The 144,179-nt window shown below is 33.9% G+C and overlaps 1 protein-coding gene across 1 annotated transcript; it reads right to left on the bottom strand.

Moving 5' to 3' along the window:
- Positions 1-39,263: 39,263 nt before the first annotated feature.
- Positions 39,264-98,377, bottom strand: LOC129218228 (methyl-CpG-binding domain protein 2-like). Its single transcript, XM_054852451.1, has 5 exons — positions 98,266-98,377; positions 92,326-92,437; positions 64,455-64,630; positions 49,528-49,904; positions 39,264-39,420 (listed from the first exon to the last, which is right to left on the bottom strand). The coding sequence occupies exons 2-5, from the start codon at positions 92,427-92,429 to the stop codon at positions 39,280-39,282; spliced, it is 798 nt and encodes a 265-aa protein (XP_054708426.1). The 5' UTR covers positions 92,430-92,437; positions 98,266-98,377; the 3' UTR covers positions 39,264-39,279.
- Positions 98,378-144,179: the final 45,802 nt, after the last annotated feature.

The raw sequence follows: 144,179 nt of genomic DNA, 5'->3' as shown, positions 1-144,179 counted from the left end.
GCGATGGTGCCCCTCCTCCCAAAGCTACAGCATCCCCCCCCCCCGAAAAAATAAAAAACGTAAATTTCAAATGCATTAAATCAGGACTGTCCACCCCACAAGAACAGTAGCTCACCTCCCAAAACGAAATAATATACTTAAAGGTACTCCCCCCCCACTCTGATGGCACATTTGATTAAACGGTCAGAAAAATTATGCTGAACTGTTTTTTCCCCTTTTATTATATTGCTTTTTTGCAGTACTTAAAAGCAAAATTTTTAGTTTGCGTTATAACATGCATGCCTCAAATACGTCATCAGATTGAGATAAAAACTCCATCAGAATTGGGAGTTTTCAAAGCTTGTAACAAAAAGTTTTCGTTATCAAGATCTCTTTTGGAATCTAGATCCTCGGCAAAATCGTTATTGTTGCAGCTATGTCTAACACAGTTTGCGCATATAGTTGAACACTTCAGTCCACTTTCAGACTTATCAAACATTCATTTTTCGAATAATCTCTCAGAGAAAGCACAAAATATGAGGCGAAGAAAGTCTTCTAGAGCGGAAGGCTTGGCTGTTGTAATAGGACGTAGATATTTCTGTGGTGCTTTCTCCTTCTTTGTACCCACCAAAAAAACTTTTTAACAAAACAATTGAACCGCCGAAAAAACTGAAAAGCAAAAAATAATAAACCATTTTAATTAAACCTTAATAACTAAGTTCTTAAACTGATGTAAGTATACCTAAGTATATATTTTTGTAATAATTTAGAGTTTTTAATTAACCTTAATAACTCAGTTCTTAAATTAATGTAAGTATACCTAAGTAGTTTTGAGTCGGTGCCAAACAAGCAAATTAATTATTTTTGTAAAGCGTGAGGCGCAGCGGTGGCGTATGGTGACACGCCCCTTCGCCGGAAAATGCCGAGCGTTCACGAAGTTAAACCCGAACGTCGTCGAGTGGTCTCGAAGAAGCACGTGTCAAGTATTTGGCTGCTACTGAGCTTTTGCCTCATATACAACAGTCAAAATGTTTATATCATTGTTCATCATACTGAAGAAGGATTTCTCATCTTGTTAAAAGCTCAAATAAATGGTTTTGTGGGTCATAGTATTATTCAGCATAAGTATGGCATAACAACTGTAGCCGTTAATTGCATACATGATCCTGAAGATTTTTCTCACTGGTTGTTTGCCTCTCTCGTGCGAGGTCCCAAAGGTTTCAAAGCTCCAACGAGAGGTAGTTTTTGTTGTATACGATCTACTAGTATTCATGATTTAATGATGGCGTGTGGAGGGAGCATTTTTTGAAACATTTATGTTTATCGCCGGACATTTCACATTACATTGCTAATTTTATTTGGTTATTTCCTTAAATTTAGGTAATTTAGGGATCTTTTTTTATTTATTGTTTGGCACCGACTCAAAACTACTTAGGTATACTTACATTAATTTAAGAACTGAGTTATTAAGGTTAATTAAAAACTCTAAATTATTACAAAAATATATACTTAGGTATACTTACATCAGTTTAAGAACTTAGTTATTAAGGTTTAATTAAAATGGTTCATTATTTTTTGCCTTTCAGTTTTTTCGGCGGTTCAATTTTTTTGTTAAAAAGTTTTTATTTTATAATTTTTTGTGGCTATAAGCTACTAATGTGGCTATAATCTGTATGCTTATATTTTTGATTACTTTTAAAATAGCTACCTACCTTACTTTAGCTATTAATTATATATATATATATATATATATATATATATATATATATATATATATATATATATATATATATATATATATATATATATATATATATATATATATATATATATATATGGGTAGGCCTACAAAAAATGCTGCTCGGATGAGGAAAAGATGTTTAGAAGAATCTATTAATGAGAAAGAAAAAAGGTTGGAAGCAAACAGAAAGAGAATTACATTAACACGTTCACAGGAGAGTTTAGGTCAGCGCGAGGAAAGACTGTCGAGAATGAGAAGCTACAATAACGATGGGTTATTGCAAGAAGGTGATAAGCAGCGCGCTCGTCGTTTAGATATGATAAGAGAGCGACTTTCAAATGAAATTGAGGACGAACGTATGCTGCGTTTGGATGCTGCTCGTAACCGTTCAGCAATGGTGGTACTTCACGAATCTTCCGAGGAGAGAACTAATCGTCTGAGCGCCATGCGACAAGCAGCTCGCGAGCAAAGAAACCAGTGTAACGCAGAAAACTTTAAGAAATCAATTAATGTTTATGCTGACTTGTCGTGTTCAATATGCAAAAAAAAAAAAAAAAAAAATTGTATCTTCAGCAACGTAGGAAATTGCAAACTAAAAATTTAGGCTCTATTTTGCCTAACGAACTGGTAGCTTTAGGTAATATAATTACTTGTTCACGATGCTCAAACAATATTAAAAAACATAAAACTCCACCCCAGGCCTATTGGAACAAAATGTCGGTAGCTGCAATACCTACAGAAATTGATGAGTTATCGGAAATTGAGAAACGTTTTATTTGCAGAGTAGTGCCATTTCTTAAAATAATAAAAGTTCAAAATCGTTTGAGCCAAGACTGGTGCAAAGGGCAGGCAATCCTTTTTGCTCAGGATGTGGTCGAGCTGGCGGAACAACTTCCGCTTGATCCTAATCAAACTGGATTAGTGCTCGTAGTAGAAAGTCGTGAAAATTTAGAACATTCTAGGGAGTTTCAAATTGATATAGGTAAACTTCAAGTGGCATTGCAGTGGCTCCTAAAGAATAATGCACTGTATAAAGATGTTCGTGTGCATTTTCCTACTGTGATCGATATTTCTACGATAACACAAATTGCTGACGAATTTGCATTTTGTCATCTATTGTACGTTAGCTTTGTTGTACAAACTAACTTATTTGGTTTCCGCTGAAAAAAATATATAACTCCAACATTTTCTTATTGTTAGTACTACTGAATCCAACACACATTTCTTCAAATATCTCGAAAACTCATTTCTGCAGATACTGCCGCTTACCTGCCCACGGCAGTACACACAAGAGACATACAGATCTGAAGCTCATTCATTGTGAGCTTTTTTTTTTTTTTTTTTTGTAATACCCAACTCAGAATCAAAAAATCTTGGAGTGAACAACTAATCACTCCCTCTCCCCCCCCTTAGGGTAGGAATTTTTCCCTCAAGTTTATAGGGGAATTACTTCAGGCTATACCCTTTCTAATAAAAAAAGTATATTCAAAATCGGACTATTCTGTAAAAAGTTATGTGTGGTCATACATTTAAAAAAAATATATATATACTTGTCGACTTGAGAACCTCCTCCGTTTTTTCGTCGGTTAAAAATAGTATGTCACCATCACTAAACTTCGCCCTATTTTTTCATACAAATCCTGAATATAAAAAATGTTTGACGACTGGCACTGAAAACTAACTTTAATCACAAGTACCAGAGATTGAGAGGTCTACACTGCCGTGTGCAGGTAAAGGGCTATAACTGCAATTTTATCTTTTTTTTTTGCATTTTGTCATCATTGTTTGTACGTTAGCTTTGTTGTACAAACTAACTTATTTGGTTTCCGCTAAAAAAAAATATAATTCCAACATTTCCCAGTTGATAGTACTGAATCCAGCGCACAATTCTTCAAATATCTCGAAAACTCATTTCTGCAGATACTGTCGTTTACCTGCTCAAAACAGTACACACGAGAGACATACAAGTCTGCATCTCATTCATCGTGAGGTTTTCTTTCTTTCTTTTTTTTTTGTTATACCCAATTCAGCATCAAAAAATCTTAGAGTGAACTACTAATCGCCCCCCTTTCCCCACCCTTAGGGTAGGATTTTTTCTCTGAAATTTATATAGGAACAACTTCAGGCTATACCCTTTCCAATAAAATAAAAAAAAGAATATTCTAAATCGGACTATTCTGTAAAAAGTTATGTGCGGTCATATATAAAAAAAATCTGTGAGTGAACAACAAATCTCCCCCTTTTCCCACCCTTAGGGTAGGAATTTTTTCTCCAAATTTATATGAGACCAACTTCAGGGTATAACCTTTCCAATAAAAAAAGAATTATCAAAATCGGACAATTTTCTAAAAAGTTATGTGTGGTCATACATTAAAAAAAAATATACGTGTCGAATTGAGAACCTCCTCCGTTTTTTCGTCGGTTAATAAAAAGTTATGTGTGGTCATACATTAAAAATCTGTGAGTGAGCAACAAATCAACCCCCTTTTCCCACCCTTAGGGTAGGAATTTGTTTTCAAAATTTTTATGGGACCACCTTCGGGGTATACCCTTTCCAATAAAAAAAGAATTATCAAAATCAGACTGTTCTGTAAAAGTTATGCGTGGTCATACATTAAAAAAAAAAAATATACGTGTCGAATTGAGAACCTCCTCCGTTTTTTCGTCGGTTTAAAATGGCACTAGCTTTCCCATACTTACAAGTGACATATACACTGCATTGCTGGCATATTTCCTTGAGGCTTGCAGATCATTACCAAAAAAAAAAAAAAAAGAAAAAGCATGATTGAGAAGGTATCTTCCATCTATAACATATAGGACACCAACTGTTTATTTTGTGATGGTGGCGTGGATGGATATTTTGCTTCAGGGGGGGGGGATAATAACACTTAACCATACAGGTTTTCTTTATTTCTGAAACCAGATTCATCGAATACTGATGGAGGATCAGCGCATAACTCGTACTAGAAGTTTTTAGCAATTTGTTGTTCCATCTTTTTACTGTTCATACTATTCGGTGTAAAAGATGGTTTGGGCTTACATATGTATACAAATAATAACTACACTCGTAACAGAAACTAGAGACATAACTGCATACCACTTTTACAAAGAAATGCAACTTTATTTTTTGCCTTCAATATCCTTTTATGTTACTACCACAACGTTAAAGGCCACATCACAACTCACCTTATTGTCAGCGACACGACCAGTATCGGTGAGCAACACCACTACCAACTTGAGTCAATACCCGTAGAGAGGGAAGAACAGTATTTAGCATTCTATTGTTGTATTGCTCATTGCTATTATCAAGACTTCTTCTATTGTTGAATCACTACAGGTTCTGGACCACCTAAATTTGTCACTGCGTTGGATCGTTGGATAGCTGATGTGACTAATCAATTTTTTAAAAAATTGCGTAATGTACTAGAAAGTTTCAGATAGTGTTGCAAGTATATGTTCGCATGTTTAGCATAATTCACATAACCGGCTGTGTAAAAGGGAGGCGGCTAGGTGTTTGCAAACGGGAACTCCCACCCACTTGGAGGGTGCAGAATTGCAGCATTACCCGTCTCACTGTTGGCAATTTCGGTTTATCCCCCCCCCCCCTTACGGTAATGGCAAAAGATGAAGAATGAGGTAAACTGCAGTCAATTTGGACTATTTCTTATGCTGCACCGGGATTTTGTTTTAGATATTACCCCAGCGCTCTAAACAGTTTAATAACTCCAGTCACACCTAAATTGGTTACTGAGCTTGCTTAGATCTTTTAGAATAATCTTTCTGTTATTACTGTATCATTGTGTGGCCACATTGTACTTTGGAAAAGTTTCAAATCGGTGAAATTTTTTCATGAACTTCACTGCAATCGTTGATTTTAGAATGCAAATTCATGCCCCCCCCCCCCCCCCAAAGCGATGGTGCACCCCTGAAGTGTGACGGAGTACCCACCCAGAGTAAAAGTCCTCAAAAAAGAAAGAAATACTCCTTGAAAAAAAGAAAAAATTTGCCTTAAAAAATTCAATGACGCAATCTGTGCCATGGACCCCCCTAGCCCCCCGCCTATGTACCCCTTTTAATTAGCATTTTTTTCTATGAGAGTTTATTATTTTGCTATTATAGAGTGTGATTTCAGCGACTTTTGAGTATTTTTTTAAGTAATGAAAATTATTTTTATTTAAAAAGAGGATTTTTTCGCTCCCCCCCCCCCTTTCCACCAAAACCCGACGCGCAAAGTGCTGGGACTTTTTACCCCTTTTTGATGGAAGGGTAAGAAGTATAATTTGCAACAGGCTTCACTTTTTTTTTTTTTTGGATGTTTGGGTTTGGCCATTTTTTGGCCTAATTTTACTGTTCTACAAGGGAAGCTTAATGTAGGGAAAACCCGTATGACTGCATAAAGGCGAGCAGACGAGAGGCGAAATGGCCCCAGAAAGCCTTCCTGTTAACTCTTACAGTAAATGAGCTAAGTCTAATTCTATGGCAGGAGACGGGCTGAGACTTGATGGTGGGAGCTTTTCTCGTGAGAGACAAACAATACTTTCTACATAGTACATACACTTGTTCTTTATTTATGCAAGTTCCGTTGTGCAAAAATACTAAACTTTTTTACTTTACTGTATAAATTTTCAGTTTGAAGAAAGTATTGACGTATCAATGCAACTATATTTTTGTAGGAGGACAATTTTTACCTTATTGTCCCTCATTTTAGCGTTCTTTGGGTTTATCCGCGATTTTTATTGTCCGCGGCACTTCTGACACCCGACCCGCTGATAATCAGAAGTTTACTGTATTATATGTAAACGCTGTATTATTTTTGAAGAATTGTACCACCTCGGTGCTTTAACTGCAGTATTTATTCTTATTGTAGTTATTGCGAACATCATTTGTTTCAAAACGATACAGAGTTCCCTACAGATGTTAAATACCTATCACATACAAAACATCCTTTTTTTTTTTTTAAATTTGAAAGTACCAGACTTTAACATTTTAAAGGTGTCAAAAAATATTAATTTAATAGGTGCGTATATTTGAATGTGCATGCATGAGTACACGCATCTGTTCTTTTGATTTTGCTGGGGTATAGTACCAATTGTTTTTTTTTTTTATTTAATAAATGTCATTTTTTACACTTGCTCAGGAGGAGGAGCAGTTAAAATAAAATGCAACTTTCTCAATTAAATTAACTATCATTAGAATATATGAATGATATAGAATTTTTTTCATTATTTAGATTTCACTAGATATACGTTTGGTAAAACTTTTCCCAAAACAAAAGTCTCGTTGCAACACACTTTTGCAAAAGAAATGACTTTTTTATGGAGAGTTTGCAAAAGGGAAGTGTTCTTGAGGTTCTACCCACGGTTCGTTCGGGCTAATCTCCCCTAACACCCCGTTTGCACTGCGAGCTAAGCACGCTCAACCCATCAATGCACTTACGAGCTAAGCGCACTTACTTTAAAAGTCGTTTGCACTAGAGAACGCACTTAAAGTTTTGTTGAGCGGCTTCCCAGTGTCGCTCAACTGAAGCGGCTTTGAGATGCGCTAAGTGAATGCGCAGTAGGTTAGCTGAAAACTAAGCGGCTTAATTCCGCCAGTGCAAACGGGGTGTAACCTGTCACCATGAATAGGAACACTGTTAAAACTACAGGTTGCGATTGGCACCTTTCAAGGGTGAAAAGCTTGTTCACCAGCGACACCCTAAACGGTGCCGAAATGTCACCCTTAAAATGGGTGAAAAACTGGCACCCTTAACCACAGCGTGCACAGTAGGTGAAAAGATGGCATACTAGGAGTGAGAAATGGCACCCTCACTTTTCCCTATTGCAGGTTTTAATATTCAGTTCTTGCGGAAAGGGCGCTACCCCTCCCCCAATGGAAAATAGGTAGCCCCTCATGTGGTACGGGGAGGGGGAGGGTTTTTTTTGGGGGGTGGGGGGTTCAGGGGGGCTGTTCTCCAATACAAGATCTTAAAATCGATAGTTTTTAAAAACATCCCCTTTTTTGACTGAAGCAGTCTGCGCCCATGACTGACTCCCCCCCCCCATTTGGTACACCCCGCTGTTTTTAATCTTATTGGAATAGATTTTTTACTATCCAGATGGCCGATGGCTGTTCCCTATTGCAGTTACTTGCGGAAGGAGATGTTCCTCCTACATAGTAATTCTCCTCCCCCTCAGGCCATGGGGGTGGGGGGGGGGCAAATCCCCCCCCACCAAAAAAACAAAAAAATAAAAATAAAACTAAAAATTTTCAAAAACCAACCTTAAATATTAAGTCTGCGCCACCCGCGCAACTACCCCTCCCCCCGCCCATCGCAGGCCACACTGCTTTTGTCCTTATTCGAATAAAATGCTTAAATTTTTTATCCAGATGGTCGATGCCAGTTCCTATTGCAGAGTTACTGGCGTAAGGGGATGCCCGCCTAAATAGAAATTTACCCTACTCAGGTCATGGGGGTGGGGGGTCCTCCCCCCCCAACAAAAATATTAAAATTAAAAATTTTCAAAAACCAACCGTAAAAATCTGAAGTTTGTTCCACCCGTTCAACTATTCCCTCCCCCCCCCCCGTAGGCAACACTGCTTTCGGTCTTAATGGAACAAAAATAGCTTGAACGTTCTTTTATCCAGAGGGCCGATGGCTGTTCCCTATTGCAGAGCCACTTGTAAAAGGAGATGTTCCCCTAAAATAGGATTTCACCCTCTTAGGTATTAGGGGGGGGGGGTCTGGGGCATCCCCCCCCTCCTTCGAAAAAAAAACAAAGCTATCAAAAAAAGCTACAAACTAAAGTTTTTAAAGAAAAAACTTTAAAATTTTGAAGCTTGCGCCATGACCCGCTCTACCCCCCCCCCCCTCGTAGGACTCACTGCTTTTGATCTTATTGCAATAAATTGCTTGAATTTCTTTTATCCAAAAGGCCGATGCCTGTTCCATATTGCGTTTACTTTCGGAAAGGGGGTGCTTCTCTGAAAGTAAAAGTTAACCCCCTTAGGTAAAACGGGGGTGGGGTGGTCACCCCCCCCCCCAAAAAAAAAAAGAAAATTACCATAAAAACTGAATTATTTAAGAAATAAACCTTAAAAATTTGAAGTCTGCGCCATGACCCGCTACATCACCCCCCCCTCCGTGGGCCCTACTACTTTTGGTCTTATTCAAATAATAAGCTTTTTTTTTTAATCCAGAAGGCCGATGGCTTTTCCCTTTATCAATCACTTGTAGAAGATGTTCCCCCTAAAATAGGATTTCACCCCCTCAGGTATTAGGGGGTCTAGGGCATACCTCTTCCCCCTCCCCCCGTCCTTAGAAAAAAAAATTAAAACCATCAAAAAACTAAAATTTTTAAAGGAAAAACTCTAAAATTTTGAAGCTTGTGCCATGACCCGCTGCAACCCCCCCCCCCCCCCCCGTAGGACCCACTGCTTTTGATCTTATTGCAATAAATTGCTTGAATTTTTTTTTATCCAAAAGGCTGATTCAGACACCATTCCACAATCGTTACCGTTTCAATATCTTAATTGTTTCAAAATTCTGTAGAAGCAGGGGCACCCAGATGGGAGGTTACTGTGACCTACAAAAATGCCCTTATTCCACAATTTTTTTCAGATGATTCATAAAATTTAACGATTACTTTTTGAACTTACCTTTAAAAAAATAATGATGTTTAATGTCTCTTCTCATAAGATGAATTCATACTCATAGCTTATGCAGTACAATTCAGCAAATTAAAAAAATTTCCCAACCAAAAATTTAAGTTTTGTTATCTCTCATGGAAGTATCATAAGCAAACGAAGATCTTCACTTTTCCCAAAACTTGCAGGAAATGCAGTTTTTTAAGCTCTTGACAGAAAAAATATTGATGAACAAAGTTTATACATATCTTATAATCATTCAACAACAACAAAAGAAAAAAAAAAGACGCTTAAAGTGTAAAATAGCTACTAAGATTGCATGTACATATTTTGGTGTTTTGATGAACCCCTTTTTAAATGCTAAAAGACTGCTCACATCTTTTTGCATTAGGAAAATAGATTCATTATAATACCAAAACACCTGTAGCTATCTTATCCCTTTAAACAGTTTTTTTTTTTTTGGCAACTTCCTGCTAGCGTTAGAATCTGTTTGTAGTATCTGGGATAACTTATATTTTTCCATCTGGAACATATTTTGTAAAATTTAAACAAGCAGTTTACAGTGAAATCTCGTTACAACGAACTTTAAGGGACCATAAATTTTGCTCACTGTAACGGAATTTTCGCTGCAATTGAATTAGAGCAAAGTAATGGAAATGAAATATACAGAAAATTTCCTTTGTTGAAACCGATATTTAGTTGTATTGGTATTTGTTGTGACAAGATTTCACTGTATCTTCAAAAAAAAAAAAAAACTTACATTGTGATGTATTGTGACACTGCCATGTAAGGTTGGCGATGCATCACAATGTAGAAATTTCTACGTTGCTTAGTCCAACTGAATATAACAAAGTTGTTGTACATCATTGCAGTAATTTTTAAGAAAATAATGTATGGAGAATTATAGAATAAATGAAAACTTACTTACAAATGTCAGGGCCCGCGCTAAAGATTCGCCACTGCGCCAAAAGTGATAAAATTGTAAATTCAACAAAAGAAGCTGATTTGCTATAATTCTTGGCAAACGGAAAATTTTCGGAAATTTTCATAAAAAATAGAAAAAATATTTTTCCCTCGACCCTCAAAATTATAATTAGAAAATCTGCAAGAAAAAAAACAACAAATTGGGATTTCCGTGTCGTATGCATTGTTATTAAGTGCTTAGTAAAATATTAGTGTATACTGCATATTTAAAATATTAGCACTTGCATTGTCTATTTTATAAACTTACTCCTTTGTTTTCCAATTGAAATTTTCTGGAAATTTTTTTAATTCACAATTAAAATTAACTAAATTTAGGTCTTTGGCTAATACAATTAAAATTTGACTAATTTGTTGGCTAACAATTTGAAATCCCTAGCAAGGGCCCTGTATATGATGCATGCTAGACGATGTTTTTTTTTCCCAACATCTTTCTTGTGCACTTTATAAAGTTATTTTTTAATCTTGTTATGGTGTTTTTTACTTGCACCAAATCAGTGCACCATCAAGCCTGGTACTATTATCTGACAGCATATTGCACCCAGGTAAGAAAAAAGTGACAGAATACAAAAATGTTCAATTCCTACAAAGCAACAACTAAAAACCTAATGAATATATTGTATTATTAGTACCCACAATTAATAAATAATACAGTAGAAGACCGTTATAACGCACACCTAGGGACCAGAGCTTTTGTGTTATACAGGTTTTGGCATTATATAGGTCAATTCAAATTTTGAAACTAATATTCAGAATATATCTATAATATTAGCATTTCAGAATGAGTTCTATCTGCAACGAGTCCTAAAGCACTAATTATAAACCATTAGTCATTCGCAAATAAATATGTTTCACAATCAAAAGAAAGTGAATTATTCCGCACTTCTGCTAGCTCCACGGTTAACATAACAGCTGCCTTTTCAAGAGCCATCTGGTATTTTCTTTTTTCTGTGAATACTAATTTTTATTTAAAAGCTTTGAATTAAGATGAAAAGATGAAAAACAGTTTCAAAATTGAATTTACCTAACAATATTTATGTTTGCAAGACAAACCAGAGAGATTTTTTTTCTTCAAAACCTATTGTTTACTTTTGAAAAGTAGTGCGGTTTATAGACAATTGCGTTATACAGGTCGGCGTTATAAAGGTATTCTACTGTACTCCTAATGTTTCAGCTACGAGCCTAATGCTTTTGCTTTTAAAAACCAGAATTTTCACCTTCAAGTTATGGAGTTCTTTGAGCACTATTTCGTGACATCTTGGGATACAATGCTGTAAGATCATGCCTATGTGATTGAGCCACTTTCTGCTTCGACAAAACCCTGCAGTCTGTCATCATGTTAATATGACTGTTTGATAGACTTACAGTAAAACTCCGATATAACTTCACTGTCAAATCCCATCTTTTGGTGACGTTATATCGATTTTGGCAATATATCGGAATATAAAGTGTAAGATTACAAATAATGTTAAGAAATGTGATAAAATTAAAGCGCGATTTTACCTCTTTAAGTTTAAAAAATTAATAGATTTCAGGCTCCAACATTAATTAGTTTATCTAAACTACCTGTTTTCTGGTCCAAAATATTAATATTTTTTAGTTTCAGTTTGACTTTTTTTTTTTTTTTTGCTCAAAAAAGATAGCTCTGTTCTTTTCTAATGCAAGAAGGCTGTTCAACATTTTTCTATCAGTCGCATATTCCTTTAACAATTTTGTTAGTTTCTAAATGTGACGTTCGTTTTAGTTTCTGACTTAAAATTCCCTTCTACATTCTCAAGTTCTCCTTCAGATGAATCGGAATCGCTAACTTAATAATTTCCTCGAGAGCCATATTTTCAAAAGCTGAAACTGATTTTTTGGCATCAATGTATTTATTTACTGTGGAAGATTTTGCAAAACAATCTCTTTGTTGATGTTATTCTGAATCTCTCATTTCAACATTACTCTGCACTGTTTTTCACCTTCAACTAAACCCCATATCTCCAGCTATTGACTAGTTTCTGGTGTAATTTCATCCCATAAACCCATTTAGCTAAAAGGGTTGTAAAGGTTGTGTAAAATTTAAACCCTGGTGTAAAAAATGCAGGCACATGTTAACAAAGCCCCACTTTCCTATTCAACCACTGATAGTGTTTTTCGGTAGAGAGTAGACCACAAGTTTATTGCAAACGAGCTCTCCACAAAGCGTTTTTGCCTGGAAACATTTTGGAGTACTCTACTTTTGAATAACTTGAATGGGAGTGCTTATTACACTATAGATACAGAAGAGAATAATCAGTATTTGTAATTAAATAATTGTCAACTTACTGTAAACATCAGAAAATTTTTTGAAAAAGCATTTTTTTGGAGCATGGTATTGGTCTGCGTCATAACAAGCGACACAATTATGGTGGCATAATAGGATTGGTGCTTTAAAGGGTGGGCCTTAAGTCAGGGTTTGACTGTAAATTCAAGACTGCTTCCTCAATCAGGATCCTTCCATAATTTTGGTCAGTGGGAATACAAAAAATATCAATTGCTTCGTTGCTAGAGCAAATCATGTTTTTCTATTTGCCACAACCTACCAAATTTGAATTTAAAACCTATGCAGCAGCTAAGAGGTGTTTCACATCATTATTTATAATGAAGCATGTTAGTCAAGATTTAATTTACTACACAAGCCTTAAAGTTTAGTCTTAAAACTTTTTTGACGAGAAGTAAACAAATCTTCAGAAATTTCAACTTCATTCGTTCAAGGAGAATCAGCGCTTCAAACCAATAGGATCGGTCGCAAGGCAGAAAATTTTCTTAAAACATCTCTGACTGTGCAACGACCCAAATAGTTTGAAACGAAATTAAAATACATGCAATTCAGCTTTCGAAACAATTTACAGCATGAAATCACGCGGGTAAATATCTCAAAGTCAAAAAATGTTTCACCTTAAATTCAGCACATATGTATCAGCACACGCGATGTAGATTCATTAAAACGAAAAAAAGTCAAAGATATTTACAGAATTGTGAGCGAAACTATATAATTTTCTCATCTCTCAAAAGAATAGCGACCGAAACAAAATAATCATACGTGAAATAAATATAAGAACAAAAAAAACTTAGCAGCGAAGTAGTAACGGTCCAGTTTCACTTAATTGACTTGTAAACAAGCATGGAACAGCGGTTACAGGGTTACAAGCTCCTTTTAGTAAAATCGAGTCGTCAGAAGAAGGCATCTTCTACTGTAATCACGAAGAATAAATTTAAAAAATAAACGTAATAATACAAAATGCATGAAACTGATGACTTTTATCATTTCATGAACGCCGCCATTAAAAATCATAAATATCATGTGACAGATCACGTGACAGTTGAGCACCCTTTTTTAAAGGAGCCAAAAGAACCGCAAGGACATCTTCAAGCCTCCGTTTTCACCCGGATGCACCTTGCTTTCACCCCAGGGTGCCAAAGGACCTTTCAACGGCTCCTGTAGTTCTAACAGTGAAGGGTAGGGGATCAAGAGTGGACAATAGCTGCTGGAAGAGCAAACTGAACACCTGCTGGGGCCTTACAATGATTATATCTAGAAGGGAGTCGTTAACGAGAAACCGATCAGAAAACCAGTTTTTCGCCGTGCGTGACGTCACTTTCCGTGACGCACCATTTCTCCCTACCATGAAGCTATCCTAAACGTCTTGCTGCCGACTTTAGCTGCCGAGAAGGACCATTCTCGTTTTCACCCGGTTGGCAGGTGGTGAGATGGCTTTCTCGGGAGGTGAGAAGTGCTTCCTCGTCAAGATGGCGGTGGCCAGAGAAGCGGTGTGACTGTTTACACTTGCGTAGTGATGGAAATTTTGCAATTGTGGGATTTAATGCTCGTAATTTTGCAAGAGGAGAAGTCTAGGAATTATTACAGCCAAGTTACTTTTAATAATAGTAATATTATTATAGGAACATGGTTTTCATTAAACACTGACGCATTGTTTAAATCGGTTAGTAATTTAAATTAAATATCTTCGGTTTCTTATAAATATTATGAACATATTTTCGTTATAGAGTGGTACGAACATATTTTTCTTAGGCTCATTCCCCGAATATGGATGTTTTTAAATAAACATTAATTATGATGAGGGCAAATAGATACACTTTTTAACAATTTCGATCGCGAGAAATGACTCATTTCTTGGTTTACATATTGGTGTTTCGGCCTTTAAATTACATGTTTTGATAGTTTTGACATGCATGTTGCTGGATTCAATTTTGCGACGTTAAGCAACGTTGCTCTACAGGTAGGCGTTTTCAAATAACTGAGAATATTTTTACAGTCCCCCCCCCTTTATTTTTGTACACATAATTTTGCCTTAATAAATAGAAGGGTATGACATTTGGTCAGTAGACTTTGGTTAATAGAACCTCAAGATCCTTAGAAATTTTTCACCAACCAAATGTCTTTTAATTTTACATTTCATAAAATATCAATCTTTATTTTTCGAATCAAATTGCATTCAGTTTTTTTCCCGCAGTATGTTTACACATTGTTTTGTTGTAACCTCTGTACAAAATCAACGCGAAACACTTTCCATGTAATTAATTTAAAGAAATAAACTTTAAAACCCACAGCACTTTTCATGTTAAGTTATACACTATTCTAGCAAAATTGATTTGCTGGACCACTGTTTTTTCATTAGAAGTAATGAAAAAGGGCATTGTAGTCAATTCAAAACGATCGTTTTTGAATTCCCCAGCTTTATTATTTATCTATTATTCTTCAAATTTGCATTAAATAATTTTTTTTTCTTTTAAATATATTTCACTCTGTCTATTTGAAAATCCCTGATTGAGTAGATGGGAGTAAAGGCTATGACAGTAGCCTGAATAGCTCCCAGCCAGTAGCTCCCACCACTCAGAAAAGAACTTAATTTAGAGCCTGTTTATAACATAAGATAGAATTAAAAGAAAATAAATGCATAATCATACAAAGAACACATAAACACAAAGCAATGCAATAAAGTACGTCTAATTTTATAACAGAACCCAGGTATACTATATTACAAATATGCTACTATATCCTAAATTGACTGCAGTAGAATTGAGTATAAAAATTTTTAGCCTTTTCTTAAACAAATTTCGATTATTAATGGCTTTTAAAAAATTGGGTAAGGTGTCCACAATCTTGGTCCGTAAGAGTTAATGCCATTAAACAATAGATTTGTTTTTGCGTTAATAGGTACAATGTTTTCACGGTTTCTAGTGGGGTAATTATGGACCAAAAAATTCTGTCAAATGGTTCTTAAAAGCCCTTTGTTTTGCTTTTCAAAGATAATCAAGAGCGAGTCCATCGTTTATTTTTTTGAAAAATATAACAATTGCTTAGGGGTTTTTTCTTTTTTTAAAAAAATTATTAACCAGATTCCACCTAAATATGTGGCGCATGAAAGTTCATGCCAAAAGAGAATTCTTTGGTGTAAACGAAGATTAAAATCACTAGTTTCAAACTAAAGCAACCGTGATTCGCAAATCTGCATTTCTAATTTTACGAAACATAACCGTAAGGGTGAGTCATTATCAACGATTTAGGGGGGGGGGGATAATCTTAAAACTAGACCATTGTCAAATTTTATTCGCTTACTTACCGTGAAAAGATTTTAAAAGCTGATGTATCATAAACAAAAGGCAAACAAAAAGGCACTTTGCATTTTAAAGTATTCTTTCGAAAGAATATTTTTAAAAGAAAAAAAAAAGCCAAAAATAAAATGAATAAAATGCGTAAACACAAATGAAAAAAAAAGTTTGTTATAACATATCAAGAAATGTATTTGCCAATTTGTTTGACCATGAGATAACTCCTCGGATCCCGAAACGCCGTGGAATTAAAAGTTGCGGATCCCCGTTGCTGTGGTTGAAAAAACTCAATAAGTACGGGAAACCGCAAATGCCGTGGGAAACGGAGTTGCAAGCCTCTTTTGCCGTAGGAAAAAAGAACTCCAGTCCGACTGAAGAGATTCCTTTCCCGCGTCACGAGTAGTTCTCGGAACGCTGGAAACAGAGACAAAATACTCACTCGATACAATGGTGGTAAGAGCAAACGGGAGGAACCGACTATTTTCTCGGTTGTTCTCGGTTTTCGTGAGGGAGAAAACGTCGTCACCAGAATGGAACGTTACTTACGTTGTAGGGCCCCTGCTGTTTGGAGGGAATTTAGGGAAAATTGGTAGGGGAAACATTTTGGAATAGGGATTTTTCGCAGGATTTTTTTCCCAATATTTTTATATTTTGTAGTGAAGTTGAATACTTCAAACTTTGAAGTTTACTTAAGTACAGATTCTAAATATGTTTCTGATAGAAATTATTAAATATTTTCCTTAATTTAAGTATAAACACTTTATTTTAAATTTTTTTAGGCGTTTTTTGCTTTGGGACACTTATAACTTAAAACTAGCTTTTGGGAAACTATAACTTTGGGAATTTTCATGCCTTAAAAAACTTTTTAAGTCATGAAAATTCAATTTTTTGAAACACATATGAAAATAGTCTGTACACTAACTTATTTTTAGAAGAAACGATTAATAAGAGCAATTCATTCAATTACGTGTTCTATCCTTTTGTTAAAACTAAGTTTGCACTGATAAGCTAATTGATCGATTACCGATTAATTGGCAGCCGGTGACTTGATCCGATTAATTATAACACAAAAGCGAATTAATTGCAAATAGATATTTTTAAAAGATAATGTTTTTTTTTTTTTTTTTCAAAGTGACACTAGTTTCCATATAGAGTAGTACTACAATTAAATGAAAAAATATTGTAAAATAATAATATTGCTTCAATAATCAATTTATACAGGACAAAAAGTATCAGTTTTGAAAACAAATTGCAAAACGTATGTCGTAGTGTATTTAAAAGATGAATATGAAGACTGAATTTTTTTTTCTCCGAATAGTATTCCCTCAAAAGTTAGAGAAACGTGGAAAACTGAGACAGAAATGCATATAACCATTTCATAACCACCAACTTTGCTTTTGAACAATAAAAAAATTGTATTTGTATATTGGGGTATTGTTGAGAAAGTCATCCTGCATATGTCCTCGTTCTAAGCATTTTTAGATAATTATAATTAAAAAAAATAAATCCATTCGCTGATTAATTAGCTAAAATTGGATATTAATTAAATATTTGGCAGTGTGACCGATAACCATTATGGCCGATTAATTGGTTCATCCCTAGTTAAGATTAAGGACTACTTATTTACTGTTAAGAAATATCCTTTACTGTTAAAGCTTTAGGAATTTCTCCACTATAGTTTCGGTCCGTTTTTAAATTCACCAATTTTCAGAAGAGCTGGTTTTGTGAATTGCTTTATGCTATTTTTAAACTGTTATTCGCAAATTTTAATTCTAGATCGCCGTTTTTTATATTTTTTTAATTAAGTATTAAGTAAATTTTATCAAAAGTAAATTTGCAAGGAATGGGCATGCTACTCATATTTTGCTTGATAAAAAATGAATAAATATTCAGCTTCAATGTCATTTTAATTAATTCTCAGATTGATTTAGGACTTAATCATCTGGATCAATCTCTACAAAATGACTTACATTTTGTCAACATAATAAATTTAACAAAAACTGAAATTTTAAATCTATAATGGAGTTAAATAAAATATGACTTCAAAAGAAATTCTTGGCCTGGTAGATGGTAAACACTGGCTTTTTAAGTTTCAACACTAGAAATGTTAAAAGGAAACTACTGGCTGCTATCTTCATATTAAAACTACAAAAGTTGTTAATATAATTATTCCCTAAGCATAACTTCATGTAACTCATTTTATAAGAACTTTTAAGTTAAATAGAATACACTGTTAAATAGTTTCTGGTTTCATGGGTTCTATATACACAATTATTTTAATTAAACATAATTTATTCTGTGCTAATTCTGTATAACTTAAAGGAAAACATTTTATGTGATTTTTATTGTAAAATATATGATCACAACTTTATTATAGGTCTAGCTTCATTCCATTTCTAGTTTGAATAAATAGTTTTAATTGAACGTTATTTAGTAATATGTCTATCTATTCACTTATCCATTTTGAATTTTAATTTTTTATTAAAAATAAAACATACATATTATTGGACTTACCTGCTATATTTTGTTTATTGGCAAAGTTGGCTCCGCTACGCTTCTGTTCTTTAGCTTGGAGTAAAACATCTTTCTTGTTTTTTTTTTTTTTTTTTTTTGCCGTGCCTGGCTTGTGGTTATGGACATCGCGATAATTTTCAATGCCATTTTCATTTAGAGCAATTCGCGATTTCCACTGTGGGTCTGTACCAGGGTTGCCAGACGTCCCGGATTTCAAGGGACAGTCCCGTATTTTGAAAAATTGTCCCGCGTCCCGGGGAACTTCCATACGGGACGGCTAAAGTCCCGTATTCTGACTGATAACAATATTTTACAGAACGAAACATTATTTTAAGGGGAAAAAATAGAGTAAAACAAAAAATGTGAAGAAAAAAAAGAGCAAAAAGGAAATCATTTGTATCACGAAAAATTCTTTTCGTTTCAATTTGGTTTTTGTTTTGGCATGGGCCGGCAGACCAATGATTAATGATTACTTCCCCTTTGCTCATTGACTAATGTTGGAAATATACCCATGCGCATGCGTCGGCAATCGCAATGAAAACTATTTTTATACTATGATCGGCGACATTTTGTAAAGTTTAATGCTTTGATACGATTGAATTTCTCAAATTTTTCATGAAGAAATATTCTACGTCGGAAAGCACCCCTTAATAATACATCATATCCAGTAATTGCCCTCAACCAGGGGCGGCAAATAGGGGGTGCGAGAGGGGGCGGTTGCACCCCCAAATTTTTCACTAAGAATAATATAAAATGGTAAAATTCAATTTAGATAACTTAGAAAATCATTTGCCTGAATTTTCAGAACAGAAAAAACTGATGGAGGATAAGTGTTTGCCTTAACTAAAGAAGTATTCTCTTCATATGGGTTAAATATTTCAAAATTGAGTAATCTATGTTATGATGGTGCATCTTGTATGAGATACCCGTACAGTGTAGAGACTGTGCAATTTTTACGCGTAAATTCCATGTCATTTTACATAAATTTTTATGCTCATATTATAACTTAATGTTCAGCTAGTAAGTGTTTATTGATGCCATGTACTAGAAACACATTTTAGCAACTCGGTGTATCATATGCTTTCATGGAAACTTTTTGTAAAGATATGCTATTTTTGAAAAACATCTCACATCAAGAAATACTTTCACATCAACAACTGTCTCTTGAGGCTCTTTACTTGACAATCTCTGAGTGACACAAGATGGTCTTCAAGAGTTATAAAAGCCCCCTGGAAGAATTACTGGAAAGCGACCTTTTCATTGATAAAAAATTTGATTCATTTTAATATGTATGCCTTTGTCTGAATTTTTTGTTTACTTTATTTATACTACGGAGCGTTTTTTTGATAAATGCTACACTCTATCATAAAAATTTTAATTCGCTAATCTTAATTCTTGGATTGACAATTGAAACTCTTAGTAATTTTCGCATTAATGCATACTTGAACCAGGTGTGGAACTTTGTGACAGAACTTTTCGTAACAGTTTTTAATGTATGCCAATGTGGAAGAGGTGACAAAACCCAGATGAAGTTTTAGTCAAAATATTAAATCAATATTTTGAATAAACTGATCAATTCAGTTTCTCAAGAAATTGAGACAGGATTTAATGAGATATATTTATTATTGGTCTTAACTTCAATATTATGTAGGTCGGTTATAGAAAGCGAAAAAGAAAATATTACACTTATAAGTAATAGCATGAGGGAAGAGGAATTGTTTTGTGAATTGTGACTATACTTTTTAACGACACAAAATAAGTACTAGCCCATTTAAAAAGCTTTCTTGGTTATTTTAAAGAGAGGAATCTAAAGGAAATGTGCTTTTTTTGACATAACTTTCTTGCTTCCATTGTTTTTTGACTGTTTTAATCAGGTCAGTCATTTGAAAGATGACTTTTGTGATTAAATTGAAAAACCGACGTAAATAAAGCACAAATTTACACGAAAATACAGCATATAGCTATTTCAAGGTTACAATAATGGAGCCTCTTCATCGGTGTAAAAAACTACGCACACAACCAGAAAGTTGTAGGAGAACTGAACGTCAATCAATTTTGACTTTCGTGTCTCAGGAGGTTAGAGAATTGCCTTCGAAGCGCAATGAGGCAAAGCAAGACCTTCCTCTTTAGCTATACTGGCAATAAATTAAGTCATTGGATATTGATTAACTATAGTTACAAAATTTTCTGTTCTTCCTGACTCCAAAAATAGCAGATAAAAACTTTATTACAAAACAAAAACTAGTACCGAGATATTTTGTGAGATAACTTATAACAAAATAAATTTAAAGCTTCGGTCGAAAAATTTTTAATTGTTCTTTACAAACCTAATTATTCTTAACATTAAAACCATTTAATTATCAGTTCTTGTTAAACAATATGTATTTTATACCGTTCTGAGGAAATTCATGTTCAAGAAACTCGCCCCCCCCCAAACGAAATGCCGCCCCTGCCCTCAACCTTAAAAAATATTCCTCCCCCCCCCCCGATTTCACTCTTAGAAGACTGTCCCGTATTTACTGTTCTGAAATCTGGCAACCCTGGTCTGTACACATCCAATATGATTTTGCATTACTTCTGTAATGTATCCTGAATACATAATCTTCGAAAATCAACAATTTCCCTCCGCGTTTTGAGGAAATAAAAGAGAAATCCATTTTGCAATTGAAGGAGCTAAAAAAACGGTCAATCAAGAGAGAGATTCCCTACACGTGTTGTTCAGAGAGAAAAGAAAAATCCCTATTCTACCCTTTTCTTGCTCTCCCTCAGTTTGATTGACACTAATCCCCTCTGTGGGCCATGCCCACTCGTCAAGTTTCCGCTTGACTGGAGGGGCGAGCGAACCGTGGGTGACACCGTTCTGGTTGCTGTATTACCCTGTGTTACTTCCATGGCGATTTCAACTTAACAAAAGACCATTAACTTTCCCTTTTCAATGAACTCCCAAAGGAGAAGTATACTGCCGTGGGCAAGTTACGGGTAGCATCTGAAGATTTTTAATGTTTTTGTATTTTTGTCACCTATTCCCAGTAAGCAAAATATCTTGCCTCAGTATTGCATAAAGGTTGACATGCAAGAAAAATCATCTTGCATTAATATTGCCTCAATGTTGTTATGTTACTCCATTTATGCTGTCAGGAGGCTGCCACAATATTGACTGACGAGGTGTATGCAGCATAATATCAGGAAAATATCAAGGTAGACTGCTTTTGTAATCTTGCATACGTATTGATATGACAGGATAATATCAAGATGTTGTCATAATAGCATGAAATCAAGGTCTACGCAAGATGATCTTGCTTTTGTAATCTTGCATACGTATTGATATGACAGGATAATATCAAGATGTTGTTATGACAGCATCAAATCAAGGTCTAGGCAAGATGATCTTGCTTTTGTAATCTTGCATACGTATTGATATGACGGGAAAATGTCAGGATACATTGACATGACAGTATGAAATCAGTACGTTTGCAAGGTGTTTTATTTGTTTATTTATTTGTATTATTTTCACTTCAAACTAGAGAATTAAATTTCATTTTTTAATTATTTCTGTTATTCTTCAAGACTGATTAGTTTTCCAGCCTAAGAATATTTTCTTAAAGCTGACATCTGATCGGAAATTCATATAAAGATATTAATAGTACTCGTAATTTAATTTAAAAAATGAAAAGTTCTACGTTTTGCGTAATACTTGACTTATTTTTTTTTAAATTTATGCTTCTAATTGTATTATAAAGACATAAAATACTTAGTAAGGAATAATTGCAAAAGTTTTTATAGCACATTAAAGAATAAAGATAACAATAAATAAATAGATACAATAAAGTACATTTCTGAATGGATGTCAGCATTGAAAATATCCTCTGGACAAAACATATGAAGTTATCTTAAAGAATAACATAAATAATCATTGAATAAAAATAATCTTACTCGTGAGATTGAAGTTATAATACGAAATTCTCGGCTGCTGATCCTTTGTTTCAAAGTCGAAGGACGATCTCGGGCATTTCTATCATTGATCGCACAACGTCTGCGATATGGCTTGTCTTAGTACTATAGTAATCAACAAATGCAGCTATCAGTCATTCATAAGTTATTCCTAAAACAATACTATTCCACACTAATAACTAAGCAACCAACTTAGCGAAGCCTAAAGAATGCAACGCCACGTGCAGCGTGGAGCTCTATGAAGGTCGAAGGAGGAAGATAACATGCCAGCAATGCAAGGGACGCTGGGTATAAAGAACTGTGCGCATGCGCAAGTATCAACGAAATTCCCCCTGTTCTATTGTGTACTAATTACCTTGACGGCGACAGAATGAAAGCAATACATCTTGACGGCGTCAACATGTATGCAATGCTGATATTGTAAGGTAATATCAATATTAGTATTTTAAGATGAATGCAATGTTGCATACGTGTTGTTATTGCAATATTGCTTTTTAATCTTTATGCAACCTTTATGCAGTATGAAACACGTCAATATTGACGCCGTCAGCATAATATCAAGATCTGTCAAGGTTGTTGCAAGAAATTTTGCTAGTAGGGTTGTAGGTTAGCTTTAATTTACAAGCTTGCTTATTTGTTTCATGCTGAGAAAAAGTGCAAAAAACGTCTTATTCCAACATTTTCCTATTGTTAGTATTAAATACAAAACAAGCTGCTTCAAATATCTCGAAAACTACTTTCTGCAGATACTGCCATTTACCTGCCCACTGCAGTATAAATGTTTGAAGGTGCACTGAATTTTACTAGTTCTAAACTCATCAGTAAAAACTTGAAATTAAAACAACCATCAATCAATTAATTTTTAGAAATATCTTGTTTTTTTTTTAAATGTTTATTTTTGAAAGGGGACACATTTGATCTTTCTCGATACCATCTGGATGTGTCCAAGTCTTTATGCACGATATTTAGTATTATGTAGCAAAATTCTGAAAAGAGGCCTAAATTTTATGCATAAGGATAACATTAGAAACACTATCACCTCAATACAATCCTTGATTACAAAAGCTTTAGTTTGTAAAAAACCAATCCAATTTTATTTATTAAATTTATATAGGTATTGCACATTTATATTCTGATGGCATTGAAACTTCATTTACTCAACAGGCCTTTTTGAGCCCAAGAATCTTTTTTGTACAAAAATATTCTTATTTTTCTATGTCTTATACAAAAAGTGTACATTTTAAGTTGAAAATTTTGACAACTCATTATGCTCTTTTTCAAAATTAATAAATTTGATTCAATTATAATTAGGTTGCCAGTGATATAATTTTTTTTTTTAATTTTGAAATAAGAAACAGATTTCAATTTAAATGGCATTGATTTTTACTATTTAAATTCAGTTACCTTTGGGAGTTACTGTAGACCCCTTGTCAGCTAGGGGTTGCCAGCCCTTCATAAATATATCACTTAGATTCCAAGCTTGGCCCACTATAGTTGGGGCAAACCTAACCTGGGAATATTGTGAAAGCTACGCAAATCCTATTCACAGCATTACAAAGCTGGCGGTTAGGTTTACCCCAGGCAGACATGGCCTCTTGTTGACCCCCGTCGAAATTTAAACTTCCTATAAGCAGGCCTGTCATTTAGGAGGGTCAATTGCCTCACCTCTAGCTTTGAGAAATTAATTTTACATATAAGGGGTTGTAGTTTTTGCAATAAAATTTGCATTGAGTAAACACCCTCTCCCACCCCTCAAACCCTGGAAAAATTCAAAATGACAAGCCTGCTTATACGAAGTGTTAGCAGTTCAGGAATACTAAGAAATTAAGAATTTCTGTACTTATTCATGTCTTGAGCAAACCAATGTGATTTTAGCCAATTGTAATAATTACTGTGAATAAGAAACAATTACCTTTTCACAGATTATAGGTAGTTCCAAGTATTTGGTAAATATTCACTTCAAATTACTTCAGAGCTACCAGAAGATCAGTTTTCAGTGGCTGATTTATGGGTTTAAGGGTCCCGTTGAAAGATATTTTTGGGGACCCCTTTGTCTATAATTATCATCATAATTGGTTGGATAGCCGATTGTGAGCCTTGACCTTCTTCAGAAGATCCGGCCAGGCTGTCCTCCTATTTGTCGTTGACCACCAGTTTTTAATTTTAATGAAATCAAAATCAGTGTCCACACAGTCGACCTATCTGTTTTTGGTCTACCCATTGGTCGCTGTCCAAATGGGACCGCACTGAAGAAGGTCAACGCAGCTCTATCATTTTCCATTCACAAGCGATGACCTGCGCATCTCATTGTTTAGTTTGGTAAATTTCAAAATATGGATATATCTAAAAAGTTTATTAAGTCTTTGCCTATCATAGAACTAAGTAAAAAAATAAAAATTAAAAAAACGGCTGCAATTTTGAATCATCTTTATAGCCTTATGGTCCTGGGAGCCCCTTACAATTGCAACATGGTAGATCTGCCACTGTATATTTAGAATTTTTTTTTTTTTTTTACTTGTCTTAATGCTGTCCTAGATATTTTGGTCTAAACTCGGATTTTTTTAATGCAAAACCGAAATACATCATAGCTTCAAAACAACAGTAACATATCTAATCCCAGATATAACACTAATGTATCTTACTGTTGCTTTGAAGGGACAACATAGGTTTTTTTTAAAAAAACACAACCGAGATTTTATTAGTGTTTGATATAAATTGATATGATATTCCGTTATCATTCTTTATTTTCAACTTTAACTTTTTAATCACCAGTAGGATTGCTGGAAAGGTAGGAAAAATTCTTAACATTTTTTGACTGTTCCACAATCCAACTAGTTTTTAACTCATAAGTAAAATGCATTTCCATATTTTACGGAAAATATAGAAATAATATCGTCTGCAATTTGAATTATGCGTAACTTCAACACACAGAAGAATAGAACTGAAGTATATTTACGAATTAAAACACATTGAATCAGTACTGAATTAAAAGAAATGTCAAATATATCCTAAAAAATTCATATATTTTTTACATTATATTAGTCAACAATATAACAACTTTTTAGTAACGCTAACAAAATTCGTGGTTGTTTCACAAAATAAGATTGTATGTGACAAAACATAAGTTTCAAGGATTTTAAATATAATACGAGTTAAAATATGAAAGCCATAACGTATGAAGATGAAGCCAAGCTTTCACGAATGCACACGGAGCATTTGTAAACAAAATTTATAAGTCTCAATACAAAATTTAACTAGCGTAATATCCATCCACGACTTGCAACATTTAAAAACTTGAATTATATTGAGTTCAAATAATTGCTTACTTAGACCAAGAATATCGTTCAGAGTTTAAAAAATACAGAACTTTATGACAATCGCGACTATTACAATGAACTTTGTTGTCAAACACAGGTTGCAAGTAAAGGCGCTTGAGCAGAGCATAAGCAGCATTGCGCTCCGCAAAGAGCAGCACTGCGAATTTCTCGCCAACCATTTTGCAGCTTTCGAATTTCCCCAATGCACTGAAATTGAGAGGGTTTTAAAAATCGCTTCCCGGCGCCCAAAGTTACCTGCGCCTAAAATGCTCGGTGCCCAAAGTTCCCTGCGCCTAAAATGCTCGACGCCCAAAGTTCCCGGCACCCAATCTGCGACGTCCTATCTTCCCATTTCGGTAGAACCGAAACCGGTACCAGTGCAACTGGAAAGTCAATGAAAATCATCATGGATTTCAGCAATTATAAAAAATGGACATGGAAACTAACAATTTGGATTTGTGGGTTTTATGTTCTAGAACAAATATATGTACCGAATTTCACAGATTAGAGGTGTAAAAAATTAGCATCTTTGCCGTTTCCTACGTTTTGAGGCGTCAATTCTGGTGTTTTACGTGCTTCAAATTCTGATTGTAATTGCTTCTGTAAAACTTCTCGATTTTCTTCACTGAATGTTTCTTACATTAATAATTTTGTTCTTTGCATTCTTTTACACCCTTCTTGTATGGTCTTAGTGTATACTTAAGGACTTGTACACTTCTACCTTTTTCGAAAATTTTAATTCATTTGTATCCAAGCTGAATGACTAACCAAGTTTAATTCACAGTTTGATTTACACATCGTTTTATTTTGAGTTAGTCCTACAAACACGCAAACTCAAAATAAAACAATGTTCTCATCAAACAGTACATCAAGCAGTTATGGCAAAAAAAAGTCATGTTGAAGCTTTACATTCGGAAAAAATACTATGAAATGGCCCCTTTATTAATTTTTTAAAACGTATATTTATTAAAAAAAAATTCAGAAATTGAAAAAAAAAAAAAAAAAAAAATCAGCTTTACCATTTGCTATTCACCAGTACGTTTACTTCATTATTACTAAAAGTTTTGAGGATTCTTTTATTTTGGAAAACGATTTTAAAATTAGAAGACAGAAAATGTTCAAGACAATTTTATGTCAGTTTTCTAATGCAGGACCAGTACGTCTTGTTTCCTCTTAATGAAAACATGCAGTACAAATAATCGTTATATGTCGCGGAATTTTACTTTTTCTAGTAGATTGTATAAATGTAACGTCTGCCATTTTGAAATTGTGGACACACGTGCTACCTATTCTTAATTTTCACTCTCACTTGTTTATGGGTGAGCAACCCCTTAAGACGCCAAGAAATCGCCAACTTCATTTTCAGAGGGAAAACAGTTTTGTATTCTCAAACCCCTTTCTCCGCCCCTTCTGGCTGGAGTGCATTGACTAACAATAAGCGCTTTGTTAGCTCCCCCTATTCCGCCGGGTCTGAGGAAGAACTTGGAGTCCACCGAAAAAGACCACGGCGGATTTGTCCTGTGCAAGGCAAAGGGGGGATCAGAACAGCGGCGGAGAAGTCCTGGGGGCCCTACAACGTAAGTAACTTTCCATTCTGGTGACGACGTTTTCTCCCTCACGAAAAGCGAGAACAACCGAGAAAATAGTCGGTTCCTCCCATTTGCTCTTACCTTACGAGTGAGTATTTTGTCTCGTTTTCCAGCGTTCCGAGAACTACTCGTGACGCGGGAAAGGAATCGCTTCAGTCAGACTGGAGTTCTTTTTTCCTACGGCAAAAGAGGCTTGCATCTCCGTTTCCCACGGCATTTACGGTTTCCCGTACTTATTGAGTTTTTTCGTCCACAGCAACGGGGATCCGCAACTTTTAATTCCACGGTGTTTCGGGATCCGAGGAGTTATCTCATGGCCAAACAAATTGGCAGATACATTTCTTGATATGTCATAACCAACTTTTTTTTCTTTTGTGTTTACGCATTTTATTAATTTTATTTTTGGCTTATTTTTTTCTTTTAAAAATATTCTTTCCAAAGAATACTTTAAAATGCAAAATGCCTTTTTGTTTGCCATTTGTTTATTATACATCAGATTTCAAAATCTTTTCACGAAAGGAAGCGAATAAAATTTGACAATGGTCTAGTTTTAAGATTATCCCCCCCCCCCTAAATCGTTGATAATGACTCACCCTTACGGTTATGTTTGGTAAAATTAGAAATGCAGATTTGCGAAGCACGGTTGCTTTAGTTTGAAACTAGTGACTGTTAATCTTCGTTTACACCAAAGAATTCTCTTTTGGCATGAACTATCATGCGCCACATATTTAGGTGGAATCTGTTTAATAATTAAAAAAAAAAAAACCCTAAGCAATTGTTATATTTTTGAAAAAATAAACGATGGACTCGCTCTTGATTATCTTTGAAAAGCAAAACAAAGGGCTTTTAAGAACCATTTGACAGAATTTTTTGGTCTATAATTACCCCACTAGAAACCGTAAAAACAGTATACCTATTAACGCAAAAACAAATCCATTGTTTAATGGCATTAACTCTTACGGACCAAGATTGTGGACACCTTACCCAATTTTTTAAAAACCATTAATAATCGAAATTTGTTTAAGAAAAGGCTACAAAATTTTATACTCAATTCTACTGCAGTCAATTTAGGATAAAGTAGCATATTTGTAATATAGTATACCTGGGTTCCGTTATAAAATTAGACGTACTTTATTGCATTGCTTGTGTTTATGTGTTCTTTGTATGATTATGCATTTATTTTCTTTTAATTCTATCTTATGTTATAAACAGGCTCTAAATTAAGTTCTTTTCTGAGTGGTGGGAGCTATTCAGGCTACTGTTATAGCCTTTACTCCCATCTACTCAATCAGGGATTTTCAAATAAACAAAGTGAAATATATTTGAAAGAAAAAAAAATTATTGAATGCAAATTTGAAGAATAATAGATAAATAATAAAGCTGGGGAATTCAAAAACGATCGTTTTGAATTGACTACAATGCTCTTTTTCATTACTTCTAATGAAAAAACAGTGTTCCAGCAAATCAATTTTGCTAGAATAGTGTATAACTTATAACTTAACATGAAAAGTGCTGTGGGTTTTAAACTTTATTTCTTTAAATTAATTAAATGGAAAGTGTTTCGCATTGATTTTGTACTGAGGTTACAACAAAACAATGTGTAAACATACTGCGGGAAAAAAAAACTGAATGCAATTTGATTCGAAAAATAAAGATTGATATTTTATGAAATGTAAAATTAAAATATATTTGATTGGTGAAAAATTTCTAAGGATCTTGAGGTCCTATTAACCAAAGTCTACTGACCAAATGTCATAGCCTACTATTCATTAAGACAAAATTATATGTACAAAAATAAAGGGGAGGGGGCTGTAAAAATATTCTCAGTTATTAGAAAACGCCTACCTGTAGAGCAACGTTGCTTAACGTCGCAAAATTGAATCCAGCAACATGCATGTCAAAACTATCAAAACATGTAATTTAAAGGCAGAAGCACCAATATGTAAACCAAGAAATGAGTCATTTCTTGCGATCGAAATTGTTAAAAAGTGTATCTATTTGCCCTCATCATAATTAATGTTTATTTAAAAACATCCATATTCGGGGAATGAGCCTAAGAAAAATATGTTCGTACCACTCTATAACGAAATATGTTCATTATATTTTGAAACCGAAGATATTTAATTTAAATTACTAACCGATTTAAACAATGCGTCAGTGTTTAATGAAAACCATGTTCCTATAATGATATTACTATTATTAAAAGTAACTTGGCTGCAATAATTCCTAGATTTCTCCTCTTGCAAAATTACGAGCATTAAATCCCACAATTTCAAAATTTCCATCACTACGCAAGTGTAAACAGTCACACCGCTTCTCTGGCCACCGCCATCTTGACTAGGAAGCACTTCTCACCTCCCGAGAAAGCCAACTCACCACCTGTCAACCGGGTGAAAACGAGAATGGTCCTTCTCGGCAGCTAAAGTCGGCAGCAAGACGTTTAGGATAGCTTCATGGTAGGGAGAAATAGCGCGTCACGGAAAGTGACGTCATGCACGTCGAAAAACTGGTTTTCTGATCGGTTTCTCGTTAACGACTCCCTTCTAGATATAATCATTGTAAGGCCCGACCATTCTCGTTTTCACCCGGGTGGCAGGTGGTGAGTTCGCTTTCTCGGGAGGTGAGAATTGCTTCCTAGTCAAGATGGCGGTGGCTGTTTACACTTGCGTAGTGATGGAAATTTTGCAATTGTGGGATTTACAATGCTCGTAATTTTGCAAGAGGAGGAGTCTAGGAAATATTGCAGCCAAGTTACTTTTAATAATAGTAACATTATTGTAGGAACATGGTTTTCATTAAAACACTGACGTATTGTTTAAATCGGTTAGTAATTTAAATTAAATATCTTCGGTTTCAAAATATTATGAATGAAATATGTTTTTCGTTATAAAGTGGTACAAACATATTTTTCTTAGGCTCATTCCCCGAATATGGATGTTTTTAAATGAACATTAATTATGATGAGGGCAAATAGATACACTTTTTAACAATTTCGATTGCGAGAAATGACTCATTTCTTGGTTTACATATTGGTGTTTCTGCCTTTAAATTACATGTTTTGATAGTTTTGACATGCATATTGCTAGATTCAATTTTGCGACCTTAAGCAACGTTGCTCTACGGATAGACGTTTTCTAATAACTGAGAATATTTTTACAGTCACCCCCTTTCATTTTTTGTGCATATAATTTTGTCTTAAAAAATAATAGTAGGATATGACATTTGGTCATTTTAATAGAACCTCAAGATCATTAGAAATTTTTCACCAACCAAATATCCTTTAATTTACATTTCGTAAAATATCAAGCTTTATTTTTCGAATCAAACTGCATTCAGTTTTTTTTCCGCAGTATGTTTACGCATTGTTTTTTTGTAACATCAGAACAAAATCAACGCGAAACACTTTCCATGTAATTAATTAAAATAATTAAAGTTTAAACCCCACAGCACTTCATGTTAAGTTATAAGTTATACACTATTCTAGCCGAATTGATTTGCTGGACCACTGTTTTTTCATTCTCAATTCAAAACGATCGTTTTTGAATTCCCCAGCTTTATTATTAATCCATTATTCTTCAAATTTGCATTAAATAAAAAAAAGTTTTTTTTTTCTTTTTCTTTTTTTTTTTTAAATATATTTCACCCAGTCTATTTGAAAATCCCTGATTGAGTAGATGTTAGTAAAGGTTATAACAGTAGCCTGACTAGCTCCCACCACTCAAAAAAGAACCTAATTTAGGGCCAGTTTATAACATAAGATAGAATAAACAAAAAATAAATGCATAATCGTACAAAGAACACATAAACACAACACAAGTAATGCAATAAAGTACGTCTATTTTTATAACGGCAGATATACTATTACAAATAATGCTACTTTATCCTAAATTGACTGCAATGGAATTGAGTATTAAATTTTGTAGCCTTTTCTTAAACAAATTTCGATTATTAATGGTTTTTTAAAAAATTGGGTAAGGTGTCCACAATCTTGGTACGTAAGAGTTAATGCCATTAAACAATAGATTTGTTTTTGCGTTAATAGGTATAATGTTTTCACGGTTTCTAGTGGGGTAATTATGAACCAAAAAAATTCTGTCAAATGGTTCTTAAAAGCCGTTTGTTTTGCTTCTGAAAGATAATCAAGAGCGAGTCCATCGTTTATTTTTTCAAAAAATATAACGATTTTTTTTAAGGGGACAAGGGACCTTATACATTCGGAAAATCAACCAAATTTCACAAAAATTGTTTTTGCGCCAAAAAAATAGAGCTTAGTACCAGCTTTGATAATCCATTTTCATTTTTGCGATATTATGATTTTTACGCATTTTATTTACATTTTTAAAAAAGGGGGCGTGGTATTTAAAGGGATAAAAGTATCAGCTGATTTTTGTTTACACGTTTTTAATCATCATTTTTGGCTCGAGATGCTCCCACCGCATTATTTTTCACTGTATCGCTTCAAAATTTTTTGAGCACATTAACAGTCTTATACTTCATAAAACTGGGCATTACTTTACCCAAATACAAAAATTTACTATTTATCCGCTGTTAGCAAAGTAGCATACGTATTAAAAAAACGTAAAATTCTATTCATAATTTGCTTTTTTTTTTTTCTAGTTTATATACGCACATAGATTGAATTCAATGCCCATTTATGTTCATACGGATAAACTACATCTGGAAAAAAAATATTGTTGGTTTTCGTTTACATGAATTGCGCCTGGAGTGTTTTCAATTCTGCCCATGTTGCGTTCCATATGCCTCACAAAACACCTTTTTTAACCCTAAAATTTTTAAATTAACATTTAAAATGTCTAATATTGATATGAAAATATTATTTTTGTTCTATTACTTCAAATACATGGTGTAAAATTATAAAATTGAAAAGTAAAATTCAAAAGTCCCTTGTTCCCTTAATTAATAAAGATTCCACCTTTCTCAAGACTTTGTACAGAATCATGAAATCAAAACAAATATGTGGCGCATGAAAGTTTATGAAGAAAGAGAATTCTTTGGTGTAAACGAAGATTAACAGTCACTAGTTTCAAACTAAAGCAACCGTGCTTCCCAAATCGGCATTTCTAATTATACGAAACATAATCGTAAGGATGAGACTACATTGTCAACAATTTAGGGGGGGGGGGATAATCTTAAATTTAGACCATTGTCCAATTTTATTTGCTTACTTACCGTGAAAAGGTTTTGAAAGTTGATGTATATTAAACAAAAGGCAAACAAAAAGGCACTTTGCATTTTAAAGCATTCTTTCCAAAGAATATTTTTAAAAGAAAAAAATAAGCCAAAAATAAAATTAATAAAATGCGTAAACAAAAAAGAAAAAAAAAAGTTGGTTATGACATATCAAGAAATGTATCTGCCAGTTTGTTTGGCCATGAGATAACTCCTCGGATCCCGAAACGCCGTGTAATTAGAAGTTGCGGATCCCCGTTGCTGTGGACGAAAAAACTCAGTAAGTACGGGAAACCGCAAATGCCGTGGAAAACGGAGTTGCAAGCCGACTATTTTCTGGGTTTTCGTGAGGAAGAAAACGTCGTCACCAGAATGGAACGTTGCTTACGTTGTAGGGCCCCTGGGGCCCTACAACGTAAGTAACGGCCCATTCTGGTGACGACGTTTTCTCCCTCACGAGAAGCGAGAACAACCGAGAAAATAGTCGGTTCCTCCCATTTGCTCTTACCACCATTGTATCGAGTGAGTATTTTGTCTCTTTTTCCAGCGTTCCGAGAACTACTCGTGACGCGGGAAAGGAATCTCTTCAGTCGGACTGGGGTTCTTTTTTCCAACGGCAAAAGAGGCTTGCAACTCCGTTTCCCACGGCATTTGCGGTTTCCCGTACTTATTGAGTTTTTTCATCCACAGCAATGGGGATCCGCAACTTTTAATTCCACGGCGTTTCGGGATCCGAGGAGTTACCTAATGGCCAAACAAATTGGCAGATACATTTCTTGATATATCATAACCAACTTTTTTTTAAACTTTTTTTTTTCTTTTGTGTTTACGCATTTTATTAATTTTATTTTTGGCTTATTTTTTTCTTTTAAAAATATTCCTTCGAAACAATACTTTAAAATGCCAAGTACCTTTTTGTTTGCCTTTTGTTTATTATACATCAGCTTTCAAAACCTTTTCACGGTAAGTAACCGAATAAAATTTGACAATGGTATAGTTTTAAGATTATCCCCCCCTCCCTAAATTGTTGATAATGTAGTCTCATCCTTACGGTTATGTATCGTAAAATTAGTAATGCAGATTTGCGTTTGCGAAGCACGGTTGCTTTGGTTTGAAATTAGCGATTGTTAATCTTCGTGTACACCAAAGAATTCTCTTTTGGCATGAACTTTCATGAGCCAGATATTTAGGTGGAATCTGTTTAATAATTAAAAAAAAAAAAAAAAACTGTAAGTAATTGGTATATTTCTGAAAAAATAAACGATGGACTCTCTCTTGATTATCTTTGAAAAGCAAAAAAAAAAAAAAAAAAAAGGGCTTTTAAGAACCATTTGACAGAATCTTTTTGGTTCATTATTACTCCACTAGAAACCGTGAAAACATTATACCTATTAACGCAAAAACAAATCTATTGTTTTATGGCATTAGCTCTTACGGACCAAGATTGTGGACACCTTACCCAATTTTTTAAAAACCATTAATAATCGAAATTTGTTTAAGAGAAGGCTAAAAAATTTTATACTCAATTCTACTGCAGTCAATTTAGGATAAAGTAGCATAATTGTAATAGTATATCTGGGTCCGTTATAAAATTGGACGTACTTTATTGCATTGCTTATGTTGATGTGTTCTTTGTATGATTATGCATTTATTTTTTGTTAATTCTATCTTATTTTATAAACTGGCCCTAAATTAAGCTCTTTTCTGAGTGGTGGGAGCTAGTCAGGCTACTGTTATAGCCTTTACTCCCATCTACTCAATCAGGGACTTTCAAATAGACATAGTGAAATATATTTAAAAGAAAAAAAGCTTTTTTTTTATTTAATGCAAATTTGAAGAATAATGGATAAATAATAAAGCTGCGGAATTCAAAAACGATCGTTTTGAATGGACTACAATGCCCTTTCTCATTACTTCTAATGAAAAAACAGTGGTCCAGCAAATCAATTTGGCTAGAATAGTGTATAACTTATAACTTAACATGAAAAGTGCTGTGGGTTTTAAACTTTATTTCTTTTATTTAATTACATGAAAAGTGTTTCACGTTGATTTTGTACTGATGTTACAACAAAACAATGCATAAACTTACTGCGGAAAAAAAAAACTGAATGCAATTTAATTCGAAAAATAAAGCTTGATATTTTATGAAATGTAAAATTAAAAGATATTTGGTTGGTGAAAAATTTCTGAGGATCTTGAGGTTCTATTAAAATGACCCCCTACTATTTTTTAAGACAAAATTATATGTACAAAAAATAAAGGGGGGGGGGTCTGTAAAAATATTCTCAGTTATTAGAAAACGTCTATCTGTAGAGCAACGTTGCTTAACGTCGCAAAATTGAATCCAGCAATATGCATGTCAAAACTATCAAAGCATGTAATTTAAAGGCGGAAACACCAATATGTAAACCAAGAAATGAGTCATTTCTCGCGATCGAAATTGTTAAAAAGTGTATCTATTTGCCCTCATCATTATTAATGTTCATTGAAAAACATCCATATTCGGGGAATGAGCCTAAGAAAAACATGTTCGTACCACTTTATAACGAAAAACATGTTCATAATATTTTGAAACCGAAGATATTTAATTTAAATTACTAACCGATTTAAACAATGCGTCAGTGTTTAATGAAAACCATGTTCCTATAATAATATTACTATTATCAAAAGTAACTTGGCTGCAATATTTCCTAGACTCTTCCTCTTGCAAAATTACGAGCATTAGAAATCCAACAATTGTAAAATTTCCATCACTACGCAAGTGTAAACAGCCACCGCTTCTCTGGCCACCGCCATCTTGACTAGAAAGCACTTCTCACCGTCATTATCTCAATCGTGTATCTATTTTTGCATAGAAGCTTTTTTTTTTCGTGATCATTTAAAGCTTTCAAATCAGATAGATTAGTGTTTTTATGATTGTACAAAAGCTAGGCCATTTAATTGTTCTTCTGTATTGAAAGACCAAATTCCTGACCCATATTAAAAAGGCTATTGAACTTTTTTCTCGAGTAAGAACATTTGGAAGAATCCGATATTTGAATGAAAAACTTTCTGAGGACAAAAGGTAAGTCCGCATTTTTTTTTTTTTAATGGACTTTATCACAGACGAAAACTTTGTAGAATTCAGTCATGAAGAAATTTTTCAGTCTACAAATAAGTTAGCTTTATAAATTGGGTGATAATCATTGAAACTTTAAATGTGGTTTACGTTGCTAAATTTCAATACGTTATTTTTAAATTGAAGTGATTAAAATGCTGATTAACAATTTCAGTAAACACCTATTAATCTGGACTTCGCTTTATCCGGACAACCATTTAAATGTACATACGGTATAAATAATGAACGCGTTAGTACAATAATGTATTTTTGTAAGGCTGTATTCTTATTTTTTTTTTAACTTTTTCTATTTCAGCTTTAAATTTCATTATCTTGAATTCAAAATACAATTTTTACTGTGTTCAAGTATTTTACTTATGTACATTGGTTCAACTTATAGGTTATTTTGCTTAATTCGTTTTAAACAATCTAGATGACCTGGATCCTCTATTAGTCCAGGTTAATGAGGTTCTACTTCAGTTTTAAAAAACAATGTTTGTTAAGATTATTGGTCAGAGTTATAGTTACTTCGTAAAAAAACTTCCTCTAAAAAATATCGGCAGTATTTAGATTCAAATGAGGTATCACGAAATTCAAATATGTTTTAGTTATTCCTTATATGTCTTATCTCTTTCATTTTCTTTGAGACAAGTTTGAAATGACAATATTATTATTATTTTTTAAAGTCTAAACTGACAAAATTATTTACACACAAGAGGAAACTTGACAAGCACAGTAAATTATTTTCATTTCTTTATAAGCTCAATTTTATTGTGCAAAATTTCCGCTTTCTACCCGTTTAAAACACGCATATTGGATAAAGAATATTCAAAACTACACAAGAGACACTAAAAATTTGTATTGTAGATTTTAATTATGTTTATTGTTTTTGGTATCTCTTATTAACTTGTCGATGGGACTCAAAACATTTACCCTTTTTTAAAAATTTTTTTAAGCTTAACGCTCAAGAAACTTTTAAACATAAAAACGGGAAAAGAGAGTGAAGGATTACGCACGCACGCACTATACAAATGTCCCAGATCGAGTGTACCCATTGACGTCACTGGCACTTTCCCCCTCGTTCCTACTTTCGCGGCGCTAAGACCCAACCCTTACTAACTTCTATAGTCCTGATATTCCCTATTTTCCCTTAGAAGAAAGACATAGGGAAACAAGGGGAGGGAACACTAGCTCCCTTCTTTTTCCTGGTAAGAATCTTAAATCGAAAGGGTGCCAGTTCATGAACATGTGCCGTTTTTACCGATGAAACGCAAGTTGGGCGCGGTGCCCGCCCGCCCAAGCCTGGGGTAGGATCTGCATAAAGGCCGGAAAACTTCTCAAAAATGTCACAATTCTCATCGACTTTTTCAGTGAAAGCTTGGGTACGCAACTTTAAACGCATTTTACTGAAAACTTGAAAATGTCCACTTGCATCCCTTTGCTTCTCACTAACTCAAATGTGGTTAAAAAAACTTTGTATTGATATTAAAGAATTTTTCAATTCTTTTTAATTTCATAGTATCGCTATTTTGGCAGTTTTCTTTTGTTTTTTAAATTTTAATCTTCAACTCTGCGTGAAGTAATAATTGCTCACAGTTGGCCCTATTAGGGACCCATGTTCCAAATAAAACCAAATCGTCTTTCTTTGTTATATAACTACTGAAAAACCTAATTGAAAATTAAAATTTCACTTTTATTTATTTTTTCTTACCTTTTATGAGATATCTGATGAATATGCAAGAGCTGGTGGCAATTCAGTCATGAATAAGTGAGAAATTTGTTCTTAACTTCAGGGCGGCCTTATTTTGACGCATTTACCTTATGTAATAGAGATAGACTAGAGTGCCGCAAGAAAATTCTAATTCATCAAAGTGCGCCCCGAGCTGAAAAGTTTGGAGATTCCTGTATTATAGTTCTGAAGAAAGTATTTGAGGCTAGATATTTCAAATGTTTAAATTTTTTCCGATCGGAAATAAACCGATTCGTTAAAGAAGAGGGGAGTTATTTCCCAACCATGCTCATCTTTATCTAGAACAAATGATTTTACCTTTCATGTTTCTTCCAGATTTGAGTATAAATTATTCAAGTCCAAAATGTAAGAATTGCAAAAAAAAAAAAAAAAAAAAACCCACATGCAAATGCTTATTAATATGCTAGAAACAAACAAATAATTCAAATTTGAGTTCAAAAGGAAGTAGTTGATTTTAGTTAGAAGAGCTGTTCATTTGTACTGCAAGCTTATGTTAGTCTTGGGATTTACTGATCAAACTACTCAAAATTGAGCCCCCCCCCCCCCCAGCTTTTAAGCACTGCACCCACTTAGGTACTTTGCGTTTCATTGGTAAGCTCTGCAGCGCACTCAATGATGCTTGAAAATTAATTAAAAAAAATATTTACTTTAAAATCAAACGAGGTAAAATTAGGATGAACACTTGACATTTTTTACTTCCTTTTACAAAAAAGGAAGTATTGTATTCGTGAAAAATTTTCACTCAAAAATCAGCCTTAATTTCCATTTTGCTCACCCCCGAATGAATGTAGAGTTTTTTTTTCAACCCGACCACACGTGGATATGTGCCTCGGAACGTACAAACACCCGAAATATTCATTTTGTCGATCCCTGAGTTAATTACGAGTTTTCTCCTGACGTCTGTATGTACGTATTGTATGTTGCATAACTCGAGAACGGAATGTCCTAGAAAGCTGAAATTTGGTACGTAGACTCCTAGTGGGGTCTAGTTGTGCACCTCCTCTTTTGGTTGCGTTCGGGTGTTTCTAAAGGGGTCTTTTGCCCCTTTTTTGGGAGGAAATCATTGTTAATTTCGATGTAAACTCAAGTGGTGTTATAATTTGGCAGACACTTGGCGATATATCGCCAGTCTTTTGGTCGCCAACTTGGCGATTTTTTTCAATTTTTATTTCCTTTTACAAAAAAGGAAGTATTGTATTCACCAAAAAATTTCCCCCAAAAAATCGGCCTTAATTTCTATTTTGCTCACCCCCAAATGAGTTGTTTTTTTTCAACCCGGCCAAGCGTGGATATGTGCCTAGGAACGTACGGACATCCGAAATATCCATTTTGACGATCCCCGAATTAATTACAAGTTTTCTCGTGACGTATGTATGTGCATATGTATGTCGCATAACTCAAGAACGGAATGTCCTAGAAAGTTGAAATTTGGTACGTAAATTCCTAGTGGGGTCTAGTTGTGCACCTTCCTTTTCGGTTGCATTCGTATGCTCCAAAGGGGGTCTTTTGCCCCTTTTTGTGGGGAAATCATTGTCGATTTCGATGTGAACTTAAATGGTGTTATAATTTGGTGGACACTTGGCGATACATCGCCAGTCTTTTGGTCACCAACTTGGCAACAAATTTGGCGATTTTTTTTAAAACCTGGTTTTAATTTAGTCACTGTTGGTGATATTTAGAGAGTAAACTATTGAATCATATTAAAACTGCCAATAATGGGAAAACGACATTAAATTTTAGTAAAAGGAAGCCATGTAATGCAAACATGTGCTCGTTTTTTCTTTTAAATTTGGGTTTCAATTTGGACACTGTTGGTGAATTTAGAGAGTAAACTATTGAATCATATTAAAACTGCCAATAATGAGAAAATGACATTAAATTGGAGTAAAGGGAAGTCATGTGATGCACACAGCTCGTTTTTTTGCAACAAATTTATAGAACATTTTTTTTTATTTAAAAAGGCACCAAAAACTACAAATGTGTAAATAAAATAGGATGATTTTTTTGGCAACATTAACATCCACAGATATGAATTGATTATGAAATATAATGCATGAAAGATGACTGGCATTTGAACAATAATTTTTTTTCTGAAAATAAACAATACAAACGATCAAAATTTTAAAAAATGAGAATATACTTTAAGCAATATATTTTTCTTCAACACATTTAGTCTAACTTAGGTTTTAACATTTAACACTGATGAAAGAAATAATAAAAGAAATAAGCAATGCATATGTCATATGGTTTACAAAAAACTTCTTAGCTCTAACATTTCCTATTACAATACAACTTATATTTTTATCTCAGTTTTGGAAAGTGGGAATTTCTTTTTTTTTTTTTTTTGTTTCATTTTAGAATTTTTCTTAGTTAAATAGTGTTAGCTCATTTGACTGCCAGCACTAATTCCCGCTCTGGGGTGCCAGAAGCTAATCTAAATTGCACATTATAGTGCAGCAAAAAATGCGAGTGTACATGAAAAAGTGAAACAATAAAAATAGCATTATTTCAAAAGCAGTATAATTGAATATGTATCCTTTAGATACCCCTAATTTATGTCTGTGTACCACTAATATACTTGAATCTGCAAAAGCCAACCATAAAAGAGCTTGTAAGCAGCCAACTTGGCTAAATTTATCTACAATGCAGTGTCTCAGTTTTGTGTGAATGTGCGGCAGTCAATGCTAAATAATAGCTGCATAAAGCCTGTTTTTTTCATTTTGATTTGCGTTTTTGTTTCCTGGTTATCACTCATATTTTATAAGTGTACAAAGTTCTCCTGAAATAAGCGTACATAGTAATATTTTACATCAAGGAAAAAATCAAACTTGAAGTATGAAATTTAATGAATTACATAACATTTTTGCATTCTATCATAAATCTGCATTGCACTGAAAAGCTCAAACATACACCTTAACAATTTTTTAAATTAACAAGGAAAGAAACGAAGTGAGATGCATAAAAATGCAAGAGGAAACCATTAAGTTCCAGATTTTAGCCAGAATAAAGTATTCTTCATTTTGAAAATTACATATAACTTCTTTACAACAAATAAACATTTTTTTCACAGGATAGGCAACTTTACAAGCAGTGCGTGGAAAAAATAATAATAAAAAGTAAAAGTCGAAGAAAAAAAACCCAGTACTATAAAACAGTGCAAACTATTTTAATTGGATGATTAACATAAGTTGTGATAGATTTTACTCAACGGATTTAAAAAACTATTACTATCATACACAAATCTTTAATTTTCGAACTTCACACAGAAAAGATAAATATTGATGAAGAGATTAAATTAATCAATAAATCAATACTTAAAAAAATTTAACTTATTCTAGAAGAGTGTTAGCAATAGAAATGTTTAAAAAAAGTTGCAAATGAGACACAAAGGAAATAGACAATGAAAAAGTATGTTTCTTTCTTTTAGCCATTGTTCTGGGAATTTTTTTTTACCTAGACACAATCCCAAAGCATGTTATTTTGTAATTATAAGAGTACCATGAAAACCATTTGAATGCAACAAGATAAATTATTCAACACCATTTTCAAGAATGATTGCATTCATAAGAATAAACAAATAATAATAGAGCAAGAAAAACTGCAAAATTTACATGCTGTGATTATTTGATTGAGGTACAGTAGAACTCCAATTACAGGGGTAGTTGTGATCAGAGTTCAAAAATCCTGATAATTGCCAAAGAAAAATAACATTACATGGATTACTCCTCCCCTTTTCTTACTTATAAAACAAAAAAGAACGTGCATTTTAACCTTTGACCATTCACTGGAAACTATAGATAAAACAAGAGAAGCTGCAAAACTTATCCAATCACTGTATAAGTATCAAATAAATTCAGTGAAGTTAGACCTACAAATGGTTGAACATCCTGAAACTTTTGGTTGCAGGCTGCAAAGAATCAGGAAATCCAGATTTTCTCTGTAGCACAATTACCCTTGCAATTATTAAAATGAGGAACCTGCATGCATTTTTAAAATTTTTTAAAATGAAAATTTAGGCCATTTTATAACGATAGACACCAATTTCAGTTCATTCGAGCAGCTAGTTATTTTTAAATTAATTCTTAAAGTCTCCTGATTAGCCTCGCCCCCTTAGTTTCCCCATTTCCGCTGATGACGTCAAGATTCATTCTCGCTCCCCGCTCCTGATGGCACTGGACGCACATGCGTGTATAGAACATTGCTCTCATTCTCAAGGTGGCTACACGCACAAACTGCCGAACTGCAAGTACTATATTGTACCTCATTAAAATATTCAGCATTGTATACAACAACTTAAATATTTTTAGTGTACCAAGAGGAGAAGATAAAAAAAAAAAAATAGTGCAATGACATCAGCACTATTTAAAAGAGAGAGAGAGAAAACTAAACTGTATTTTTCACTCTTCTGTTGCAAAAATTATTTTACAGAATCTAACATAATTGTATATTAGTTATATAAAATTGCTTTGCTTTTTATAAAAGCTATCCCTGATCTCACTACACTTTTTTCTTTTTTATTCTTTGAATTGAAGCAAGTTTATTTTATTTGAGGTCAGAATGTTATTTTTCATGTATTGAGAGATTTATTTCATTTTGCTCTGCTTCAACTATTGCATTCAAAACAGTTATTGAAATCAAAAGTCTCGATTTGAATTTTGAGTAATCTTTTAAGATTAAAAAAAAAAATGAAGGGTTTTTTGAATGATTTGCATCTCTAGTCTGTAAAATTCATGAATAAATATAATAATAAATGGGTAAAATACTTTAGGAGGGAACAATAAAATTGAGGAAGAAAGGTATTGAAGAAATAATAAATTCTCAAAAATTTTTAATTTAAAATCACATTTCCTTTTTACTTCAAATATATTGAAAAAAGTACAAAATTCAAAAGAAGTTACAATAAAGATTAATATAGTTTTCATTTATTAATTTGTATCACTTTACTCTGCTCTAACTTCTGCGTTCAAAACCCGGGCCGTATGAAGATGGGGCGGTTAACCTCCCCGCCCCCATACTAACAGAGAAATCAAGCTGGTTCATTGCAACTTCAACGCACAATAGACGAACGTCTTTGTAATTTAATTAATAATGAATAAAACAATTTGAATTATATTGGTAGTAAATATTAAAAAACTAGTAAAACTTTTATTTATATTTATGAAGTGTTAGCTTTTCAAAAACAATTTTCAAAAAAAGGAATACTGTTAAAAAACTAAATTATATTTATCTGTAAAATGTCAATGTACAAGATAAAAAACAAGCAATCAAAAATTAATTCAGTATGCATTGAAATCAATCTGAAAACATGTATAAGCATTTAAAAGCACAAAAATGATGAATATTGATTAACCTAACACATTACGTGTTGTTTTTCAGATCAATAATATCAATTTGAACTGGCCAAAAGAAAACAAAAAGACATAAAAAGAATGGGGTTGTGTGTTTTCGAAATTTAGAAATATTTTTTCCTGAAAGAGCATGTTCAAAAACATAGGATTTAACCATTTTTCAAATAGTTTGATAGAGTTTAATACAGTCAACCCTCGTTTATCGCGGTAAATTTGTTCCAGACTTGACCGCGATATCTGAATTTCCGCGAAGTAGGATTCTGTATACATTTTTCTAATTAAAGCGCATAAAACTTACGGAGATTTAAATAGATTTTTATCATAGTTAGAGACCCCTAGACATGAAACAGCACCCTTAGCCACCATTACATTTCTATCACTTAATATATTGCACAAAATATGAGAAAATTAATGTTAGAAATAATAGATTGTTAATTATGGGGAAATAAACTACACACAGACGCAGTTCTTATACACTACTACTAATCTATGAAAAAACCTCAACTTGTTCGATGAAGAATCAAATGCCCGTTAGTGACCGTAGGTGCCCCTGTCTTCCTCTACATTTACGTGTACAACTTAAAAAGCTAGTACATTGTTGAACACCATTTACAGATGTATTTATCCCCTAGTAATAATACAGTGATTTATACTTTCCAGTTAGTGCTTAACGGTTAAAATGGGATTCCCTCCACTCCCTCAACTAGTATAACTAGCCCCTCAGACCTTACTTAAAAGACATATACTTTGTTATTCTTTTGCAGAAAAAAGTTTACACGAGTGCATAAAAAAAAAAACTAGAAAAAACCGCAATGTAGTGAAGCTGTGAAAGTTGAAGCGCAAAGTAGCGAGGGACGACTGTATTCTTTAAATTATTTTAAATCGTGCACAGATTCAATTTCCTTTTTTATGCTTCTGCACATGACATTAGGAGTGATGAAATGCCATTCACTGATGCCATTAGCGCAGAGCGCAATATTTAATTTGCTTCTGAATTCTCATAACATAAGTATGAAATTAAGAAGGTTTATTCCCCCATATTCCATGCGGGCAGAGGTATCTTCCTAGCTTTGGCACTAGCAATTTCTTTGATAGCTTCTTAATTTATTTTTTTAGCGTCATTAATTTTCATTGCTAAAATGGCAAACATTATTTTGCGTTGACTTAAAGTGATAGAATGGGGGGGGAGGAGGCGAGGGGCTTTCAAAGCATTGCAGGCCTTGGGCCTCACTTTTAGTTAGTCGGGCTTTGAAGTCACTGGCACAGGTCGTTTGTAAAATTCTGAGTGGTATCTATAAATAGACATAAATCTTTCATTTTTGTTTTCTTTATTAATTTAAAAATTTTACTTTAAAGTGATTTTATTTTGAATTAGTTAATGATGTACAGCTCAAAATGAATTTTTCTTGTGTTGGATTTCTCAGAGGGCGGGGGGAGGTTGTGTCTCAATAAACCCTCTACGCCCATGACACATAGAAGTGTCAATAAATGCTCTGTATTCATTTTATTGTGTAAACAATTGTACTTTGAAGTAATTTACTTGTGAATAAAATATTGATGTCCAATTCAAAGTCAATTTTCTTCTCGGAATTTCGGGGGTTGAGGGTGGGTGATTCAGTGAGGATATACACCTCTTCCTCTTCTGAAGATTAAAATAAGTCACTTTTGTTTTCAATAAACAACGGCAAACCATGCTGCACTCCTATCCCCTTCGTTTCGACTCCTTCGGAGCCAGTTCTATTGTAACCCAGGGACTGAGTTTTGACGTGGTGTATGCTCCTCTTCTTTTTGTGTCACGTAAGCTTTGTTCCATTTTAAGCTAATTTTAAGTTGTAGTTTTGAAGAATTCAGGTGAAATTTTTGAAGACTGAGTTGATTTTTGAGAGTTTTAAGTAGACAACTATTAAAATCAATCAAAGTTCCGAGATTACTCGACCCATGCAGGCTCCTCATTGAGTTCAAACAAGTACACAATTCAGATGGCTGGATCTAGCCATAGAGCCAGAGGTGAAAATAAATGCATATGAAATGACAGTAAACAAATGGTGTCATGGAAAAGTGATGGCAACAGATTGAGATGAAACCAACAGTTTCATCTCAATTTTTTCATGGTGTTCAAAGGTTGTTCAAAGGTTTCATGGCAACAGATGGAAACTTTTACATCTTCCCAGCAGCCCTTTTTTTTAAAAAAAATCCTCAATCTAGTCTTTTTGGTACTGGCTCAACAGTTTGGGTATTTGGATTTCTAACATATATTGCAAGATGTTTCCTGGAAGAAAAATTTTCCATCAAAAACCTAAGCTAGTCACTCAACAATTGTTAGTATATGATGAAAATTCAAATGCATAAGGTAAAATTTTCATTAATATTTTAAGAAATTTCGATGGCAGACTTCAGAAGACTTTATAACACAATGGAAGAAAAACTAAATGCAAAATTTACATACTGAGGAGTCACTTTATTGTGGTTATTTAATGATATAACAGAACTCATGATTTTACGATTATTTAGAGGGGGAGGGGGAACTCCCTCCCTTCTTTCTAAATTTTTTATTTTAGCCTAATAACCCGATTTAGACTAGTCAACCCGTGTGGAACTCAGTACTGTGCTTCGAATCGTTTCATAAGGCTTCTCGCTCTTTGAAAAATTCAAAGGAAGAACATTATGAAGAAGAACCGAAAAAAGTAAGCACACAAGAGAAGGCATGTAATTTGAAGACGTCAGAAACAAAACTTCGTTAAATGCAACGTTGTGATAATTTGATCATCGCTCACCTTTTGGTTGTACATATTTTCAATGCAAACATAAATATCATTAAAAGTGTGGCTGAGTGACTCCTGAAAAAGCAGTAATTGTGCAAGAAAAAAAATGGGATGTTGCAAATACAGTCCTTCCCATGTGAGCATCTGACGGAAAAAGAAACATTAGAGATATTTATTGGCACAGATTCGAACAGGCGCCATGCTGATTAACAGCACGACACTCCAACAAACCTAGCAATTGTGCCTTCCTTTTTAAATGCTTATTCATTGAAGGAATGTGTAATTAAAAACAGTAAAAAAGCTTTTTGCCGAAAAAAAAAAAGATCATACATCTATGTTTTGTCATTAGCCAGCATGATACGGTTTAAAATTATTCTTAAAACATGGAATTTGATTAAAGAATGAGGAAGATCTCACATAGCGATTGAAACAAACATTCTAGAGAAATACTAAATTCGATTGAAAATAAGTGTTTTTATTTCTGAATATTGAACAATTTCCCATAGCAGGCTGCTTTAACCGTTACGGCTTAAATGCCTGCACGTTTTTCTTGTAATCGAACACTTAAAATTCAAAACCAAAACCAGTTGAACTGAGTCTGTTTTTTAAGTGTAATTTTTCAAACGTAGACAAAATGTATTTTTTTTACAGTCGAAAGCAAAGTAGAAAATGATTACTAACTAATGAAGTTGATAATAATTTTAATGTTTTATATTGTATTCGAATAAATAATTAAAGGTTTACTGGGTGAAACTCCTAGTTTCAATTTGATGTAGTATATTTTCATTTGTACAAAAGTCAAACACTGCTATTAGAAAAATCTACATTTCAGCATACAATGAAAATGTTTTTCTGCACAAAAAGGATTCCCTTGAGGTATATCTAATACTTTATTTATGCTTACATTATGCTTAGTGGTCCAGACGTAGTCAAAGCTTTAAAAAAAGGAAGAACGCCCTTCAATTAACAGTCAACTTATCTGCATGATAACTGTAGCCTGCATAAAGGAGTCAAAACACCAAGTAGCATTCCTACTGCATGTATTTTATTACGTGTGTTATCTGTTATACGTTATGAGTACAAGTAATGCGCAATATTAATGTAAATTTGCTATTATGTCGGACAGCCCGAGTTTGCCTGAAGTTCAGATAATTTATAGCCGAATGCTCTATCGAAAAACTTATCAATTTAACCGAACAACCAAGTCCAGTGCTTTTAAGCTTTATTAAAAAAAAAAAAAAAAAAAAAACAGGGCGGCGACAAAAAAAGTTCCCTGATTTCCCTGATTAGGTTTACCAAATTTCCCTGGTTTACGTTACCAATGATAATGGTTTTCTTTCTTTGCTCTATTTGAAATCCATTGTATGTTTGTGTAAAATGAAGTATTTTAAACATTTAAAGTTGTTTAACTAAAGATATATTTTAAAAAGATGCTAATTTTTTAATAAAATAGTTTAAAAAAAACATATCAAGTCAATCTTTTTGGGAAAAACCCCCTATAAAACAGTGTATTAAATTTTTCTACATAAAAAGATTATAGAAAATTAAAAAAAAAAAAAACTTTACTTCGAGAAACCACTTAGCATAAGAATTTTAAGAAACTATTAAAATTACTCTTAAAAACATATGTGTATTTATGATAGAATTAAAAAGTAATTGAAATAATTTTTAACTAAGTTTCCAAACAGTATTATAATTGTTGCAAGAATAATAAGTAATAGTGGAAGAACAGAAGTAATGTAGTTATTCTTATATAACTAATAGACATATTTATGCAAAACAGATGAAACTATTTGACATCCATTCATAGGGAGCTTTTCTCTAATCAAGAACATAGGTTTTAATGGATGAATACAGCATTTTAACAATAAAAAAAATAAAGATATTTACTTAAGTACACAAGTTAACTCTATTTCAAATGATTTCAGTATGCAACGAAAAAAAATCTGAAGATTGCTTTTGTAACAAACAACTTTGAAATGCAAGGGAGAAAAAAAAAGAAAAAAAAAATTAGTTACTTTCAAAATATATAAAAGAAGAATACAACTTCGTTATAAAAATAAAGAATCACTTAAGTCTGAAGAAAAGAAAACCTTTATAATGTGCGGTGACAACAAATAGTATAACGGCAAAAAACAAAGTTTTTTTTAATTGAAAGTTCAATTTTAGCAATTAAATTAAAAACAAGAAGAAGTAATAACTTTAAAGCTTTTATAGTATTAATTCAAAAGCCAAAGATTTCTTATTGAAATCGTGATTACAGTACGCTAATTACTTCGAGACAATGGAATAAAGCAAAAGAGCTAATGCATTAATGAAGGCTTCTTCTTCGCCTGTATGGTTGTTTATTTTACATAGCATTGAAAGCGTAAAAGGAAATTTCAACCAGCTAGGTAAAATAAACAACCTAACATACACAGGAGCAATCTTAGGAAGTTCATCCTGTGGTTAATAAGTAAGATTCAATACTTTGACGTTGAGGAAAAAAGATGCACAAATATGTGGCAGTGTATAATCGCACTTCATTAATTTTACTTTTTTTTTTGAAGAGATAATTGGCGGAAAATGCATAGGGAATTAGAGTACTTAATTTTGCAAAGCAAAAAAAACAAAAAAAAAAATTTCTTCATGAAATCAATTTTTCCTGATTTTTTGTTATTTTTTCACAATTCCCTGATATTTCCCTGATTAATAAAGTTCCCTGACTTTTCCCTGATCTGTCGCCACCCTGAAAAAACACAGGTTAATTTTAATTTTTTTTCTTGCCGAAAGCGATGCAAAAAATTAGAAAATTGTATTAGAGCTTTGCTTTAAAAAAAATTGCATAAGAACTACAGGCTGCATCAAGGTTTTGCAACAGCAAGGGACGTTTTCGAAAACTTGATTTTTAGACCGTAAGTCTATTTTTTGTCATTTGCCAGCCTGATAAGTTTTAAAATGAGGGGGGAAGTTCATCTAGAGATAAGAAAGATCTCGCATACTGACAGAAAAATAATCCAAAGAAATAATATATAAGATATTGAAGAGAAGTGTTTTTATTTTTTAAAATTTTTGACAATTTGTTATCGTACACAGCTTGAACCATTATGGCTTAGATGACAGCACGGTTAAAATAAAAATAATTTGAACTAAGTTCTTTTTTAAGCGTAGCTTTTCGAATGTAGTAAAAATGATAAGCTATTTGTTTTTTGGCAAAAAGAAGAAAAACTATATATTTCACCCTTCAAATTGAGGTAGTAATTGTTTTATTTGTACAAAGAGTCAAAAACTCATTAGAAGAATCTATATTTCAATATATGATTTATTATTATTTTTCTGAACAAAAAACAATTCCATTGTAGTCTGAAATCTTAAACCTAATATTTATATTTTCGCTTACATTATGCTTTAATTTTCTTACTGGATCCAAAACTTAAAAAGACAGCAGGGAACATTTCCATCTCATCTATTCCCTCATATTTGTTAATCATTCATTGATATTAAGTGTTCATGCAATGCGCGATATTTCTCTTGCAGATTGTCCGAACACTTTCTCCTGGTTACCAGTCGAACGTGCTGCCGATCGAGCTATTCAGCTCCATCGGCCACAGTGCAAGTTAAAGTTAAATTTAACCGAAAACCTCATTCTGGTACTTTAAAACCGGTGTTTTTGAAAGAAAAAACAATTTTTAGATCGTGGATCTATTTTTCGTAAGTAGCCTGCACGATAAGCTTTAAAATAAGGTGGAAGTCAAAGAAATCAATCAAGAATTGAGGAAGATCACACGTAGAAACAAAAAACAGGCTACAGAAATAATATAAAAGGATAATTGAAATTCTACAATATAATAACATTGTAATAATTTGATTTAGATAACTGAAATTCTACAATATAATAAAATTATAGAAGTGTTGACAGGTGATCTTAAAGGATTAATAGCTTTAAAGGCAATATGATATGAGTGGCTAAGTGGCCATAGTAAACTGTCTGCTCCATGTATAATTTAATAATGGTAAAACATGTATACACTAAAGAGTAAAAATAAAAAGCAAATAGAACTGAAATGTAAAAAAATTATTTTTTAGCAAGATTTTTTTTATTTCTTACATTTTTAGAAGAAATTTTTGGGGTGACACTCTTTACAGGAGACTCTGCCCGGCGCCTGGCAACTTTAGGTGGAGTATTAGGATTTTCCAATGAATTGGTAGCTCTTTTATTAGTTTTTAAATCCGGCAAATCTTTCTCATTTTCCATATTAACAATGCATGGACGCACTGTTTTGCTGGGAAATTTCTTTGCCACTTTTGGGATTATTTTTTCTCGCTCTTTATCTTTACTTTTGTCAGTAGATTCATCAGCTTCACTGCTTTTTTTTGCAGTTTTTTCAAATACTTGATCCAATTGTCCATCATTTTGCTTCTTGTCAAACTTAGTAGTCGTTTTCTTGGAAATAATCTTAGATTTTCTATCTTGTGGCTTCAATGCTAAAATAATAAAATAAAAAAACATATATATATATAATTATCAAAAAGATATGTTTGGAAAGAAGTGACATATTTAAGGAATCGAAAGATTTCTTGCCAATAAAAGGTCATTTTTGAATATTGAGAGCACTAGTGATGTGCCGGATATCCATATCCGTGGGTATCCGAGGGGAAATAAAGATCTATACACCGTATCAATTACGTTTTCGACGGATCTTTTGCATCCTCAAATTTCAACTAGTGTTCCCGCTAGGCTGTTTTTGAAGGGCTCAGCGCCCTGCCCTTTTCCACATCAGCAGAATGAGCCCTGCCCTTTTTATAGATCGCAAAATACCCCCTGCCCTTTAAGAAAAATGGAAATAGCACCCTGTGTTTTTAAAAAGATGCCTCAAGCATCGTTTGGACTCGGGCGATATCGGGGCAATTTTACCTGTCCAGCGATCGTCCGCAAAAACGCCCATTTCTTATCATTATTCCCAGAATTTCATCCTGCAGGGATGAGAGTGGTCAGAGAACAAAAAGGAGAAAATCCAAAACATTTCGTAAAAGGGATGATACCCAAAAAAATTTCGTGAAAAGGATGATTTCCAAAACCGCATCAAAATAGAACCTGGAAGAAGTGATATTCAAAAATTCAACAAAAAATGACTAATTTACCAGTTTTAAAGATAATACGTATTTAATTAATTTGCTGCATTGTACCATTTCTTGCAAGGGTGTTTGTTTATTCCTAAATAAATCTAAATTTTGAAAAAGAGGCAACAATTTCTAACCCCTGAGTCCTTGAACAAAGGGTTGTCGGAGCCAGAGTTCAATCTTGGCTGCATCACACAATCATATTTTTTAGAGAAAAATACTTTTTTTTTCATTAAAAACATTTTAGTTTATAGTGTTAAACGAGCGAGAACATAAATTTTAAAATTAGATCTGTTTGTAAAGTAAAAATACATATTTTTTCATTAAAAACATTTTAGTTTATAGTGTTAAACGAGTGAGAACATAAATTTTAAAATTAGATCTGTTTGTAAAGTAAAAATTTACAACAGAGAGATAAATCTAAAATTTCTTTTTCATAGTAAGAATTGAAAATAAATATGTATATAAACGATTGGTTATCTTTTTCCTTGCATTGGAATCCAAAATTAATTTTTGAAAGTTTCCTAATACAATTTTGGAATAAAAAAAAACTTGCAGCTGCCTCATTTAGTCATGAAATTTCAAAACTTTTAACAGTTTGTAAAGCCTAAACCATTTGAGATTAACCAGAAATATTTTTTACACTTTCTTAAATACACAAGTAAAGTAACCATGCCGATTTACAAAAAAAATCGAAACTGTGGGTGCTAAGCCACATTTTTTTTATTGCATTTTGCATTTTTTCTAAAATAAATTAAAGAAATAAAAATATTATTGAAATGATGATTAAAATAAGCAGATATAAGGTAGCACATAGTAAAAAAACCACCCAACATTAAAAATAATTGAAATACTTTCAGGATGCAAAAAGATTGAAATCTCAAACGAGGCATGCAACTTTCGGCGCAGCACGTATTTGACGTCGTTGGCATAATTTCAAAGCGTACGTTTTTGGCAGATATCGCGGAGGATGAAGTTTCAAGGGGGAAAAATAGAACAAATAAGAAATCGGGGGCCAAAATTTAAAAAAAAAAAATGTATTTTTTTTCCGATTTTTGAGAAAATTAAGGAGTAAAGAGGCAAAAAAAGAAGGAAAGGTTTTAAAAGTCAACAGAAAAAGCCGGAATTTCAGCAAAAGCCGGAAAAATCTCATCTCTGATCCTGAAAACAAATCCCTGCTAAAAACGGCCCCATAAATAAAAGGGGAAGCAAACACCAAGGCAAAGAGGGAAAGGGGATGAGATTCTAGGAATTCTAACAGGCTTATCAGTAGGAAACAAAGGCATGTTCTTCCTTCTATTGAAGGTGGGTTTTTGACAGGGTGTGGGAAGAGGTATGGTTCTCTGAGAAGGAAGAGATCATTGTTTCATTCATCCCCATCCTTGATCTTCTGAGAATCAACAATAAGAGAGGGAAAAGGACATTTTCCTAGCATTTCAGCCCTTCGTGTCCGTTTTTCGTTAGCACGTGGAAATTAGGCTTAGCAATTTTAGCGTATTGCTAGTGATTGTGTAGCAATCTTTTCACATCTGTTTCTGGAAAATTAACTTTCTGATTGTTTCCTAAGCAGTATATAGTACAAAGCTTACAGAGCTAAAATACAAGGATATTTTTTTGACTCTTGGATTTTTAACCCCCTTCCCCATTTCAAAAAAAAAAAAAAAAAAAAGCGATTGAAATGGAAACATATTGCTTTGCCAGGGAAATTTTCTGCTGCATAATAATCTTTTTTTTTTTTTTTTTTTTTGTTCCTTTGCGCTAAGTATTTTTAAAATCTTTGAATATGTGTGTGATTCATGTAACAGATTATTTAAAAAACTTATTGACATAATTTTCACAAAAATTGTCAGAGATAAAAATCTTGGATTGGTCCGAGCTGCTTATTTTTGCTTTGCACCTTGCTACGACTGCTTGTTTGAAGCACTACACCCAGTATTTTAATTATTCTGTTTGAAGTGTAATATATTTAAAAAGGAGGAGTGACATTCATCATGATTTTGATGTCTACTAAAATGGCACAATGCACATTACTAGGCTGTTTTTTTAAATAGGAAGGGGAGATCAGTAATTAAATATTATTCTTAAATTGAAATTCAAAGGGTTTTGAAATGCCTAGAATTTATAGGATAAGTAGTCAAAATTAAGGCTTGAAAAGTGTTGAAAAACACACAAAGCCAAGTTTCAGCATAATCTAAATGTTCCTATGGAGTGTGGAAAACATTTATTTGGGGGGGGGGGGCTATTTCTATTCTAAAGAAAAATACATTTTCTGTATGAAGCAATGATATTTAATATTGAAGTCAGTGGTGGCGGCGATCGGGGGGGGGGGGGGTCATAGTGCAGACTATAGTGTTTGAATTTTTGCAAGATGTTATTTCTCCTCTTTATATTTTTGGAGAAGGGGCGACTCAGTACTTTTTGAGGGGTGCATCATTGGTCTTGTTGGCTGGGGGGACACCGCGCTGAAAAAGTGCCCTTTTTATAACAAATAGTGCCCCTTTCAAAGACTAGCACCCTGCCCTTTTTTTTTCTAGAGTAAACACTATTTCAACACATATTGGAATTCTAAATAGGGGAGAGTGGTAATGAATGGGTCATGGCGATGAATGGATCAGTAACAAAATATGGAAAAGTATTTGCATAAAATTATTTTTGATGCCATTAATAGATGGAGCTATTTGTTTTACTAAACTCATCCAACTTAAGTGTTTGAGAGAAGCCATTTTTCGACTAGAGTAAGATGATCAAAAATCTGATTAAAAAGTAATTTTTTCCCTTTTCAGTAAAATAAATACTAGTAAAAAGGATCTATCATTTCACTGCATATATGTGTATTAGCAAGTCTTTCCACAACAGTAAACTAATTTTACAATGTATTTTGATGTTATTTGAATTTCATGAATAAAAAAAAAACACTGAATATATTAAAGAAGTATTGGTGGGGCTGAATGGACCACTATATCTTGGTTATGGATGGGCCACCAAAATATGGTTTTACTTCCTTTTTTTCTGATTTTCTTTTTAATACTAAAGAGAACTGGCTGTTATAGATTTGGATTACTGTCTTGTTAGAATGTGGTTATTGTAATTCCAAAAAGTTAAACATTTTAACTCTATGAAATATTGGCTATTTGTTAGAAATACAAGTGAAATTCTATGAAGATGAACTTTCCAGTTATTGACCACACCTACCAGTATTTCACCATTTGGGTTTGATATGAGTGATTCCATCCAGTATTCAATAAATAGGTTATAGTAAAATCGTGTGCTTTTGCTTTGTTGATTTTATATGCTTTTTTGAAAATGTCCTATGTTTGCTTTTGTAGGCTGGTGTATGTTTAACCCTCTTGCAGTTGGACAGTCCCAGAATTACATGTTAAATGGTCGAGATATCTAGTCATAAACTGCTAGGTGGTTAAAGAATATTTAAAAAAAAAATTACTTGTCTATTTGAAAATCTAAATAATAATTCTTATTTATTATTCACATTTTGTCGATGATAATATTGAATTTTTCTAAAAGCAATTAAAATTTTAATTATTCAAAAAATGTACAAACTTTTAAAGTAATTATAATGAAACTGATAAACATTTTTGCTTGTATTTTTGTTTATTTATGAGAATTCATTAGAAGATCAATTCCACAAGTTCTCATTGAATTCATATGGTAGCCCATTCATTACCTTCAATGGCCCATTCAGCCCCATGGTTGGGGATGAATGGGCCAAATTTCAAAAATTTTATTTTCTATTATTATTCATTATAGACATTTTCTAATCCAATGTTTATGACTTTTTCATATAACCAAATAAGTGAAGTAACTAAGAGCCAACTCTGAGCTAAAAAAATGTATTACAAAAAATTAACATAATTAAAAACCAAAAATTGGCCCATTCATTACCACTCTCCCCTGCAGGGTTCGCGTTTACGCGCTATAGCGGGTTTTTTACGCAAATTCCGCGAAAATTCGGGTCCTAGGGACCCAGAACACCCAAAAGATAAAAAACCAGAAAAAAAATTGTGGAAAATGCTGAAGATCTATCTAGTTAATGCTTTTAAGCTTCAATGACCAGGAGAATCAATAGAAAAGGATTAAAATGACCCTATCTCTGTATCAGCTATTCAAACACACACCCCTACTGTTGAAAAGTCAATGGAATTTCAGTGATAAGACTGGAGCTTACAGTGACCTCCTGGGCAGAGCTCAAGGAGCAAAATATTGCAAGTTCATAAATAGCCCATTGTGCTGTATTCTAAGAATAAGTTCTCCCTCAACTTTTATCTTGGGGGAAATTCCTGAAAACAACAATAAAGATCAAAAGTAAGAGTGGTTTCAACGCAATCTTCAGGATTGATACAGGACAACTGAGTAGTAAAAGCTTATCTATTTTGCATTCACCTAACCAGAATTACTTTTGAAAATTATTATCTTGCATCCTCAATAAAAGGATGGGTGAAAAAAAAATAGCGAACATTTTCCCGATCGCGCAAAACACAAAGTTCTGAACTTAACATTTTTCTTGTTAAATTACTTATGAATATGAATTTTATACAAAAGCACTTTAACCTTGTTCATTTTCTAGTAATTCACCTATTTCTGAGGGGCTATTTTTATTTGGACTTGCAAAAGTCACGTATTAATCGATCGCGCCATTTTGAAAATGGCGAAATTTTTAAAGTAGCACCAAAGCCGACACAGATATTTTAAAAGAGACAAAATGAAGTCAAATTTTCTAATTTAAGATTGCAAATGAGCAATTTTCATAATACTCATGTGAGAAAATGTTTCGTTTTTGCGATCGCGATTTTTGCGTTGGATTAATTCGCTTGCGATTTTTTTCTATTTCTATGAAATTGCCATTGATAATTGATGGAGGGGGGGGGGGGGGCTGTTTGCTTTTTTTCACCTAGAAAAACGTTCATGAAAGCAAAGGTTAAGAGAGTGCTTTCTGCTTGATCAATGAATCAAAGGCTTTTATTTTTTTATTTCATGGTAAAATCCAACTTTAAAGTAAATTTTGAGTTTACCTCATTGTAACTGACTAAATAGTTTCTCAAATAACTAAATCTTGCAAGTGTATTATTTGAACATATGATAATCACAGAAAAAAGGGCAAAATTAACCAATATAGTTTATTTCATACCTTTTTCAAATAACTATGTGGATAGTTTCTTTTCCTTAAGTATAAATAGTAGTATATTATTCAATTATGTGCTAAGATTTTCTGTTTAAAATTTAAGGGACTCATTTTTTCCGCCAAAGCACCGAAATCTATTTCATTAATGGGTCCTTGGGACCCAAGTTACGGATAGTTGAGGGCGAACACTGTATAAAACCCTATTAAATTCCATTTAAAATAGGTTTTATTTCTTATTCAAATTAGAAAGTATTATTTCCAAAATTATAAAGTCAATTTTTAACCTCTGACACAAGAAGATAAGTTTTGCGAGTGTAATCTGCATGTCTGTCTGTGGCATCGTAGCTCCTAAACACAGGGTTTGTACTCAATTTCAGAAATAAAATGAAGGGGTTTTGAAGAAGTAAAATGAGATTTTGAAGGAGTACTAATGGGTTGTGATTAAATATCACAATTTTTTTCAACATTTTTTGCTTTTTACTCCTTTATCACAAAGTGCCACACTTCACCTCTTGTCACATGTCCTATTTTTTATAAAAATATTGTTATAGCTGTGTGATGTCACTTTTTGTCACCCGCTCTCTTCCCTTTGTCCCAATTTCATGAACCCATCTCTCCCTCAAGACACAACATCACTTGTGGATGTGGATGACCCTTTTTACAGTATCAAATCTGCGATGTACTAAACAAATGTTTTTGCAACACTTAATATAGTACATCTACTTATGTATTTTTAAATATTTAAAGTAAAATTAGATAAACTGACTTTTGCTGCCGAGAGTGAAGGAGGGAAAAGCAATAATCATTAAAATTGAAAATGGCCAAGCACCATTTAAGTATGTTTTACTTCACTTTATGAAATGTCTTAGTAATCTAATAATATTTTCACTTTCAACTTTCACGACTTCTATGATCAATTTATAAATCACATCTTAATCTAAAAAATAAATAAATAAATATACAAAATTACTACATCAAAATCATCCTTAGCCCTTCTGATGATGTTAAGTTATTGATCAAAGTATTTTAAGTTATTGTCATGGAGAAAATTATGTAGTCTTGAACTAAAAAAGAAGGAATTTTGAAGGAGTTAAAACCAAAATGAAGGAGTTTGAAAGGCCCTCTAAAAAAGTTCCCTGAATAAAGGAGTATTCGAGGAGCTTTGAAGGAGTGTACAAACCCTGTAAACAGATAAACCAATTTTGATAGTTCTCGATAGTTTGATAATTTATCGTTTAAATGGTGACTTGATCAAAAGTGTTCTTAGCTTGGTGTCATCTTTGTAGAAGTTTAGCTAGCAGATATGTTAATTAAAAACCAAATTAGCGTTTTTGGCAATTTTGGTAGTGAAAACTTACTTGTACGTTACAAACAACACTAATCGAAAGAATAAATATTTCTTATGGTTAATATTTGTTTAGAACTTCTAAGTTACATACGATAGGAGTTATAATCCTTCAAAGTAAATTTTAAATACAATTCTGAGCTTATATTCTGAGCATACATGCAATTGGTACCAATTTCATTGTTGGAAGATAAGCAGAAAAAACACAATGATTTAAAATTTCTATCCGCAAAGTTAACAATGTGCGTTCCGACCCGTGAGATTTATTTTAGTATGAGATCGGCCCTCTGGGTGAGGGTTTATTAAAATTTTTTGTTTAATTTCTTGTTATTGATTTGGGGTTTGTATTATTCTTCATTTTGGTTTCTCTTGGCATTCTACAAAAACAGTGAGACTAATTTCTCTGTTTACCATTTGTAAAGATGTGATTTTGTAGATAGCAAATCTGCCAACCTCCGAGAAAAAAAACTCCGGAAGATATTTTTATCCACAAGATTTTAACGCAAAATACAAAACACCTACTCTTTTTACATTTACCAATATATTAGTTATGAATTTAATATCAATTGAACTTACTTTCGTTTAGTAAATATGTCAAAATATTTGACATTTTTTTTATTTGTTTTCTGGACTTTCCGGTACTGGGGAAATGATATTAATAATACTTACCTATTTTTATGTGAGGGGACTCTCCATATCTTGACGCCACACTAATTAAATACAGTCCCAAAACTTTTGTTCTTTCCTGCATGCGTAGTAAGAAATGTAAACAAACCGCACGGTGCTTGATTGACGGTTCAGTTAAAATCACAGTGAAAAAAATCTTGTCCGTCAATGTAACTGTTTCAACGAAATTAAGTGTTGCCAAGAATATTTATTTGAGTTTTCTTAGTGAATTTCATCGCACTTGCAACCAAGAATATGTAAATTGTGTGGAACGTCATCGAAGCTGTATTTAAGCGGTGGACATCCGTCCATCGATCTCTCTCTCCCCTGTAACCATAACCAGGATGTCTCCTCCGGCATAAGTTGTTGTAGTGAGCTACCAGCCCTTGGATCTACCGTCCAATTGATGATGGAATAGCGTTCCACTTGATCTACATGCCAAATGAATAGGGCCGGCCGGCCTTATGGATGTTTCAAGACTTCGTTTGGAATCAACTGGCGGAAGATGATTTGATATCGCTGGACAGTTTTTCCATTATCAAGATGAACTTTTTTAGGAGCACCTGTGGTATAACTATTCTATTTATTGTTCATGTTCGCTGCAATATTTTTATTATTGCTGGATAGGATTCTACAAGAATAATATATTTTTAAGAAGCCTTTTTTCTTGTTAACATGTTGTATTTTAGTACTAATAAATGTTAATGATTTACTTAAATATGCTTTTTAATTTGACTCAACCAAGACACATTTGTGAGGTCCACCAAGAACTTTAATTAGTTTTTCCTCCTGACAGTGAGGGGTCTAGGAACGCATCCCTCGCGTGAGTCGGGACTCGACTGTATAGCCTAAAGTAATGTTTTAAATATTTCAGCATCGAAAAATTTTTGGAAGAGAACTCCCAAACCCCTTCCTCTGAGTTCACTACAAATATCCTGAATTTGAGTTTTAATGCTTCCGTTTCTAAATTTTTTTTCTAAGAACAGTGCTTTCCCTCCACCTGTATACATGACGTATGACCGCCTAAAAGTTTTAATACTTTAATTTCAGAAACTTTTTGAAAAAAGCTTCCTACTTCTTTCCCCCTTAAGTCATCGAAAGATAGCCCAAAACAGAGCTCTTAAAATTTCAGAAACGAAGCCTTTCCAGCGAAATACTCCTACCCCCCTTTCTGTGTTCATTAAAGATAGTGTAAGTGTGTGTTTAAGATTTATTTTTCTGTTGAAAAAGCAACTCCCCTCCCCACATCGCTAAAGACAAACTAAAGTTTTAAGACTTCCATTTCGATTATGTTCCGAGAAAAACCCTCGAATTCCCCAACTCTTAACTCACTCAAAAATATCCAAAATAGCATTTCAATACTTCAGCATGGAGAAATTTTCGGAGAGAGCCCTCCCCCTCCCCCCAAACTCCTTCCCCTAAGTTCACTAAATTTGACTTAAATTTGCAGTTATCTTTTTCATCACCAAAGTTTTAAGAATTTAAATTCTAAAATTTATTGAGAGAAAGCCTCCGAATTCCCTCTTCTTAAGTCCGTCAGATTACCTAAAGCTGAGTTCTGAATACTTCAGCTTTGAATTTTTTCCGGGGAAGGGGACCCCGAACATCAAGACGGTCTAAAGTTACGCTTTTAAGACTCCAATTTCAGAATTTCGCCTAAAGAGAGCCCCCTCTCCCCCCCTCTTGACATTGCCAAAGACAGCCTAAAAGTTTTAAGACTTCAATTACAAACACTTTTCGGGAGAGAGTCCCAAATCCCTTTCTCCTTAGAAATTTAAATATAACCTCAAATAGTTTTTAATACATCAGCTACAAAACATTTTCAGGTTAGAAAACCAAAACCATCTCTCATCAGTTCACCAAAGATTGCCTAAATTAGTGTTTTTAAGACTCCAGTTTCTTTTTTTTTAAAACCTCCCCCTCCCCACTTTTACATTATTAAAGACAGCCTAAACATTTTTGACTTTTAAATTTTTAAGAGTTTGCAGAGGAAAAATCCTGAAACAAACCTAGCTTTAAAAATTACTTTCAATTCAGTTCTCCAATATTTTATTCTGGAGCCCTTGAGTAGCCCCCCCCCCCCCTTAGATTATCCAAGATACAAACGTTTTAAGTACTTACCCACTTTGCAAGAGCAGCGTTTTATCTGAAATTCGTGCTGCCGTTATTTTTCTCGTTTCCTTCTTTCTTTTTCTCTCTCTCTCTTTCTCCCCCCCCCCATATTTCCATTCTAGCGAGTGTTACATTAAAAGACATTGGAATTTTGAGATTGCTCAAGTCTTAGAATATTTTACCAGAAACATGACAAAAATGCAGGAACTTGCCCATCGGTGTTTCAAACCAGTTTGAAACACTGATTTCTTTCCAAAATTCTCACTTTTATTAAAATTTTTAAAGTACTAGATAGTTTCTGTCTTGCCTGGTATGTGGACGCCTTTTGCTGTGGCGTAAACATTTCATTTTGTCAGCAATCACTCTCATTTCGTGATTCAACTCAACTTTTACGACATTTTAAGAGTGCACATAATTTTCATTTATGCATGTAAAGTTTGCAAGAAAAAAAAAAAAACGCAAATGGAAAAAAAAAAAAAAAGAAAGAAAGAATGATCACAAATAGAAAGAGAAAAGGCAAGATTTTCAAATAGAGACAATTAATTCGATAAATCAGGGAGAGTAGTGAGCAACTCTTCGATCTGCAATGCAGTGAGTTGGAAATAATAGAGCAACCTAAAAGAAGTCAAATGGCTCGAGTCTAAAAGCCCCTCCTCTAAAAGCAGGTTGCAGACAAAATAAGACCATGGTGGAAAATCGGGATTGTTGATGTAAATTATGTGGTTATAGAACGCTCCAGTAATTAAAGAATATTTTTCAAACACTCAGTTTTTCTTTTTTAAGTAAAAACTGAAGGAAAGTGATCGAATTTCTTTCCGTCCCAACCTCCATCTCGGAAATTTTGTCCAAGACGGAAATCCGTCCTGAGATGGAAAGTTTTGCATCCGCCTGGTAGCAGAAATTGCGAGACACGAGACGTGCGTCGCAGATTTTTCAGCGGCCTGCAGATAATTTTACCAAAAAACAAAAAGAAAGAAAAAATTAATAAATAAAAGAAAGAAAAAGAAATAAAATGACTTAAAATGTGTAGCAAATCTTTTTGAGCAATCACGATTGCTTATTGCTTTCATTTGACTGTATTGGCGTTATTTTCCCACCAGCACCCTCCGCACCATCACCGTCGACCGGCTCCTCACGTTGCTGCTCCTATAGCCAAAGCCGTCTCCAGGTTGCATCCATGTGCTACACACATGCGCATACATACACACACACACAAACACATACAAACACGCATGAATACAAACACCTACACACACAACTACCCACACATTCATGCCTGCACACAGACACAAAGACATATGCCTACACACAACTACCCACAAATTTATGTCTGCACTCAGACACAAACACACATGCCTACACACACATACACTTACCCCCTACACACAAACACACATACCCCCCACACACGCCTACATACACACACTCGTGATTGCGAAAAACATAATTTGAATGCAAGATGTCAAAATTTCAACTTAATTATTATTATTATTATTATTATTTTGGAATTTTTAAAATAGTTTTCTTGAGAAATGAAAAATTTTGTATTTAAAATTTCACCTTATCCTCATTGCTTTGGATGCAAAAGCGCTAAAAACTTTTCAACTTAAGTGTATTCTCAAGAGGATTTTTATTTTTAAATTATTTTTAGCAACAAATTTAGAAATTACCATCTTAATTTTTGGCATAGTTGCCATGTTTGGTCATTCCCAAGATGATGGCATGCAAGACTCTTTAAGTGCCTACCTTTTCATAAATGGAATTGGATGTTTATTGCAATTCATGCTGTTGAAAATTGCGTAAAATGTGCCAATTTTTCGGATAATTCTTAATTATTGTCTTGAAAAATGCAAAACTTTATCTTTACAATATCATCCTATAGTCATTGATTTAGAGGCTAATGTGCTAAAAACTGACTATTTCAAAGATTTTGAATCTTTCTCTATTACTACTTTACAAATTAAAAAAATCCAATTATAATCATTGAATTTTTCGTGTAGAAGCCATGTTTGGTCATTCGCAAGATGTAAATAGACGAGACTATTACTTGCGTAAGTTCCCAAAAAAGAATTGGATCACGTTTTGATCAGTTTACTTCAATACAAACTGTTGAAGGTAACAGAAAATGTACAATAAATCATGTTTTTATTAAAAATTATTTTCATGAAAAATGAATTATTATCTGCACAATTGTATTTGATCATCATTGCTAGCTCTGCTATAAACCAAAACATTCATCTAAAATGCAGTTTCCTGCCTACTTCTCATTCACTAATTTATTTATTTATTCATTTTTTGAAAAAAATTCAAAAACCTATTTTAACTTGAATTTTCTACATCTGAATAATTATGAATTGAATAATTGTTTTTCATAGTGTGCAGATTTCCATTGATTTTTATGAAAGTAGTGACCCTCCCCCCACCATTTTTATACTTTAAAACTCGGCGACGGTGGGGGCCAAAGAGTTTTTCGGGTCTAGTAGCCACTGGCCAGTTGGAACATATCTGAAACTTGGCCTTTCAAGGAACTTGTGTATTTTATGAAAACTTAAAATAAAACTAATAATAATGCTGCAAATTATTTTCAACTGCATAAAAGAGTGTCGCAGACTGGCTAGAAAGTTTCTGCTACTGGGTGCACCTATGCAGCCGGGTTCTAGCTTTGTGCTCATCAGTCAGGAACAGCCAAAACCATGCTCAGGCAGAGAACCTCATATAAAGGTGAGTAGATTATCACATTGGTAAGTAAAAATACATTCGGATAACAGTAAAGAGATCAGGATCCTCCCATAGAAACTTGCAAAATTGGTGTCAAAAACGAAAATTTTGGTGGTAACGTTAGGTGAAATGGGGTTGAGGCCCCTTCCTGAATCATCTGAACTGGAGTTTGAAGCTATCTCAAACGATATTTAGGAAAGGAATGCTCCATTCAGAAATTTACACAAATGAAAGTTTTAAAAACTATGTCACTGTAAAACTGAAAATGAAATTTCATAATTTAAGTAAATAAGAAGGGGAAATATGCAGTAAATTTCATACACATATAACAGTAGTGATGCACAGGAGAGTGATTTTGCCAGATACTGGATATCTGTCTTTACACTTGCGTTAAGATACTTTGCATGCTTATTTATAGACTGTAATGGGACAATAGGTCGTATAAAAAGTAATAAAGCATAACTTCATCATGCTATCTGTGATGACGTTAAGGTGATTTGGAAGGTCCAGAGGCTCTCCCTGGAAATTTTTCATAGTCATCTCCCAAGGAAATGTTTCAAGCTTGAAGGCCTACAAATGCAGGAATGGAGAGTGTTCGGGAAGTTTCCCTACAAATATTTGACATTAAGGCAATAAGTTCAATATCAAACACTTTTTATTGTAATGTTAGGGGAAGGAGTTGGAGACATGGGAGCTCTTCTCCCTTCTAAACACATATTTTAAATCTTACTTAAATGATGATAAAAATAGATAGGGAAAAGAAGTTCTGCACCAGTAGTAATTTATTTTATTCTATGTTTGTCCAAGTTAAGTTGAAGGTTTGAGTAAATTGGGAAAAAAACTAGAAATTTTTAAAAAATAAACGAAAATAAAGCAGTAAAATTCAGTAAAATAAATTTTCAGTACAGTAAACTCCAACTCCCGTTTATTGGCGGTTGGATTATCCGCGGGTCTTTACATTTTTTTAAAAACGGTGATAACTTTTTTGTAAGAATCTAAGATATGTACTAATGTTATAGTCATTAAATGTTTTTTAAACTTATGATTGTGATATTGTTTGTTGTTAGCTTTTACATATTTTTACATTCAATGTTATTGTTTTTAGCTATTATATATTCCAGTATTGTTTATTATTTGATTATCCGTGGTTTTCGCTTATCCACAATTACTGTGCCACCCTATTCCACGGATAACAGAGAGTTTACTGTAATCTGTGATGACTTTAGGAGGAAGTGGAGCTTTTCCCTGAAAAGTTTCCAAACTTAGAGGCCTAAAAACAGTTACAAACTCCCTTTGTAACAGTATTGCATTTAAAATCGCTGAAAATTTGGTTCTATCTAGTGGAAGTTCGGACTTCATAGAGAGGAAGGGGGGGGGGGCTATGGCCCCCTTACCTGGAAATGAAGTGAAATGCATATTTAAATTCGCAAAAGTATTGCAGTATGAAAAATCTCTAAATCTTCGATTTTATCTAGTCTAAGTTCAGACCTCATGGGAGGGGCTATAGCACCCCCCCCCCCATACCCGCTACTGCATGCTCCAAAGCCAATTATCTTACGTTATCCCAATCAATTGGCAATGCATAAAAGGAGCTACCACTTTTCTTCATCATAAACATTCTATAACAAGAGGTTTCAGAACTAAGCTCTTGTTTCCTATTTCTTGAAAGCATGTACCAAAATAACAGTGTAGTGCAGAGGTTCTCAAAGTTAAGGTCATAACAGACCTCTACCTAAAAATGTGAAAACTTTGCAGACATTTAACTCTGCACTAAAATATGTGAGGGTAAAATGAAAAACTAACAACTCTTGATTAAAAGAATTGTACTCAAGCACAATTCCATAATTCATTGATTTTTAACACATGTGAGCTTTGTTCATATTACTGTAGTACATATAGTACAAGGTCTAAAAACATACATCAATTTTATACTTACATTTTTTAGCAGTTTTCTTATCCGCAACAGTGTTTTTGCCTTTGCTCTTCTTCACTGCAGATGCAGATACAATTTTCTTAGCTGGTAGATTGAAATCCTTGATTGTAAGTTTAGACTTCCTCTCTTTAAGGTATGCCTCCAGTTCTACTTTAGACCTGATCTTGACATTGTCCGGACTGAAAATTAAATTTCCAAATTTAAGTAAATAAGAAGGGGAAATATACAGTGAATTTTACACACTGTAACAGTAGTGATGCACAGAAGAGTGATTTTGGTGGATACTGGATATCCGGCTTCACACCTGCTTTCAGATACTTTGTTTTCTTATTTATAGCATGTAAGGCGACAATACGTCATACAAAAAGTAATAAAGCATAACTTCATGCACTATTTCTTAAAAAACATATTGAAAATTAAATGCCTTAAGAATAACTTTTAAATGCATTGTGTAACTTAAGTAGTGCTGAACTGAATCATTAAAATATATTTTTACTTGTATAGAATGTTTTTAAGGAAACAAACATTAGGCATAATCAATACAGTCAACCCCACTTAAATGAATATCAACAGTTCCGATATGTCTTATTCGATTAAGCGAGGCATGCAATTATACGGGGAATACAAGAAACATATTTTTTAAGCATTTTGCTGGTATTATATTCACTTTTGTTACAACAAATGGTAATTTTTTTAAACTAAAATATGACACATGAATTTCCCCAAAATTGAAATACTTAATGTTTTTATGTGTAAATGATAAAAAAATTACATGTACTACTTATGTGAATACATAAAAAATTTATATTTACTTAGTTTCATTTCTTCTTAAAGAACTCTCTCTCAATTTTATCAGCGTTTTGGTTTATTCTGGAAACCTGAATTTAGAAATTCCTAATTCTTTATCAATTACCTCTCTGTGTTTTCCTATTTCTAATTGCTTTCAAAACTTTTCACTGAACACATAAGCTTACGTTGTTCCATTTTGCATTAATTTTATCACACAATTTGTCAAAAGCAGAGCAGAAAATCAACAACTAACTGCTTTTGGAAAAAGCCTTTCCTTATTCTCCAGCTACAACCTCGTCAAACATCATACCAAGTCTAACCATGTCATTGACAACTGTCTCTTCCAAGAACAAGAACTAAATAGCCATGGGAACTACTTTTCTATACAGAAAGTAGTCAAGTTCCATGAGGCAATAGACAGAATAGGATCGGACAGCCAAACAAAAAACATTGTAATCCCTGCTCACTGCATGTGATCTTATTCTTCCAACTCTCTAAACACCAGGGTTGCTATTTTGTCCACTTTTTTGTAAAAAGTCCGGGATGCCGAAAGAAACTAGACAAAATGGACAAAACTGGACGAAATGAAAAATAAACTGATTATACATACATAAATTTATTGTAATGGTGTAATAATATTAGTATGTTATTCTAATATATGTTGTATTATGAATTAATCATTTAATTAAAATAGAATCATTAGCTTTAGACTTTCACAAATCTAAAAATTTTTTAAAATTACACATTGGTGTAGTTAATTTTAGATTATAATTTACTTAAAAGTAATAAAATTTAACAATGTGAATATGCTATTGGGCAAGATTAGACTATTATATACAATAGTAGAATATAAACTCAATGGGAAAGTCAAAAGAAATGCTTAGAGACATACATACAAAACAAAGTTTTATTTTATAACGGTTATATTGTTACAAATCCTGCAAATAGTAATTATTGTAGTAACGTAACCTGTAAATAGTTTCCCGTAATGAACATACAACCCCTTTTCATATGGCTAAAGTATACGATCCCCCTATTTCCTTTTTGTTCATTGATAAAATTTGATAACGGTCTACTATTTTCCAGAAGCGTGTGGAATATTTGAGAGATTTCTTTTCGGTGTGTATATAAACCGTTACGCTGGATAAAGAGGGGAGTTTCGATTGAGAATTTGTTCTGAGAGTGTATTAGCTCTGTTTATTGCATTTCGCTGTGTTGTTTTCGTATTTGGAAGTAAATACGTGTGTAAACGTTGAGTTTACCGTGTTGTGTGATAATTGCTTAATTGCTGATGAATAATTTAGCAGTTGTTGACGATATTTCCTGTACATAGTGTAAATAAAGCTCCTGTGTTTTTATCAAGAACTGTGTCTTCATTTCAAGAAAGTGGAAGTCGCACCGAATCCGTTACAATATTTTTCGAGTTTTTATTGATGTCACCCCATAGTAAAATATTTATGTACTCGCATATTTTATGGATATGTTAGTATCATACAAATTAAGAAAAATTACAACTTTAGTTGATTTGTGGATACTCAGCACAGTGTACCGGAAGATGCTATAATAGGCAAGAGGGTAGATAGCTTTAAAAGGGTCATTAATCTTCATTGGGGACTAATAAATTGACTAGGGCCTAGTCAGAGCCTGTTGTTGATGATCACATTCGTATTTGTATTGCAAGAACAGATTTCACTTCATGCCAACATTTCTTTTATTAATATCAAGTAGTTTTTCTTTTTTTTTTTTAAACATGATTTTTAATGTTTTAAAACTCTAACCTTTAAAACCTTTTTATTTCTACTTTTTAATTTTATAAATTCAATTATTATGGGCAATGAACCTCCACATCACAGATAAACATCATAAAATGTACAGCTGATGTGCTTGTTTTATTAATGCTATTACATGCATTATAATTTATTTCAACACTCATTTGATTTATTAACACACTTACATAAACTTCAACTGATCTTACTTTATCCGTTACCCAATTAAGTGGGGACGATTGTAAAATACTAGGTATTCATTGGATAGTAACTTTTCTCAAAAAAAAGAAAAAAAAAAAGGAAACACTTAGTTGTATCGCTTCTCTCTTTGCTTGTTTTCTTCATTATATTTAATAATTTTTGAAATCAAGTTTTATTTTAGGTCTACTTTTTAGATTCACATGAAACAGAAAAAAGTAACTTTTTTTTCCAAGTAATGCTTTTTCTTGTTTATATTTTTGTAATGGTATGAAAGAACTTTTCTGTTTTGACATTCTTTTAAATACAGTGTTCTATGAGTGACAGGCATGGGTGCAAGTTTGGTAATGTGTTCAAGACGGAAAATATTTTCAGCCCCCCCCCCCCCCGGCATACGTGCTAAAGGAAGAATTTATGTGTATAAATGTTGTAGATTTTAACAATGCCAGTTTTTGAATCTGTGTTTAATTTGAATTTTAAGTCTTTAAATTGTAATATTTAAGCGTTTTGATATTGTAATTCCAAAAACCTAAAAACCGCCAGTAACGGGGGGTCTGGGAGCTCTCCCCTAGAAAATTTTTTAAATTGAAGTCCAAAAAACGCAATGGTAGGCCATTTTGGTAACGTTCAGGGAAAGGAGGCTTAGGGACTCTTACATCAATTATTTCAAACTGATAGTCCCAAAACCAATATTGGGTGACCTTCAAAAATAATAGAGAAAGAGGGGGGGGGGGGGGCGCTCTGGGCTCTTCCCGAAATTGAAGCTTCAAAAACGAAATTGCACTCCATTTTTCATACGTTTATATGCTTTTTGAATGCATTATCGAAGGGCTGGAGTTCAGGAACCCTTCTTCAGCAATATTTCGAAATTGAAGTTCTAAAAACGCAATTTTAGACGATGTTTTAAAAGGAAGGGGTAAAAGCGTTCGCAGCTCTCCGCCATTAGTTTTTTGTCGATCGTAAACATTTTTATTGCAGCGCAGCAATAAGATCGCTTGGGACATAAGATTTTCACTTTTTGCAACATAAATCAATTCTGATCGGAAAGTTTCCCAATGTAGCGCCAGAAAAGAAGGAAAGGTGGGGGAAGGGTATGGGCGACAATGATAATGGACTTGCACCATTCCCCCATACAGTCTTCATTTGAAAAAGAATTCTTTTTTAGATAGCAGGTGGTGAAATTAGCAATAAAAAAACCGCTTCAGTAAAGTAGATATATTTTTTAAACTAGGTACACTTTCCAATATTCATTAATTAAAAAAAGAAATAGGGTAACTGAATCCTTACCCCAGGCAGGGCACCTGAATCACATCCCTCTTAAGGCACTCAAATATAGCCTAAAGTGGCGTTTTAAATATTTCAGCATCAAAAAATTTTCGGAAGAGAACTCCCGAACCCCTTCCTCCGAGTTCACCACAAATGTCCTAAATTTGAATTTTTAAGGAAGTTTCTAAATTTTTTTCAAGGAATAGTACCCTCCCTTACCTAAAACATGACTTATGACCGCCTAAAAGCTTTAATACTTTAATTTCGGAAACTTTTTGAAAGAAGCTTCCTATACCCTACCCCTTAAATCATCCAAAGATAGCCCAAAACAGAGTTCTTAAAATTTTAGAAACGGAAATATTTCGGGCTGGGCGACGAAATACCCCCCCTCCTCCTCTCATTGTGTTTAATAAAGGCAATGTAAGTTTGTGTTTGAGATTTATTTTTCTATTGAAAGAGCAACTCCCCAAAATTTTAAGACTTCAATTTCGAAAATGTTTCGAGAAAGACCCAAGACCCCCCCCCCCAATTCCCTAATTCTTAACTCACTCAAAAATAGCCAAAATAGCCATTCAATACTTCAGCATGGTGAAATTTTCGGGGGAGAGAGTACCGGAACTCTTTCCCCTAAGTTCACTAAATTAGACTTAAATCTGCGGTTCCCCCTTTTCATCACCGAAGTTTTAAGAATTTAAGTTCCAAAATTTATTGAGAGAAAGCCTTCGAATTCCCCCTTATTAAGGCTTCCAAAGATGACCTAAAGCTGAATTCTGAACAAGGGCACCCAAACAGGGGGCAAGTGGGGGCTCAAATCCCCCCTTTAAAATTAGAACTTTCTTGCTTTTAGTACTTTTTTCTTTGTAAAACTGAAAAACATTTCTTCTCCAGCCTATAATGAATAGGTTATTAAAAATATCAAATTTTAATAACTCTTATCTGTACTGAAATCGGTCTCTACGGGGAAAATATCCTGCTAAACCATGGGTAAAATATCTGAGCCCCCCTTTAAATTTTGCATATGGGCGCCCATAGTTCTGAATACTTAAGCTTTGAATAATTTTCGGGGAAGGGGGACCCCGAACCCCAAGACGGTCTAAAGTTGCACTTTTAAGACTCCACTTTCGGAATTTCGCCTAAAGAGAGCCTCCCCCCCTCTTGACATTACTAAAGACAACCTAAAAGTTTTATGACTTCAATTACAAACACTTTTCGGGAGAGGGTCCCAAATTCCCTTTCTCTTAGGTCCATTTAAATATAGTCTCAAAGAGTTTTTAATACATCAGCCACAACATTTTCATGTTAGAACACCAAAACCATCTCTCATAAATTCACCAAAAATTGCTTAAATTGGCATTTTTAGTACTCCAGTTTTCTATTTTTTTAAACCACCCCCTTCCCACTTTTACATCATTAAAGACAGCCTAAACATTTTTGACTTTTAAATTTTTAAGAGTTTGCGGAGGAGAAATCCTGAAGCACTCCTAGCTTCAAAAATGGCTTCCAATTCAGTTTTTCAATATTTTATACTGCAGCTCTTGAGTAGCCCCCCCCCCCCCCTCTTAGATTGTCCAAGATATAAACGTTTTAAGACCTCAATATCGTGGGTTAATTTGCGAACTTACCCTCTTTGCACGAGCAGGGTTTTTCGCAAACTCGTGCTGCCGTTATTTTTCTCGTTTCCTTTCTCTCCCCCCCCCCCTATTTCCATTCTAGCGAATGTTGTATTGAATGACATTGGAATTTTGTAATTCCTCAAGTCTATTGTTAAAACTGCAGGAACGGTTGCCCATCGATGTTTCAAACCAGCTTGAAATTTCACCCCGATTCTTTCTAAAATTCCCTTTGGATGCCCTCTGTTGTGGTGTAAACATTTCATCTCATCAGCGATCACTTTAAATCGATGATTCAGATTCAACTTGAAGACATTTTAAGAGCGCAGATAATTTTCACTTATGCGTGTAAAGTTTGCAAAAAAAAAAAACTGCTAATGAAAAAAAAAACGAAAGGATAATCAAAAATAGCAAGAGAAAAGGCTAAAATTTCAATTGAGACGATTATTTCGAAAAATCAGGGAGAATAGCGAGCAACTCCGCGGTCTGCAATGCAGTGAGTTAGAAATAACAGAGTTTACACATTAAAAAAAAGTCAAACGGCGAGAGTCTAAAAAGCCACTCTTCCAAAAGCACGTTACAAACAAAACAAGCCCATGGCGGAAAATCGAGAGAATGTCGATGTAAATTCGTGGTTACGGAACGATCTAGTGGTTAAAGCATATTTTTCAAACACTCAATTTTTCTTTTTTAGTAAAAACTGAAAGAAATTTCATCGAATTTCTTTCCGTCCCGATCTCCGTCTCGGAAATTTTGTCCAAGACGGAAATCCGTCGTGAGACGGAAGGTCTTGCACCCATGGTGACAGGGGTGGCGACAGAAACTGGAAAAAAAAGTTCCCTGACTAAGTTCACCAAACTTCCCTGATTTACGTTATCAATGATAATGGTTTAATTTTCTTTGCCCTACCTGAAAAGTACTACATATTAAATAGAATACAGTATTTAGAAGGGTTTAAGCCGTTAATTAAAAATATATTTTGAAAAGATGCTCCTTTTTTTTTTGGTAAAAACAGCATATTAAATTATCGACAGAGAAATATTGTAGGAAATCTAAAACAAATACTTTACTTCCAGGAACCAGTTAACATAAGAATTCTAAGAAATTATTAAAACCACTTTTAAAAAATATCTAATCATGATAAAACTAAAACATTTAAATGGAAATAATCTTGAACTGAGTTCTCAAGCAGTATAATTGTTGCTGCAAGAATAACAAGTGATAGTTAAAGTATAGAATTAATGTAGTTTTACTTACGTAAATAATACTGCCGTGTGCAGGTAAACTGCAGTATCTGCAGAAATTAGTTTTCGAGATATTTGAAGAAATGTGTGGTGGATTCAATACTAACAATAGGAAAACGTTGGAATTAGAGGTTTTTTTTTCTCCTCTTTTCAGCGGAAACCAAATAAGCGAGTGTGTACAATAAAGATAACGAACAATAGATGACAAAAATGCAAAAAAAAAAAAAAAAAAAAGAAAAAAGAAAGAAAGAAAGAAAAGAAAAATGCGCAGTTACTGCCCTTGACTTGCACACGGCAGAATAGACATATTTATGTAAAACAAATTGAAATCTTTCAACAAACAGAGCTATTCTCTAATCAAGAACTTAGGTTTTAATGAATTAATGCAGCATTTTAAGTATTAAAAAATAATAAAAATATTTACTTTTGTACACAACTCAATTTCAAATGATTTCATTAGTTGTCGAAAAAAAACATATCACTTTTTAGTAACAAACAACATTGAAATTCAAAAACTATTATTAATTTCAAAATGTATATAATTTTAAAATAAAAGAGTTCCTGGAGAAAGAGAGAAAACCTGGGGGGGGGGGGGGGGAATCGTGTAATCTGAAGTGACAGCAAATAATACCATAGCCAAAAAAAAAAAATGATTTTCAGTCAAAATTCAATTTTAACAATTAAATTAAAAACGCCAAGTGATAACTTTTATAATACCTTTTCAGCATTAATTTAAAAAACAAAGATTTTTTCCTTGAAAGCGTGATAACAGTATGCTAATCACTTCAAGAAATGAGTAAAGGCAAGGGAGCAAAGTCATTAATGACCGCTTCCTCTTTGCTTGTAGGGTTGTTTATTTTATTTTACGTAGCTTGGAATGCTTGGATGGAAAATTCAAGCAAGGTAAAATAAACAACTTTACAGACACAGAAGCAATCTTAGGAAGTTCATCCTAAGATTGAATACTTTGACTTTGAGGAAAAAAGATGCACAAATACGCGGCACTGTATAATCGCACCTCATTAATTTTACTTTTTTAAAACAAATAATTGGCGGAAAATTGGTAGGGAATCAAAGTACTTCATTTTGCAAGGAAAAAAAATTTTTTTTCCTTCATTTGATCAATTTTCCCTGAATTTTTGTTATTTTTTCGAAATTCCCTGATATTTCCCTGAGTGATCAAGTTCCCTGACTTTTCCCTGATCTCCCTGATCTGTCGCCACCCTGAGTGATCTCCTCTGTTACCAATTTTCATTTTGAGTCTCTACTTTATCCAGGAGTTTTATTTTTTATGAAAACCACAACGCGGTCTCCAGCCAATTTGCTGTATTTCCCCACGCAACCTTTCATCACAGCGTCGAAAGAATCAGTAAGCACAATGCCATCTTGTTCTTACTAAATTATTTCATATCCTGAATAAAATGGCAACTCAAAATGAAAATTTCGCTATATAACTTAATTAAAAGTGTTTTCTGGTCACTTGTTGCAAATTTTTTTTTGAATTTTCAGGTCTGCAATTATGTAAGGAGTTAATTAATAACCCTCATTTTTTCAAATGCCTCTAAAATCTGTTAAACGAAAAAGTGGAAGCTCTCCTTTTCAGGGAACGTAGTGCTCAATGGTACTAATAAAGTGTAAAAAAATGAAAATTTTTGAAATTGATATATTTGAGCAAAATCCAAAACATTATTTTAACTTTTTTTTCTTTTTCAAAAGACTGGAAAAAAAACTAAAGCACATATTTCGAAATGTTGCATACGTTTTTAAACAAGAAAAAACATCCTTTTAAATAAAACAAACCGCAACAAAATATATTCTTCTGCTCCTGAGGTAATGTACTTTAAAGATTTTGAAGAAAATCCCAAGTGAGAAATCATGACAGGACTGCCATCTTTGGTGGCCTGTATCTTGGCCCAGGAATTCTGAGACCATCATGTTACAACCCTTGTTGAATGAATTGACATGGATTCTACCATTCATATACTGAAATATTTGCATTTGTAGAATTTTTGTTCAACTCTAGATGAAAAAGATATTTATTCTTCGAAACTAACACGATATAAAGCTTCATTGAAGTTCATTATTCAATGATATTGTTTTTGTTAGTTTGTTTTTTTTAACAGTTCATTTCAGATATTGCTCGAAATTAATTCATGAAATTTTTACATTTGCAAAATAGATAAAACAACTATAGATGGAAAATACTAATTCTCCGAAACTTAAACCACATAATGTTCCAGTATTTAGAGAGTATTAAGAGATTTATTATCCTATGAAACATTTTTGAGAACTCATACTATAATTTCAAACAGGTAATTTTGATAACAGTGCGCTCGCGAATTATCAAATGAACATCAATGATGACAATTCAAAACATACAGACATAAACATCCACATAAATATGACATAACTATAACAGGTAGAGATAATGAAATGCTTGCATTTTCAGAATATGTGTAAAACTATAGAGGATTTTTCCTCTATAGTTAAAAGGATTCTCCGAAATTGACACAACATGATGTTTCATTAATAACCCTACTATTTCAGAAACTTATTATGCTATGAAACAATTTTTCTTTCTTTGAAACAATTCATTTAAAATAGACATTATTCAAGTATTGTTGCTCGTAATTAAATCATGAAATATTACATTTACAATAGATATTTGACAACTATAGAAGGAAAAATACTGATTCTCCCAAACTGTTACCATATAGTTTTCAATAATAAGCTCACTATTGCCGAGATTCATTATCCTATGAAGCATTCTTTAAAACAATTAACTATAATTTCAAACTGATATTTATTTTAACTACTGCTCGCAAATTGTCAAATGAATATCAATATGATTATTCAAAACATAACTGTAAAACTAAATGAAAAAACTACAATATGTACAGATAATTAAATATTTGCATTTACAGAATGTATAAATATATGTTAAGCTATAGAGGAAAAAATACGTATTCTCCAAAATTGACACAATATGATGTTTCATTAATTAGCCTACTATTATGGAAATTTATCATTCTTTGAAATAACTTTTCTTATAAACTATTCATTTGAATCGACATTTTTCAAGTATACTGCTCGGGGGTATGCAAGAATCATTGCACAGATTAAAAAAATATAGGGCAATTTTATGCATTTATTCCCATGTTTTAAATTCATTTCAGACTGCACTCCCCTCCCTGCACAAAAAGAGGAAAAAATTTAAGAAAGAACACTAAGAATTGAATGAATGAAATATGAAAGAGCGAGAGAGCTCTGGGACAAGTTTTGAAAAAGAATTTAGATAAATCACGAAAAATTATCCTGTTCCTTAGAAATTTCATGCCCAGGGCATGGGCGGGGAGTTTGTGCCATAAATAGCATAAACGGAAAAATTAAAATTGAAGTAGCAGCAAACATTAAGCTATGGAAACAAGTGATTCAGTGCTTCCAGGATGATGTCAGAGACGGTCGTTTTTCCCCCGTTTCAGCCAAGAGGCGGCGAAACCAAAGATCAAAGAGATGGACCAACCCGTACTGCTTCCTAAAACCCTGGGGAAAACTGGCAAAAACACTGTCATAAATGAATCAATTATTTCAGAAAGGGCATAAGAGTCGCATTTTTTTCAGAGTTAGCTGTGGTTTTCCCATATTTGTATGTAGAGACATTGAGTAGTGTAGCAGGGAAGTCAATTCTTGTACAACAAAGCACTTTATTTAGGGGTCACATTTTCTGTTTAGTGCAGAAAGGGCAGACTTATGCCCTTTCTGCACTAGACATGAAGGAAGAAATAGTAAGACACAATGACAAGATCATAGAAGAACTAGATTCTTTGGAGTAAGGAAGTAAAAACAAATAACTCCATTGATCTAATATAATTTTGGTAATGGTAGGTTTGTCAGTTAGGGGGTTTTGGGGGGGAATTTCAAATCACAGAATTCGAATGAAATTCGCTAATTTTTCAGGGGTTTTATTAACATCACGCTAGGAACTGCGAAAAAACAGCAAACTTTCAGTGAGATATACGCTGGTCAAAATAAGAACAATACTGCAGGAGACTTTTTCTAGAAATAACACTGAAGAAATTGAACAAGATTGCTGATGACTTTCTTCTCAGAGGACATTAGTTTGTCCTTTGCGACTGGGATCTTGGGACAGTAAAACGAATGTTCCACAGATATGACAGATTATAACCAAGTGAAATCCAATCTCTTATAAGTGAAATCAAGAAATTACATAAAGATTCAACATCAAATCTGTTGAAAACAATGAAATCTGTAACTGCTTAAACAGGTGCCCTTCATTTTTTAAGAGGACTTATCTCCCAAATTGAGAGTTTGGTAAAAGATTCTGCTGGATGACAAATGTTTACAATTATCAACACTCATGATGCTTAAATATTCAATAGAACATCAAAGGAACGGTTTCAGACTAGCTATTTTATAGACGGTTTTCAAGAGAATATTGCAAAGTAACTCTTGTCGGCTGATCTACCTTTGCGAATGTTGAGTATAAAGGGAAATTTTTCATATTGTTGAAAGAAATAACAAATATCAAGATGATTATTCAATGCAGTTTTGAACATAGTCATACTAATATGTACATCTAACTTGGTACACAAAACTAGACAAGAGAAGGATAGAAATAAAGATTTCCATGGAGGATGTATTTGATGAATATGGGTATGAATATAGTTTTACACATGTCAAACATTTGCTTTTTATCTCAGTTTGTTAGGTTTCTTATATATATTTTTATGCCAGACTTTATTATTTCTCTAAAACAAGACGAAAAAAAGAGGAAAGTACTTGATGTAGTTTCTTAAGATAATGAATTTATGAATACAGACTTCACTAATTATTTTTTGCCACTTTATTTTATACATTATTTTTTATTATCATAAATCGGTTTGAAACGAATTTGTTTCACTTGATTTACATTTTCATCACTGTAAACTAGTCTTTCAGGATGTTTATTGCAGAAAGGAAATGAGTCCAAATTAAAAAGAAATAATAATAAATTTCAGTGACGAAATGAAACGTAATTTAAGGTGAGGTAATAATCCTACTTGTGGCTACATTAGTCATAAAAATTTTCGTAGAATTTAGTTCATTTCTGAAAGAAATAATCACTTTTTATTGATTAATAAAAAGTTGCATTAGTTGGACTTGGTAATTAAGGAACCAGGGGTCTGTCCAGGATTTTTCACAGGGTCCGTTTTTTGTGAAAAATAAAATAATTTTGTGAAAAGTGAATTAATTTTGTAAAAAATAAAATAATTTCGCAGAAAAAAATTTTTTTGTTAAATCGAAATTTTAGAATTTAGAGCAGGCACAAACTACATCATTTAAACTTAAAGTAGAGTGTTTTCCTCTTCTATGTTGAGAATATCATTCTGGGGTGTTTTTCTAGTATTTAGCGGGGGGGGGGGGGGGGCGGCATCGCTCTCTCAAGTAGCAATATTTATCTACCATTCTACATTTTGTTAAATTATACTAGAAATATTTCTGTACAGCATTTAAAATAATTGTAACAAATAAATAAAATTCAGACGAGGGGGTTCAGCATTTAACTTTTTGACCCAAGACACTCTTAAAAAAGCACAGAATTTCGTCTAAAACTTATAAATTCCGTGATTTTAACAAAAATAAAAAGAGATTTTACTTGTTTACTTTTCAACAAAACGTACTAAACATCAAAAATTCAAAAAATCGGAATCCCATAGCGGATGCAAAGAGATCGCAATTCTCAAAGTGAAGGCATCAAAGGTATAAAAACGGCTTGTAAAAGAAGTATTTTTGATAAAATTATTTTTAAAATGCATTTTAGAGTCCTATGATAAACATATCATTAATATCTGTGGACACAGCTAAACCAGAAATAAAATTAAACCATTGATTCAGCATTTTAATTTTTGACTCATAAAAGAAAATGGAATTTTGCTTTGAAAACTTGAAGTGCGTGTTTTAACAAAAATAGACTTTTCATTTATTTGCATCCTAATAAAACGAAGTTAGCTTGAAAAAAGAACAAAATATGATTCTTATATCGGATGTTAAAAGATTTCTTTTTTAAAATGTAGACGTCTAAAGAAAAAAAAAGGCAAGTAAAACAGTTTATTTAAAGTTAATCATCCTTGTTAGCATCGAAAAATCAAACCCATATAATTTTCTCCCAAAATAACAGTTGAACATCGCACCGCACCATAAAAACGCAAATATTGACAAGCTGGTAAAATGATGAGAATACTTTCTAATCAAGTTCATTATAAAGGTTTAACGCCAGATGCTAAATGGTGATAATTTTAAAGTTGGTAACCCTATCTAAAGCGATCACATTTTTTCCTCACCCTTACTATCCCTTTGCAGTTCTAAGTTCATTTCGCTGATATATATTATTGTTTAGTAAATCATCAGCGGGGAGAAAAGTGCTTACCAAACGCCTTTTCAGAAACGTTGACAACACACCGCTGCTAATTAGCTGTGATAAAACAAACAAAATTATTTGAAACCAAACTTATTTCCAGCTGTCAATTTCTTTACAAGAAGCAAACAAGCATTATATTTATTTGGCAGTAGCAATTTATCGCTTGCAGGAGCAGGCCCACTGCTAGACGTCTGAGCGCCAGCGTGCGAAACCTATTTTGGTCGCCCCCCCCCCCATATCATGGGATATTCGACCCCTCCCCCGAGGGTCATGATTTTTTTTTTAAATATTATTATTCTTATTATTTATTTATTTTTGAAGTAGGTTAAAAACTTTGTAGCTTGATTTACACAGCGATCTCCCCCCCCCCCTCCCCAAAAGAAAAGAAATCTCTTTGCCTGCGCAAAAAATTTCCATGTTCTGTGCTTTCTAACACACGAGACACATAAGTTGTTCTTTTATTGCTACGTGAGAAAGCAGAAGATGAATGACACTTTGCCACCTTTGCAATTTATAGATTCTTCTATCAATGAGCTTTTTTTTGTGATTGGCTAGCACGTAATGCTTATTACTAAGCAACCTGTTGCTTCAGTATCTTAAATTAAACTTTTCAAGAAAAAAAAAAAGAATAAAATTGAGTCATATTTTTTATTCAATATTTCTCTGGAGAGGGAGCTTGACATATATAAAATAACTTCGGAGATTAAATGTCGGCAATGAAGGTAATAAGCAAGCAATAAGCTTAGCGAGTAATATGTTTAGTTTATGATCAAAAATATGAAAAACAGATCCGTAATTAATGAGACATAAAACAGTAACAGAAATAAGTACAGCATTTAGTTGTATGTTTCTTTTGAGAACTTTTTGTTACACTACATTTCTATTACAAAGTCTCAAACTCACTAAAAATGTTTTAAAACAGTTACAAAAACCAATATGATTATGAGTGGGTGTAGAAAAGGAGTCAATAGTCATATCAAGTAAAAAACATAAGGGAGTAAGTAATAGCATTTTTTGATTTAAAAGGAAAAATACAAGCTATACAAAGAAAAAAAAACTTCCCAGTAACTCTTACTTTTTCGGATTGTCAAATTTATTCAAGAAATCACATTTTATTCCTTATTTTGTGCAAAACGTACAAAGCAAAAGACATTTTTCAAAAAAAAAAAAAAAAACCTGCACAGAAATTGGCATATTTTTTGCTTTTGTGCAAGTTGTTCAGAACAAGCCATGTTCAATTACGAGCAACATGTGATATTTCGAGTAGGTTGCATTGCTCTGAATAGGATAACCTAACGTTTAGCACATTCGGTCGGTAAATAAACGGTTTGAAGTAAACTAAATGTTGGATAAATAAATACATCAAATTGATAAGGCACAGTAAAATTTATTAGAAGTGCAAAAAGCACTCTGTTGAGCAAAGATCTAAAAAATGATTGCAATTGTAAAATTTTTGATATGTCAATGTCTAGCTTTTCGAGGTACAAATTTAAAAAAAATGAAACCAGACAGTCTTTTTTCAGATCGTTGCTAAAGTAAAATACCTGTAATAAACAGAATGGTTCAGGAAAGTGGAGAATTTCTATGGTGAGGTAGTGGAGGTAGTGCCTAAAAACGAATGCGACTTCACTTCTAGAACAAAGAGAGGGAGATACTATTTGTATACCTTGTGTGCTAATATGTGCTAATGCAGCATCCAACACAAATTGAACTTTTCTTGCTTTCTTGCTCGTGAAATCTGCTATTAATTTTTGTGTGTCCAAATTGTCTGAACTTTAATGTTCTATAGACAAAATTGACAAATTACTAAGTCTTTGCTGATGCATAGTTGATCTTAAACAATTTTTTTATGATTTTTAACTTCGAGAAATATTTTTCACCTGATGCAACCGAAAGTGGCAGAGTTAATAAGATTCTTTATGCTATTGCTGTATTGGGAAAAGTTGAAATTAATTCGTTTGTAAAGAGATATTGTAAAAGTGTATGTGGATCATTAGACTCGTTATCTGGAAAGTGTAGTTTTAAAGCATTAATCTCATCAAATAAGTCCATGCCATCAATGTCTGCTTCATTTCTTGAGTCGTCTTTTAGTTTTGAATATAAATCATTACAATACTTTAGTAATTCATCTTTTGTGTGGCTAAATAATTTGCTACCGAAAAAGCCAAACGCATCGTCAAATGCTTGTAGTTCTTTAAATCGACCTCTTAAAGAAATTAATGTCAGATCAAAGATTTAAAAAAAAAAACTCTACTTTATAATTGGTTTTAGGATCTAACAGAACTTCGTCGTGTTGTTCATACTCAAATTGTTTGGGTTTTCGTTTTGGACGGCGTGATTTTACAGGCCGGAAATCGGCTTCAATCCTTCAATGTTGAGTTCGTGAGCTAGTTTGGTAGCTTCCTCTAAAACTATTTCAAAATATTCATCTGTGCGATATTCCTCAAATTTTGCTACTAAATTTTTTAACAAATTTATACACATTTGTGTATTTAAGCACGGGCTTTGCATCATTTTGCTTAATGAATTAATTTCGTTTAAAACATCGAACCAAATAATAATTGAGCATATAAATTTATAATTTTGCATGTTTAATGCATGTGAATAAGTTTTGTGTGTTGTAGTGCTGTCCCAATCCGAAGAATTTTCTGATATCTCCAGCAGAGCATCAAATATTTTGTCGAAGTGGTGACGCAAAGGTTTGATTGCGTCAATTCTACTTGACCATCGCGTAACACTTAAAGGTTTTAGTTTTATGTCGGGTGAATGTCTGCAAATAATGGACCATCTTTTTGTAGATGAAGAGAAAAAAACATAAAGTTCTTTGATCAAGTCAAAGAAATTAATAGTTTCGTGCGAAATCCTTGCTGCGTCATTGACTACCAAATTCAAAGTATGAGCTGAATAAGGAACAAAAAAAAGCGCAACTATTAATTTCTAAAATTCTCTTTTGCAATCCAATATGTTTTCCACGCATATTAGAGCCATTATCATATCCTTGGCCACGCAAATTTTGAATGTAAAGTTTTAACTCTGAAAATAATTTTAAAACAAAATCTAACACACCCTCGCCAGTAAAACTGGTTATCGGGCAAAAATCTATGAAATTTTCGCATATCTCTAATTTTTTTGTTTGTATTATTTAAGCAAACATGTCTCAGTATTATTGTTAATTGCTCTGTGTGACTTGCATCTGGTGTGCAGTATAAAATAACGGAAAAATACTTCGCTTCTCTTACTTTATCCAAAATATAACTTTTTATTGTCCTGCCGAGTAAATCGATGATTTCATTTTCAATGTCGTCTCCCAAATAATGAGCCATACGAGTTGAATTCGACCTAGAGGATTCAATCTTAAGAATGTGTTCCCGCATAATTGAATCAAAAGATGCAATCATTTCTATTGCTTTTAAAAAATGTCCATTATTGTGTTCAAACAATGTTTCCGATGAACCCCGAAGAGCTAAACATTGACGCGATAAAAATTTGACGACTGCAATTATTCTTTCTAGCGCATCGTACCAATACTTTTTTTCGGAATCTAATAGTCTCAGTTGCATTTGATATAGGGTTGTCTTAGTTTTTAACATCTTATTCATTTGTACCAGGATTTTACGTTTTGATTATGGGAAACACTTGTTTCATGCCTTTTTAAATTTAATGATAAATGCTGCCAATCTCAGAAGCCTTTTGCATCACTAAAACTACTTGAATTGTTGCCAAAAATTTTACAACAGAAACAGTACACTGAATCTTTCAAAATGGAATAAACAAGCCAATCTCTATTGACTTTCAGACGCATACATCTATCCAACCCTTCAAGCTTATCAGGGTCGTATTTTGTCATGGAAGACATGAAAAAGAATTCTGGAAATTGTTAAACACATTTTGGCATTTTTTCACACAATTGTGAAACCCTGGCTGGCGCCCGGACTCCAATGAGCTGGGATAATCAGCACATAAGTCTTCCCCCCGATCTTCTGGAAGGGCAGATTTTCGGCTAATGTCCTGGAAAGTTGCAATAAATTCGAACCTTATGTATCACATACGTCCATTTCAAATTTTTCCTGGAGGGCTCAAAAGATACATATTTGTCAACGCATATTGCAATTCGAAATACCAAAAATCCGAAGGCACTCCCACGAAGCTTTTATAAATTGCTCAACTATTGCTAAGGTACAGATGCATTTCGTGAAATAAATTAATTTCCTCACTGTGCATACAGGGGCGGACTGGGTCCTCAAGAGGGCGCTAGCCTTGACTCCCAAAGCTTGCAAATTAGAAATAAATAAATAAATCAATGAAGACACACAGGTTCGAGGGCTTAAAAAAAAAAAAAAAAAAGAGCTGAGGGCGCAGAGTTTCGAGGGCGCACCTCCCCGCTATGGGCTGAAAGACCAGTCGGCCCTTAAGTTAGCTCCACACACACTCATACGGAAAAGGAAGCTGGTTTTACTCGTAAAACAAAAATACTCTAGCGGCCAATAAACATTGGCCTTATTTTAAATGCTGTCTAACTCACGCTAACAACAACAATGAGAGTATAATGGAAAAGTACCGAATATTTTCGCGTTTTAATTGTTAAGAATATCGGATTTTAATTATAACATAATTGTACACATCACTTTTTTTTTTTTTTGCTTCAAAAAATTAAACATAATGTGCTATCCTTTTGAAAACTATTTAAGATTAAGAAAAATGCTTTATAAAAATTAAAAAAGAAAAATAAATTTTAATGCACAGTATAAGCTTAGTTTATGGCTCCCGCTCTCATCTTTTGGATCCGCCTCCCCAACTTCGGAGTGTCCTGATCATATGTTAAAAATTACTTTGCTTTTACGGGAAGAAGATATTGGGCTTTAGAAGACCAGCCATTGAACTTCACACCCCAATCCCGCACGTCACTACCTTTTTGGCTTGATGTCCTAACGGGTCGGTAACACTGAACAAGGTGACCGAACAAAACATAAGCAGAACAAGTTTTTACTACACTGCCAGTGAATAAACCGCGAGCCCCTCTCCAGCCTAGAGGGTTGCTTTTCATTTATTTTTTCTTCTTGTCTTGATATACTTCCAAGAACATCAGGGCTATCTGGTTTGCTTGGAAAAGGTCACAAAAACTCGAGCCTCCCTTCCGCCGGCTTTTTATTGAGCACTGGCCACAGGTGGTACTAAGAGTGAAGTTAAAAGAGCCCTTTTTCTTGCTATTATTAAATTTTCTCGCACTGAATCGTCTCCTATGATTGGTGTCGTTTTGAGCAAACGAAATTTTTTGAATAGTCAAAACTGATTTTTTTTAAAAATTGATATTCCCTAGATTTAGCATGTTGAAACTGACTTTGGCGCCCCTTCGGCGCCCCTCAGGCGTGCGGCGCACGCCTTGCACGCCCGCTTACGGCGGGCCTGTGCAGGAGCATCACAAGAGTGCCATTTTTTTTCTTTGCAAAATTAGCAGATTTTGTATAAGCTGATCCCTCTAATTTGATTTAAAAAAAGGTTCCAAAAATTATCGGTTTAATATGCTATATTTTGCTTTCAGATTTGCTCCTTCAAAAAAAAATTTGTGAAAGATCCATTCTTGTTTATCAGAATTTTGTGAAGGGTCCGTTTTGGTTGATCGTGATTTTGTGAAAGGTCCGTTTTGTTTGATCGGGATTTTGTGAAAGGTCCGTTTTGGTTGATCGGATTTTGTGAAGGGTCCGTTAACGGACCAATATCCTCTGGCCAGACCCCTGGGAACATCAATGACATAAATTAATAATACACAGTAAATAAATCCTTCTGCTATCAATATTATTATTAATTAATTTGACTTTACAAATTGAAAAAATGCATATACGCTACCACTCATTAATTTCAATACACTTACAAAAAAAAGTGTGCTTTGCGTACTTTTAACGTGTATATTTTATGCAATGATGATACTTTTTGGATAAAATACAGTTGTAGGATTGATCTCAATCACATTTTGTTGATTGGGATCCTTTATTTACTTTTAATTACTTAGAAAAATGAAAAAAGGGGATAAAAATTAATTATTAAATAAAAACAAAAAAACTCGACTGCGTAAAAGCCAAAAAAAAAAAAACTAAAAAGAAAAAAAAATAAGCTCAGTAGTTTAGAATGTTATTTAGTACTACTGAATAACCAGAGACAGCGGTTGGAGATTACATAAGAGCGGGGGCAAGAAATTTTTGGAAGCTGAAGACAACTTTTGGTTCTTTTGGGGAGTTTTAAGGGGGAGGGGGGGGAGGGCTTTGGAAACTTTTTCCCAAGAAATTTCGAAGCTGAATTATCAAAAGAAAGGTCTTTGCTGATGTAGAGGTAACCACCCAAAAGAAAAACCCACAACTGGTGTCTTAAAAAAGCAAATTTAGGACATCTTAAGCAAACTGAGGGCAAGGTGTTCTGGATTTTTCTCCCTAAAATTTTGCACAGTTGAATAGTTTTAAAAGTGCTATTTTAGGATATCTTTGAATGACTTAATGAGGAAAGAACGAGTTCAGAGGTTCTCCCTGGTAAATCTTTTGGAACTGATAAAGCCCTAAAACACCAATTTTAGACTTCCTTCGATGACTTCAAAGGAAAATGGAGGACTACTTTCAAATTTGTTTCTTAATTGGAGGTTTAAAATCACATTTTTACATATTTTTACTAATGTTAGGGAGAAGTGGGTTCGCTTCCTACTAAAATTTCTGATTCTTATAATAACACAAATTTAGGCCCTCTTTCAAGATACAAGGAGTGAGCGTGTTTACGGTTCTCCTCCGAAACTTTTTTAAAACCAAAGTCTAAAAAATGCAGTTTTAAGCTATCGTTGGGTTATCTCCCAGAGTTCTTTTCAAGTGAAAATCTTAAAAATGTGCAGGCAATCTTTAATGATGAAAAAAGTGCAGGGGCGATCACCCCCCTTGCTCGCAAGAATTGACGCCACTGTAAATAACTAAACCATTGATATATTTTTATAATCAATACACACATAAGATTAATCATAAAAGCAAAAGCAGAATAGAAGGATCAATAGTTGGGACCCATTCCTTTTTGACCAATCAAGGAACCCCTGGGGGGGGAAGAGGGGACCTAAATATTAGGCAGCTTCCAAATTATTCCACAGTACCAATTAAAATGCAAAATTTTTTTAAATGGGGGGGGGGAGGGTATTAGTAATAATCCTCATTATATATATATCATACCTGCCAACTTCCAAGAAAAAAAATCCGGAAGATTCTTTTTTTTTTATCCAGAGGATTTTAAAGCAAAATAAAATCAAACAGGACACCTATGCTCTTTACATTTAACAATATGAAAATTAGTTATGAATTTCATATCAATTGAACTTACTTTCATTCAGTAAAGATTACTTGTATTGCTTTCTTTAAAAGTTTGGAAATAACGTTTACCCATCTTAAAAAAAGAACGAAGCAAAAACAGCACGACGGCTTTAAATGCAGTGCCGCGTTCCTTAAAAGTATCGTTAGCGCCAAAATTGGCGAGATACAATTTTTTTCCTACAAAACATGAAAAATTCGGAAGATTTTGCTCATAACCGGAAAAACGGAAAAGGATATGAAAATTCATAAAACTTCCGGGAAATCCGGAAGGGTTGGCAGGTATGATATATATATGGATATTTAATGTAAAATAAGTGACTTGGCAGTTGCCAAGCAAGCTAAAAATGAAAAGCCAAATCCATATAGATGATATTGACAGGTGAGATGTTATAGAAGACAAAAGGATCGCCAGAAAATTCTGGGAACAAAAAGCATGAGAAGGATTTTAGCAGGTGCATGGGAGAGGAAGTGGAATGTCCAACAAGTTGCACATAACATTACTAATGGATACATTGGAAAATAGCAAATGAACTGCAACGGTTAAAGAAAACTGATGAATAAAGCAGAAAGAAAAAAGGTTTGTATGAATATATTGTACTGCACTGAGAAAAAGGAAATTTGTGATTGATTGAGAGTTAAAAATTTGACCACTGAATGTAATTTAAAAAAAAAAGTGAATATTTATCACAAGTGCATAAATGCAATGTTCCAAACTGCTCACTGTTCAAAAGAATGGTTGTTCATTTTTTAGGTGAACAAACAGATCCGTTCATTTTAAGGATTCATTCTTCTTGACCTGTTCGTTCATGAACGACACACCCCTAATTTGTATGTAGGTATAAGCAAGATTCTCTGTTTATGACATAACATGTTGCAGGGCTGGCTGATCTACGAATTTCTATATTGTGATGCATTGCCAACCTTACATTGCCAACTACATTTTTTTTAAAGACCTTTATGTATAGCTGCTTATTTAAAGTTTACAAAATATATTCAAGATGGAAAAATATAAGTACTGCAAACAGATTCTCGCACCAGTAGGAAATAGTCAAAATAAGAAAACAAAAAGTAGCGTTGAAAGTGCAAGATAGCAATAAATATCACAGACATATGCTTGAGATTACAATGACCTTATTTTTTCAATGCAAAAATATGTGAGCTTATGGAAGCAATCTCATCTTCTTGCATTTAAAAAGGGCTAACTCAAAGTACCAAAATTCGAGTATATAATCTTTGTAGCTATTTTGTGATTTAAGCATTGCTTTTTTTTCTTTCTTTTTTTTTGTTTTGGTGAGCGATTATATGATAAACTTTGTTCATAAATATATTTTCTGTTTAGAGCTTTAAAAAATTTGCATTTCCTCCAAGTTTTGGAAAAAGTGAAGGTCTTTGTTTGCTTATGATATTTCCACATTAAGACGCCGCTAACTCAAATGTTTGGGAAGGGAGGATTTTTTAATTTGCCGAATTATGCTCTGGATTTTACCGAATAATAATAAAATACGAGCATGAACCCCAACATGTATATAATTAGAAGAGACATTAAACATCATTACCTGAAGAAAAAAAAAAAAAACTATTTTGCAGCGCAATCTTTAAATTTACCGAATCTTCAGAAAAAATTGTCGACAAAGAACATCTTTAGTAGGTGACCTCCCATTGGGACGCCCCTGCTTCCACCAGCATTTTGAAACAAGAAAAAGATTAAAATAGCAAGGATCATAGACATGTGACTGTACATCAGTGCTTGGATTTGTAGACATTGTGATATTGTTACATCAGTTTAGAGACAAATTCTAAGCCAGTTTAATGATTAAGATGTTCACCAGTTTTTTGTGATGCATTGCCCAACCCTAACATGTTGTCATGGTTATCAGTTGTTAAATCATGCATCAGGAAAGAAAGAGTTATCCATTTATGGAGAATTGCATATCAACATAAATCAAATTTTAGCCATTAACAGTATTAATTAGTTTTTGCTTTTTGATGAGAAATTTTAATTTATATGTAGATAAATTTACTATGTTAAACTGAAATGCACTTACATTTCCCAAAATAGATTAATATTTTCTTTTTCGAATTGGTATAAAATTTAAATTTTATAGTTAAAACTTTTAAACTAAATATTCCCATTCGGCCGAATATTCAGCATTTGTTATATTTGGCAAAATATGGCATTCGATGCATCTCTAGTCATCACAAATAAGTTCAACTGTATTGTTAAAATTTGAAACTTTAACCAAAGTCTTCTCCTAAGAAAAAAACTAAATGGGAAGGTGTGAAATTTTAGAGTTTTGAAAGTTCAATCTTTATTATCCGTATAAAAAACATTTTAAACCTTTAGAAAAGAATCAGTAAGTTATATTATACCTTTTCAAAAAATCTATTTAAGTCTCTATGTTATTTAAAACTATTCCCCAAAACACATAAAAAGATACCCACTTGCAGCAAAAAGCTGGTTGGCCTTTCTATGCAATCAGCCCTAAGGGGAGCGGGAGGTGTACTCTCAATGCCTATTTTCTCGGAAAATAACAAAAAGCACGTCCACTCTTATGTGAATGCTTTATTTTTTCAGTCAGGGGAGGGGGGGGGGCATTGATCACCCGTTGAAGTTCCATATTACTAACCATCTACCTATATGAACCTCTATTATCTATCGATATATATGTACCATCTACGCATATCTACCTTTGATGGTAATTAACAATCTTTTTCTATGTATGTAAAACAAAAATCTTGCGAAAAAACGTGCTCTTTATTTATAGTAGGAGGGCATACTACATTCCGTGAGAAATTTCGTGAGGAAATCGTGAGACCAACTTTAATCTATTCCTTATGGTCTGTGTAACTATGCCTCACCGGGTGTTTTGCTTGAATTTGTGTCAGACGGCCTGTATGACGTCATCAATCCAAGATGGCGGCTTTAATGAGTTTTTGCAATTATGAGTTAATTTTTGGGTATTTTGTGATAATTTCCTGGTGAATTTACTTGAATAATATTCAATTCATCTTCTTATTATAAATTAAAAACAAAATATTTAATTTTTTTTGTTCATTAACTCATTTAAAAAAAAAATTCTGATAAATCTTCTTTTTTCACTTTGGCTCATAGAATTAGCTGTTTTAAAAGTACCTCGGGTGAACTTTCGCAGTTAAAAATACTTTTAATTTTCAGGCTAAGATCACTAAACATTAGTACAGTCGAGCCTCGTTAATTCGAACACGATTATAACGAACTACTGCTAAAGCGAACTACATTTGCGATCCCCGTCCTTCTGTTGAAAATCACTTAACCCAACTAACACTATTGTTTTTTGGATAAAACGAGCTACTCTTGAGACAAATTCAATTTGAAGGTCCCTTTGAGTTCGTTTTAACGAGGTTTGACTGTATAATCGTTTGACAGCATTCTAATAACCTGTACCTTCTAAACTCTTTGACCGGATATGAATATCATACATTGGGGGGTGCTCTTAAGGACTTTGTAGGGAGAGTGGAAGAGAAAGTTTCTGCGTAGAGAAAGTATTGTTTGTCGGTTCATTGTTTAATAGTCTGCAAATCTTCAAGTACGGTTATTTTTTCCTTAACTTATCACTGCTATTTTGTTCACGATGTCTTCTCTCCCAGAAACTCATATACAAGTATTTTTGCCTCCATCTTCGAAAAAAGCAAGGCTACAAATTAATTATAAACTATGTATTTTTTGTCAGATTAAGAAGAAGTGCCCATTAGTTAAACTCATTGGTTATGATAAAGTGTTAGAATGTATCAAGAAGACAGTAGAATGGAATGACAAAGAGTATATGCATTATTTACTGAACGATTAACGAATGTGACCGTAGAAGAATTGAAAAATGAAAACCGCATCACGGCATGCTGGATGCTAAGAGAAGTGCACTCATAAAACAAGCATGGACAGAAAAAGAGATTTCACGAAATGGATAGGAATAAACTATATTGTTCTACTTCCATTCATGAAGACAATGTTGTAGTATACAACAACGAGATCCAAAATGGTAGTTGGTGACAAAGATAAGTGGTTTTTCTGCCTCGGAAAGGCGGTGTAAGAAAACCATTAATGGGGATAAAAACAGATTCTGCAGGTTAGCAATTAAAAAAAAGTCATTGAAATTTACAAAAATGAAACTTTCAAAATTAAACTCAGTGACTGCATAGATCCAGGAGACCCTCATGCAAAGAACATTTTACACCATAAATATTGCTGAGCAAAACATGTATTTAATGTTTTACGAAAAAATTGCAATCTGGATGTATTAACAAAGTCACAAGACATTATTTCTAATAAAGCAACAGACGTAGAATTCCTGCGTGCATTAAATGATTTTCTTGTTCAGGGAAATGTTAATACAATAGCAGACCTTGAAATGAATTATCAGTCAATTGCAAATAAAAATTTAGGAAAAAATAAAACGCGAAATTTTTTTTTTAATATCATTCAAGAAGAAATTGATGACGCTACATTTAGTAATCGAAAAAGTGTAAATGAGTTGCAACGCGTTTCTTTAAAGGAAACTGCAGATATTAATCTATCTAATGCATAAGATTATTTTATAGACATTGGAAAAAACATTAGAAATATCGTTGAAGCTGCAAACATTTTACGCAAAGCAGTTTTATCTGATCAGAAATGGACATTTACCAGATCTTTCGAACAGAATCAGATAGTTGATGCCGTTCTAATCGAATTTGATCAGTTTTTTAAATGGTGCTGCAACGGAAAATTCGAAATTAATTCTATTTCTGAGGTTCAGGACAATATCGTGCTGAATAAAGCTAAAAGATTGTCACTCATATTTATGTATAAAATACTGTCTCCGTACCAAGCTTCGAAAGAAACTGTTTATCGGCACGCCCGAGATATGTCTTTGCAAGTTGGTGTTGGCCTTACTATGTACTCTGTTACCCGAAGCAAATATATAATTGATTTTTTGCATAAACTAGGTGTTTCGATTGATTATGCTAAAGCATACCTTCAGCATCCCGTTCCCTTTCAATATTACCTCAGTCCCTGACTGAAATAACGTCCTATAAAATTGCAAAGACAAGTAAGCCCAAATGATCAGCATATGGGGAAGCATTAAAAGATAATAAAACACAAAGAGAGATATTAAAGGCATTATGACAGCATTAGGACCAGAAAAAACTCAAGAAATATTAGGACTCCATGCTCTATCAGTATGTGATACAACAGGTTCACTTGCTAAGAAGGGAAACCATCTTTGTGAAAAATTTATAAGATTGCAGACAAAAATACTCTTGATACTCAGTGTCATCTGGGGTCAACCGAAGAATTTAATGCAAATGATAAAGTTGCTATTGAAGGATTTATTTGCTCCTTGTACATGCCGCTGGCCAAGATTTCAGATATTAGAGAACTTCGTTGGTTCATGTTTTCCAAGCAGTAGGCTCAAAATGAAATTTTGCCTCCTACAAGAGCATCTTTGTCTCCATATATTTGAAGAGCGCATTATCAGGTATTAGTGGCGTCTTGCTGACCAGCAGCACCCGAATTCACCATCACCGTTATACTTCGGATGGGAAAAGAAAGACAACTTCTATACTTCAGTTATGTGTACTTCCTTGTGCACCTGAATCCATCTTGAAATTTGTTCGATGCAGCTGCGAAAACGGCAAATGCATTGTTTCATGCAAATGCAAATCTTAAAACATTGCATGCACTGAACTTTGTATGTGTGAAGGTGATGAGGAATGATGTGAAAAGCACAGCTAACAAAGCGATATTGATGACACTTTAAGTAAGACCTGCTTGTTTACTTTTATAGAATCAGAGTTTAAATAATTTATTCATTACTTAGAGCACAAAAAATGTAAATAGTAAAATTGTCATTGCTTCCGATATTAAATAACGGAAGTTGTAAATTTTTTCTACAAAAAAAAAAAAAAAAATGCTTCTTATAACCCCAAAAACACGTGTATGCAAATAATTTTACAGGTTTTTTGGAACAATAAATTTGATTTTTATCGTACAAGCTTTCCAAAGTACTTTTAACTGCTATTGTTTACTAAAAAAAGTTCATAAAATCCGTATCGAAAATCATAAATAACAAAATAAATAATTTATTTTATAAAGATAATTTGTTTTTAAATTTGAAATATAACAGTATTAAAATATTAAATATATAATAAAAGTTGAAAACATTTCATAATATGCCTTAAAAATGAGTCAAACCGAAAATTTTCATCAATATCTAGTGCAGCCGCCATCTAGGATTAATGACGTCACACAGGCCGTCTGACACAAATTCAAGCAAAACACCCGGCGAGGCATAGTTATATAGGCCATAAAGAATGCATTAGAATTGGTCTCACAATTTCCTCACGAAATTTCCCATGGAGAGTCTTTTACCCTAAGTATGCAACTGGACTGTTACTTGAAAAACACCAAAAAAAAAAACTCTGAGCTCCGTACTCTGTCCAACAGATTAAAAAACTCACTGCTTTTATTGAATCAAATGCACACAAATATGTAACCTTAAATAACAACTTTAAAGCATGGGGGGAGGGGGGTGAGAGAGAGAAAGGTAAAAAAATCCTCAATGGACATAAAAAAAAGAAGCAAACGCAGTTGGATCACGTGCCGTCATTTCCATGACATGATGATCATCCTAAATTGAAGATTGACAAAACTTCGGCTATGCTTGGAAGTCGTGCCGTGCTCTGCATTGAAAAAATTATAAAAAAATAGCGTATTTTTGAAAACCTTTTTTCTGAAGAAAGTGAAATGGTTTTACTATTACATAGTTAAATTTCAGAAAAGAGGCCTTTATACTTTTTGTGAGATGATTTTTGAAAAAATTAAACCCATGAAATAATGCGAAACAAAGGTCTTTTTTTCAAAAATTCTTAAAAATACAAAAATCCCTCTATCTGCAAAAACTTTTTTTTTTCATCATAATTAAAAATAAATTTTCTACATTTTAGTACAAAAAATATTTTTTTAGTGCAATTAGTTTGGGGTCTGTGGGATAAAAAGTACTAAAAACTCTAAAAATCACATAAAACATTTAATAACTTTATTTCTAATTAAAATATCAATGTAAATTCTATGAACTGATAGAGCATGGATACATTCCAGCCTTCCTCAATAAATGGACGATTCAACACAAAAAGAATTTTTTAATTCGAACCAGTAGTTCGTGAGGTTAGCCCGTTCAAACAAACTCTTCAGTTTTATATTATTAGTATAGATATAAACTTAACTGAAATTTACCTGAATAAATAAGTATCCTCTTTTCCAGCAGTTTTACCGTTTTGCCTAATTTTAACTTGACGCTTCCATCCAGGAGGAAGTCCTTTCGCACTTTTTCTACTCATCTTTCTTACTAAAAGGAAAAAAATAACCTAATTTCAGGGTTTGAGATGGTTTAAAAAGTTTTTCAGCAAAGTATCAAATATGTTCACATTCACATACATTTCTAACTAACTCAATTTGTTTCATTTTGAGTTGAAAACTAAATTCAACCATGACAGCTTTTTGAAAAATATCAAGCTAGAATGCACTGAATATCTTCCTGGATCAAACCTCTGGAACCTCCTTTTCATACCCCAAATAATGGAGTTGATTTGGGATGGTATGGTATTACTCAGGTTTAGGTTCATATTAGCCGTGTTCACAACACACTTTTCGACCCGGTAAGTCCCCGCTCTGGCTCCGCAAAAAACCGATTGAAAAATTCCTCGTTTCCATGCAAAAAGAGGTTTCCCAATATTGTACCACAGGAAGCGGATTTTACCCAGCATCTTTAGCTGCTAGTAAAGGAACTTGTTTCGCGTAATGCATTCTGGGTAAAGTTCCGCTTTACTCCCAGAAGCAAGCAGGAGGGGAAAAAATCCACATATACCCTGCAAATATCCGGAATACGGTGAAAAGCAGGTTTTTTCCGGGGTCGAAAGTGTCCATGGAAACAGCCCTATTGTCACAATACTTAGACCTAGTAGTGACTTCCTCTTATACCATGAAACTGAACCCATTATCTTTCTCTGTGTTTGAGATAAGTTAGAACTAATTAAGGGGCTATCAATTGTATACTACAGTGGTGGTAAAAAAACTGCATCACCCGCGTCGCAAAGGAGAGGAATATCATCCCGACTGCATTCAACACAAAGTCAAGCATCCCACATCCCAGATGATTTGGGGATGTATTTCTGATCAAGGAGTTGGTGGGCTTCACTTTGTGCAAGGAACAGTAAACGCTTAGGTGTATATTGGCATTTTGGAGGAGAAATTGCTTCCTACTATCCGGGATCACTTTACTTCAGTTCCAAAGGTCATTTTCCTGGATGATTCTGCTCCGTGCCATAGAGCAAAACTGGTAAGTAACAATTTAAAAACGCTTATCCTGCCATTAGACTTAAATTGACATGGGGTTAAGTAATGTTTTTTCTCTAAACTCACACGCAGGCTCAGAAATGGAAAAATAAGCATGGGGTCAGCAGTTTGCCTTGGCCCGGAAACAGCCTCGATCTACGTAAACAAATATTGGATTCCTGCTGTTAAATGTTTATTTCATAAGTTTTGCAGAATTTCACCTACATTCATCAATAATCAGTCGACCGAAACTTCTCAAATAATCCCATTGTTGTGAAAATGCGAGGGCGATGCAATTTTTTTCACCAGCACTGTATTTTTACCTCTGCACGGCTTGCACATTTAATAAATTAGAATCTTTTGTATTGCCTCCTGGGACCAAATCTCTTGTAAAAAAGGAAATAACACTTTTTGTGAAGACCACCAATGAATAAAGGTTGCCTTAGAACACGTCGTCGATGAAAAATTTCTAGTCTCTTTTCACTTAAGGTGCCGCTGGACAGAGATCGAATTTGAAAGTAGTCCGCCGCTTCACTAGAGCTCGTTTTTCAGCATGCCGAGAAGGCATGTGCTTAACTCACATGATTGACAGACGAGCATCCAATCAGAGAAGGAATTGTTACTGTATCTAGGACCCCTCACATGTTATTTATTAGCTGACATTCCAATAATGGACACCCTTCAGGCGTTGAGGTTTCCCCTTGTTGCTTGACTTGTTTACTATTTTACTACAAACGCGGTCACCCCACAGGGTCTTAGGACGACCCCATGCTTTGCTATGAGACAGGACACTTCCAGAATCGGTACGTTGAGTTTACAAAGACAGAACTTCCGCTGCCGCTAGAAATTTGGATTTGAAACAAAAAGAAATTTAAGTTTTGTAATGAGTTTTTCTTTACTGTTTTCTACCATTTTTGAACAATGGGAAAAAGCATTTTAAATGCAATATTTTTTGCTAAAAGACATTTTGAGAGAGTTAGCAGATTTTGTTGAAATTGGAAAAACGTATTAAAACTACATACACATATATTATTTTAAAGTAACACACGTATGAATAAAACATTTTTATATTTTCTTTATTCTTACATTCTATGCAATCTAGAGCTCCGTACGGTATTAGACTATTGTAGGTTGGAAAAGGGTAAGATTTTGGAAGGGGGCTTAGCTTCAACGTCCCATCTCCATCCCCCTTCCCATTTTCTTTCAGTTTCCGACATTTTCATGGCCATAATTTTTATTTGGACAGGAAGGGAGTATTATAATAACCATTAACCTTCCTATGAGTGTTTAGAGAGGTGCAATGTTCAAAAGCAAGTGTATTTGGAGCAAGGTGAAAGTCTCGTATATGCATTCCCTCCAAAATATTCAAGCAATCATGAAAAAATGTCTCTTTTTTTTTAGGGGTTAGTTTTACAATTCGTTCACTTTTTAATTCTTCGGTGCCCAAAAGCAGAATGCTTGACGATGTTCTGCAACATAAAATCATTTGACCAAAATTGTTCTGCAAGTACTTCAAGCATTGTGTGCGCAATTGCTGTCATCCCCTCCCCAAACACATGTTTTTTATTACCATGAAGACTGCCTGAAGACAAGCTTGCCGACTCTCCCAAACCATCTGGGGATAAGAAGCTGTCCCCTCTATCCTCTCTCATTGTCACCGGCAGGAGGCGTGGCTAAAGCAAAAATTCGTCGATTTCTGCAAACAGGGGTCTGTCCAGGATTTTTCACAGGGTCCGTTTTTTGTGAAAAATAAAATAATTTTGTGAAAAGTGAATTATTTTTGTGAAAAATAAAATAATTTCGCAAAAAAGAAAAAAAAATGTTAAATTGAAATTTTAGAATTTAGAGAAGGCACAAACTACATCATTTAAACTTAAAGTAGAGAGTTTTCCTCTTCTATGTTGAGAATATCATTCTGGGGTGTTTTTCTAGTATTTAGCGGGGGGGGGGGGGGGGGCGGCATCGCTAACTCGAGTAGCAATATTTATCTACCATTCTACATTATGTTAAATTATACTAGAAATATTTCTGTACAGCATTTAAAATAATTGTAACAAAAAAAAAATAATAATAAATAAAATTCAGACGAGGGGGTTCAGCATTTAACTTTTTAAACCCAGGACACTCTTAAAATTGCACAGAATTTCGTTTAAAACTTATAAATTCCGTGATTTTAACAAAAATAAAAATAGATTTTATTTGTTTACTTCTTAACAAAGCGTACTAAACATCAAAAATTCAAAAAATCGGAATCCCATAGCGGATGCAAAGAGATCGCAATTCTCAAAGTGAAGGCATCAAAGGTATAAAAACGGCTTGTAAAAGAAATATTTTTGATAAAATTATTTTTAAATTGCATTTTAGAGTCCTATGATAAACATATCATTAATATCTGTGGACACAGCTAAAGCAAAAATAAAATTAAACCATTGATTCAGCATTTTAATTTTTGAGTCATAAAAGAAAATGGAATTTTGCTTTAATAAAATAATAGTTTAAAAAACTAAAAAAACATGCTTTCGTAGCAAAATGAACTAAAAAGTGAAAAATAATCTTTGGATGATAGTAGTTGACCAATCACTTAATTTTAATGTAATACAAAAAAGCGTGGGGTGCTGTCTATTTACATTTTTGCTTGGACAACAAATGGAAGAAATTCAAGACAACTGATAAGAAGCCCCCCACGCTTTTTTGTATTACATTAAAATTAAGTGATTGGTCAACTACTATCATCCAAAGATTATTTTTCACTTTTCAGTTCATTTTGCTACGAAAGCGTGTTTTTTTAGTTTTTTAAACTATTATTTTATTTTTCTGCTTTTTAGTCTTATGTTGGAGAATTATCAAGTGACGAAATTATTTATAAAACGAGTGCAAGGTAATATCATAAAGTTAAGACAAGGGCAACCCGATGGGAAGCTACTGTGAGTCATCGATGTATGTTTGCAGAAATCATATTTATATTACTTTGAAAATTTGAGATGCATTTGAATAAAAGTTTTGTTCAACAATAGTCTGATCAGCAATGAATTTCCAATTGAAGGCTCACCTAAATTTTGGCATGAAATTAGTTTAAAACAATTATATTTCATGTTCTAATTACCTTGGAACATTGGAACAAATTTTGTCTGATGCAGAAAAATTAAAGGTTTTTGTAGATATTTTTATATAATTTTTGCGAGCATTTTTTGATGTATTTTTTAAAATTTTTCCTTTTTCACATTGTTGGATTTATGCCAAAATATTGATTAAAATTGGAAGATCCTAACAATTAAAAGGGTTAATTAATTAATTTGATTATAGAATATTGCATTGTCATCGGGTCTGAGATCACGTGCCAAATTTCAAAAGAATCCGATCGCAGGAAGTGGGCGAAATTTGAGCTGCAAGATTCCATTACAAGATACATACATACATACATACATACAGGTGAAGCTAAAAAAAGCGTGTTAAAAACTTGAAGTGCGTGTTCTAACAAAAATAGACTTTTCATTTATTTGCATCCTAATAAAACGAAGTTAGCTTAAAAAATGAACAAAATATGATTCTTATATCGGATGTTAAAAGATTGTATTTTTAAAAATGTAGACATCTAAAGAAAAAAAAAAGGCAAGTAAAACAGTTTATTTAAAGTTAATCATCCTTGTTAGCATCGAAAAATCAAACCCATATAATTTTCTCCCAAAATAACAGTTGAACATCGCACTGCACCATAGAAACGCAAATATTGACAAGCTGGTAAAATGATGAGAATATTTTCTAATCAAGTCATTATAAAGGTTTAACGCCAGACGCTAAATGGCAATAATTTTAAAGTTGGTAACCCTATCTGAAGCGATCACATTTTTTTCCCCACCCTTACTATCCCTTTGCAGTTCTAAGTTCATTTCGCTGATATATATTATTATTGTTTATTAAATCATCAGTGGGGGAGAAAAGTGCTTACCAAACGCCTTTTCAGAAAAGTTTACAACAACACCGCTGCTAATTAGCTGTGATAAAACAAACAAAATTATTTGAAACCAAACTTATTTCCAGCTGTTAATTTCTTTCCAAGAAGCAAACAACAAGCATTATATTTATTTGGCAGTAGCAATTTATCGCTTGCAGGAGCATCACAAGAGTGCCGATTTTTTTTTCTTTGCAAAATTAGCAGATTTTGTATAAGCTGATCCCTCTAATTTGACTTTAAGAAAGGTTCCAAAAATTATCGGTTTAATATGCGTTACTTTGCTTTCAGATTTGCTCCTTCAAAAAACAATTTGTGAAAGATCAGATCTTGTTTATCAGAATTTTGTGAAGGGCCCGTTTCGGTTGATCGGGATTTTGTGAAAGGTCCGTTTTGTTTGATAGGGATTTTGTGAAAGGTCCGTTTTGGTTGATCGGATTTTTGTGAAGGGTCCGTTAACGGATCCAAATATCCTATGGCGAGACCCCTGACATTTCATCACAAAACACTAACCGCCGAGCTGATCACACAAGAACGAGAAACGTAGAAATATCTAGCGCTAAAATTTGAAGCAAACTAGTCCCTCCATTCATTATTAGACAGTTAATCATCGACTTTAGATGAATAAGAGCACTCCAAAATTGTTTCGGATTTTACATGTCTTTTTATAAGTTTTACGTGAATACAATTTTTTTTCATATTCTTTTGTAAGTTGAAAGAAAAACTAGACTGGAGCATTGCTATATATTTTTTCGATCGACGATCCACATGCCATGTTCACGAAACATGCCTTGTCAAGCCGATCACACAAGAGCGGGAAATGTGCATCAACATTTGGTATTGTTTCGTCACTTCATAATCAGAGAATCGATGATCGCATGCAAATGACTTACCGAATCCAAATGAAAAATGAAATGGTTCAATGTTTTCACGATGTACTCAATTACAGATTGCTAATGAGCTGTTGTAGCCGGCATCAAAAGCTAAACTGACGATGATGGTCACACAGCATACAAAACACAAACGACAAAGCCGGAAAACCAACCAATCACAGCTATCTGTTCTTCTATTCACTTCAAAACGTGCAAATGATACCTAAATCAATTCCATTATTATTTAAAATATCAAGAAGAAATTAATATTTTTTAAACATTCCAAAGAACTGAAGAAAGTTGTTGTATAATCTAATAAGAAAATTATCAACGGTAATAAAATTTTCATAAAATACTCACGAACGGAGAGAGTACTTCATGGAGTAGCTAACGGCTAAAAGTCACGAGCACGGAGTAGAAAGATTTCCCTTCTTCATTCCTAGAGTCCCTCAAAACAGAACGCAAATGCAAAGCAACGATTCAGATTTTATTTTAATTTCCATTAGCTTTAAAGTACAGACCAGGCCCTGCTCTACGTGCTCACATAAGCATGACATAAGGAACCCACGGCCAGGCCCGCGCCAAGCCTGATCGGCGCCGTCGCGTAAATGTCTTTTGAGCGCCTTCATGCAGTAACGTTCGAACAAAATATAGTTAACACTTGGGGTGAGGTTTTTTACGCAAATGTAATATGGAAAAAAATACGTTTGGCATTATTTTTTCAAAAGAAAAACAATTTGTAAATTTTTAATTTTGAACTTTGGAGCGCAGTGTACGTTTTTACTTCATTTCTCGAAATGATTTCAAGTAAGAGCGGATTTAAAATATGACTTTTTCTCTTGGAAACTTTGCATTGAGCTGCTGTTAAAAAAGAGATGGCAAGTTTCAGTGAATCAAAGCATTTTCCCCCAACAATTTAAAAAAAAAAAAAAAACTTCGAATTTGAAATAATTATTGCTTATTTTATTCTAATAAGTACTGTAACGTATCCGCTGCGACTTCCAACTTTCTTGAAAGGACGACGCAGTTCTTGATAAAAACACAGGAGCTTTATTTACACTATGTACAGGAGAAATCGTTAACAACTGCTAAATTTCATCAGCAATTAAACAAGTATCACTCAACACCGTAAACTCAACGGTTACGCGCGTATTTATTTCCAAATACGAAAACAACACAGCGAAATGCCTCGCAATAAACAGAGCTAATAATAAACTCTCAGTACAAATTCTCAATCGAAACTGAACTTTTTATCACGCGGGATGCTTTTATAAACATCGAAAGAAATCTCTCAAATATTTCACAAGATTCCAAACGCTTCTGGAAAATAGTAGACCATTATCAAATTTTATCAATGAACAAAAAAGAAATAGGGGGATCGTATACTTTAGCCGAATGAATAGGGGTTGTACATTCATTACTGGAAACTATTTATAGGTTACGTTACTACAATAATTACTATTTACAGAATTTGTAACAGTACTTTAAAAAATGGGAAACGGCTATTATGCAGCTTAAATTTCTAATATCTGATATACTGTCCAGAAAGCAAGATATCTATTTCTGGAATTCGTATTGATCAATATTTATTTTCTTTCTGAAGTAAAGGTTTCAAAATTAAGAGAATTGGGGAAAACCCATTTTACTGAGATAGTGGGTTTTTTCAAGTATGCCTGCCCGAAAAAACACCGGGCGGGTTTTTTCGGGCTGTTCCTGGTTTGACGATTCCTGCCTTTGATACGCTAATGCGTTTTTAGAAGAAGAAAATATTTTAAATGTCAAAGTTAACGATGGTCTAATTATCTCTCCAATCTCTAAATAATTATTCAAAATTTTATGCCTCTCAAAACATGACAACAGAGAACTGAATAGATTTCTATATTGAAGTAGATGATAATCCCCCTTAAAATCTGAAACTGAAATCACACACACACACACACACACATTTCCGATAAAATCAAGAATTCTAAAATATGGAGCCGTTGCAAAAGACTTTAATATCTAAACAAATACATAATCTCTCCAAAGGTTTTTTTTTAATTTAAGGAACAATACAAATAGTTAAAGAAATAAAAAGGGGGGAGGGGGGAGAGAATCGAGTAATTACGGTCAAGTCGTTCCGAATTTAAAAGTTAACTTAAATTATTGTCTACAATGTGTGAATATTACACATCTAAATATATGCAAATACGCTTACCGTATTTTTTATGTATGATAGCACGAATCAGTGGAATCAGTACGAATTAAAGATCACAAAAAGCCTATAATTCTACAAATTATAATACAAGATCTTCACCAGAAGAACCGAAATGGGGTATAACAAATGTCTTGCTCCTCGTATTCTCAACCTTGTGTACTATAGACATTATCGAATGCCTGGGTTTATTTTCATACAGAGTTATTTAGTCGCACAAATAAGACAACTCAACATCCTGAATACTTAAGACAGGTTGCTTTAGAGGTGCTTAATAGCATTCCTACTGAGGCTGTTCTGATTTACACAGACGGCAGCAGAATGGAAGGGAACACTGGAAGTGGAGTTATCGTTAAGTCTGGAGATGAAGAAATATCTCTTATAAACGTAGAAATACTTATTACTGCTCCGTGTTCTGCTCTGAATTGATCGCCATTAACATGACTCTGGATTATATTCCTGAGCAACGTTTTCCCCTAGAGAGACATGGATCCTATCAGACAGCCGCAGTTCAATCCAATACTTGCAAAATTGGAGATTCATTGGGGGAGAAAATATAATCAAAAGGGAATAATAATTGTTAAAAAAACTCAAGAGTCTGTCCAGTTCTTGTGACCTCCATTTACAATGGATTCCATCTCATGTGAATTTGAGATATAACGATATTGCGGATGGACTGGCGAAAGAGGGCTCTACTATAACTCAGAATAGTGAAGATCCTCTGACGTACCTTGAACTATACTCCAGATGTAAGGCTACTATAAACAGCTCTTGGAGATGTCCACCTGAGCATCCATGATATTTTTGCGAGGGTTCTGGTGCTTCCCTTGGATTTGAGGGTGACAGGAGAGATCAAACTGCTTTGGCTCGCCTGAGTGCAGGTCATCTAAAATCCCTCAGATTTTCCCATGATAATAGGACTTTCCCAATTTGCACCAAATGTCATACTGAATGAAGAAGCCACTGCACAACATCTGATTTTTTGCGTTGGTTTGGTACGCGAGGATCTACTGAAGAGACCTGCTTCTGTCTTGAAGTTGATTAAAGCGAACAACCTCATGGATCTGATCTGATTCAGAACAGAGAGATAAGCAAGAAGAAGAAGACATTATCGAAATAGAATTCACGGCTTCTCATTAAAGAAGGAGAATACTAATGTGGGCATTAATTAAAGTCCCTTGTTTACGGTGTAAAAGATTGCGCTTTTTAATAGCATGGTTGGAAACAACAAAGCTATAATTTTAGATTTGCAGCGAGACGGATTAATTGTGTCAATGAGCAGTATAATTTCACCGACGCCATTACAAAAAATGAAGAATTCAATTTTACTTTTTTGATTAGTTTTTTCCCCCTTCATTTGAAGCATTTTTGATGGGTTCGGCACCTTTTTGGCTCTTTCCTCGGCACCTTTTTGGCTCTGGTGCCGTTGTGCGTCGCACGACCTCGCACATACGGACGGCGCGGCTCTGCCCACGGCTCAAGAATAAAAATTTAAAAAAAAAAAAAATACAAAATAAATTTTAAGAACCATACTTAAGTTTTAACAGTTGAAAATATTTTTGTAATGTTTTGGTAAAAATGTGGAAAATTTGAAACACATATTACTGAAGCGCATGAGCGAGGGAGGGGGAGGGGTCATTTATAAAGTTATTGGAGACTTGTTTTCTTGCGGGCATAACTTATAAGTAAAATGAGTTTCCAATAATCAGACTATATATATATATATATATATATATATATATATATATATATATATATATATATATATATATATATATATATATATATATAAAGAAAACATAAAGCTACCCAGAAGCGTGAAACAATAATAATAATATGGCGCAGTATAGCCCTCAAGGGCTTTTGACATTAAAACTAAATAAACCAATAATAATAATTAATAGATAAAATGTTTAAACAAATGAATTCATATAAATATTAAAGCAGTTAGAAACGTATAACAATCACTCTTTAAAAAAAATTGTTCTTTTTTTTAGGGGGGGGAGGGGGCAGCATTTTAGCGGGAGGTTAGGGGCACTGCTGATTTTTGCATAGGGGGGGGGGGACAAAATTTATTGATCCGGGCCTTGTAGTGACACATTTCAACGGGAAGAGCGCATACTCTAAGGAATAAAATCATTTTGCCAGTGTCGGTTATAATAATTTCAGAATATTTTCTCTATAGAATCTCTAGAGAATCTTGATCAAGTCCGTAACCCTGGGTAATACCAAACGGCAACAAGCATCCATATGTTTTCAGGTTAATCTTGATGCTTTCAATGTTCGCTAGCTCGATAAATGTGTGCCGCACTGTTCCCACTAACTGTGTCTTACTGTTCCTACTCACTGGGGAAAGTGAGAAAAAATTGTATTTCGTTTTTATTTTCTTTTTCTTTTGTGTGAATTCGTAGATTTTTCTAAATCAACTTTTATGTTACCTATTACAAACAGATATTATGGAATTCAAAAGAAATTGATTTCAATGTTTTTTCATAATAAAAAAAAAGTGATTGAATTTTTCCGTCTCACTTGTACCCACTTTTCCCCTACTCAGACAGCACAATTCAAGATTTCTCTGAAGATTATTTTTGCTGACTGAAGCATATTTTAAAATCTATTTGAAACTTATTAAAAAATAGATAAAAATTCTAATTTTTTCATCTTTTGATACAAAGGAAATGTGTTCCATCTGACATCTTTTTGAAGAGATTCGAAGATATTGAAGTTTCAAAGAGATTTTAAAATATAGGAAAGTGGGGTAAAACCGGGAAGTCGGAAGCATACCGGGTACCCTTTTCTATGCCTCTGTAAGCGCTGCAATGACGTGGGAGAGATAGAATCTACCTTCCATCTTGATGAAAAAGCAGCGACCATTAAATTATAACTCAATAGACTCGCTTCTTTCGTTCCTGTGAAGAAAATTCTGTTTGAGTGGTTTTGCTTAAAATTTATGAACAAAACTAGACCGATTTTACTACGTTCCTGTTTCTGCAACAGTAAAGGTATGTAGCTCTCTTTGTACATCATTTAATTACCTGCATTATCATTTTAAGTAATTGTAGCGTTCTGTATAGTCATATGACGGCATTTTTTATGAAAGCTGTACGTGGGGGGGAAACCGGGTATTAACCAAGGAGCAAAACCGGGTACTACCCCCATACACTGAGAGAAAGACGCAGTCGATGGGGGACAAGAGAAAAGGAAAAACTCATTTTGACGGGCTCACCATACAAGCTTCATCTTTAGACAGCATTAGAAGAAAAGGAAAAGAAAAATGATTCAAAGAAGACCTAAGATGGACGGAAGAAAAAAAACCTGAAAGAAGGATAAAAGAATCTAAGAAAGGGCAACATTATAAAGCTGCCAAAAGGGAACAGACAAAAAATAAGCGTCAAAAAAAAAAAAGAGAGAAACGAGTAGCAAATGAGGGATGAGTCCAGTGAAGAGCAGTGGTGGCGCTAGGAAGTCTCCGACGGAGGGGGGGGGGGGGGGCAAGCTTGTCCGACAGGGGGCATAGCCAAATTTTAGTTTGCAAGTCCCCCCCCCTCAATTTTGGTGATAAAGAAACTAATCATTCAAGCGTCCAACAACACGAATTCCCCATAAAAATTAAAAACAAAAAATATAAATTTGAAAATAGATAAAATGAAATATGTAGGAAAAAAATTAAATTTAAAACGAAAAACATGAAACAAGGATTTTTTGTAAAAGCAGGGTCATCGCGAGATCAATAAACTAGAACTGTCTGAGAATTAGAATTTGACGAAAAATCGGAATATGATGTAAATTCATTACAAATGTGTCCTCTACAGAGTTTATGCAGAGAAATAAACTTAACAACAGGAATTAAGTTGTGAGTATAATGCTGCAATTACAGAAATTCGGGAGGTCCGAGGGTTCCCCCCCCCCCCGGAAAATTTTCGAAATTGTAGCTTTGAAAACGCAAGTTTAGATGACATTCGGTGATTTCATGAAGAGAAGGGTTTGGATGTTCACCCCCAAAGAATTTTAAGAAATTGAAGTCCAATAAACGAGATTTTAATCGATCTGTAATGGTGTTTTATAGGGAGTGAGAGTCGAGGTGCACCCCCGAAAAAATTTCAAAATTAAAGTATCAAAAACGCCGTTGTAGGTCATATTTGGAAACGTTAAGGTGATGGTGTGAATGACCGATTAAGATATTGAGGGTTCCTCCTCCCTCCCTCTTGGTAATCAAAACTTAAAAACACACACATTTACAGGTTGGCAACTCCAGGGCTCAAGGGTATAGCAGTGCTCATCCATTAGCTTAAAATATTTATTTTGGAGCAGAGAAACCCATATCTTAAGTAAGCAGAAGAAGAATAACCAATATTAAGTAAAAAATAATACAAAAGAAAGTTGAAGCTTACTTTATATTAAAATGAACCTCGCGGGTCAGAACACGTGTATAATTAAATTTATTTATATTTTATTTTATTATTTTATTTTTCCGAGTTAACTTGGGAAAGCATGGAAAGGGGAACACAATCACAACTACTAAGTTTTGCTAGTGCAAAAGCAGAATCAAGAGAAAAAATGAAAATCTTTTGAAAAGCCTTGCTTGCTAAAATCAATTACTAGTATTTTAGTTGATAACAAAAAGGAATTGGAGACAGATAAAATATTTTGCACAAAAAAAATTTGGAAAAGTTGCAAATTTTTACGGTTTTTAATTATTTTCTATGATAATAAAAGTTCTAGAAATACTAGGCATAGCTGGTGGTGGATGGAACCGGCGCGGCGGGCAGCCGGGAATTTGCATTGAATTTTGCAATGAGGAACCTGCATGCATTTTTTTATTTTTTTAAATGAAATTTTAGCCATTTTATAACGATAGATACCGATTTCAGTTCATTCGGACTGCTAGTTATTTTTTAATTAATTTTTAAAGTTTCCCGATTAGCCCCGCCCCCTTAGTTTCCCCATCTCCGCTGATGACGTCAAGATTCATTCCCGCTCCCCGCTCCTTCTGGCACTGGACGCACGTGCGTGTATAGAACATCGCTATCATTCTCAAGATGGCTACACGCACAAACTGCCGAACTGCAAGTACTATATTTTACCTCATTGAAATATTCAGCATCTTACATAACAAGTTGAATATTTTTAGAGTACCAAGAGATAAAAATAGTGCAATGCCATCAACACTATTAAAAAGAGAGAGAGAAAAAACTAAACTGTGTTATTCATTCTTCTGTTGCAAAAGTTACTTTACAGAAACTAACAGAATTGTATATTAATTATATCAAATTGTTTTACTTTTTACAAAAGCTATCCCTAATCACTTCTTTTTTTTTTAATTCTTCGAATTGAAACGAGTTTATTTTCTTTGAGGATAGAATGTTATTTTTCATGTATTGATTTATTTCATTTTGCTCTGCTTCAACTATTGCATTCAAAACAATTATTGAAATCAAAAGTCTCCATTTGAATTTTGAGTAATTTTTAAGATTAAAAAAAAAATGAAGAGGCTTTTTGAATGATTTGCATCTCTAGTCTGCAAAATTCATGAATAAAAATAATAATGAATAAAAAAAATACTTTAAGAGCAAACAATAAAAATGAGGAAGAAACGTATTAAAGAAATGATAAATTCTCAAAAATTTTAAATTTAAAATCATATTTCCTTTTTACTTCAAAACATATTGAAAGAAGTAGAAAATTCGAAAAGAGTTACAATAAAGATTAATATAGTTTTCATTTATTAATTTGTATTACTTTCCTCTGCTCTAACTTCTGCGTCCAAAACCCGGATCGTACGAAGACGTGACGTTACCCCCCTCCGCCCCTCCCCATGCGACCAGAAAAATTAAGCTGGTTCGTTGTAACTTCAATGAACAATAGACGAACGTCTTCGTAATTTAATTGTTAATGAATAAAAATCTGATTTATATAGGTAGTTAATATAAAAAAGTAGCAAATGAAACTTTTATTTATATTTATTAAGTGTTAGCTTTTCAAAAACAATTTTCGAAAAAAAAGAATACTGTTAAAAAACTAAATTATATTTATCTGTAAAATGTCACTACATCAGATAAAAAAGAAGCTGTCGCGCCTTCTCTATGTACTTTAACTTCTATGTTGTGCTTCCGGAACGCAGAGCAGCGCCATGTTTAATATTGTAAATACGTGTATATTCGAATAAAGTAAATTAAGTGTTTCTATCATATTTGTGCTCTCCAGTAACATTGCCTCTTCAATTATATGACGGTCACCACAGTTAGTTGGCGACGATGGAAGAAAATAAGGAAGAAATGACCAAAGAAAGGTAAAAGTTACAATTCGGCGAAATCGAAAACAGCCGTCAATTCGTTTCAACATTGAAGATTCTCCAGGTACTCTTATTTGTTTTTTCTTTTCAAATTGTGACTTTATTTTCAAAATATGGATGCTGAACAGTTCAATACATTCATGGCTGCATTTACCCAGCAGCAACAGGCAATGTTAGCACAAATCGAAAAGCACTTGTCGAAAGAACATTCGAATGAAACTTCAATAAATTTAGTCAATGTATCTCCGTTCGAGAATTTTGATTCCAAACGCGAAAAATTTTCATGCTATTTAGAACGTTTTGATAATTACTGCACTATGAAAGGCGTTACTGACAATGAAAAAATGTCTCAACTTTTATGCGTGTCCATAGGTTCGACACACTACAACAACTTAGCAGCTTTCCTTGGACCGGAAAAGCCTGTCAAACAGCTTGAATACGAGAATTTAGTCAAAGCATTTAAACAAATGTTGATACCAAAAAGGAATGTTGTTGTTTCGCAGCATTATTTTCTAAATATTTACCAAGAAGATCGTCAATCGATTGCAGAATTTGTCGCCGCTTTACAGCGCGATGTAGCCGAATGTGAATTCTCAGTAAAATGTGAATGTGAAAAATCTGTCCAAATTGCAGATGTGTTCCTACGTGCACAATTCATTCGTGGCCTACGTGACGATTGGTTGCGTGAACAAATATTACAGTCGGATAAAACAACCTTCGATGATATTCTGTCAAAAGCAATTGCTCTCGAAGCTTCAAAAATCGAAAGTAAAGAACTTACACAAAAAAATTCTTCACGTCAAACGCCATTTGATACTAATAAAATTTCCAGTTCTTCTACACGTCCACGTCAAAAAAATCGTTCCGGTTCTTTATCTAATTATCAAAGGCAAAAACCGGATTCTAAAGCTTTAGGCATAGAAAATCTTTGCATAAGATGTGGCAGGAATAACCATAAAATGAAAGAATGTAAAATCAATAAACAGAAATTGAAATGCGGATCCTGTAAAAAAATAGGACACGTCAGCAAAGTCTGTATTACAACTCTACTAAAGATGCCACGCCAGTCAGGTAATTCCAGTTCCATGAATTCTCTTCACACTGTTACGCCTGAAGCATACAATCAAGAAATGACGTACGGGATTAATTCTATAGACTGCTCTTCTACACAATTTAAAGTCATTGACTTATTCGAAGTTTCTCAGGATACTGACAAGTACATAGTTCCTGTTCATCTCAACGGGAAGTTACAAAATTTTGAAGTCGATTCCGGAGCCAAATTTTCACTATTGTCAGAGACTGATTTCAATCGCCTAAATTTAAATTTACCCTTAGAAAATTCTAATATTGCATTTCGCACATATTCTGGCGATATCATTCAATCTAAAGGAAAAGTACATGTTAATGTTGCATTCCGAGGCAAGAAAATTTTTGGAGAACTTCACATCGTTCCAGCAGGATGTGCGGCTCTTCTTGGTCGTCAGTGGATTCGAGGATTAGGAATTGATCTTCAACAAATAGACGCAGATACATCGAATACTTCAGTTCAAAGATCACCTGTTCACCAGGTTAATTCTATCAATGCACTCATGGATAAATTTTCACCACTTTTCGAAGAACGAGTCGGATGTGTTCCCAATTTCAAAGTTTCACTTCAACTTCGAGACGGAGTAAAACCCGTTTTTACAAGGGAACGCGACGTTCCTTATGCTCTCCGGGAACGTGTCAACAAGGAGTTGGACTCTCTGGAAGCAGACGGAGTAATATCCTTAGTTCCTGCAAGTGACTGGGGGTCGCCATTGGTAGTAATTCCCAAACCAAATGGTGGTGTCCGGTTATGTGTCGATTACAAATGTGGTGTAAATGAACGACTAATTCAATCAAATCACCCAGTAAGAAGAATAGACGATGTATTTCATAGCCTCCGTAATTCCAGATATTTTTGTAAATTAGACCTTTTCAAAGCTTACCTTCATCTAAATGTTGACGAGGACAGCAGCATGATCCAAACCATTTCAACACATCGTGGTACCTATCGCATGCATAGGCTTAGTTTCGGAATCAAGACGGCTCCATCCGAATTCAATCGCATTCTTTCTCAAATTCTTAAAGGTCTACCGAAAACAGAATCATATTTCGACGATATCATTGTACACGGAGAAACACTAGAAGAATGTTCGCAGAATTTAGAATTTTGTTTACAAAGATTGTATGATTATGACCTACACCTAAACAAACAAAAATGTTCATTTTTTCAAGAGAAAATCGAATATCTCGGACATGTTATTGAATACAACAAGATAAGCAAATCTCCAGAGAAGGTCCGTGCTGTTCAAGAAATGCCAAGGCCATCAAATGCCGATGAAATCAGACGATTTTTGGGACTTGTAACTTATTATTCCCGTTTCATTCCAGACTTTTCAACTATTTCATATCCACTTCGATGTCTACTTAGGAAAAATGCACCTTGTGTTTGGAGCGCCAGTTGCGAAACAGCATTTATAAAACTGAAATGTGAACTTTGCAGTGATCGGGTACTAATTCCATTTGATCCCAGTTTACCAGTTGTCCTGACTACTGATGCAAGCCCTACTGGAATTGCTGCAGTACTGAGTCACTCTACAGAAGGCGTAGAACGACCTATTGCCTATGCTTCTCGTGCACTCACCAGTTCTGAACAAAATTACAGCCAGTTAGATCGAGAGGCCATAGCTATCATTTTCGGTGTGACGCAGTTCTTCAACTACGTATTTGGCAAACCTTTCAAGCTGGTTACCGACAATGAAGCACTAACAAGAATTTTTTCACCCGCACAAGGCTCTTCCTCGGATGACTTCAGAAAGATTGCTTCGATATGCTTCCTACTTATCAAGTTTTGATTACTCTGTACAATTCAAAAAGGGATCTGAAAATCAAAATGTTGATTGCTTGTCCAGGGCACCAGTTCAAAAGCCCGAAATGTCAGTTGATGAATTCATAGGCGAAGAAGCAAATCAAGTATACGCCGAAAATATATTCCAGATTTCAAGTCAACAAATAACATCGCTGACCATCCAGACTGAAACAGGACAAGATACAGAACTGAAGGAAATAATAATGAAGCTAAACAACACTTGCGAAGATTCAGAATTTACATTGCTTGAGGCATTCTTTTCCGAGGGGACAGAGTCGTAATTCCAAAAGGTTTACGTTCTACAATACTAAATGAACTTCATGAAACTCATTTGGGAATAACGAAAATGAAGCAACTCGCAAGAAAATATGTTTATTGGCCAGGAATTGACTCCGACATAGAAAAATTAGTCAAAGGGTGCAAAGGATGTGCACTAACAAAGTCAAATCCACCAAAGGTGTCTATCCATCCATCGGAACTTCCAGCAAATAAGGCTGCGTTCGGAAACGATCCACCGGTTACACCGCATGGTTAGTCCGGTGTGGTTATGACGTATTTGGAATTTCTCTAGGAATTCCGGTAGAACAGCTGTGTTTCCGAACGCTCGTGGTTAAACCGCGGTAGTTCTAGTTCAGCAGCAAACGACACTCCAATCAACGCGTAACTTTCATAATAGGCAAGTCACGTGCGTTACGATCAAAACATGAAACACGACCGGATTGGCCAACACAGACTTTGTGACGTTTGTGATCCCGCTAACCGCTTCCAGACAGCGGTGCCACAGGTTGCTACCAAGTCGACCGCCAGAAAACAACCGCAGTGTTTCCGAACGCGGTTAAGTGACGTCACCGGTTCCACCGCAAGCGTTTCCGAACGCTTGCGGTTGCACCGAGGCGACCGATCCGCGTTTCCGAATGCACCCTAACTGGGACAGAATTCACATCGACTATGCTGGCCCGTTCGAAAATTACTACTTCTTGGTGTGTGTCGATGCCAAGTCTAAATGGGCAGAAGTTGAAGTTATCAGAGATGCCCCAACAAGTTCTAAAACTATCCTTCTACTTGAAAAAATTTTCTCTTCTCATGGATATCCATATGTTATTGTATCTGATAATGCTCAAATTTTTCAAAGTGACGAATTTCACACCTACAGTTCCAATCATGGAATTTTCCAAAAGTTTATAGCTCTAGGACACCCTGCAACAAATGGTCTTGCAGAAAGAAATGTGCAAACCTTAAAGAGGAAATTAAAAGCTTCATTCCTCGAACAAACTTCAATACCATTCAAGGTTCAAAACATATTGTTTCGCTATAGAGCAACCCCTCTAGCTTGTGGCAAGTCTCCAGCTGAATTATATCTAAACAGAGAATTTCGTATTCGCTTGAACTCTATCTTCCCATATCATCCAACAACATCAAAAATTTCCAGTGGTCCTGTGAGATCTTTTAAAGTGGGGGAGACTGTGAGGACTCTCCTCTTCTCTATTCGGCGGCGCTAGTGTCGCTCCTTCTCTATGTACTTTAACTTCTATGTTGTGCTTCCGGAACGCAGAGCAGCGCCATGTTTAATATTGTAAATACGTGTATATTCGAATAAAGTAAATTAAGTGTTTCTATCATATTTGTGCTCTCCAGTAACATTGCCTCTTCAATTATATGACGGTCACCACAGAAGCAATCAAAAATTAATGCACTACGCATTTATATCAATCTGAAAACATGTATAAGCATTTAAAATCACAAAAATTATGAATATTAATTAACCTAACACATTATGTGTTATTTTTCAGATCAATAATATAATTTGAACTGGCCAAAATAATAAAAAAATATATATATATATAATGAGAATGGAGTTGTTTCCGAAATTTATAAGAAATATTTTTTCCTGAAAGAGCATGCTTAAAAACATAGGATTTGACCATTTTTTAAATAATTTGACAAAGTTTAATATCCTTAAAAATTATTTTAATCGGTGCGCAGATTCAATTTCCTTTTTTTACGCTTCTGCACATGACATCACAAGTGATGAAATACCATTCACTGATGCCATTACCGCAGAGCACAATATTTAATTCGCTTCTGAATTATCACAACCTGGAAACGTGCTAGACAGCAAGCGTAAACATTCAGCGCGCCAGTGGAGTGCGTGACAAAGTATCACTTTTGATGTCATAAAGACCAAACCTTGTTTTAAAAATCGGACGTTTTGAAAAATTAATTAAAAATTTAACGTTTTGAAAATAAAAGAATTTCCTGGCTCCGTGTTATTTCTTTTTCGTTCTATAAACTTCAGTGATTAAAAGTAGCACTTTTGACTGATAGAAACAACCCCATTAGGAAAAAAGAAGCGCGTAAATTTGACAAACAAAGATAGAAAACAGTAAAGTTGATATCTGCTTAATGTTATAAAGTATTAAATTAAGAAAATGTATTCCCCCCATATTCCATGCGGGGAGAGGTATCTGCCTAGCTTGACACTAGCAATTCGTTTGATATCTTCTTAATTTTTATTTTTTGAGTGTCATTATTTTTCATGGCTAAAATGGCAAGTAGGGTTCATTTGCTCTGCCTCATTAATGAACACAAATACTGTTTTATGAATGTCAGCATCTTTTGCAAGCTGTGACAGTCACTCAGCCCTGATTAAGGCACATGTCTACTAGGCCCTGGGACTGGGGTCAATCTTCCTAAGGGGCTCGAATTTCTAAAAAACCTATGCACAGCATTAAAAAATCATGTATTTTAGTGAAAATGCAAAAAAAAAAAAAAAAATCATGAATCATGTTTTAAGTAAATGTTAAGCATTATTTTGCGTTGACTTAAAGTGATAGAATAGAGGGGGGGGGGGGGGGTGGCTTCCAAAGCATTGTAGGCCTTGGCCTCAATTTTAATTAGTCCGTCCCTGCAGTCACTGGCACTGGTCTAGTTTGTAAAATTCTGAGTGGTATCCATAAATATAGAAATAAATCTTTCAACTTTGTTCTCTTTATTAATTTTTAAATTTTACTTTAAAGTGATTTTATTTTGAAATAGTTAATAATGTACAGCTCGTCATGAATTTTTCAAAGGGGGGGGGGTGTCTCAATAAACCGTACGCCCATGACATATGGAGGGTCAATAAATGCTCTGTATTAAATTTATTGTGTAAACAATTTTTAAGTAATTTACTTGTGAACAGGGCCGGATTAGCCATAGAGTAGCAAATGCTACAGGCCCCGCGCCATGAGAAAAATTCCAGAAAAAAAACTACTTTCCGCACTTTAATCCGTTTAAATTCATCTCTATCTTTCTCTTTTTATTTAGATCTAGCTTTTCTAAATACTCAGGTAAATTAAAAATCTTATTTTTCTTCGTTGGATTGCTTTCCAGAAATTTCTCTCAATTGAAGTCTTAAAAACGCAATTTTAGTTAATCTTTCTTAGTGGAAGGAGAAAAAGCTCCGTTGGGTCAGAAAAGTTTCAAAACTGACCAAAAATTACAATTTTAAGCAATGTTTGGAGAACGGAGAATTAGGTTTTGTCTAGATTTTTTTTCTTTTTTTTTTCAAAATGAAGTCAATTTTAAGGTAACTTAAGAAATTTAAGGGAGTTAGGGTCCTAAAATTTTCAGCTATTCAAACCTAAAAAAAAAGAAAATTTAGGTTGTTTTATAACAACCTAATGATAGGGGAAGGGGTTCTTTCCTGAAATTGTGTTCAAAACTGAAGTCAATTTCAGGCTGTCTTTGGGAGGAAAGGGTTTGAGCGATCGTCCCATGGTATAGCTGAAAACAAAATTTCAAGTTATGTGGGAAAATTAGAGAAAGGGAACTCCCCCAGAAACAAATCTGACGCGGTTTTAGATTATCACTGGAGACGTTATCAGGGGGTGAGGATACGGGTTTGCTTCGTGAAATGTTAGAAACTGAATTATTACAAGACGCAGGCTATCTTTAGCTTTAGGTAAAGAGTGGTGGTTTGGAACCTTTCTTCCCGAATGTTGAGAAGTTAGGCAAGTAGGTGGATATTCTCCTTTGGAATTTTTCTGAGATTTCGAAATCGAGATGGTTCAAGGGCTTTCTCCGGAATTTTTTGGAATTCGGGGTCGAAAAATTTAAGCAATTTTTGAGAAGGAAGATGCTGAAACTCTTAATGCACAAATCCTTAAACCACATTTCAAAGCTCTTTTTGGCAATGTTAGACAAGAGATGGGAAAGGGTTACCACGCAGAAATTGTTTGGAAGTGGCTTTCTTCTTAAAGCTTTAGAAATTGGAGTCCTGAAAAGGTAATTGTTAGTCATCATTTAAATCCTCTTTGGTTACTTTAACTTCATGTGAATTTGTCACCCTCAAAATCCCCCCCCCTCCCCACGACACGAGCCTGTAGATCCGGCACTGTAAACAACAATGAGCAAAATTAAAAGATCATGATAGAAGAGAAGAAAAAGATTCCGAGACTTATATATAACACTTATGTTGAGCGAAATAAATAAATTGTTAAGAGAATATTATTTTTTGATGAATTAAAATAATTATGTGTAGAAGAAAGACTTTAACTATCGTTTTTAATTTTTTTTCTCCGAGTGGGGGGGGGGAACTAAAAAGCTGCCACCCATGCCCCGAACCTGACTCATTTCTTTTGCATCACCAAAGGTAGCCCGGTAGCCGAAAAATTCGAACTTGACATTCAGAAAAATTCAGGAAGAAAATTGTTTAACATAATCGAAAACCCGCTAAAATTGTTTTCTGGAACTTCAATTTCGAAAAATTTCCATGGGTCGAATCCCGAGCTCTCGATCCCGTCCTATAACGTCGTTTAATAAAGTGGCCTACAAATGCGTATTTTGGACTATAATTTCGAAAAATTTCAATGGGAGTGTACCTCCCCCCCCCAACATTATTAACAATGGTGTAAAATGTACTTTTAAGACTTAAACTTCGAACATTTTCCGAGTTGCCTCGGAGAGTGCCTGAACCCCATCCCATACCGAAACGTAACCCCCGATGGCCTACTATTTATCACGTTTTCACAGCTTCACTTTCGAGAAATTTCCAGGGGATGGCTTTCGCGAACTCCGCCCCAAAATCACCAAAGAACGTAAAACAAATACCATTTCAGAATGTACAATTTCGAGAATTTTTGCTTAAAATTGTGTTTTTAGATTAATAACAGATAGTAAATTCAAAAATTTTTCCAATGGGACCTCTTTGAACACCACTCTTTCCTTTTTCTACAACATCATTAAGGATAATCTACAGTTTTATTTAAGGCTTCAACTTTAAAAAACTGCCTAGAGAGAGTCGCTATGAACCCACATTTTTTTCCTTTGATCTTACCTAAGATAGGATACAATCGCGTTCTTTGACTTCAGTTTGTAAAAGTAATGACCTTCGTATCTTCTCTTTCTAATATCACCAGGAGTCGTTAGAAGTGAGTTTTTAGTACTGAAATATCGAAAAATTTCCCCTCCCTTTATATCGTCCAAACTTAGCGTTTTTGGAATTAAAAGTTGAAAACGTGCAGTAACGGGAAGACGAGGGGCAAACATAAGAGGGTCCTAACCGTCGTAAAGCTCTAAAATTATATCCACATTTATGTATTCATGCGTGTTATAAGTGCACTTCCCATCTTCATGAAGAAGAGCTCTATTGTTTACTATATCATACAAAAACGAGGGCCCCTTGGAAACATTTGCTACGGGCCCCGCGCTGGCTTAATCCGGCCTTGCTTGTGAATAAAATATTGCTGTTGAATTCAAAGTCAGTTTTCTTGCTATCGGAATTTCGGGGATTGAATGTGGGTGATTCAGCTAAGATATACACCTCTTCCTCTTCTGAAGATTAAAAAAGGAGCACCTTTGTTTTCAATAAACAACGACGGCAAACCACGCTGCGCTCCTATCCCCTTCGTTTCGACTCCTTCGGAACCGGTTCTATTGTAACCCAGGGACTGAATCTTGACGTTGTGCATGCTCCTCCTTTTTTTGTGTCACGTGAGCTTCGTTCCGTTTTTAGCTAATTTTAAGTTGTAATTTTGAAGAATCCAAGTCAGTTTTTTAAAAGCTGAGTTGAATTTTGGGAGTTTTAAGTAGAAGACTATTCAAATCAATCAACGTTCCGCGATTACCCGAACCATGCAGGTTCCTCATTGAATAGTATAAAAATAAATCCATGATTTTTCATTTCTTTCTTTCTTTTGATTAAATTAAATGCAGTGGACTCCCGTTACAGCGCGATTCGGCTTACGCGAAAAGGCTATAACGCGAATTTTTTACGAGTAACGAATTTTAGAGCTAACGCGAATTCCCCGTCGTTTTTTTTTTAGTAGGAAAGATCGACTTCGATATTGGCTACTAAATATTGATTTCCGTGAATGTCATTACATCCCTTGAGCATCACTAACAGAGAACGTTTTAACGAGTCTACGCATCGCGTTGTTAGTGCATCAAATAACCACTCAGCATCTTTCATTTATTTATTTATTTTTTCATTATAATTTTGAAAGTTGATGAAATATAATACCTTAGTGCGCTGTTTCATTCAAAGTTTGAAGATGGTAAAAAAAAAAAAAAAAGTTAAGATTGTTGATATGCTTGAACAACTACAAAACGTCGACGGTAGCACAACAATAAGTATAGGTGAATCTTCCAAACGTACAGTAAAAGTCGAAACAAAAAGATATCCGTAAACGTTCTGAACTTAGTTTTAATATTGAAGCTTGTACAATGTCTAAGCAAAGGAAATATGTATTATGAAAATGGAAGCTGCTCTTGATGTAGTGGATTAAAGAGATCGGGAAGAGAGGCTGTTACCATAAATGGAAACGTTGCATGGGCGGGGCCATGGGGGCCATGCCCCCCCCCCCCCCCGAGAAAATTTCAAGAATAGTTAAAAAAATCCTTTTTTGAGCATAAATGCAAAAAATTTCCCTTATAATGCATACAAAGTTTAACAATAAGGAAACAGTGAGAGGGGGGCCATCGCTACTCTGAAAAAATTTCAAAAATAGTTAAAAACCTTTTTCAGAGTTGAATATTAAAAAAATCCTTATTATTCCTCAAAGTTTAACATGAATATAAAAACAACGCCGAGGAGCCATAAAACCACACTGGAGGAAGTTTCAAGTATAGTTTTTTAATCCTTTTTCCTCGCTTAAATTGAAAAAAAAAAAAATTCATTGTAATTCATGTGAAGTCTAACATGTATGGAAACAATGCCAGAGGGAAGGCATGGCCACCCGACGAAAATTTCAAAAATATCAAGTGTATACCAAATATTTGAGTTCATTTAGCACTTATGATCGCGGTTGTCTCTCACAAAGCGAGCAAGAATTACCCGGATATTTTCAGGTCTCTTTGGAAGGTACGCATATTTTTTTGCTATGTCAGAAAAAAAAATAACCACGATTTTGAAATCTAGAGAAAATTTCTGTCTAGTTTCATATGTAATTCGATATAAAAATATGGTATTTTGAGCAATAGAGAGATTCACATCCCTGACAAGCCAATATCTCGCTACTGGATAAAACGAAAACTATTTTTTCAGCGCCTAATTTAAGAAATGGTAAGTTATTTTAGTAATTAACACCTACCCAGATTAACTATATCGTATGCAATACTAAGTTGAAACTAAAGGAAATTCCAATTTGAGAAAAAAACATAAGCCCAATTAGATCCGAAGATTTTGTATGATATAACGCTTTTGTATTGTTCTTTTTCATATTTTAAATGTGTTTCATTTCAAAAACTTAGTTTTTCCAATTTTCAAACTAAAAGTATGAATTTTTTGCTTACAAATTTTTTTACTAGCCTGTCAATAGATATACTACCTGTTTTAATATTCATCTGAACAGACGAACGAAAATTTGTTTAAAAAAAAATTAATAATAAAATACATTTAATGATTGCGCATTAAGTTAAAGTTAGATTTAAGTTTTAACCTGACTTTATGCTGTGCTATGTAATTATTCTTCATTCCCTTTTTAATATGGGACCCTCCAAGCGACTCCTCTTGTTAATATTACCAAAGATCGTCTACAAACCGCGTTTAAAAAAGTAACTAGTAAAAGTTTCCAGGGGAGGGTTCCCCACCTTTCTTTTCGCCAACAACAACTCCTCCCCCCCCCCCTTACGTCATTGAAAGTTTTCAAGAATTACGTTTTTGGAGCTTCCGTTTCGAAAATTTGTTGATCCTCTAAGAGTTACTCATGAATCACGGATTGCCTACATTTCTAATTTAAAGAGTTCAATTTTCAAAACAATTTTGGGAGTGAACCTCAGAATCTCTTCAACCCCTAACCTTACCAAAGATAGTCTAAAATTCGTTTTGAAGTCTGTAAATTAAAAAAAGTTCTTGGGATGGGCCTTTTAATCTCTCCTCCCCTTAGCATTACCAAAAATCGTCTAAAACATCCTTTTCAAACCTCTTTTTCCCCTACCATTACCAAAGATAACAAGAATGCATCTTTAAGATTGTAAATTACTCGTAGAAAAATTTCTTTGTGTGGGCCCTCGAATCTCTCCTCCACTTATCATCACCAAAGATCGTATTAAACTGCGTTTTTAGCTTTACAATTGCAATAAAAGAACCTTCGCACCTTCCTCTTCTTAACATTATTGGAGATAATGTTTGCGTTTTTAGGTTTCAATTTCAAAAAAATGGGGGGGGACGCACCCGAGCCTTTAATATTACGAAAGACAGTTAAAATGCATTTCTAAGATTACAAATCAGAAAAATTTCCTTTGATGGGCCTTCAAATCTCTCCTCGCTCTAACATCATCAAAGATCGTCTAAAACTGCATTCTTAGAGCTACAATTTCGAAAAATATGCAGGGGAGCGTCACCGAATCTCTTCTCCCCTAACATTACCAAAGATCGTCTAAAATGCGTTTTAAGACTACAAATTCCAAAATTTCTCCGGGGGAGAAACCCCCGGGCCCCCTTTACTTCGGGGTTAATATTATACTTACGGTTGCTTCATATCGGCTTCCTCTTAAAACAGAAGTCTTATACAGTCGCCTCAGAATCTACTAGTACTGATTACAGGAATACCGCTTTGAGGCGACGGTATATCATAGGCGGCTGGTGCCTCAAAAAAGTGGGGGGGGGGGGGGCATAAGCGATGTGAGTGCGTGAGCGGAGCGCAACACCCTTCAAGCTTCTTTTCTTTTTTCTTTTTCGCATAATTGAGCAGTAACATTAGATTTTAACAACATAACAGATAAAATGACCTTCTCTTATAAAAATTCGGTTCACAGTCGTAGGCGGATTTAGGCTGTAAATTCTGAGGGTGCCACACCACGTGTCGAGGGAGGGGAAAACCCCAAGAGCGACAGGGGATTCCGCAGTGGCGCCACCGGAAAATAATTCCAGGGAGAGAGGTCTGATTTTTCTCCCCCCCCCTCCCTCATATGTTAGGGTGTCTAAAACAATTATTAGGAGAGAAGGTTGTTTTCATGAAAATAAAGCTGCGTTGTAGCTCTGAAAAATATAAATGACCAAACTATATTTCCTAATGAAATACATATGATTATTGATTGATTTATGTATTTTTTTCAAAACGCAACCAAAAAATATTAGGCACCCCCGTAAATCCGCCTATGTTCACAGTATCAAAAATTGGAACGGATGCCTAACGTAGACGCTTTACTTACATTTGGAAGTTTCATTTCAATTTTTTTTAAAATAATAAATGTATATCATACTTACTAAGGCAGTTCTTCTTTCTTTTAATCGATGAATAATGTCATCACATAACGGCACACTCCAAAACACAGAGAGAGCAGGTCAGCAATACATTTATTTATTTAATATTATATATATACATTTGTGTATCAAATTAGTAAAACGACAGCCTACGATTTTTGTTTTTCGAAAATTGCTCTATTACTTTAGCAAAATTAATAGCTATAGTGTTTTCAATCTTCAAAACAACAAGTGCAGAAAGCCTCTCTTGACATATACTACTTCTCAGGTACGAATTTAACGATCTCAAGCATGAAAAACTTCTCTCACACGATGCAGTTGAAATTGGTATCAAAAGAAGAATTTGCATTAATTGTGTTAGGTATGGGAATATATCACTGAGGTCCTTTTCCAGAAGAAAACTGCATCTTTTCTCAGTTCCGCTACCTCCGAAGATGCTTCTGGTAAAGAGTCGATGTATTTTTTGTACATTTTCTGAAAAATTTGGGTCTCACCTAATAATTTTTCCATGTCAAGATCATATGTTTCTCAGGTCTGAAGTTATTTTAATATGATCGGCAGGTATTTTAAATTTAGAATTTATTTCTTTTATTATTAGTAGCAATTTAACCACGAACGTTTAATTATTGTGAAAATTATAAAGCAATCTTAAAAAGATCTACACAGTAGGTTAGATGGGACGGAAAGTACTAACACAAGAGACGTGTGCAACCTTCCATACACATATGTACAAATTAATATAATAAATTAAAATAACTTAACCGTTAATTTTTGTGAAAAAACTTAAAGCATATTTACTAAATTTTATGAAGTCAAAAATTTTTTAATAATACAAAGTTTTTGTTGAATAGAAAGGTACTAAATTGGAAAATTGTTAAATGTACGTTGTAATTGTATGTATAAACTTTGAATGTAATAACTGAAAAAAAGAGAGAGAGAGAGAGATTGTATTGTAGTTTTCCATTAATCGCTTGGGGGACGGGGAGGGGGAGAACTAATTACAGTCGCATTTTCTTTAATGCAAAATATTTCAGTAAACTATTTTTAAAAAATAAACTAAGAAACTTGTTTTAAATTCTGCATATTTTTATTCTTATGAATTTATTTATTGCTACAAATCATCTTATTTATGAAAAAATACATGTATTAATTGTTTTTTAACTCATTCAGTATAATTTCTTGCTTTAATTACAGTTGTTGCTTTAATTAATTTAAAATAAAAAATAATATCTCAACTGATTAATGGGTAAAATCTGCCGATTACAAATAATCAGAAAAATGGCGCTGGTTTCAGATTAATCCATGTATGTGTGCAGTTTGCCAAATGTTCAAACCTGAATTGCATTAACTAAAAGGGCTGGAGAAATTGTCAAATACTTTGTACTAAAAATGAAAAGCTTCGTTTTGCTACTTTATCTTATTCTGCTCCGTTCATTTGGAATCTCTCTCTGTCGTACGCACCATTTTCTGCACAGAGAAGTCATACAAAAAAAAAAAAAAAAAAGAACTTTGTAATCCGAACGCATTTGACGCTTTTCAACTATTGGCACAATAACGTCCGTTCCCCTTTCCCTCGAAGAGAGCATTGCACAAGTTGAGAACCGCCGAGTTAAAGTTAATTCACGTGATTGTTTTTGGAATTATAGAAACATTTTAAAACTGTGAATGCAAAAGGAGAGGATAGGAAGCTAAGAAGGATGGTATATCGGTCGTTTAGCTGGTTTATCTGAAATTATTCAAATGTAGTTTTTCGCTTTCCTAAAGTACAAAAATGAAAAAAGTCACTTTTCGTCGATCGTTAATTTTGAGCTTTGAAAAGTGAGGGGGCAAGGCCCCTCCACTTTTAAAAGTGAGGGGGCGGTCGCCCCCCCACCCCCGCACGAGCCGCCTATGCGATATATGCACACGTTTGTTAAGAAAAGAGGGAAATTATTGGGAAGGTTATACAGCCTTTATTGTTCAACTTGTGTCACCTTATGAAAATTCCTAAAAAATGCTCTGGTTAAAAGGTGGGCTATATTGATGTTTGTAAAATTCTAAAATTTCCAAAGCATCATATTTTTTCAAATGGCCCCGTCCGAAAATTCTGTCTGGATCCGCCCCTGAAACGTTGTAAAAGAAAAGGAGAAGTAATCGTACATAAAAATACATTTAAAAAAAATAACGATCTGATCATTGAGCATAAGTCATCACCATCTCTATTTTTCAACTTATGAATGATATTACTGTATCTACTGTTCAGTACTATGCATTTTACTATTACTACATACTGTGCGTGCCGTGTTTTATTTTACGGTTTTCTCTCGCATTGATCATTCATATTGTGCATCTTAAAGTAATTTTTGTTGAATAAAATGGTTTGCTTTATTTTTTAAAAACAGTAAAAGTTCAGTTCTTTATGTAAGAAACTGTAATGTATAGTTGAGGAATGCTTTAAAGCAGTTTAAGGGGGGTTTAACAGTGTCTAAAAGAAAGTGGTATGTTTCTAAAAAAATTGCATACGTACATTTTTCTACAACGCGAAATTTCGACTTACGCGAGAAGTCTTGGAACGCATCACTCGCGTAAGTCGGGACTCGACTGCAATCATGATAGTTTCATAGGGGCCGCCAACATATTTCATTCCTAGTTTTTTTAAAAATATTATCGTGCAAATCACAGCTATTTGGAAGAAAATGTGTGGGCCACCGAAGCATGTTTGATATAGAAAATAAAAGTTTAAATGTAGTGAGCGAAATTTAAATTATTGAAATGAATAGTCAACCAGTAGTTCTAAGCAGGGCTGCAGAGTCGGAAGAAAAATGCCCGCCGACTCCGACTTTGGGAATATTGGAGCCTTCGACTCCACAAGAACAGGCAGAGTTGCAGACTTAAGGGGAAAATGATCGACTCCGAATCTTGAATTTTTAAACCTGCGACTCTTGACTCCGACTTCTTTACCTTAAAATCAGTCCGACTCCAACTGCACAGCACTGATTTTTGAATGTACAAAACGAAAGTAATGTGTGTGTGTGTGTGTTTTGTGTATTCAAAAAAAAAAAAAAAAAAAAAAAACACTTGATAATATGGTCGGCACCATGCTGAATTTGCTGAACAAACGAAGGTGAAAAATCGCGAATCGCGTTTTTCAAATTCAATGGTTTGCCGTAGCACTCAAAAAGGACTAATACTAGTTATAACTTCTTCAAACAATAATTTTACACTGAAAGGTATCTATAAAATTAAAACATTGAAAATAACTAAACGCGTCTGGTGGACAAAAATATTGTTTTGGTTTTCCTGAAAAGAGCCAATTTTCACATTCGTCAGTTCAGCATGGTGCCGACGATATTACGCCATAAACAAACTTTTTAGTATCAAAGTGATTAACATCAATTGCACCGATTTCTCTTGTGTAAAGTTTTTTTTTCTTAATTAACTATTTACCATTTTTTTTATTTTAATTTTTTGAGTCACTTTCCGTAATTCAAAAATGCATAACCATTAGTTTCAAACTTTTTATTGAACATTCCAGATGAAATCTGTCATATTTTCAAATTTTAAGTTTTAATTCACTTTCCAGACAAAGGAGAAAAATGTAAATTCTATGTCTTACCCTAAAATTTCCGGACATGGACCTCAGACATGGTGGAGTCAGAGGGAAAATGGCCGACTCCAACTTCGGAAATTTTAGAGCATTCAACTCTGACTCCTTAACCCTGAAATCAGTTCGACTCCAATTCTCACTCCGATCCCACAATCACTGGCAGTGTTACACGGGCATTGAGGCTGAAGATGATGACAATACACTGCCTGCATTTACTGCAATGAGCTCAAGCGCGGATCCAATGGGGGGGGGGGGGGGGGTCATGGGGATCATGACCCCCCCCCCTTAGCCAGACCAAACATTACACAACAGGGCCTTTTTAATCTTCCTGTTACTGAATTTTTCGAAGGAGAAATTGAGGACCACCCAGTTTGTGAACAAATTTAAATTATATCCAAGCACAAAATTATGGGGGGGGGGGAGGGCAAGTGTGGGTCAAGGGGGAGGTCATGGGGTCATGAACCCTCCCCTCTAGCTAGACCAAACATAGCCCAACAGAGCCTTTTTAATCTTCCAGTTACAGATTTTTTCGAAAGAGAAACTGAGGATCGCCCACTTTATGAACAAATTTAAATTATATCCAAGTGCAAAATTAAGGGGGGGGGGAGGGGCAAGTGTGGATACAAGGGGGGGGGGGTCATGGGGATCATGAGCCTACTCCCCTTAATCAGACCAAACATTACCCACCAGATCCTTTTTATTCTTCCAGTTAAGATTTTTTCGAAGGAGAAATTGAGGATCACCCAGTTTGTATAAAAAATTTAATTATATCCAAGCGGCAAAATTTACGGAGGGGAAAAGCGTGGGTCCAAGAGGGGGGGATCATGAGTGTCATGACCCCACTCCCCTTAACCAAACCAAACATTACCCACCAGATCCTTTTTAATCTTCCAGTTACAGATTTTTTTCGAAAGAGAAATTGAGGATCATCCATTTTGTGTATAAATTTAAATTATATCCAAGCGCAAAAATAGGGGGTGGGAGAAGCGTTTTTGTATTTAAATTAGAAAGATTTTCGTGCTGAGAGCTCTGGCTTTAAGCAGTTTGAAGCAGCATATTGCAGTTATATATAGACTGCAATGCATATCTCAACACAAAATACCTGGTACCTCTAAGAAACGAGACAATGTAGAGGCTTTGCTTTTAAAAAAAAGTAAAGAGGGGGGTGGGGCAGGGGTTAAAGTAACGGGTCGCGAAGTGGACACGGGAAAGAATCAAAATCCAGTTAAAGATTTCCCTACAAGTATCATAAAATTTATCGAAGAATGTGACAAGGATATGTATCCTAGAATAAATTGCCTTCTACGACTCATAGCTACATTGCCAGTTAGTATTGCCACAAGTGAGTGAACCTTCTCGACATTGCGGCGTTTAAAAACCTGGTTAAGAGCCTCAATGTGTGAGGAACGCCTTGTGGGACTTTTTGATGTAAACATTGACCACATAATCACTAGATTCGCAAAGAAATCGAAAAGGAAGTTAAACTTTGTCTTGTGAGAAAATGTGTGGAAGAAAATCGTTCAGAAATACTAAAATAATGTTTGGAGGGGACCCCGGAAATTGAAAAGCGCTCACATTCACCAAAACCAATGTTATTTTTCATAACCAAGTTTTCATGAATTTATTTTCAAATGTTTTTTAGGATCCCTTAAGATTAATTAAACTACTTTTTAGTGCATAAATATTACACACTAACCCACTTTTGATGTGGAGGTAAAATATGTTTAACATTTCAAGCCAATTTAGTAGGGGAATGTGGGGCGAAGTGAAATAGCAGCGCAAAGTGAAATGGTGAAATATCTACTCCGTTTTTAGCTCTACTTAACTAGTAATATTTTAACTATGTAGTAAGATGTGTCATGTGTAGTCTATTCCAGTCAAGAAAAAATTACCTCCGAAAATCTAATCGTATGATAATACAAGTAATTTTTAAAAAATGATACTCAAATTGTAATATTTTGTTGTAACTCAAAAATTATTTTGATATTATCAAATGATGAATTGGGACCTTCCAATATTCGGTGCAGTAATTATTTAGTTAATATTTAGCTTACTTGTGTTTTTAATATTTCTCACAATTAGTCAAAGTCACTCATTCAATCATCTAATAAATCACCCGCGTTTTATTTACTTAGTAATTTGATCAAAAATATTTTTCACAATCGAATAGAACATATTTCATTCGAAAAATATTTCAATTTTCTCTTTGCCCCATGGAAAAAAAAAAGTGAACATTTTCCACTTTTTCATTTGAAGAAACAATTTTACTGATGAAATTCAAAAATAAGGTTTCAATGCAAGTTTTGTTATAAAATACAATGTTTTTTCTTTATGTACTGTAATTTTCAAAACAAATTTCCATTTTGTTCATTTTGAAAAAGCTCAGTCTTGTTAACTATTTCACTTTGCCCCACATTCCCCTACTAAAAACCCTGTATAATTTCATCGAGATGCTATAAAATAAGCGGTTTCAATTAGAAACATTGTCATAATGATTATAACACGAGGGTAAGGTTTTTAATTATACCCATACTTCATTTGAGTTTTTATAAATTTATTTATGTGTTAACTATAAAATATTATGTAACTAAGAAAATCATACCTTCATAAAGTGTAAGCTTTATTGTATTTAGTTTATAGTATATTTGCATTAGTAGCATTGTGTTATATTTTATTTTATGTAGAAATTATTTCTTTCAAAGTAGTTGTCGATTTGTTCTTAATGCCCTGATACAGATGACATACCATTTTGATAATAAATGCCGTTTCTATTAATATTATATGGCTTAGCCAAGAAACTACCATGCGATTTTTTTCATTCTACATTTTTATAAGCTAAAAAATAAATCTATTGTTTCCAACATAGCTTCTTGGATAGAAATGACTCTTCTAGGCTACACATTATTTTAAAATGTTAATAGTTGATTCCCTCAAAGAGGAATTAACAGACGAAACGCAGTATTAGGTTCTTCGATGAATTAAATGTATTCTGCCGCTCTGGCCTCTGACTCCTGAAGTACAGTTGACTCTTTTTCCTGAACACCCAGATATTCTGAACACATTTTGATGGTCCTGGGAATCACCGTATGCATTACTTCCGTCTCCCCCTATACTGAACACCCTCTTAAACTGAAGACTTTCGTTCGGTTCAATGAGTGTTCAGAATAGAGAGAGTCTATTGTACTTCCTTAGCAAACAAAATACTTTTGATCAAATATGCTTTGTGTGTTTTGTGTTCTTTTTCATGACTGAAAGTTTTTTATTTATGTAAAAGAGAAGTCAATTAAAAAATTAAATGAAATAGTTGCATTCATTTATTTCTTTGGAAGGGGCCTGAACCCCCTGGACTTCCCCTAAAATCTGCTACTGACTATTCAGTATGGTATTTGTACAATTTGAAATTCTTGTTCGTTTTATAATTTTTTCATTTTCATTTTTAGTGTAATTTAGTGCGTTGACCAACATAAATGACTGCTGCTGCTCCTAGTTCAAATTAAAAAAATCAGGCCTCCACAAAGTTTAAAAATTGTAACATTTAGAATATACATAGTTTTCTTAGAAGCATACTGTATTTTTTTGTTTTATATATGCTAATAATGCAACAACGATTTGTTGGTAAGTAAGAAACAAGCACAAGATTTCAATACCAACGTTTTCAGATTCTTCATACATAACGTAATATCGTAAAACTACGATTTAGACCGAAGAACCCCCCTTTTTTTGACGAGCATGTGGTAACCCCCCCCACCAAGATACCATTGTTTGTGGGTACACGTTTGGTGACCCCCCCCCCTTTTAACCGGAGCCTGGATCCGCCCTTGAATGAGCTTTATTCGGACTCAAAAGGTGGTGAGGGATCGATGGATCCAATGCCTCCAATGTCGTCGTTGGACCCATGAAAGCTGCTCTGGGGCCGAAGAGGAAGATAACTATTTTACTTGCGACTGGTGTCAATAGACCTTATATTACAGCAAAAAGTTAAAGGCAAAAAGACAAATTTACTGTCAACTCATCAATATGTGTCCTTTTATACTTATTCTAGTATGTTATGACAATAGTTAGCATATGCCATTAAATAAAACTAGAATTTTGTAGAAACTTTTTTTAAAAATTTTTTTCTCTTAGCAATAACATGTCTACCCGGTTTTACCTCTCTAGTGGGGCAAAACCGGGTAAAATGACTTTTTTTTTACAAAAAATAGATAAAAATTAAAAAACACTTATGGTTTTGAAACTGTGGTTGCATTAATAGATAAGTAGTGCATACTTTTCCAAATTTTGTTCCTTTATGCTAAAAACTGGGTTTTTTAGAAGCCTGAAAACCTTAGGGTCCCGGTTTTACCGCACTTTCCCCTACTCAGAGCTGACAACTTTCGAAAATCTAAATTCGTAGCATAGTTTTGCGCAGGGGTGGGGGGACGCGTTTCGTAACAAATGTAACAGGCGTAATGAATAAGTTACGTTAGTAAAATCTAGAAAGTGCCTCCCCCCCCCCCATTGTCAAAACCAAACTGATAAATTTAAGGTGGAGGGAGTGGGGGCGGGGGATAATTATTGAGATTTTTTAAAAATTATTTTTAGTATTAGGCTATATCTAAGTTTTGCGACAATTTTTTAACAACGTGTTTTTCACATGGCGTCACGTTGGAGTTTGTTCATTTTTAGTGTACATTCCGAATTTGTTCGTTCAAATAAGTTCCTTTTGTAACACATATGAACAAAAAGGAAAGGCGCCCTAGCATTGAGATGGGCCAAGACAAAGAGGAATGAATAAGTCCCTGAAACTGGCAAATTGATTTTCTTTTTCATGATTTCTTTTTTTTTTTTTTTAAATTATGTGTGATAGTGTTTGCTTTACTTTTGTTTTTTTAGAAAAGAAAACCTGCACATGAAGGATTAAACTAAAATTCTAAAAACGTTCTGACAAGCAGAGCTGAAAATGTCTGGTGTGTATGTGGGTGTTTTTTTTTTTTTTTTTTTTTTTGAGGGTGTGGCAAATGAAGAAGATCAGCAAAAATTACAAGGATATACTGATGAATGATCTTACTTTCTGTTAAAAGAAGGGGGGGGGAGCATAATCGATGGGATGATTACTTTCGGCATTTCACGATAAATTTACGTTAGGACAAGTTCCAGTTGATTTAAAAAAAAAAAAAAACATTATTATTTAATCATTTAGTATAATAAATTCTTTTTTTTATTTTTAAGAAAAAATTTGGAACATTAGTTAGTACAAAAGCATTATTAACTAAATGATTACTAATGGGGACAATATCTGTATTCATGTTAATTTTTTTAGGGTTATCAAAAAAGAAGAAAATCGTAATTTTTGGACGTGTTTTCATAGCACCGTAGTTCAAGGCTGTAGTTCGTAGAAACTACGATTTTTTCGTAGCAGCTGACAACTCTGAATATACCTTCAATCATTAAAAATAGTCATCTTCAGAGAAATCTAGAGTTAAGCTGCATGAGTACTGTAACTGTGGAGGATCATTGTCAGGTGTTACGTAATCCAAACAAGTTCATGCTATAAAAATTTTTCAGTAGTAATTGATTAAAAAAAAAAATCTTTTAATTTCGAAAAAAATTCAAAATAATGCCATTATAAATATGTTTTATACTAATCTTCAAATTATTATTCTTAATATTTAGTATTCTTTCAATTAAAAGTGTTTATTTTTTTCCCTTTTTTTTGCAAAGTCTGAAACTGAGGTTTTTGCGCAATTCTTTTCCAAAGTGAGCATCTTTTTAGAGATTAACTATTGATACAAATAAGTTTTTATCCTTTGACAGTCCAATATTAATTGTTCCGAGATGTTTTTGGGCTTTTTAAAGCTTAATAGGGCTTTAAAGTAATAGAAAACTTGTATTTTCTGCAAAACAAACTTTATTTTTTCATTTCAAAATAACAAAAAACGCCCTTCTACTTTATTCTACATAGCAAGAGAATGATTAAAATATGCTACAAAAAAAATTTGATGCAGATCATAATAGGCACTCTGGAGAAATGACTTATTTAATCTCCCAATTGAAAAAGCATAAAAACTGACTTTAGATAAGGAGTGGAAGCACCCAACTATTCACAGATTACTTTCTGTTATTTACACGAAAAAAAAAACAATTAGCTTAAAATTGATACCAAATTTAGCTAAATTGGTTGAAAAAATAAAGAAATTAGAGAGGTTTTTCTAAATTCATGCCAATCCGGTGACTTAGAAAAATGATCAAAAAACGAATTTTTGAAAAAGTTCCCCAAAGCGTAATTTTCATTCAAAAAAATCAAAAAAATTAATTTGGGCTCATCTCATAGATATCTATGATTAAAAAAAATAACGGAAAAAATCGAAGACATGACGGCAGAGCCGACTATTTAATTTAGGCGATTTGACGTGGAATGATCCACCCATATTTTTAACGGGTGAAAAGAAATACAGCTGGCCGAAACAAAACTAGCACAGTGGCGGATCCACAGGGGGGGGGGCGATTGGGGCGATCGCCCCCCCCCAAAAGACTTCGTGGGGTTTTTTTTTTTTTACTATTAGGTTGCATACCAAAATAAATCGTTTTTGTTTGAACACTTTCTGAAGAATAATCTAATTTTTTTCAAATTCAAAATTTATACATTAAATTTTTTTCATTTATGCTCAAAATTTAAATGATAAATGTTAAAAATTGAAAGCGTATTTCCTTCTCAGCGTTTGTTTTATATCGTTCGAAGGTGTAATCATTCCTGGATATTTATAACTGGTGCCATACATACGTTTTATTTTTGCTCCAGGGGGGGGGGGGGGGTATTACATATTCCCTTAATTGGCGGTTTTTTAGTTGATTGATATGAAAATACGGGTTTTTTTTCTCCTTTATCTATTTGATAAATTTAATTATTTTATATATAAATGTGAGTTGATGAAGTCAGTAGCATTGCTACGGTGGCGCGGATGGGTTTGCCCCAGGTGGCACCTGAAATTGATCTTCAACTTTTTTTGAAAAATTTAAATGCTTCAATTCTAAAAAAAATTCCCCAACATTTCAATTTATATTAAAAATTATTTTGCAGGGCGGGGCTAAGCCGGGTGACACCCCCTAGAGTGTGACACTAAAATGAATATGAGAAATTTCGATGTTTCAATTCTGAATTTTATTTCCAACATGAAAAAAAAAATATTTTTTTTTCTATCAAACATATTGGTCTCACTAGAAGGGCATTTGATACGGTTGGTACTCATATGGAGTGGGGCGGGGGGGGGGGGCGGAGACACCCAAAACGCATGTAAGAGTTCCGGAAAAATGTAAATACCAACAGAAATTCGCATATGTTTTATAATCTCCCAAATGCATTGGTATCAATACGAGGGAAACGTTTATTTCGGATGATATCCCTCTCGGGGAGGGGGGGGGGACACAATTTCGTTTTGTTTATGAATATTGTATGAACTTCGTTTCTTTCATCGAACATTGAATAAGGTTTTTTTTCGCCTTCGGTTGATGGGGAGGGGTGAGGGGTGATAGCCCAGATTACCACCCCGGTTGACATCCAAGTTTGCTACGCCACTGATTAAGTGTAATTTAACAATGCTGTAACAGAATATGGTTTTTTAACAGATCAATTTTTTTTTAATTGTTAAAAGATCTTTTCTGTCTCTTGTATTTCGCATTTCCTAGTAAAATCTTATTCAAACAAAAGTAAACTACACTTAAAACGTTTTATTTTGATCCTAAATTTATTTTAATACTGGTTAAATAGTGGAAAATTATGTTTTGTATAACGAAAATTAACCGCTTTATTTGCTTCTGGTTCTATCATAAAAGCAATTTTTGTTACAAGATTTATTTCGATATATCTTTATTTAAACTTTTGTTTCGCGTTTTTTACTGCCGCTATTTGTAGTTATAGTGAACTTTGGTAGTTGCTTGTTTTCATTTTTTCTGCAATCATTAGACATTATTTTTATTCAAAAATGTATTACCGAGGAGATTCATAGAAATGCCTCATAAATTCATGTCATATCGATCTCTGAAAATCCCACGTTACATTAGAATGGTATTTTTTTTCATTCCATAATAGGATGAGAGAAAATATATAAAAAATGGCGATATAAGGGAATGTATTTCCTTTATTTGTAAGACTCAATTTAAAAGCTCATGAATGATCTTCGCAACGAAATAGCTTTTGTGCGTCCGATACTTTTGAGCGCATGTGAGAACGGATGGGAGGGAATCATAGGCGGCTCGTGGGGGCAACTGCCCCACCTTTTCAAAAACAAAGGGGCACTGCCCCTCCGTTTTTCTAACTTCAAAGTTATAGATCGACTGGAAAATGCTGGTGCTGATCGATTCACGTGTTTAAAGAAGAATTGACTTAATAAGGGTACTTTAAATGTTTGTCACGTTTTTTGATAAAGATTAAATTGGAGCTTTGAATCGAAAGAAGGAAGTTTACTGTTGATATTTGTCTCGAGATTTCAGGTCGTGTCCCTAGTTTTTTTTTTTTTTTTTTTTGAGACGATCATTTAACCAACAACAAAAATACCATAGCCCAATTTTATAAAATTTAAAATAAAATAATAAATAAATAAATAAGGGCGCTGCCCACCCCCCCCTCCCGTGACTTCTCTGACCCCCCCCCCCAAATTTTTTATGGATTAATCGCCCATGGATAAAATCGCCCCCCCCCCCCAAAACAGGCCTCTGGATCCGCCACTGGTGGCATCTACCGCGTATTTTTTTGTGACTGAGAGAGATGATTTAGATGATTCTGGATTAGTAAATTAGCTTCAAGTGTCAACTTATTTGATGTAGCATTTGATATGGATGGAATGCTTTCACTGTAGCCTTTATTCATCACTAGCACAACAGCTTATTTCCTGTCTGTTTCAGAAAATCTCCAAAATAGCTTATCTGACTCCCTGTTTTTTCTAGGAATGTTGAAATTTTTAAATGTGGATAAGTATTATTACATTTAGCGTATTTCAATGAAACAGTAAAAAAGAAAAGATTTAAATAGAATAAGTACCAAATGAGTATATTTATGTGATATTAAACATCAATAAAAGTCATAACTTATTCATTCAAGCATTCTCATATTTGTACGTGTAGAGCTTTCAAGTTAATTTTATTATTATTTGCATCAACAGACAAGTTATAATCAACTTTAATTCAATATATAATTTCTCCACTTTTAATAGAAAAGTACCATATGGGAGCTATGAGCAACGAATTAATGATGTTTCACAGTTCCTTCATTGCAAAATATAAACTCAATAGCTGCCATTCTCAAACAAAAAAAAAAAAAAAAAAATAATAATAACGATATCATTCTACTGCTAAGAGGAACGTTAGTTAATATATAAGCAAGTGTAAAATTAATAACACCAGTCCGTAAAGTTTATCTAACAGTTTAGAAGCAGTGCAACAAACAATATATTTTACTTCGACGGGTTGAAACTATGATGACATAGCTAATTTGTCCTACATGATATACTTAAAAGCAAATCTTTTTCTGCTATATTGTCGACAGTATGTCAACTTGACTTTTCAAAAGCTACACCAGGCTGGAAATTTCCAAACAGAAAATAAATTGCTGTTGTCTCACTGTTTCCCCTGTACTGTACCCACGTCTCCCCTGCTTCAATTTAGAAATATACTGTCTGTTTTCGTTAGCCGAGACTTGCAATTTGCGCATGCGTCAGGTCTGCTCTAATTTTATCAAAATAGGGAGGGAAACCCGGAAGTAAAAGGTGCAAAATAACGTGTTCAGCAGTTCTTCCAAAGTAGCGTCGAAAAGCAGAGATAGCAAGTGCGAGCGGAAAGTGCCCATCCTCAACCTATCGCCTCTTTTAAAAATGGAACCTATCCCGAGTGCTAGTCTTTGCTTTCGAGAACGGACAGTAATTAGTACCCTGTTGCCATATTTTAAGACAGAAAAATAAAAGCTTGTTTAATTATTCATCAATAGAGATTAGAGACATTTTAGAGCAGCGTTTTAACTTAATTAAAATATTTTCTTTCTCCAAAATGCATTAGCATATCAGAGGAGCTACTGAACTCGAAATACTTTCAAGATATGAAGTAAAAACGCACAATGTAATCCAAAATTAAATGCTTGCACATTGTTTTTTTAATAAATTTAATGCCAAACGTATTTTTTTCCATGTCACATTTCTCTACAAAACCTCACTCCAGACGTTAACTATTTCCCACGAACGCCACTGCATAAAGGCGCTCAGAAGACATTGGCACGATTACCAGGATTGGCGCGGGCCTGCACTGAACTCGAAAAGTAGTACAGCGAAACCTCTCAAACCGTCCACCCTTGTTCAGCGGTCACCCCTGTTAACGGCCAGTTTGGCTTGGCAAGTGATAAAATGGCGAATTTTTATTCATAAAAGAAATATTTATAAATCGATACATGCAAGAGTCAGGGAAAAAAAACATTGCTTGCCTGAAATCAGAAAAATAATGATCATTTGATTACAAACATAAGCAACAACTTCATATCCCAGAATCCACCCAGGCGATTGATTAAGATTCATGGGTACCTTGCATCATTTTCCGATTTAAATTAAAAAATATATTTAAAAAAAAACTTTGTCTCATTGCACCTCATGTCTCATTGTGCCCCACCCTCCCTAAATTTCAACCATTTGTTTGAAAAGAAGGAAGGCATCAGTTTTTTTTTAATAAAATTCAACGGAGTTTCACTTATTGCAAGTTGCGGTAGCAGCTTTTTTTTTTTTTACTTCCTTTTACAAAAAAGGAAGTATTGTACTCGCAAAAAAATTTTCACTCAAAAATCCACCTTAATTTCCATTTTACTCACCCCCGAATGCATGTTGAGCTTTTTTTTCGACTCGACCACACGTGGATAAGTGCCTAAGAACGTATAGACACGCGAAATATTCATTTTGACGATTCCGGAGTTAATTACAACGAGTTCTCTCGTGACGTGTGTATGTACGTATGTGCGTATGTATGTCGCATAACTCAAGAACGTTATGTCCTAGAAAGTTGAAATTTGGTACGTAGTCTCCTTGTGGGGTCTAGTTGTGCACCTCCCCTTTTGGTTGCATTCGGGTGTTTCTAAAGGGGTCTTTTGCCCCTTTTTGGGGGGGGAACCATTGTTAATTTCGATGTAAACTCAAGTGGTGTTATAAATTTGGCGGACACTACACTGTTAAAACTACTGGATGCATTCGGCACCTTTCAGGGGAGAAACGCTTGTTCACCAGCGGCACCCAATATGGAGCCGAAATCGCACCTCTAAATAGGGTGAAAAACAGGCACCTTTTAAAAAATAGACAGCCGGAGTGAAAAAAAGGAACCTTCGGAGAGAGAAATGGCGGTCCTCATCCCCCCTCCCCCGTATTGTGTGCGGTTTTTGAATACAGTTGTGTATTTTTTTTTTTCTTTTTTTAAGCTTTGTTTTGATTTATGATATTCTACGTTTTGGACATTTTTCACATTGAACTCGGTACTTTAAATGATTAAAACATGTAATTACAGCATTTGACCATATTTCAGAGTTTTCAACATGGTTAGGGAAGTGCTCATTGCTCTAACTCAGTGTTTCTCAACCTCTTTTGACCCACGGGCGCGGTAAAAGCAAATGGAAAACTTTGCGGACCGGTGAAATCTTTATCGTTTTCTTAAAAATTCATAAAAGAAATAATATTAATAATAACTCTGGGGCCGTTACAAACATGTGAAAAATTCAAGAGTTCTGATTAGTTTTTTTTTTTACAAAAAGTAATGTTAAATATTAATAAAACCATAAATATCTGCCCCTTTACTTGGTATCAAAGATCTGTCGCAAATCGTTATAATTTAAAGACGAGTAATTATTTAAATAATGTGAGAAATTATGCATTTACTATAACATGACACATTCCGAAAATGAAGCATAGCTGTACTTATGAATTATTTACATGAAGAGCCAAAAATATTCAGGGATATTACAGTTAAGGAAAAACAAAATCGTTTCATAAACGTTAATCCAAGAGTAACAAAATAAAACGCACGTGAAGTTTTTCGACAGTTAAAAAACCAAAAGAAAATTCTAACGCTATCGAGACATTAACCACGAACAGGAAGTGATTCTAACACTTGAATGAAACAGCAAAAAAAAAAAAAAAAAAAAAAAGAGCTAGACTGAGAGAGATTTTTTTTTTCGCTAGCTTTCTGTTATAATCTACGAAGCGCAAGAACCATTTTTATTTAGATTCTCACTTGTTGATTATTGATAATCTTATAGCAGGTGTTTTTTTTTTTTTTTTTGGTGATTAATAAAAGCTGCTTATCGAGTACTCAAGAAAAAAAATGACAGATATTTTTAGTAGCGTTTTGAATGATGGAAATTTCACGATAGTAACGGTAAACATGAAACTAAAAGACAATAACGGTAACTGAAAAGCAATAAATGCACTTTTAAACACTTAACTATGTTTGAAAGCCCTTAAAGCTACAAAGTGATCAAAAGCTGTACTTACTTGTAATTTCGGATAATTAATCCTAGAAAAGTTGTCTTAATCCAATCGAGACCCACGTGATAACAGGCCAGAAAACTCCTTTCCCCCCGCTTCGTTACGCCACCAGTCGTCGATCTATGAACTTGGAGCGAAACTTTGAAAGCAGTGCAGTTTACCAGTAAGCAGTAGTGTTACTTGCTCTGGTTGACATAGATGAAATAGGAAATATGTAACTTCTGATGCACATTTTTGAATACAATACTGTTGGATTTATCTCATCCTTTCCACGTACCGGAATGTAGAGGCAATTAATATATATATATATATATATATATATATATATATATATATATATATATATATATATATATATATATATATATATATATATATATATATATATATATAATTCTTGTAAGTGTCTGCTGAGTGAAAGTGAATCAGCGACTTCCGAACAACCTGCATGCGAAGAAAAAAATTGGGCGCCTCATGGAATAAATTTTAAAGTTCGGAGGTAAGTACTTTTCTCAGATAAATAAATTTACATTTTATGCATTTAAGTTCATGCAGTTGAGGTTACTTAACTTTTCCTAAATTACACAAACAATTGTCAGTTTCTTTTCTGATTTCTTTGTCTGTAATCTGTAATTTCAGCATACTGCTTTAATATTTCAAACGGTTAACTTGCAACTTCTTATTTCTTTATTTTTTCAACTTTGTACACGTATTTATTCGAAATGGATTTTCCAAGCTGAGAATATACATATGTCAAAATTTTCTGCAAATATACTTGTTTCTATCAGGAGCAACGTAACTTGGTGTTGATATTCAGTTAATATGTAAAAAGTTTATTGAAACAGGCTTTAAACTGAACTAATCTTATATTTTCGGTTTGGATTAAATTGTTTCATACGCTAGCATGTGTAATTTTGATCAAAAAACATTCCTTGATGGGCTTCCGTAGTTCTGAGGTAGAAGATTAGCTTTGAACGCCGGAGGACGTGGGTTCGATACTCAAACATTTCCCCCCAACTACGCCCCTGCAATGTTATTCAAACAAGCTGGTTCTGTGCGTTAATTTAAAAAAATATATACGTTTTTTGTTGAGTTAACGGTATTCATAATTTCTGGGCTTACTTAAGATTACTTTTGAGCAGTGGATACACAACGTGGTTTTGCGAAATGCTCTATGCTTGTTTGTTATGCTTAAAAAGGACAAAATTTCTTGAACTATATATTTTTTGAACTCCTTGGGTTTTCTGTTAATAAGCTTTCAGGAACTCTGAAACTGTAACATAAATTGAATTAAGGGGCTGTCCATAAAGGATGTTGCAAAATTTTGAACAAATCCTCTCCCTTCCCCCTGTCACAAAATTGTCACACTGAATTCCTAAAAGAGCCTACTCAGCAAAATGTTGATCTAAATTTAAATATATGAGGTTTTAAGTATTAAAGAAAGTTGGTAAAATGGTCATTCTATGAAAAGTTTTTTGAAAAAGGTTACTTTGTCATCAATTAATGCTTTTTAAAATAATTTTTCAAAAGCCTAAAATGATGAACGATTAAAGCCCCCCCCCCCCCCCCCGCAAGAATCATTAGCAGCAGAAAACGCTGAAAATGGAAAAGGAGCCAAATTCAAAAAAAAAAAAAAAAAAAAAAAAAAATCTACTTTGATATTGAATACATTTTTTTGATGTACAACATACAGTATTCATGATGTTGTATAATTCATTCTTTAATTAACGTTTTCCAAGTTGAATTCCTGTGTAATTTTTTCGAGAGTGCCCACCGAAGGGGGTGGTCGGAATCATAGTCTCAAAATAATGATAGCTTTTCAACGGCTATAGTTATAAATAACTGTGCCCTTGAAATTTTAAGGGAGATGGGGGAGATGTTTTTGGGGTATATTTCTTGAAGTTTTCATAATTGAAGGATGTAGGGCACCGTTTACTTTGGGGGATGGCACCCAAGCATTCATGTCTTTTTAAAAGCAGAAATTTGCTCAGCTAAGTTAACATTAATAATTTGGTATTATGTACTTTAATTTGATGTTATGTCTTTGAAACATATTGCAGTCATGTTTCCGGTTTACTTAAGTAAAAATGTTTATTTATTTTTTAAAATTTCATTTTATTCTTATTCAAATACAATAGTAAAATTATTTTTTGTTTCGATGTAATTGTAAAATGAAAATTCATTTATTTATTTGAATACTACTTAAGACTTAACGTTTCAATACAATATACGAGTAGTTAAAATGCGATTAGTTAAAAAAAAATTCAAATGAAAAATAAAACTATGTTTATTTATCACTTCGTTTTAAAATGATTGTAAAATAAAATCGTGTTTAGTTATTTGAATACTTTGTAAGACTTATAAATGTTTTTATGTGAAATACTATGAATTAAGCTCAGTGTATTGTTTAATGTATGATTATTGGTTCCTTTTTGTTTTCAAATGAAAAAGTAGAACTTGTAATGCTGCTAAGATAATAGAAGACAATAATAAGTAAACCAAATAGTTTAATTAAACCAAAATACTAATCGAAGCGCTCACTTCCCAATATCATTGTGGATCGACGAACGATGACGTCATTTGCTAGTTGGATGGCCTTCCTATCTCGAAGGCCTCGATCCAATAGTGTACTTCATTCAATGTGAAAGACACACAAACGCAATCATCATTTGTCCGCCATATTGAGGTGGTTGAATGTATGTCTAAGACAAAAGCGCATGCGCAATGAGTCTTTTTGCGATTGCATGCTGTTTCGGCTCCTCTGCTCTATTTTCTGGCCTGCATTGCTCCTTCAGGCACTATGCTTTCACCTTTGAGGGAATGTTTTCACTCGTCTGGAACCCCTGGTTATAACAGTGTAGGCGATATATGGCCAGTATTTTGGTCACCAAGTTTTGTCGCCAACTTGGCGACAAATTTGGCGATTTTTTTTTCAATCTGGTTTTAATTTGGCCACTGTTGGTGACATTTAGAGAGTAAACTATTGAATTACATTAAAAATGCCAATAATGGGGAAATGACATTAAATTGGAGTAAAAGGAAGTCATGTGATGCACACATCAACTCGTTTTCTTAATGTTTTAAGTCGAAAAAAAAAAAAAAAAACGAAATAAAAGAAACAATTCAGTTGTCTTTAAACTTCGATGAGCATATTTAAAAAGCCTTTGCGTATTTTTAAGTAAAATGATAAAAAAATTTTTCCCTAAAATGCTAGAACACTTTTTCACAGTTGAAGAACGTTTTAAGTGAGAATGTTTATTATTAATAATTGCCTGAAATCATGCTTTCAGCGATTTAGATGAATATTCAATAAAACGAAGTTAATGACTGCTCGACACGAAGGTTTTAACCTTTTCCAAGGTCTAGGAAAATCTATTTGTAATTCAGAAGGTGATTGCTAGAAATGTGTGAACATAATTCGGAATCACAAAATTTAATGCAAAATGCTGCGTCGTATAAAATAGATGCAGACTGCAAATAAGGACATAAATGTCTTTAAAGTTTTTGAAAAATAGCGTACTCTTGTAAAAATTATTTCATAATTACTCCCAGTAGATATACTTTTTTTTTTTTAATTTATTTTATTACAAAAAGTAGTAATATATTTCATTGAGTTAATTTTCCATTGAAAAGAATTTCGAACATTTTATTGTGCAGCTTTACATCTATATTTATTGAATACAACTTAAAAGAAACTTAAAATACTTGATTATAGACGAGGTGAGAAGGTGGGGGGGGGGGGGAGCTAAGTCAAATTCCTTTTTTCACTTCCATTACAGAAGTGCTGGTAGGGTAATCAAACCATAGTGGGGTATGACGTCACAATATTTTAAGCAATTTTTGTATTTTTAATACACATTACATGAGCCTATAAATACGCATTTACATCAATACTCATATTTGTTTCTCAGTATGCACTTCATCTGTGTTGCTACTTCAAACTACAAATATAACGCAGAAATATCTATAGTAGTTTTCTCTTCAAATTAAAAAATTGAAATTGTAAATATTAGTGGCATGAATACAACTAAAAGTGCTCAAAAAAAAAAAAAAAAAAATCATTCAAGTACAATATTTACTCTATTTGTATAAACTGCAATATGATTTCAATGTTATGTCATAAGATCATCAATTTGATATACTATGATTGCATTGAATGTCTAATTTTACCGTCGAATAATAGAGTTATTCAAGAAAAAGAAACAAAATATATTTTAACAACTATTTTATGTTTAGTAATTTTATATTTAAAACTTGATAGATGCAAATTCTATAAGATGCTTTGTAACTAAAAAATGAAGTGGAGACCCTACACCTTGGAGGATCCTGGGCCTGGATCCCAGTTGGCCCATGCATTAATCAAGGTCTAAATGCTGGTGTACTTCCACCGTACGTTTGTAAGTACGAGCTTGCACGTGCTGTTACTAGTATCTGTATTAATCTTCATAATTACTTAACAGTCTTTCATTTTTCCATGAGAGACAGCATAAATCAAATATTTTTTGTACGCTAAAATTCAGCAGTAATTTTTATTTCTTTCTTTTCTTTTTCCAAAATAGGTTAATTTATTCTTAATACGGAACACTAATAGTCTGGCCAGTGGCGGATCCAAGGGAGGGCTAAGGGGGCTATATCCCCCCCCCTTAAGGTCCGAACTTGCACTAGATAAATCGAAATTTCAGACTTTAAATATTGCAATACATTTGCGAATTTAAATACCATTACATTTAAATATAACTACTATATATATAGTGGCATAGTAATAGAAGGGAGGGGGATAGGAGGCTGTAGCCCCTCCCATTCTCTCATTTGGTCGAAAATTAAAATGGATTAAATTGTGATCTGTGTGTGCTATGAAATAGAAAGGCTTGGAGGAAATAGCTTCGTTCTGCAATCGTTTTTTTTTTTTTTTTTTTTTTTTTTTTTTTTTTTTAAATCTGAAAATTATTACTTTCAACTTAAACCAGCCACATATATTTAACTCCGTTCCCAGGTTACGGGGACCCTACTTTCCCGCCATGAGGTCAGAAATAACTCTAAACAAAACCAAAAGTTACAACTAAACACACCCAAACATTTCAAAGATTTCAAATATTTCAATACTTATGCGAATTTAAATATGCATTATATTTAAATAAATATATACACTGTGGCGTATTAATGGTGGGTTGGGGGAGGGGGGGGGGATAAAGGAACTGAAACTCCTTCTCACATTCGGTCAAAACTTACAGCAGATTACAATGTGATTTGCAATAGCATGGGAAGGCTTGGAGGAAATAGCTTCGTCCTGATGCTATCAAGGTTTTTTAATCTAGAGTTATTAGTTTCAAATTAACACAGTCATATATTTTACTTCGTTCTCAGACTAACGGGGCTATAACCCTCCCCCCCCCCCCTATGAGATCAGAACTTGCACTGAATAAGACCGGATTTTCGGAGATTTTAAATTCTGCAATGCTTTTACGAAGAGAGTCTAAAACTTTTTCGGCCTCTAATTTCGGAAAATTTTGTTGGTTGAGCCCCCGCTTCCTCCTAATGTCATCAAAGATTTCTTAAAATTGCATTTTCAGTACACTATTTTCGAATATTTCTGGAGAAAATGTTCTAGCTTTTTTTTCCAATTTACATAATCTTCACCCCTCTTTTGGACAAACATAGAATGAATTTTTTTTTTTTTTTTTTGTCGTTTTAATTTCAAACTACTTCTGGTGTGAAACTTCTATCTATATTTATCGTCACCTAAATGAGCTTTAAAATATGTTTTTAAGACAGAGAAGAGCTCCCGAAACTCATTCCCCTAACAATACTATAAAAAAAAGCTTAGCATTGCTTTTCTAGCTTTAATGTCAAAATTTAGTAGGGAAAGTTCTCAAACACTCTCTGTTCCCTTACCGCGACTAAAAAAATTCATTTTCAAGCTTGAAACATTTCCTTTGGAGACAACCCATTCCATCAAAATATAAAATTTGGATTTGGGATTTCTTTGTTTTCCAGGATAATTATGCCCGACTATATAGAGTTCGTCTGGTGGAGAACATGCTTGAAGCTGAAACAATACAGCTTATGGAATGACCAGCGTTCTCTCCTGACCTGAATATAATCGAGCATGTTGAGACATGCTCGGACGACGCATTGCTGCGCGACCAAGCCGCCTGTTACTGTTCGAGACTTGGAGACTACACTTCTTGAGAAGTAGAACAGTATTTATTTTCCAAAGTCAGATCGATAACCTCATCGCATCCATGGCAAACAAGTGTGCAGCAGTCTTAGCTGTTCGAAGAGACCACACGCCCTATTAAAACTCATGCATCATGTTTAAACAGTGCCTTTTTTTTTTTTATCGTTTACAAGTAACCAAATTGTTGCCCCAAATCATCTTTTCATGTTTTTTCTATATTTTTAAAGAATTAAAGGTTAATTTCAAATTGTTTTACGTCTTTCTCTGTACTGCGTATTGATACGCGTGTGCTGTCCATTGTATGCCAATACGTGGCTGTCTCGCGCGGTTTTCTTCACTTTTTTGGTTGCTCCCCTAATTGTTTTGAGCAGGGTATATATATATTGGTACCACGAACACTTCGCGGCACCCCTCACCTCTTCCTACGGCACCCTAGGGTGTCGCGGTGCCCAGTTTCAGAACCCCTATCATGTCTAAACGCACTTTAACACTATAGTATTTGATAACTTTACACGACGCAAAATCACAACAGTCGGGCGTATGTGTCTGCCTTAATCCAATAACGTCCAGACAAAACAAATAACAAGAGACAAATTAATACCTACAAACATGATCTATCCATTGTGACCTCAACCATATTATAATCGCATTATTAGTCACGTGGTTATTATCAATAGAAATATTTCGGTATCAAAACCCGACTGTCTTTTGAGGACACTGAGCACGAACTGGATTTGGTGACACCCTCCCCCCCCCCTCGCTTATGCTGCATAGTAAAACCATAAAACGTTTTTAGATACTACTTACGTGTTACTCCAACCACATGAATTTTGGCGATGGCTTACATTGAAATATATATTACTAGGTCTGTCCCAAAAGTTCGTAAACACTTGCAAAACATTGAAATTTTACTTGCCGAGTAATAACAAAGACAACAACAAAAAAAAATTCCAAAATGCTAAAAATTGTCCCCAAGTAATAATAAAAACAGAAAAAAAAAAGAAAAAAAAAACAAATAAATAAATAAATAAAAATTCTCAAATACTAAAAACTCTATTTTTAGCTAGTATCTACGAATTTTTGAGACAACCTAATACTATATATAATATACTACAATGTAAGTAGTAGGGATAAATATATGTTATAATATTAGGGTGTCGTCAACTTTGATTTTTATAAAACATAAATATAAGAAACATGTGTTATATAACTTTTAAATGAAGTAATAGTGTAAATACAGTGTGTTAAACCTGAAGTGATTTTGGAATTTTCAAAAAAAGATTCAAATGAGATGGATAAATGTTTTTAATAGACTCAATATTTACATCTTGCTATTGTGCGATATGACATTACTCGATTTTTGAAAAGAAACATTAGCTGAAGATTTGTTGCCCACAAATTTAGGCTCCCTGGAACGTGCCCTATGTGCTCGTGCCTTAATATGACCCCAGATGCGGATACAAGGGCAGTCTAATGATGGTCATGAACCCCCCCCCCCCCCCTTAAATCGTCGACAATATCATCCATTCACACTATGTTCAAATACTTTATGAATAAAACAGGGCTGCCCCCCTAAGAGCAAGTGTGCACCCCCTAAATAACGAGAAGACCCCCTCCAAAGCAAGAGCCCCCAATCAGAAAAATGTCCCTCAAAACACTCCTCCCATAAAAAATGACACCCCTCCCCCCAGGTGGGAACCCCTGAATAAAATGTGAATGACTGAAGTAATATTTTCAGTTTTTTAATTATATTAGAAAATAAATATTTGAAATATTGCTTCCTTTCATTTCTTATGAAATTAATTAGTAATCGTTTATGTGCCGCTAGGTACCTTATTCTTGATCGGTTTGAGGCTTTTTATTGACACTGAAGCAATTTCAGAGATGTTTCGTACCCAAAATCCTATACTCTTCAGCGTGACACCCTCCCCCTAAAATAGTAGTCTGTATCCACGTCTCTAAATCCCTAGCCAGTATTTCATAACAACAAATGTTTGACCGGCTATCATTGTAGGTATCGAAGGAATAAGCGTCTTCATGTCAAAAATTCCTACAAGAAAAAAATTTGCTTGCAGAAAAAAAAAGTTATAAACGCAATCTAATTGTCTCTTTAAGAATGTTCATTGACAGTCATTTCGTGTTTTGTTAAACAATACATTCATCTTTGAAAATCAATCATACGTTGTGTAAATTCGTATTAGAATACCTACATACTGCCCCGATAATTGAGGTTCTTTCCTCCATCTATTAATAAATGCTGCTAAGTGTTGTTCCATGCTGAATGCTTTGTATGTTAATTAGAACAAGTGGAACTTTCACTACAAATAACTCTCCTAAGAGTGAAAAACGAAAAACGCTACTCATCGCATTTCGTTAAAAAATGAAGTGCAAAAGGGAAACACGGAGATGATTAATAAAACATGCGGAAACCTCAATTACAGTTCACACAATCTTCACTTCGCGAGTAGATGGATGCGTTTCGTTCGAAAAATTAATTCTAGGTCCCGCAGGGCGCTTTAATGTATTATTTCCTTGTTTTTGTTGTCATATAGTATGACCTGAATTCCTTGTTTAGAACCTTGATCAGAAGGTCACATATTCCAATGGCCTAGACGATGTCCACACCCT

Source organism: Uloborus diversus, chromosome 3, assembly GCF_026930045.1.
Source record: "Uloborus diversus isolate 005 chromosome 3, Udiv.v.3.1, whole genome shotgun sequence".
In the NCBI taxonomy this organism is placed as follows: Eukaryota; Metazoa; Arthropoda; class Arachnida; order Araneae; family Uloboridae; genus Uloborus; species Uloborus diversus.
This window is presented reverse-complemented; position numbering and strand designations above follow the sequence as displayed.

Excerpts from the sequence above, each read along its gene's own strand:
- LOC129218228 (XM_054852451.1), bottom strand. The coding sequence starts at position 92,429 with ATGAGTAGAAAAAGTGCGAAAGGACTTCCTCCTGGATGGAAGCGTCAA. Across the intron at positions 64,631-92,325 it reads GAGGATACTTATTTATTCAG|TCCGGACAATGTCAAGATCA; the intron begins GTAAATTTCAGT and ends TTTAATTTTCAG. Across the intron at positions 49,905-64,454 it reads TAAGAAAACTGCTAAAAAAT|CATTGAAGCCACAAGATAGA; the intron begins GTAAGTATAAAA and ends TTATTATTTTAG.